General features: G+C 42.1%; 6 protein-coding genes and 1 long non-coding RNA gene across 10 annotated transcripts; 4 read left to right on the top strand and 3 right to left on the bottom strand.

The window, feature by feature from the left end:
• Window positions 1-6,404: 6,404 nt before the first annotated feature.
• TM4SF1 (transmembrane 4 L six family member 1) lies at window positions 6,405-10,114 on the top strand (the record flags this gene model as incomplete). The annotated part of the gene is made up of 5 exons (XM_084292396.1): window positions 6,405-6,581; window positions 8,431-8,520; window positions 8,610-8,758; window positions 9,196-9,376; window positions 10,079-10,114. The coding sequence occupies 5 exons, from the start codon at window positions 6,405-6,407 to the stop codon at window positions 10,112-10,114; spliced, it is 633 nt and encodes a 210-aa protein (XP_084148522.1).
• A 4,444-nt stretch (window positions 10,115-14,558) lies between these two features.
• On the top strand, window positions 14,559-22,154 carry TM4SF18 (transmembrane 4 L six family member 18; the record flags this gene model as incomplete). The annotated part of the gene is made up of 5 exons (XM_084292397.1): window positions 14,559-14,735; window positions 16,593-16,682; window positions 17,340-17,482; window positions 19,475-19,655; window positions 22,038-22,154. 5 exons carry the CDS (start codon window positions 14,559-14,561, stop codon window positions 22,152-22,154), a joined length of 708 nt encoding a protein of 235 aa, XP_084148523.1.
• Window positions 22,155-26,980: 4,826 nt separating this feature from the next.
• Window positions 26,981-46,643, top strand: CP (ceruloplasmin). 2 transcript variants are annotated; one of them, XM_084291940.1, is made up of 19 exons: window positions 26,981-27,183; window positions 28,772-29,016; window positions 30,517-30,729; window positions 31,207-31,380; window positions 31,971-32,225; window positions 33,493-33,658; window positions 34,622-34,761; window positions 35,352-35,492; window positions 35,618-35,829; window positions 36,425-36,575; window positions 37,619-37,831; window positions 38,669-38,876; window positions 40,173-40,312; window positions 40,829-40,957; window positions 41,557-41,663; window positions 42,986-43,202; window positions 44,032-44,171; window positions 44,913-45,075; window positions 45,656-46,643. In XM_084291940.1, exons 1-19 carry the CDS (start codon window positions 26,984-26,986, stop codon window positions 45,724-45,726), a joined length of 3,285 nt encoding a protein of 1,094 aa, XP_084148066.1. In that variant the 5' UTR covers window positions 26,981-26,983; the 3' UTR covers window positions 45,727-46,643. The 2 variants fall into 2 exon arrangements, with proteins under 2 accessions (XP_084148066.1, XP_084148067.1); XM_084291941.1 differs by lacking the exon at window positions 28,772-29,016 and having other exon boundaries at window positions 27,007-27,183.
• Window positions 46,644-46,821: 178 nt separating this feature from the next.
• HPS3 (HPS3 biogenesis of lysosomal organelles complex 2 subunit 1) lies at window positions 46,822-66,206 on the bottom strand. 2 transcript variants are annotated; one of them, XM_084291942.1, is made up of 17 exons: window positions 65,937-66,206; window positions 64,656-65,147; window positions 62,977-63,163; window positions 61,543-61,628; window positions 60,166-60,358; window positions 59,853-59,934; window positions 58,477-58,631; window positions 57,206-57,314; window positions 56,832-57,013; window positions 56,316-56,493; window positions 55,507-55,737; window positions 53,482-53,667; window positions 52,007-52,195; window positions 51,272-51,379; window positions 50,702-50,908; window positions 49,346-49,436; window positions 46,823-48,114 (listed from the first exon to the last, which is right to left on the bottom strand). In XM_084291942.1, exons 1-17 carry the CDS (start codon window positions 66,157-66,159, stop codon window positions 47,987-47,989), a joined length of 3,027 nt encoding a protein of 1,008 aa, XP_084148068.1. In that variant the 5' UTR covers window positions 66,160-66,206; the 3' UTR covers window positions 46,823-47,986. The 2 variants fall into 2 exon arrangements, with proteins under 2 accessions (XP_084148069.1, XP_084148068.1); XM_084291943.1 differs by lacking the exon at window positions 55,507-55,737 and having other exon boundaries at window positions 46,822-48,114.
• Window positions 66,207-67,457: 1,251 nt separating this feature from the next.
• LOC311212367 (tubulin alpha-3 chain) lies at window positions 67,458-72,553 on the bottom strand (the record flags this gene model as incomplete). The annotated part of the gene is made up of 5 exons (XM_084291684.1): window positions 72,537-72,553; window positions 70,901-71,123; window positions 70,222-70,370; window positions 68,674-69,354; window positions 67,458-67,763 (listed from the first exon to the last, which is right to left on the bottom strand). Exons 1-5 carry the CDS (start codon window positions 72,537-72,539, stop codon window positions 67,458-67,460), a joined length of 1,362 nt encoding a protein of 453 aa, XP_084147810.1. The 5' UTR covers window positions 72,540-72,553.
• A 4,454-nt stretch (window positions 72,554-77,007) lies between these two features.
• On the bottom strand, window positions 77,008-91,807 carry GYG1 (glycogenin 1). Of its 2 annotated transcripts, none has more exons than XM_084291961.1 (7): window positions 91,713-91,807; window positions 88,532-88,667; window positions 86,515-86,689; window positions 86,002-86,164; window positions 82,079-82,205; window positions 78,701-78,920; window positions 77,008-77,805 (listed from the first exon to the last, which is right to left on the bottom strand). In XM_084291961.1, the coding sequence occupies exons 1-7, from the start codon at window positions 91,717-91,719 to the stop codon at window positions 77,635-77,637; spliced, it is 999 nt and encodes a 332-aa protein (XP_084148087.1). In that variant the 5' UTR covers window positions 91,720-91,807; the 3' UTR covers window positions 77,008-77,634. The 2 variants fall into 2 exon arrangements, with proteins under 2 accessions (XP_084148087.1, XP_084148086.1); XM_084291960.1 differs by lacking the exon at window positions 77,008-77,805 and adding an exon at window positions 77,988-78,059.
• Window positions 91,808-111,481: 19,674 nt separating this feature from the next.
• On the top strand, window positions 111,482-132,871 carry LOC311212487. The gene is made up of 4 exons (XR_014618701.1): window positions 111,482-111,615; window positions 112,071-112,131; window positions 112,292-112,342; window positions 132,799-132,871. It is a non-coding gene; the product is annotated as an uncharacterized lncRNA (long non-coding RNA).
• Window positions 132,872-142,530: the final 9,659 nt, after the last annotated feature.

The following is a 142,530-nucleotide window of genomic DNA, read 5'->3' on the forward strand; positions in this document are numbered from 1 at the left end:
CAAGGTTTCACCCCCAGGCTGTGACAGAAATAGTAATAGAACTTGTTTGTATTATATCCTAATTTTATCATAATAACATGGTTGCAAGTAGTAATGAATGATGGATACATTATGGTTTTTATATGCCAACAGAAAACTTTTTTTTTGAAGTGGCTTATTTGATTGCGAAGTGAAGTTGCAATAACATCACTAGTCTTGGGTTAATAATAGTTATTGTTAAGTAAGAATTGTCAGCTCTTCTATAGACAGAGGAACTTCTATACTCATTTAGTGGTAGTTGCACTCTGATTGTGAAGTTTCAATTCTCTGAGCTTGTTCATTAAGTGTCAAAGCTGCTTCTGTTGCATCATTGCTGACTTTCTTAGGTCAGCATTATTGCTAACAGACCTCTTTGTGTCAATGTGGTAGTTCTAGGTGCTGTTGCATTAAGTGTAAGCACTTGTTTCAAGCTGACTTCTACAGTTCAGAGCAGCTTTCTGTCTCAAACTGATGGCAGAGACAGCAAGCAAGAATGTGCATATATTACAGCTGAGCGAGGATTGCCTTTATGTTCAGTGACCTGTTTCATGGCAGCAGGTGGTTGCATCCTCCTCAGAAGTAGCTCATTAGTTCATCCAGTTGATGTTGTGTAATTAATAAAGGTAATCTGGCAACTTTCTTCTGGCTGTGGCCAGGAGACCACAGGCACAAAGGACTTAAGGGGAGCAGTTTCCTATTGTGACTGTCTAGGTGGAGTTTGCTGACTGACATGCACCTCTGAGGTGGCATGCCTGAGGACAACTGCAGCTACAGAATAGTGCTTTTGCAGATAATGGCTGGAAAACATGAGCAATGAATCATTTGGGCATTGAGAAATAGATGGTAGAGTAGATGGGTGTTTCTTCATTTAATTAAAGGGAAGCTGTGGGTGTTGCTAGGGTCACTGTGAGCTCTGTCTGAACAGCTGGCCAAGAGGCTTCACTTGGAGCTTAGCTAACAGGTAACTGCATATTCATTATACATTCCTAGCAGTTGTCTGAGCTAGTATTCGCCCCTGTGAGCAATAAGCTACAAAACAGTGAGGCATAATGAATAGAATAGCTTCCAAGGAAATACAAATGTGAATTCTTAACCTGCATTGGTACACGTGTTGTGTTGTCCAGTCTTTCCAAGTGCATCTGTGCAGTCCATGTTATTGTATCCCAGGCCATGTCTCATCCATTGGTGTTATACAATTTCTGCACCTTGCCCATACCTACACAGGAGGTACTGCACTCCCTGATGGTGCATGGGACCAGAAGTTGAGCAAGAAAAATTATAATGAGCTCTTTGGTAGAAGTTGTAGAATAGGGTGTCCGAATGGCAATGATATTTGCAAAGCCAGTTGATTCACATCTGAGAGGTTTTTAAAATGTAAGAAATTTTATTTGCTTCAAGACTTTTTTTTTTAATTTGTTTTTTGAGGTAATTGGAAGTCATTTGTCATATGTCTGTTTCAGATGTGTCTCTTGCCCTCTATTGTGTCTTTGAGAAAATCCAGTGTAGGGGTGGCTAGAAGGCTATGTAGAACAGTAAGACAGACAATTTGCAGTGTCTGAAGAAACTATTGTGAAGAAGCAAATCATATTTTTCCGTAAAGAGTGTCATCTTTTTTTTCATTGTTCTGGAATCTTTAAATCAATCTAGGAGATTGCTTATATTTGCTCTGAAAACACTGATGGCAGAAGCAACTATTACCTGTGTTTTAACCTTTGGTTACAAGGAACAAGAACCTCTTGGGAGGGATGGTGCTAACATTATTTAAATGAATAAATAAATAAATAAAAAAGCAACATTCAGTTTAGGGAAGATTAGCAGAATTAACACTAAGTAACTGGGCCATAAAAATCTCCTTTCCATGAAAGGAATAGCAGACAGACTGTATCGTGACCAGGTTCCAGAGAGCTAGGGAGAGAAGTTAATGAGACATCCTGAGAGCACAGAAGCCTTACAGCATACACATGCAACAAGTTCCAACATGATAGCTAGCATGTGGTAGCACGCCCCATGTCCAGTCAGGGAAACTGAGCCCAGACTGTGTGCTCTGATCTTGACAGCATACTCAATCTGACATGATGTTTATTTATGTGTTAGATTTCCTCTTCCCAATCCACACACACACGCACTTGATTTCCCTTCTAGTAGGGTATATGAGTGTTTCCAGTATTACGGTGGGTATAAAAATATATTAGTGAAATCCAGAGATATTTTTTGTAAAGTACTTTTCTTTACTGTCACAACTCTGCTTCTTCCATTGGTTATGATGGATCACCCTGGGAATCTGGTTTAAGGCAAAGGTGTGAGATGTAATTGCAGATAACGTAATTTTCTTTCGTAGGAGAAATGTGGTACTTCATGGTTTTCTTTCTCTTGTAAGGCTAATTCTGTGGCATTTTTAAAATATTTTTCAACTTTCTCTGAAAGTATTTTTTGTTGTGGTAGCTTTGACAATCATCAATACACTGCTCCTCTTTGCATTACCTAAACTTAGAACTTGCCTGAATATATAGCAAGGATTTCCAATACATAACTGAGCTGGAGAAAGTAATTTCTTTTGATCCTGTCATCCTGGTTCAGGAACAGCTACAGAAAGATGGAGAATGGTCAGGTTTTCAAAGCTGGAATGTAAAAAGAACTATTCTAATAGTTATGAGATATCCCACTTTCTGACATTAAGAAAACCAGTCACTTTCTAACATCTTTATTTTGTGAAAGATGCGTGCTTCTGTCCTCTTCTTGCAATAGAAAAGCCAGAGCAACAATGACTATTGAGGCTTTTTTTTTTTTTTTGGTTTTATATAGGAGCTGCTGGATCCTTGGATCCCAGGTGGTATTAGGCTTATCTTTAGACATCACAGAAACTGGAAAAGGCACCTGTGATGCTACTTTTAGCTACTTCTCTGTATCCTGTCCTGTGTAGCACTGGTTTGCTGACAGCCTTTATCCTGCAGAAGTGATGATTCAGGGATGCAATCTAATTGCTGTAACTTTTTATAAACCAGCCCCATTCTCCCAGGAGAGGTTATGGACATTTTTCACAATAGTCCTACCCACTGGACCTTAGAATGTGCAATCAGGATTGCATTGCTGTCAAACAGACCAGGATTTGGAAGCCAGAGGGTGCTTTACTGCCTTCTTTGACTGTCATGTTTCTTCTCAGACATAGCTGAGGATGAGACCTATAGTCTAAAGTTAGGTTTTAGCCTAGAACTAAACTTTTATTTCCTCAAATAATATTGGGGGATCAATTTCCTTTTCATATGTGTTCTTCATCCGGGGCAGACATCCGAGCTACAGAAATATTCTTGTGAGAGAGAAATAGTGGAGCTTTCCATGGGCTGTTGGGAAGCATCTGTGAGTGTGTAAGCAATTATCTCACCTCTGTAAGTGCAAACACTATGGTTCTTAAACAAAAGACTGAAAATCCAATTCTGAGTTTGTTTAAACTAGTGTAAACTCTGCTCATGGTGCTGGAGCAAGTCATGAGATGCAGTTAAGGCCCTGCTGTTCCTCAGGTTGATGAGAAGCTTGTGTTTGGCTCCTGCTCATTCACAGGTCAGTTTTATCTGGACATGCCCATGATAAATGCTAAAAATCCACTGTTGCTCACTTTTCAAGCAGTAGCCGTAGGATTTATGGAGCAAACAGGCATGAGAAGTGAACAACCTCAAGATTTTTTAACCTATATAATTACACAGGAGAGATACTTGAACTACTACTATTTTTTATATTATTATTTTTTAGTAACTGCAATGACGCACATGCTTGATTGTATACAGAATATACAGAATAAGGGAATTTTTCTATGTACCACATCCACTAACAAAATTAACACAATGGACACTTAGCTGTCCATCTAATCAAATACTTGACTTGATTGTTCCCTCAAAGAAAGAGTGGGGTTCTTTATTTTTGACTAGCCTCTAAATGGTTTTACAGAATAGCATTTAAACTCCAGAGCTCTTCATTTGATTGGGGCTTTTCAGGGGGATTAAATAAATTTACTATTATTTACATTGTCTGGAAAAAAAAATCAATCAAAAAATCCATTTTAAATATATGAATTCTTAATTATGTGAAGTTTTATATCAAATCAAGTGTGGTGGGTAAGGGAGGTTGTCATGTTTTATTTGGGGTAGTGTGGGGTTTTTTTTAGCATAACACAATGAAGGGAGTTTTCAGTTAAGAAGTCATCTCCTTCTGCAGAGGAAACATGCAGGATGATGTTTGTGCTCATTTTAGTCATCAAAGCTGAAGTGCACAATAATGGTAAGCCTATGTTTCTACAATAAGAGGATATTTCTCATAATGAAGGAAGTCTCAAAGGTCAACAGCTACAATACCCGGAGAGGTTACATCACAGAACCACATCTGTGCAACGCTTCTCTCTCTCTCTTTTTTTTTTTTTTTTTTCCCTTCCTTTCTTTCTCTTTAAGCTTCAGTGATGATCACAATACTTGCCAGAATAGTATGGATTTAAATTGGACTTTATTTACAGTGTGATTTAGGTATTAAACATATATATATATGTATCAAAAAATTAAAGAAAGAAAGATAACTTAAATGAGTATTCTCCCCAAGTAGCTGAAAGCCTCTTAATATCCTGTACATTCCCAAATTCAGTTTGTCCAGACTGTTTTTTGAAATGTGATTTATATTGTATTACGGTGATGGCAGCAGCAACATCTCCTGAATCTAGTCTGGACCTCTTAGATATCATAGAATCACAGAATCATTAAGGTTGGAAAAGACCTCCAAGATCATCTGACCCAACTATCCCCCTACCACCAATATCACATTCTAAACTATGTCTCTAAGTACCACATCCAACCTTTCCTTAAACAACAGTTCTCTCAGTCTGCCTTCATAGGAGAGGTGCTCCAGCCCTCTGATTGTCCTCGTGACCCTCTTTGGGACCCACTCCAACAGGTCCATCTTGTGCTGCCGTCCCCAGAGCTGAACGTGGTGCTCCAGGTGGGGGCTCAACAAGAGGGGGACAAGCACCTCTCTCAACCTGCTGGCTGCACTTCTGATGCAGCTGAACATACAGTTGGCTTTCTGGGTTGCAAGCACACACTGCTGGCTCATGTTCATTTTTTTTGTCCACTAGCTTTCCCAAGTGCTTCTCCTCAGGGTTGCTGCTCTCAATCCACTCATTTCCCAGCCTGTATTCATGTTTGGGATGGTCCCAACTCAGGTGCAGGACCTTGTGCTTGGCTTTGTTGAGCTTCATGAGATTTGCAGGGGCATATCTCCCAAGCCTGTCCAGGTCCCTCTGGTCAGCATCCCTTCCCTCCAGCATGTCAACAGCACCACACAGCTTGATGTCAACAGTAGACTTGCTGAAGTTCTTGCTGAAATATCTTCTGTGATAGTACCAGGCCTGGCAACACATACCTCTGTCTTGAGCAGTATATATGTGAACAAGGAAAGTTTTGGCTATTTTGGCAACATTTACATGAGGGAAAAGAATTAGATATATCTTATTTTTTCCAGTTCACTTTGTATCTTGATTTACCATACAAATTAACGTTACCAGTACATGTACCACAGTTTGGAACACTTGATATAATATATTGCCCTCTGTTTGGGGCTTTTATTTTTGTGTGTGTGTGTTTCTGTACTTAAATTTTCATTGCAAAAACTGCATTTTATGATCTGCTTTTTGATGCATTTGCTTTTCCAGCAGTGTTCATTGATTTAGCTTTAGGAAATCATTGTTAATCTAAATACAGCTTGTCTTATAATGGCAAGAATAGGTACACCCCTGCCTGCCCATTCTGTTTGTTTTTCAAGAGACAAGCAGAACTGATAAAGTTCACTCTTATTCCATTAACAGAATAGCAAGGAAAGAGGCTGCTTTACATACTTGTCATTGCTGTAGACTTTATTCTATTTGTACCCAAGACTCTGACTCAGTATTGTTGAAATCAGCCAAATCTTTCCATGGCTTCAGGTTGTTCTGAAATAGTCTATAGACCTAAAAGCCAAAGCTGCTTCTAACAAAGAAAACAAAATCTTTTTCTTTCAATTTCTAAAAGAACTTATATTGTGGTGGAGCCTGTTGTTCATGTCTAATCATGTTCAATGGTGATCATTCCGTGCATCATATATTAAAGTGAAGTTACCTAGCATTCAGTATTTCCTTGATTGCATTTGGTTTGTCAACAATTATTTCATTTAAAATGGGTGGTGACATTCTACCATCCTCGTTTCCTCACCTGGCAATTTGGAATGATAGGTATGAAGACATTGTAAACGTCATCCAGGTAACTAGAAAACCCTGAGTATTTAAGTAGGTGAGACTAAAGACTGGTCTTCTTTTAGGTGTGGACAAATATGAGATAGGTTGGAGTAGAGAAAGAAGGACTTGAAAAGCTGAGGACATGTGTTTTGGAAGGTGTACTAGGTGTATTGGTTGTAAGTTGCTCATTCTTGCCTTGCTCAGCATTGTGGCCAATATTTTACTTTATTTTCCCAATGGAGAAACAAGATTTGCTTCAGAGCATCATCTCAGCAAATATGTAGAGTGCCTTCATGGCATTCTAGGTGGAGGCCTTTTGGTAAGTAATAAGCTACTGCTTTCTTTGAAATGTATTTTAAAGCTACTTGGTATTACTGTTTCTTTACCAGGTACGTTAACTTATTCATTGAATATCTTGTCAGCAGGAGTCTCTGGAATCATATCAAAAAATAAATAATAATAATAATAATAAAAAGAAGCTATTTTGCAATGTGAGTATTATTAGTTACTTTGGTTATCACAGCCTCAACATTATGTCACTTCAGAGCTGAGAATGAGGGTATAGGCTGCAGAACCCAAATGCAAAAATGGAACCAGGCATTCAGCAGGATATGGTTTATGTAAAGGGCTAAGTCTTACATTTTTATTCCATTAGTGAATTTTCTCCTTTTTAATGTCTGTAGATAACTAGTATTTATTTGAAATTCCTTAATGTATGTTATCTGAGATGTGGAAAGACAGCTGTTACAGCTCTGTTTAGCTCTTTTTTTCAGAGGAATCAAATAACAGTTACCAAAGTTTTGAATTAGAGTAATAGCCAAGGATGAAGAACCGAGTGTGTTCAATATAAGAGGTTGTTAATCTGAAGGAATTATTTTTTAAATTCTCAATTTTGTGGACCACAGTTTAGCACATTTACATTTCCTGACTCTAGGCTTCCTTTTTCATTCACTTTTAGCCATCCTCTTACGACTGCAAATCTCAAGCTATCAGCAAATTACAGGGTGAAAAGCATTATATAAGGCCCTCTGTCTTGTGAGAGGTTCTTACAGCTGTGTTACAGCCCCATTAGAACCTAGACTGAGATTTGCAAAGCCAGATTTACAGGCAGGCTAATCCAAATTAAACAAATGGAACTGCTCCTGAAACACATTCTTGTACTACGTCTTCTGGCCTGCAGCACTGGGGCTCAAAAAAGGTTTGAGTAAGGGCTGACTAGTATGTGACTCTGCTCAACTGTATTGTAAATCTGTGCTGTTCAGTGGTAACACTTTGCTCATTTATGTGTTTTTCCAAGCTATTCCTGGGTGTGGTGTCTTTGTATAAGTGCAAACTAGTATTAAGTCCTATTAGTGCTGGTGGGGAGTATACTCTATTTAACCAGCTCTCTGTTCCTCCTTCTTGATTTTATGCCAAAAGCTCTGGAGTATGGACAATTTAATTTTTGTACAGATAATGTCCCCTCCATTGCTTTGCATTTCTGTTACTGGAAACTCTGTGGATGTGAAAACCTAGAAGAAGCTAGATGTCTGTAATGAGAAGTTTGCATGAATTGGGTAGAATATACCCAGACTTTTTACCAGACTAAGACTTGTTTTGTCACACAGACAGTGACAACTACTCTTCAGTAACAAATATGGTGGTGGTTTTCTTAAAATAAGAAAACAATTTTCAGAGCCTTACCTTGTAGTCCTCCTTTGACAGAAAGTGAATACATTTTTTTTGGTGGTGGTGGTGCTTTTTGTTTTTTGGGGTTTGTGTGTGTGTGTGTTTTGTTTTGTTTTCCCAAAGTATTTTATTTGCAGGATACAGCCTTTGGGGGGGGTAGGGTTGGGGTAGGACCAAAAAAACCACCACACCTTTTAAAGTTGAAGCATCTCAAATTGCAGTAATACCACAATACCACAGCATGGTCTTTATCAACAGGCTTTTTAGGCACTTAAGTGCTATGTATACACAATGTAGAAATAGAAATATACCTATGCTGTTGCTGGTTATACTGCTATCAATATGATAAGCCTACTGTGTGGGAAGTAAAACTGAATAATCTATACACAACACCGATAAGTTTTGTAAATGAATGCAATTTGAGGAGTGTGTTTTATCTGCCTTGTCTGTATAACAAAACAGAACAAAGAACAGTGTAGTTTTGTTTTCCCCATACCAAGGTACTCATTCCAGCTGCAGTATTCATTGGGATTCACAATGATGACTGCTGTGGGTGCTTTGGCCATGAGAACTGTGGGAAAAGCTGTGCGGTAAGTGATCCTTTATGTCCCAGTCCCTGATAGTCCTCAGGAGAAGTTCATGGCTGTGCTGAAAACTCATATCTGTGTTTGTTGTGCAGATGCTCTCCTCAGTTCTGGCAGCCTTTGTTGGGATCCTTGGTTCTGGATACTGTATAATCATTTCAGCACTGGGCTTGTCTCACGGACCGTATTGTTATACTCGTTTAGAAAGAAACTGGATCTATCCTTTCACTGAATCTTCTGGAGGGTAAGTTGTCTTCATATGTATTCATGAGTATATTAATTCTTTCTGCATGTACAATGGGTTTTATTCTATAACCTTCCAGCAATATTCAGTAGCCACATACCCAGATCCATGGAAAATTCTGTGTTTGTTTTGAGAAATAATTTTGCTCTTTCAACTGTCTTTAGCTTGTCTCTTGCTTTGATCAATAATAGAAAGTTCTGCCTTTCTAGCCTAGATTTTTTCTGAATAAATTGAACCACACAAATTTTGTTAAGTCTTATAGTTGAACATGTTCTTAAACAGAGCTGGATTTCAGTGTAGTAAACCACTATATTTTCTATTCCTACTTAGAATGATAATCCTTGATGCAATTACAAGCCAGATATAATTTGGTTCTAGTGTGTGGTAAGCATCCCACTCTGACACAATTTTATTATACTTGCATTTGATGTGTACAGATACCTGTTTGAGTATAACAAATGGTCTAAATGTCAAGAACCTCAAAACATCGTTCAGTGGAATGTCACTCTCTTTTCCATTCTTCTTGTCCTGGGAGGAATAGAGTTCATCCTGTGCTTCATACAGATAATCAATGGCATTCTTGGAGGAGTATGTAGGCTGTGCTGCAGTCATGAGGAGGTAAGCCATTTTTTCAGCTAGTTATTACCATACTTCCCAGAAAGCTAATATGAAACACTGTTGTTACTGATGCTACTGTAGAAGCTTAGCAGCTATTTTTCAGGCATTCTTAAGTAACAGCTAAGTATAAAACTTTTTTTAAATTATTATTATTTATATGGCCCTATTGCATTCTGCTTTTTCATATAGTATTTGATCACATGTTTTTAGCTGTTTGCTCAGCTGTCTGCAGTGAATTTAGTCTGCACGTGAACTGGGAGGTCTTTTCTCCCACTGTGGCACATGCAGTCATCAGCACAATGTAGGTGTTACAATCAAAATACGTATCTCCTGCTGGTGGTAGTCTTTGCCATAGCCTAAAGTATTGTTGCATAGTATGGTGCGGTATTGTGGCAGGCTGCTTGGTCAAAATGCGTAACTTTAGCCTCACATTTTGCCTACAGTAGCTGGTGAACTACTAAGCTTATGGGTGCCATATGTGTAAAAATAAAATAATAATAATCTGCAGCAAAAACCTTGTTTAGTAAAAGCAGGATAAGAGAAAGAATTAAATTGTATATAGGTAACAAAACTGACAGAGAGATCTGAAGGAATTTTTGAAGGTTTGTTTTTGTTTGGTGTTGCTTTTTGTGAGTGAGGAAGGGGAAATCCTCCAAATTTCTTTAGTCTTGTTATACTCTTTGAGTCTGTTTTTAAAATTAGTACCACAGAGTTATTGTTGGAATTGCAATGCCTTAAAGTATGAAATTGGTACGGTTTATTTCACACACATATTATGGCTAAGAATATTTCACATTTTGAATTGATATAGTTGAATATTGTGGCACTTTGAAAGCTGTTGCTGTCCTCTACCTCCTGTCTTCTATGCTGTAACTGAAGTACAGAAGAGTTGTGCTATGACTGTCTAAATGTGGTCAGGTTAATTTGGTCTCCTACACTTAGATATAATATTAGCATTAACATTCTTCCCCTTAATATGTGTTTCTTTCTTTTTGTTTCCCCACAGACGTTTGCTTGCTAGAAAACCTGAAAATGGGTTGATGTCACTGCATATGCATCATGTATTGAGTATTCTGTTTCGTTCTGTTTTTTATATTACTTGCATACTGAAATGCACATTGCTTGTTTTCCAACTATGTTGTCACCATCAATTTAAGTGACTTGGGATCAGCCTTTGTCGTTGGAGTCATATGCATGTAGGCATACGTATGGAGTCAAAGCTGGACAGCTTTGGTTCATTTCATAGTAGTACAGGCAACTGCCTGACCTTGGGTCAATAAATATGCTTTTTTTTTCCTTTTATTTTTTTATTTTTATTTTTTTTCTGACACAACAGCTCTGTACTTCATGCCACTTTCCCAATATAGTTGCACTGTTATTCTGATGTCGGAAAAACCAAACTGAATCTAGTCTGGCCTGGAAATGAATGAATTCTCAGCTGGAACAAAAATAAAGCAACAGTAAAACGTGAGTGACCAAGGACTGGAATGTACTTCTTTTTTTTTTTTTTTTTTTTTTTTTTTTTAAGCAAGAACTGTCAAAGAATTGAGATATAATAAAACTGAGTTTTTTCCAAGCTTCTCCTGTATTTCACAAATAAAGATTTTTATTAAAAATACCCAGCAGGTGTCAATGCTTCTTTCCATGCCCATGCTGAAACTTCTTTCCTAGTCCTAAAGGAAAACACAATGGTGACATAAGAATATAGATATAAAACTGCCAGGTTATAACCTACTTCTTCCATTCATCAGACCCTGTCAGAGTGAGAACTGTTTCACTCTGTTTTAGATTATTTAGCTGAGCCAGGCAAATGTGCATCAACAAGGCTGTGGAGACTTAGTGAGATCCTTGTAACAAATGAAATTCTTCACCTTATGTGGAGAAGCAGTTCTAGGTCTGAGCTAACAGCACTTTTCTGATGGCCATTCCAAGCACTGGAGGGAAGTTCCTGCACAGTTGAGCCACTGCTTTCTGGCCCTCATGCTTTTTTCTCCCAAGGAGTGCTCACCCCCTTGGAGTCTTGAGACAGAAGAAAATTTGGGTCTGAATTCCTGTTTCTTAGCTTTGGTCAGCAGGCCCCCAGGCATGGCAGCATTCCAAAAGTATAGTGCAAATTCAGGGCAGCAGTGAGATTAATCTGAAATAATAGACTTCACCCGTAAGCTGCCCGGAGGCAGTATTTTCAAAGAATCTGTGCAAGACCTTCTGAAGTTTATCTTGCAGAATATTGCAGTGAATGTTTTACCATCAGGCAAAGTAAACCTGAATGATATGCTGCCAACAGCATTGCTGGCAGGGTCATTGTGCTACTGGCAATGGCATTTTTTGAAGGAAAAATTAGACATGCCATTTGTTTAAACAAAATGAAGCTGGTTATCATTAGTGCTCAAATATGGAATCTAGCAGTTAATGTCTTCTTTGAAAACAGTCAAGTTAATTTCTGTTTGCATCAAAAAGAATTTTCTACAGGTGTCAGTGTATACTTAGTACTAATTTTAACTAAGAGGGCAGTCTTTAAAGCAACCCAAAACTCAAGAGTTTCTCAGGCTAGAATGAGGTCCTCCCCTCCAAGTCTGCCCTGTACAAATATGTCTCTGAAAAAAAATAAATCAACTGTGAAAATCTGAAGTTGCACACATGGTTCCACAGTCACAAAAGAACTCCCAGATGGGAAGAATTTGTATTCAGAAACTCAGGATAAGTACTTCTTGCGATACCTTTTTTCATACATAAAGTACATAGAATTAGTTGAGAGCACTCTTTAGTACAGCTTCTGCTTGTTGTACTTATCCCTTTCTTGCCCCGCTATGGGAATGAGGAGAACAAGTGCACTCATGCACACACAAACAATTCCTTGTTGCTGTGAGCTATGATGTCTTTGTATGTTAAAAAACACTGTGAAAGAGGATCTACATGGGGTGTGGAGTGAGGGGGAGAAGGAAGAGGAAAAAAAGGTCTTGATGGAATAAGGTATAATTCCCACAAAACTTCAAAGTTTTTTGCCTTTACACTTTCATAATTGTTATTTGTCTTTCTGATTTGTATAACTAATTAGAGAGCTGAAACAAGGTTAGGAATTCCAATGGGCAGAATTATTAGGCCAGAGTTTAGAATTAAAACTATAGCTCAGATCCATGTAACATGAAAGCACAGCATTACTACTCATCCTTTATGTTGTTATTAAAAAAAAAAAAAAAAAAAAAAAGTCTGTTGGATTCCTTCAAGGCCTAATGGACAAGACAGAGTCTGGGGAGTTTTATCAATTACACTGGGGAGAAGCAGTTGTTTTACGTTACGTTCATTTCAGTTAGCAGAGAAGTCATTCGTCCAAAGTAAACAAGGGTTTTCGGTAAAGGGCTCAGCATCAGCTCATGGATATTGACAGAGAAATCCAGTTCTTGCAACACTTAGTAAGATATTTGAGAAACTAATTACCAGGCTTGCTTACTACTTGGTATAAAATTGTGGTGTCCTGTTCTAGTGGTATAGTTTGCCAGCAACAAAACATACCATGGTTTGTCATTTTTGTTATTTGCAGAGCTCGGTTTAAATACAGGATAAGTCATGCCATTTGTTGGTATACTGCAAAGTGAATACTGTCTCAGGTGTCATTTTCTGTGTTTCTTCTTAGTAGAACATATTTCTGTAGGAAGTAGTAGCAAATTTATTTATAAACTAACCTGCCTTTGTAATTTGGCCTTTGCTCTTAGAAAAAAGATTTTGGTCTATTCAATGATCTATGAATTTTGTAATATAAATCAATCCTGGGATGTGATGTGCCTGCTGTTAATTCAACTGTTTTCTCTGTTCTGTAAGGGAAAGTGTTAATGCCACACATGTGTGTCTGCCAGGTGAGGTTTATCACTGGTTTCAGTTATAGGGAGGCCTGAAAACATGCCCACAATGATCAAGGAGTAAAACAGAAAGTATAGGAAGATCCTCAGAATAAAGTCTGAGGACTTCAAAGTGAAACCTCTTAGAAAAAGAAGGGAGAGAGGAAAATGAGGAAAGGGAGAGATACAGCGGATAATGAATAGAAGAAAAAAATGGTTTGTTTGCATGAGTAACACCATGCCCATTTCTTTGGGTGACCTTATTCAAAGCAGTAGGAAGGAATTAGTTACAACATGCAACCCAAACAGCTTTTAAGAGATCATGAGAGAAGCCTTACACGTGTAGGGCCTAAAACAGCTCATGGGGAATCAGAATGAAAATATGTCATGACATCATTGCTTCTAAAATCAGCCTTTTCAGTTTTGATAGAGCCCCAATGATTTTGTTCTCTGACCTTGACATCCCCATTGAGTAAACCCAAAGTTTGACCTTGAATTACTTTTCTGATGACTTACCAGGGCAAGCAAAGAAGGTCTGGGTCATGCTTCAAGCATTCAAACAAGTCTGGCTCCATTGTACTGGAAAGGATGCTTAGTTGCTTAGAGCTATCAGAATGATGACGTATGAAAACGGGGAAAGTGCCTGGGATTTGCTTTTCACAGTTCAAAGTCACAAGCACATTTCAAAAACCCAGACCTTTTGTCATGTGCAAGAAATCACACGTACTTAGGTCAGATCTGTAGCCAGATGTACTCAAGTATAAGCACAGAATAAAATAACTATTTTTTTTTAAGAGAAGCGCAATTTATCTCTCTCACACACACACACACACACACACACACAAAAAAAAAAAAAAAAAAAAGTTCAGCTGCCTTTCTGTGCAGAGGCTTGACATATTCATCAAACAGCTCCCTGCTCCATTTAAAGTAGGAAAAAATGTGCTGTAGTACAGCTGAGAAATCTGCCTCGTGTCACAGAATAGCTACACAGTAATCCATGTTCTCAGGAGGAGTGTGTTTCTAAGCAGTCTCTAGGAAATGAGATCTTTGATGTTCCTTCCTGAGTCTAACTTCTAGACATGGTTCATTAGGAAGATCACTAAGGCGGATCTTTGAGAAAGGAAACTGGTATTTAAAGACATTTGCTCAAAAAGTTTAGACAGCAATATTTGTCTATTGTTCTGCTAACAGTTAAGCACTTCTCTAGCACTGGAGTTATACCCATCACCAGGTCCCTGTGTATATTAAATGACTGAGTCAAACTAAGGAGGTCCAGAACGCTTTTCATAATTAAAACCTTGTAACATTTTGTTAGCTTAGAAGAGCAAAACTTTTAATATTCTTGAGAAATGGCTTTAGAGGCATGTCGAAGTTGTTTGAGTTGTCTGCTGATACCTCTTGCACTTTGGAGTATTGTTGTTAATGTCCTATTATACTTCCCTAACGGGAATGCTTCATATGCCACCAGTTTCCAGCTTCCCAACTATGTGTGGTATTTCGAAGGGATCTGTTTCTCAGGTGTGATGGTAAGTGTTGATTTTATGGATTTTTTTTTAATGAATTGCAATTCAACTGCAAATAATCTTGGGTTAAGGGGCAGCAAAGTAATTGTGTCTTTAAAGGGAAAATGGATTTCATTGTCAAAATACTGCAGACAGAAAAAATTGATCAAACTGAATAAATTATGACTATATTGAATGACATGCTACATATGCTATTTAATTTCATATATGTGATTTTGCAAGGCTGTTTTGTTTTGTTTTGTTTTGTTTTCCTGCTTGATTTTTGTTTATATGTAATTTACACTTAAATTATTGAGTCAGGAACTATTTTGATATAATCCTCTATGGACTTTGAATTAAAGCTCTTTTAGCAAGACAAAGCAAAACAAAAATCTGAAAAAAAGCCTGTCATGACTGTTCAGATGTTTTTAAGATCTGTATACAGTCCAGTATTTAGAAGACTGATTACAGTTCACAGTACATCAAGATTCACTGTTGTTAGGTTAAATACAGAAGATAGTCTCATTATGCCTGGCATAGTTGGATTTTCTCCATTATATTTGTAATGTGCTCATCTTCAGTAATAAATTAACATAAAGTTGCCTACTACTTATGCTGTTCACTATGTTCATAAAGAACTGTAGCCTCAGGAACAGAAAGTAGTAATGTGATAAAAGTTTGTTTACACAACCCATATTTTAAAGAGCTAATGTGCATGAATAAGGTGGTTTTATGAAGCTGCTGAACTGTAAGAGGTATTTAAACATGAAGTATTCATTTAAAAGTATGTATTCTTCCTAAAGCAGAAGAAAAAAACAATCTTTTTCCCTATAGGGAAAAAAAAAGGGAAAAAAACTCTCAGGGAAAGAATTTGAATGCAAAAGGATAGTTGAAAATTTAACAAAAAGTTAACTGCAAAAGCTACATTCATAGTTTGAAATATTTTTAGCCTTGGGATCATTACCAATTTATTAATGATGTATATATTTTCCTGTTACAAACAGGGCAGCAGCATGTGAGAAGATAGTGTTGTGCTAGCATGCATGTGCTAGCAGCATGTTTTGCTAGAGCTCATCCCAGTGATAAAAACCCTAATGTCAGCAAAGCTTCTGGTGGCTCATGGCATTTTATGTAGTTCCAAACAATGGGTTACTTAAAATGCTGCTGTGATTGATACCATTACATTTCTGAGTTAACTCTTAGCTCTTTCTTCTTGTGTTTTTCTCCTAACTTCCAACCCTCATAAGTGACAAATCTAGGGCCATCTGTTTTGTTTTTCCAAACAGTTTCAGAAACTCTTCCTTGTTATATTTATCCACTCAAACCAGTGCCTTTCTGAGTAGCAACTTTTGGTTCTGGAGTCCTAATCCTATTTATTGTGTTTCTAGTATCAGGTTTAAATAATCAGGTTTAAATATTCTGAGAAAAACAGTATGCATACTTTACAAAGAAAGAAAAGCAAATTCCAGCTGAATCAAACTTAGGCTTGTACTACTGACTTCTAGCATAGCTGCGTTGGTAAGGGAAGTGACATCCTGATCCACATAACTGTCAGGAAGAAGCTGTTGAACTGATGTGACTAGATCAATGAGATATCCTTACTTTCATTGTTATTAAATCTTTCATTTGTGAGCCTGTTTTTTTGTTTGTTTGTTTCAGTTTCACTAGTATAGCTGTGTCCATGCTAGTAACACTTCACTGGGATGGGAGACACTATTATTAAATCTAGTGAACACAGACCAGGTCTCTGGTGCTTTCCTAGTGCAGATTTAAAATCTCAGCAGCGCATAAGAGATACAGTTCTCATCTTGATTAGGGCAGAGAGAATTTGGCTCAATATATCTGCAGTCATTTTACTCACTTTATAATGTGCCCTTACAGATTCTTCTCTTGGCAGTAATTCTCATAGCTCTGGAGTGTAGTGCGTTCCATCAGTGCTGCCAGAGTGAGAGCTGTAATAAAACCTACAGGGTGAGTCTATCTTTTATTTTTTGTGTACCTAATCAACATTTATTCTTGGCATCTTCCTATTCCTGTGTTTCCAGTACATCCTTCTTAGCTCTCTTCTGCTCTGGTTCCATTTTCTTTCACAGAGAAGGATTCTAAGTCAGGTTGAGAGGTCACAGAATGTGCAGCTGATCCCACTGATGCATATGCAGAATGGAAGAAAAACAAACAAAAATCCTTGTAAAATAAAATAAAAACATAAAATGCAGTAGAATTTTAATTGAATGCTCCTTCTAAATAGTTTCATCCCCTTGTTTGTATTATATGGAAGTTATTTTTTCTAGTAACAGGTCAATATATACTGTCTGGGATGCAAATATGTTTAATGCAGGCATGTATTCCTCTAGCATACTGAGATACAATTTTGCAAATACACAAGTTTTAAAAAGATCCCCAAACAAAATTTAACTGAGAGTTGTAAAACTGTCATAAATTCTGCCTTAATCTTTCTTCTGCATATGTATGTTTACTGTTCATTATTTGGTATTTTTCTCTCTGAATTTTGAAGACTGGGGCAACCACATGTGAAATTCAACCTCAAGGAAGAAGCTGGTCAGGGAGAATGAGTGTATGTTCTGTGGAGACTGCCCGTATAGTAATGTTTTTCTCTCTTTACTTTAGAGTTTTATTTCAATTGTGTTAGCCCTGCTTGGAGTTGCTTTCTCTGGATACAGTTGCATCATTTTTACCTTGGGATTGATCCAAGGCCCATTCTGCAATTCATCAAATGGATGGGACTACATCTTCAAAAATACTGTTGGAGGGTAAGAAACATCAGTGTTAACTCCTAGAAGAAACTGTTCATCAAAAAAATAGTCAGACAAATTCTCTCAGAACCTTACATAAAATGGCACAATCTCTTGAACACAAGACCTATATTGTAAAAGTGAAGTTTTTCAGCTTGTTCAGTGAGCACCAGAACCTTCAAAGAAAGGTATTTGCTTCCTTATAACAAAAGCTTAAATATAAGAATCTTTGTACTGATCAAACTTGGAGGTCCATCTAGCCAAGCATTCTTTATCTGGTGATGGTCACAACCATGTGAAGTAAAGAATGTAAGATTAGATTCAGTGTAGATGGATACTTCCTCAATATTGTCTCAAATTCCTCAAGTTCTTGGTTCAAAGACTATAGATGGAATTTTTATGTTTAATAATTTAGAAGGTTTCTGTTTAACTCCAATAGACTCAAAAGTCTGCAGTTTGATCATTGGAAAGTTTTGCAGAGAGCTGCTATGTCTCAAAAAAAAAAAAAACAAAAACAAAAACAAAAACAACAACAAAAAAAAACACCTGAGGAAGGTAGACAAAGTGTTGTTGGTGTCCCAGACTCCTAGAAGCATGAAAGATTTTATTCAAATGTGTACTCTGGCAATGCTTCCACAAGATTTTACATTCTGCCTTTTAAAGATTAAGGTTGTATAAGACTTGAATTTTTCAAGTTATATTTGTCAGGCTCTTCCAGCTGCAGATGAATGCACTGAGGATTAAATTTGTCAGAGGCTTTCAATTACAAATGGTTGGGGAAAAAAACAGCATCACTGAGCAAGTGATTCTAACAAAGCTTCTTGCAATTAAACCCCAGGCTACTGCATGTCTCACAGTTAAAAGGGCATAACTAGCACATGTAAATCACGCACATACAGGATCCTCAAGGATGCAAAGTGTGGCTCTAAAACAACTGGAATTTGCATGTAGTGACACTTACAAGGTTGCATGCACTGATCAGAATGATGTAATTTGGGAGTTCATCTGGACTTAACTTAGAGCTAAAATTAAATTAATAAAAGGAAAGTCATAGAATCATAGAAACACAAAGTTGGAAAAGACCTACAAGATCATCTAGTCCAACCGTCCTCCTATCACCAATACTACCTACTAAGCTGTTATAGAATTATAGAATCATAGAATATCCCGAGTTGGAAGGGACCCATAAGGATCATTGAGTCCAACTCCTGACACCACACAGGTCTACCCAAAATTTTAGACCATGTGACTAAGTGCACAGTCCAAATGCTTCTTGAACTCCGACAGGTTTGGTGCAGTGACTACTTCCCTGGGGAGCCTGTTCCAGTGTGTGAGCACCCTCTCAGTGAAGAACCTCTTCCTGATGTCTAGCCTAAACTTCCCCTGCCTCAGCCTGACACCATTCCCACGGGTTCTATCACTGGTGATTAAGAATATAGATTGGCGCCTTCCCCTCCACTCCCTCCCGTGAGGAAGCTGTAGACTGTGATGAGGTCTCCCCTCAGCCTCCTCTTTTCCAGGCTGAACATGCCAAGTGACCTCAGCCACTTCTCATACGTCTTCTCCTCTAGTCCCTTCACCATCTTCGTTGCCCTCCTCTGGACACTCTTCAACAGTTTTGCATCCTTTTTGTACGGTGGTGCTCTGAACTGCACACAGTGCTCAATGGGAGGCCGCACCACCGCAGAGTAAAGCGGGACAGTCGCTTCCCTTGACTGACATCTGCCTTTGGAAAAACAAAAATGCAGTGTCTTTCTAAGCACTTGGGTGTCTAACAGAGAAATTAATGAAACAGGTGTATGTGAGGTACATAAGTCTCTATTCAGCTGTGTTTGGCAAACCTATCCAGGATTTACACTGGTGTAATGAAAGACCAGAGTCTGGCTCTTAAAGCTTAAGCATATAAAGTCCAGTATGGGTTTTCTATATAGGAAAGTTAAAATAATGTGTATTTAAATATAATTGCATACACCATATTTAATTTGTTTCACATTGCTGTTTCTCTAATAGGTACCTCACAGATTACTCTGCTTGGTCACAGTGCACTGAACCTGCTAATGCAGTGGAATGGAACATCATTTTACTCTCTATTCTGATAGCTCTTAGTGGACTGCAGTTGATCATCTGTTTTCTCAAAGTGGCTGCTGAGTTGAAACGGACACTCTGTGGGACCTATTCTGTTTTTGTTCAGGTAACAAAAGACCTGAGGCTGTTTTCTTTTTTCAGCATCTACAAGGTCAGTTTAGCTTCAGCAATTTCTCTCAATAGAAGACGTAGTCTTCCGGTTAATGCATTCTCTGTTCCACTGCATATTAAGAGCAGACAACATATACTGACAGTAGATCTGCTGCATCCTTGTGCTATACAGGGATGACTGTCTGCTCACTCTAACTTTTGAGGCTGGGATTAAAAATAGAAAATAAAATAAAATAAAATAAAATAAAATAAAATAAAATAAAATAAAATAAAATAAAAATAAAAATAAAATGTTACTCCCATGTCAGCAGAGGCTTCTGAGCATATTTCTTCTAGCATTCAATATAAAGTCATTCTTATAAATGTGTAGATCTCACAGCAAAAAGAAGATGCGAGATAGTAAGTAGCACTTACTACAGTCCAGGCATCAGTATTTACTGTATTTTCACTAGGTTATTGAAATGATAACTGAGAGGGCTCTGCTTTGGCACAAGAATTAGTTCAAATTCCAGAGTTCAAGTGACTGATGCACACCAGTTTTAAGTGATGTGTTCTACTGTCATTCACTTTCCCTGACTTTGGAGGTAAGGTGAAATGAGGGATGCTTACTTCTCCCTGTCCATCTGCACTCGAATGAAAGAGCCTTCAGGGTTTTTATGTAGCTAACAGTATCAGTGTTGATAGAACATTCAAGAAAGATTTCTGGGTCAGGGACAGCAACAACGCCCTAAAAACATGTATGTGCACCCACATGCACACACATATATGTACACCTGCACACGCACACACATACACACCTGACACCACACACAGTGGGGGGGGGTATCTTCAACATGTAAGCTTTCTTGCAAATGCTTTGGGAAGCAGTGTGGGGAGGCCAGGGCAGGTAGGATGGCAGTGACTACATAGTGCAAGCATCCTTGAACGGTGCTGAGCAGCATGTTCAGAGAAGCTGTGAGTGCCATGGAGGGCCTTGGGCAAGCAGACAAGGAAGCATTGCTTGTAGGACTTGACTATAACAGCAGCCTATAATGAGGTCATGGCCTGAGGCAGTTTCTCTCAAAAACATGTTTCTTGCCAGAGAAAGAAACCTGAAAACCAACCTAGCTTTCAGTGAAGTCAAAAGGAATGTCTTCCCGTGGGAGCAGAGCAGGGTCACCTCTTGTGCCCTGAATGTATGTTGAGTTTAGGTTGGATATGGATATTTAAGAGTCAAACAACTTCTAAATTGAGTTGAAAAAAGCAAGTCTTCCACTTCATTCCTTTTTTTTTGTTTGTTTGTTTTCAGGCTGGGATTCTCTGAAAATGGCAAGGAAATCTTCATTGCTTCTGCCACACAAGCACCAAAAAAAAAAAAAAAATAAATAAAAATAAAAAAAGAGAGAGAGAGAGAGAAAAATGGCTTCCCCAGCATTTAAGATGGCAGATTTAGTTGCTGCAAAGACAAGTGAAATCTTTGTCTTCAGTCTTTCTTTCTAGAATGTCTGTATTGTGGAGGAAGGTATTTGAATGGTTTGATGACTAAATACTGGACATCTGTAATTTCCTAAAGAAAAGCTGTTTTCTAACCTGTCCAGTTGTGCATAGCCACGACTCTTCACTTCTTACCTTCCAGCTTGTTCTGACAATAGGGAGGTTTAAATACCATGGAACTGCTTTTGTCCTAAGCCTGCTTTTTTTTTTTTTTTTTTTTTTTTTTTTAAATAAACTGCAGTAAAACTACTTTTATAGTCTCCTCCTGTCTTTGTTTAGAACATGTGAGTATTTGTTGTTATGATACGGCCTGATTCAAATTCCACTATATCTGGAGGAATTCTACCTTGAGAATTAGTTTATTGGATGAAGCCAAGTTTCTAAATGGTTAAGTTTAGTTACAGACAGACCATAATGGTCATGAAAGGCAGTAGTCTATCCTATTCTGTCCTAGAAGCTTATTAACTGCACAAATCAATCACTGAAAAATTTTAGCAAGTCTTGCTGAGGTAAGGCTTTTAGAAAGACATCCAGGCCTGATTTAAAGATCAGATACACCACTCTGAAGTCATATATGCTAATTATTATGGCTTAATAGGTGCACTGGGCCTCTTCTTTTCTACCTGGAGGGAGACTTTTATTATTATTATTATTATTTTTATTTTTATTTTTTTTTTTTTTTGGAGAGGGGGAAGGAATCAAGCATTATGGGAATTGAGGGAACATAGGAAGGTACCCTGCACTGGGAGCACCCAGTGTTAGTTTATTAGCACTCTTGTGAATACCCTGACTTTGCTGCAAGAGAAGGCTAACATTCTTGCCAATAATAATCAGAGGAAAAAAAAATCGTCTTTTTAAAACTGGCAGCTAAAGAATTATTGTTTCATTCCTCGTGGAAATTCAGGGATTCACAATAAAGTGGACATATGGTTCATCTACAGCTGCTTGGGCAACATTTGATCTTGCACTCTATCTTCAAGAGAGTGAAAACACAGAAGGCAAACGACATGCTTCAGACTAGCAGTAATGCATGTAACCTTGTTACATCAGAACAAATGGAGCTCAGGCATATGAAAATTGAATATTAAATTTGCACTGTTAGAAGTGTAAGCCATACTATAAGCAACAGTTCTGGATAAAATATTTAGGAAAAAAAAAATAGAACATTTAAATAATTTAATTCTATTTCAAGATAACTTTGAGATTTTGCCTTTATATTCCTCTGACAAATATTTTGGAAAACTGATTTCTTCCTGTAGGATTTGAACAATAGAGCTAAACTTAATTGTTTAGTTTCTATTAAGTTGAATGAAGCAATAAAGAAATTACTGATGGTTAAGAATGTATCTAATCTTTTGGGTGACAATTCAGGGTGTCATGGATGTTCAGAGGCAAATGATAAAAAGGCATGATGACAAAATAGGGACTGTGGAACTACACATTTTTTTCCATAGGTTTAAATATATGTCATATTATAACACAACTTAAATGATTATCCCACATTCTTATGGATTTATGGATATTGCTTGAGAACAGACAGCAAACAAATAAACAAAAACTTAACAATTAATTCCTACCAAATATCTTGGAAAATCTTGCTGAGCTCATGCTTATAAACCATGGAGCTGCTTATTTTGTTAAGGATTGAAAAAAGATTTTGGTTATTTGGATAAAAACTAGTATGTGTGGGGTATACGTCCAGAGCAGAAAAACGCTAAAATTGTAAAATGTTTCTAAGGTGAAGAGCTCCGTTTCATTGAGGAAATCAAATAAATTAACTATTCTGTTCAGACTCCATCTCAGTCATGGGAAAAACACAGGCTTATTTTTAGGCAAACAGAATCTATTGAGGTAGATTTTAATATGCTAGATAAGAGCAATGAAATACCTGAAAGTTACACCTGGAAACACTTAACCCTTCTTCTTGCTCCTGTATCTGCCCTCTCCACTTTCCAATGATATCTGTCTCTGATAATGAAAAATATTGAGTGTAGCTGACAGAAGACACAAAGTATCTGGTTTCACAGCTTTTTCCATAGTAATCTTATTATTGGCTTTACCTAAACACTGACAAGGTTCAGTTGTCTCTACTTCATCTGTGATTGTGTCATATGAATCTACATTTCTTCTCTAACACAGGCTTGTGTCTCATATTTTGGTGGCATAAATGAAAAGAAAAGATGTTTTCATTGAACATATTGAATCTGCAACCCTCTTTATCCATAATCCAAATATTGGAATCTTCATCGCCCTGGCCAACTTGACAACACAGCTTTTAAATGGGCAGATTATTCATTTGAAATTGATGGTGTTAGTACCAAAGGCTAATAGTGTTTTGTTTGTTTGTTTGTGTGTGTGTGTTTTGTAGGGGTTAAGGCAGAATTAAATTTAATTACTTAATCAAATCAGTCAAACCTTATTCAGTTCTAAATATGCTGTCACTAACAAGTAATGCCTATTAGCTAAAAACAAACAAACAAAAAACCTACAGGATTCCTGTAAGGAATATTAACTGATTTGAAATCCAGACATACCTGACTGCTTTGATGGTGATGTTTGAGACAACATAGCTGTCTGACTCTCCATTTGCAGAATACAGACTTTACCGTAACCATAGATGGAGGAAGCAAGCCATAGAGCCAGGATAAAGATCACACCTTGCTGGCAGATAGGTAACCCTTCTTTTGAAGGTTTCCTATGCATGTGCTATCTGCTCAAACCTACACATAAAATACTCCATGGTGTAGCCAGAAGTAAGCTGTGGATCTGAATTTATAAATGTCTGTTAGTGAGGAGTTAATGCTGAAATGTAGAGGTAGGAATGCCAGCATTATTCATTACAGCCCATACATTTTGTCAGAATATTAAGATGCTGTGTCTGGAGTAGCAATATCATTTGTTTAACCCATTGCAACTGCAAATAGGTCTAGAGACTCATTTTTGACCTCAAATAATTGTGGGCAAACATTTGCAGTAAAAGACACTGGAGTGCACCCACCTTTGCACTTTGGGGAGTAATTTTCCTCTTGTAGGTAAAAGTGAGTCTCACTGAAGTATGATTTGCTAATGCCCCTCCCTATTCTTCAGATGTTGGATGGCAGCTTTAATCCACATTGGAAAAGACTAGATGGCAGAGGAAAAATGAAGATCCACCAAACTTTGAAGGGTATTTACCTGCAAAGGTTTTAAAAGTCAGAATAGCAGCACAATTAGAGCACTAAACACATCACTTGTATTAGGGAAATATCATGAAATTGTGAAGTTTCATTTCAATCTCCCTGTGAGCCTTCATTCAGACTTCTTTTCAGAAAACTCCTCTTTTTTTTCAGAATATTAATTTTTTGAATTTCCACTTTTAGAAAATTTTTGAAGAAAAAATCAGTTTTATATTTTTCAGTGCAACTTTGAGGACTATGTCATAACAGTCATAAGTTTTCAACACCTTTAGTATGAGAAATGAGGTATTGTGGTTTAAAACAAGATAATATTAATGACAGCAAACTGTAGCTTTGTTACTTAAGCAATTAAGATAGGTACTCAGTTTTTTTAGGCCCTGTCTACCAGAGGAGAGAGGCTTCTGTTCTTCAAACGCTCTCTGAAGATACTAATGCAGACATGGGAAACTCAGTCACATCAATTTATTTATTTATTTATTTTTGAGATTCTTAGGAGAAAGATAATAGGTGTATGCTCAGGCACATGCATATATTAAATGTTCAGGTGAGGCTTGATAAAAAGGTGTAATTGAAAAATTGTGCACACAAAACTTTCTGTTTTGTTTTTCAGTAGAAGCAACATGCATTTCTTCTGCAAATCAAAAAACAGTAATTCACAGTTGTCAAGGGACTAAGGCAAAGAAAAGTTCATATTTTTTTCCCTCAAGTAAATAAGAGGATTTCAAGGATACTGATAATGTACTTTTTCTGCTCCTCTGTTCAATGGCAATTTGAACACACATAAACTAAACAGTCCACGTGTACATGAATAACTGTTAGCTGAGTATTAAGAAATGGCTTTGAATTTCAGTAGTATAAGAGGATGTAAATATTTTATTTTTTAACCTCAGTTAATTTACAAATGAGGCATACACAACCTCAGCAAAACAATCTTTCCACTGAACACTGACTTTCTTATGTGGAAAAGGAAAGAAAAAAGATCCTTACAGAAACTGTTCCGAGCATGTGATGCCAATCTGGGAAATTCATAAATTTCATCATAGATTCGGTCATATTTTAAAAACTTGGCTTTGGTTCAAGTCTTTTGGACAGAAACAGAATTATCCATTTAATGCAGCTATTTAGAAAGTTTCAAAAAGTGATATTATGAACTTCAGTTTTCTGTCAGCAACTGAACTTTTGTGTAGGAATTACGATTACAATTGGTAATCTATCTGTATAACACAATCATGGTAAATAAAGTTTAGTTTTGTATGTTGTTAAAGGAAACTTGTTTCACTTTAGTTATGTTCTGAATCTTCTATGTTCTGGATAGAAGTATTTTATCAAAAACTAAAATCAAGATTTTTCTGAGCATTAAAAAAATAGCTTCAAAGAAGATTGTAGTTATTACAGATATTTTAAGCTGTACAATGAAATGTATAATTTTGAATGAGTGTACTCAGAGTTCAAAAAAAAAAAAAAAAAAGAAGGCCCAAGAGACTGACAATTGTTTTTTTAATAGAAGTCTTTACAATTTGCAAGTTTACAGTTGGCCTGGTATTCCTAAAGCTTCAGACATAACCATAATATAATGGATGTATGCTTGAAAAAATGCTATTGCAAATTTCAGTTAGGTGCTTTTTAAAAGTCCTAGGTTTCAGGTCCAATTTTGTTGCTTTTATTATTTAAACTAGCTGGTACAAAAGATGTGCAGAATTTGAATAAAACAGAAGTATAGCCTTCTGCACTGAGTAGTCAGTTTAAATAATGGTAACAGTTAAGATTATCTTGAGCTTGGAGTATCTATTATGCTTTTAATCACTGAAGAATGTGTCTTATCCTGCTCAGTGATAGGGCAGGAGAAGGATAACATAGAAAGTTCATTCTGTGGAATTTCTGAGCCTCATTTCCATTTGAGTAGTACTGAAATTGCTTGGGAATGAAAAGTAAACATTCTTCCCCTCCCACCACCCCCCAGCTCCAATCCTTGAAGACCAGTCCTTGAAATCCTGGAAGACCATTTTATCTCTAGCTATATTTTCCATTCTTTGTGCTAAAATTATATTTACAAGGGAACTGTGGTGGGTTAGAAGAGCTTATCCAAGTATGCATCGGTGTGCAAATGCCTCCGTGATAGCAGTAACCTCAGTCCTCCTTCTCATCAGTTTAGTGAATGCTGTACAAAGGGGAAACAAAGAGATCTGTAGATTCGGAAAGAACAAGCTTAACAGGCAACAGAAAGTCTGCATTTAAAGGGCCTGCCTTTCTTTTAGTTATGTCAACAAGGAGCAGACACACTAGGGGCAGCTGTTTTCACTTAGAGCTTTTAACAGTGCACTTAAAAAGTTGCATTCTTCAGACAGACTTAACAGAACTTATTTTCTCAGTAGTATACAAGCTATAAAGACAATGATAAAGACAACAAATAATGTAATTAAACTTAGTTATCATCAATTCAGCTGAAAGATTTACAATCTGATAACAATCTAAGCAGCAATTTGTGTTACACTAGGTTGGCAGAAACTGAAAAAATTCCTTTGAAGATTACGTGTACTAACGAGGTTACCAGAATGTTTTGTTTACTCTTGACACAGAGAGACATTGTGCAACTTTTTATTGTATTCACCAAAGCAAACGGGGAGAGTAAAAAGGGTGGGGGGTGGGAAAGACAGAATATATAAAGGGAAATTGCATGTGCCCATCATTTCACATTTTCCACAAAGTTCATGAATTAAAAATGAAGTTATTCTTCCTAAATTTCATGCTGTTTTCTTGCTGTTGCCAAACTGGGGCAGTGACCAGGGAGTACTACATTGGGATCATAGAGACAACATGGAACTATGCACCTGGCAACACAAATATCATCTCTGGACAGCTTTTTGCAGAAGAAGAGTAAGTAATACCGTTTATGCTGATCAAGTTTTATTTTACAGCACTGCCTGCTTTGGATACTAGGACAAAGCTATTTTGTGAATCAATTGAAATTAAATGTTTACTAAGTAAGGAGAGACAAGGAAATGGCTATAAATGTCTAATGATGTTTACTTTGAATTAACAAAGTATCAGTGTTGATGGTAAGGCTTTTTCTTTTATGCTTGTAAACTCAGAAGTTTGGCACATTTGAAACATTCCTATTGGGCACAAGTTTCCTTTTTAGTTGTTCATCATTGGCAATGGTCATTTTCACTTGTCAGAGGTGCAGCAGCATAGATAGGGTGTTTCTTGTGAGGCAAGGAAGGTCCGTGAGAAAGAGAAACAGAGGGTGAGTATTGTGAAGAGGTGGGAAACACCCAGAAGACATGGATCATCAATAAAGAAAACTCAGATATAAAAGGCAGCAAAGAAAATTTTGAGATAGAAAAAAATGTTCCTTTTTCTATTTTTTTTCAGTGCCTTTAAAATGAAGTAGGACTGTACTAAAGTAAAAACAATGAAGAAATAGATCTGAAATGAAAAAAAAATCTCAAAAATACAGTTTTACTCAGTTTGTAGGTGAGGGATTAGATTTCCAGTGGTTTGTTTTCTCTGGTGAAAGCCAACATCTCAGCCATAACTTGCCACTTCATCATGTATGAGGCAAGGCAGTCAATGCTTCTTTCTTTATTTTTATTTATTTATTTATTTATTTTACTCAAATGGAGAGATATGTGATACAACGTCAGTGATTCAATAGGTTAGTAATTCTGATAAATGGTGGAATCAAGGCATCTTGTCTAAAAAGTGAAGAGCAGTGTTTTCATATGATAAGCCCACACTGTTCACTGCTTTTCTGTGCTCTGTGACAGCCTGCAATGTGCCCAAAACATTCAGTTTTTCAGTGGTTGTATGCCTGCAGTGGAGCTGGCCCCTTTTACCCTAATGTTCAGATTCTCTGATTCTTGTTCTTATGAACCCTTCAACTATGAGGCTGTGCTTGCATGGAAGATGTTATTTATAGAGGCAGGGAAAGGTAAAAGGGACAAGTACAGTGTAGCTTCTGGAAGGAACACTACAATTAAATGGTAATTGTTTAAATTGTCCAAGAAGGGTCATAATATATTCCCTTGATTTAAATTGTGGCTGGAAATCTTGGTGCACTCAGACTTCAGTAACTTAGCCTTTGCAAGCAAGTTTATGCTCTCCAAGTTTCACAGAGCTCTGCACTGAATTTTTTTTTTTATTTTTTTTTTTTAATTACACTTCAGATCTGTGTTTGCATATGTACAAATAATGCATCCCTGTGGGCTCAAGAGGAGCAAGTGTTCCGTTGTGGGGAACACTTTGCGTTTTGGTGCACTATTAACTTGTTTCACAGTATGACTGCTGGGAACATGAAATCACATTGAGTTTAGGGTAAGAAACGCATTTGCTCCTAGAGACAGATGTAGTTGTGCACAGCGCTATAGAGGCCTTTTCTTGTTTGACACCCTATTAATTAACACCATTTAAATATAAAATTAATATCTGACACTACAGATGTGTTTGTGTATTTTCTTTACAGGCAGGCTGAAGTCTTTCTCAAAAAAGGACCACATAGGATAGGAAGCATTTATAAGAAGGCTGTCTACACTCAGTACACAAATAGTTTATATGATGTAATAGTTGAGAAACCTTCCTGGCTGGGTTTGTTAGGCCCTGTTATTAAGGGAGAAGTTGGAGACTCTATTATTATTCACTTGAAAAACTTTGCTTCCAGAAGCTACACACTACATCCACATGGTGTAAGGTACACAAAGGAAAATGAAGGTAAGCTTGAGTCCGTTTTGTGTCAGAATTTATCAGAAGTTAACCATTCTTCTGAGTGTGATAGTCTATCACTAAAGAGACAAGTGCTTAATTAAATAAAGTTTTGAAACAAAACACACTCAGTTTAAAATAGGAGCTGATTAAGAATTTTGGTATTTCTTCAAGAGTGAAATACAAAGCCAAAAGTGGAATTCATAAAGAAGGCAATTTTAAATCAACATTTCACCTGAACTAAGGGTAATGTAGGGCCACAGGTATTGAGGGTATCTGAAGGAAAAACTAACAGTGTTATAAAGAAAATGCTGTTAAAGGTGATAATTTATGATTCAAAATTCCTAATGCTTTTTGTATAAATTTTATACAAGATGCACCTGACGGAGAAACAGCTACAACTGTACAATGGTGTACAGCTGTACAATTCATGATATAGAAGACTGACACACTTTAAGATGTATTGTAGGAATGCTATTGGGATTAGTGGTGATTTGTTGTTGGCAGTAGTGGGGAAATTTCAGGCTGTGGAACATTGCTCTAGTTTCACTGAAATCAGTAGATTCCTTGGAGATCTATAGGCAGAAAAGTGTCACAGCATTCTCTTCTGTTCAATTCTAACAGTGTTTCTGCAGCATCTTTTATACATACAGCAAACCGTAAGTACAAATGTCATCTGTCAGAGACAGCAACTCATCCATCCTGAGGAAATACTATGATGATTCTAGTTTCCTCCTTCAAAGCTACTAGATATAGTGTGAGTACATGTTGTAGCTAGGCTGCAGCCTGACAACTCACTCTGCACCCCAATGAGAATTTTATTTATTTCAATACTATTAACTGCAAACAAGACTGCACCAGAATGTAGCCACTAGAAGCTTGTTAATAGGCCTTAAAAGCAGGGTGTGAATTATTGAGAATATAACATTATGCCAAAAGTAGTTTTTGAAAATTTTTCAGTAGGAAAAAAATATGAAATAGCAGCCTAACTTCTAGTATTTTTTGAAGTTTTTCTTTAGATCTAATATGTGACTTGATATGGACACATTTTGTTAGCAGAACAGCATGTTATGTAGTAATATATGCAATTTTTGCTACAATGTTCAAATTTTTTTTCCTGTTGCTGTTATTTCAGCAACACCTGAATTCCTTAGGTCCATGTGCAATGTTTTAGAACAGATTCCAAGATTAATATTTAACAAGTGTTTTTACAAATATTTGAACTGTTGTCCTTTTAGCAGAAGTACATGGTGCCCTCCTAATAAATTAAGGACTAATTTAAAGTTCTGTTAGTCAAAGCACACCCATGGAAATCAAAGGCAAGTAAGGGAACCCTTAAATGGAAGGAAAAGCTCTACTCATTTGGTTTTAAGTATTTCTTTTACCTGTATTCAGACATTCAATCCATGGTATTGCAACATGCAGTTAAGTTTAGAGCATGAAAGGTGCTGTTCTTATATCTCAGCATGAAATGTGTTCTATTAATGTTGGCTGTGTGGTATTCCTCAGGTGCTTTTTATCCTGACAACACCAAAGATTTTGAAAAAAGAGATGATGCTGTGAAGCCTGGAAGCCAGTACACTTACATATGGGATGTAACCGAAGATCAAGGTCCAGCTGAGGGAGATACAGACTGCATAACCAGGGTTTACCACTCTCACATAGATGCTCCAAGAGATGTTGCCTCGGGGCTTGTTGGGCCTTTAATAATTTGTAGGAAAGGTAAAACACAAATAAATAAATACATATAGCTATTGATAAATATAAATGAAATAATTTACTGGAAGAGGAAAAGATTAAAGTTAATTTTGGAAGAGCAGTTTATTGTCTTCACCATTAACTGTCTTTTAATACTACAGGATGTGATTTGATTTTGTGTGATGGTAAATATAATTTGTAGAATGTTTTGTCCACAAATGTATATGAGTGAAATGTGTTCATGCTACTAATGTAAAAGGATCATACCGATAGGAAGAACAAATGTTTTGTAATCTTATCATATACAATATTTATTCTTAGTGAAGTTCTTTCATGGCATCTACCAAAACCATTTTTTATTTTCTGAACATGTCTGTAAGTTAATGTGTGCACTCAAGATAAGTGACAAAATATCAAGTAAACATTAACCAGCCTTACAGATACTACACTTAAAACTGAAAAGATGTCAGTTGCCAAAGAATATACTGCTTTCTTTTTCAGGTACAATGAATGAGGGCAGTGATAAACACATTGATGCTGAGTTTATCCTTATGTTCTCTGTGATTGATGAAAATCTCAGTTGGTATCTAGAGGATAATATCAAGACATACTGTTCTGAGCCTTCCAAAGTTCGCAAAGATGATGAGGACTTCCAGGAAAGCAATAAAATGCACTGTGAGAGAACTTTATATTAATGCCACTTGTCATTTATATGAAGTATTGTTTTTTATGGGTTGTCCCTCTTAAAGTGTTTTTTTTTTTTTTTTAAGCAGAACAATTCTTTCTTGGAGAATTTAAGCTTCTTTTAAATTAAAAAAAAAAAAAAAAAAAAAAATGATGTCAGGTATTTTACAATTCAGCCTTTGGAATTGTGATACAAAATTCATACATACTAAAAATTTTGCCAGTACTTTTTTGGCAGTATAATTTCCCAGCAATTCTAAACAGTTATAAGATTTTTTTTTTCTAAGTCCAAAACTCTATGCTATATAACATTGCAGTTTAGAAAAACAGTTTTTACTGTTAGTTTCAACAAAGAAACTAACAGTAAATGGCTCTGACATGGATTCCAGAATGACAGCAAGAACTACAGAGAGATGTGAAGATAAAGTGTGTCTGATATGCTTAACTTTCAAAGGTTCAATATTTTGTTTTGAACGTCTTTCTATCCCGAAGAGCAATGATTGTATGACACCCATTTTTGAACTAAATATTCTTAACTCTATGAATAAATAACCTTTTATGTTTGTTTGTTTGTTTTCAAGCCATCAACGGGTATGTGTATGGATACCTCCCAGATCTCACAATGTGTGTGGAAGATAAGGTAAAATGGCATCTTTTTGGCATGGGTAATGAAGCTGATATCCATTCAGTTTACTTTCATGGACAGACCTTAATAGAAAGGCATCATCGAGTTGACACCATCAACCTCTTCCCAGCCACATTTATTGATGCTGTCATGATACCAAGGAGTCCTGGGGAATGGCTGCTGAGTTGCCAAGTGAATGACCATATTGAAGGTAAAGAATAAGTTACAGGGATTTTTTTTTTTTTTTTTTTTATTTTATTTACCCCAGCTTGAGCTACCAATTGAATGAGTCTTTTTAGCATGACTCCTGACATGGTTATATGCCAAATGATATTCTCTAGGTAACAAAGCTCTCTCTCATAACACCTGAAATGCCTAAAAGTGTATTAGATACTTTTGCAAACTTAAGCTTTAGACAAATGATATCATAATGTTTGCCTCTTACTGAAAGTAACTGATCACAGTTTTCTGTTTGCCAGCAAAAAAAGTTGGCACTAATCCCATATTTGGGCAAGGGCATAGGACAGACAGGTTAACTTAGCTGCTGACAAAGACGTGTTCTGGAAAGTACATTGGCTAATTATCAAAGATGATCTGCACTTGTCTTCCTTGTATCTTCTTGTATTTCCACTGTTTGTTAACATTATGAAATACTTAGAAGCTAATCCCACGCTTCCATATGATCTTGATATATAATCTTATATCCCTCTAAGTGAGTAACAGAAGTCTTTGCCACAAAAGTGGAAATAAACACAGAACTCAAAATCATGCTCCAAGATCTGAAAATTCTGATATAGAAAGGAGTATGTTTAACCTACGATTTCAACTACAGGGGACATAAGTTTGGAGTTAACTACCACATGAAGCAGTATCCTGAAGTGGTTGAAACTTCATAGGCAATACTTAAATAGATAGATATAGATAGATATCTCAATAGATAGCTCAATATATAGCTGTAAAAAGCCTCTCTCTCTCTCTTTATTTATTTATTTATTTATTTGGTATCATTTGTACCTTAAATTATTATTTTTTTATTATTATTTGTAAAGGACATTTGTTAATGGATCTTTCTCCGAGAGTGCAGAGACCCAGGAGTTTCACAAATAAACCATTGATTAGAGTTAAAGGAAACGTGGTTCATCTTGTAGTACTTAGCCTCAGTTCACTGCCATCTAACAGTACACTGTTTTCACTCCGACCTAATCTTTTCTGTAACTACCCTGTTAGTTGTATCTTTACAAGCAGAATTCCCTTCACCACACCTGTCTACCTACCATAGACACTATGGTCATAACTCTATAGCCTTGCTCAGCTGGTCTACATGCTTTTATATCATTCACCTGTTCTTTATTTGTGATTTGTATATCCATCAATGGTATGGGAATCCTCCAGGGAAAAGAAGAAACTATTAGAAGCATGGGAAGAAAAATAAAGTGTAGTTTCTTCTTAGTTTTCTCTACCTCCTTACTTTTTTCCAGGTGGTATGCAGGCCCTTTTTACAGTAAAAGATTGTAGGAAATACACAACAGATCAGAATGAGAGTGCAAAGATAAGACAGTACTTCATTGCTGCTGAAGAGATTATCTGGAATTATGGCCCATCTGCAATGAATCATTTTACAGGACAAGAATTAATTACTGACAGGTAAATGTCTCTAGTGGAGAAGTTTAACTTTCAAGCAGAATTGATAGAGCATGCTAAACAAGGTAAGCCTTATGCTAGAATTTACTTCTAACCAGAATTTCTCATTTCTCTGCTCTGCTTAATTATTAATGCTGAGATAAATATCCAAACAAATCAAGACCATTCCTTCCCTTGTAATCTTAATATACATCTTCCTGTAATGTTAGTAATTTCACTGGGATAAAGATTAAAATTAATGTCATATGTAGACGATCACCTTTGACATTTCAAGTTGGTTGATTACTCTGAGTTAGAGAGCTGGAGTTCATGGTCAGCACCTTACATGATGAAAATCCATGATAACTTCATCTCAACCAGCAAATCGTTTGTACATGGTGGCTTTGCCACTTGCTCTCTGTCTGTATGTTTAAGATCTGGATGGAGTCACTGAATATATTGATTCCTCTGCTTTTTATTCACTGAAATGAGTTAAGTAATACTAGTAATACTTATCTGCTCCACACCTGACCTGCTTGTAAAACATTGAAAGGTCCCTTTTTTTTTTTTTCAAGAGTAAAAGTGTACACTAAATCTCCATAATTTCTGCTTAGATGTTACATATTCTCTGTGTTTGTATATACTGTTGAAGTATGTATAACTGTTAATAAAAAGAACTTTTGGAAGAGTAGACTTAAGGCTACAAAACGTCAGTTAGAAATCTTTGTTGATGACTCTCATGCTGGTTTATAAGGGCAACATAGCAGAATGTCTTTCCCTTAAAGAAAAATTGGTGAAGAATAATGGATTCCTGCACATCCTTATATGGAACTATGTATAAGTGCATGCTGAGATCACTGACTGGAGACTCAGAAGACAATCTCAGTATTTGATATGTTAGAGAATAGGATTGAGGTCCTGACTGCCTTTATAAAGCTGAGCATTATCACTTAACTGTTTGCATCCATTACAATTTCTTTCACACAGTGAATCTCAGATTTTTTTTGAGCAAAGTGAGACACGGATTGGTGGCTCTTATAAAAAAGCCATTTACAAGGAATACACAGATGGTACTTTCACGGAACAGAAAAAAAGGATCCCAGAGGAAGTACACCTTGGACTCTTAGGTAAGACATTTAGAATGATTTCACATCAAGAGCTTTTCACAGTAAAGTATCGCTTCCAATGGCTGGCCAACAGTGCCCCTCCACCTTTTCCCTCCTTGGCATTCCCTTCCTCCTGTGGACACTGGTGCCTGTGGCTTCCTCAAACAGACATCTCAGGGTGTAAGAAAAGCTCCTGAAGACAATGCTGAGGTGGCCCCATGTCTGTGGGAATATGCCATGGTCACCAAAGGTCAGGTATGCATTTCAAGGCAAGGTTATGGAGATCTAGCCCTATTTATAACCTGCCTGATTCTGGCAGGGCTTTGGGATGAGTTTGAGGTTGGTACTAATGTCTGTAGATCCCTTTAGAAAGGGAGGAACTGTCCTGTGTTGTATCAGGCCTTCATGAGAAACTGGGAGGTGAGCACTCCAGTTGCAGCTGGGGTGCCATGAGATTGGGGCCATATGGCAGGAACCTGGTTTGTGGTTGCATAAGCTCAGGGGCAGTTTCTTGTGGCAGGAAAAGCAGACAGTCATTCCTATGAATTTGTGTTAATCACTACATCACTTGATACGAAAACCTTGTAATTAGACCATGTGCTCTTTTCTAGGACCCATTATCAAGGCAGAAGTGGGTGAGAGCATCAGGGTGACTTTCCGAAACAATGCCAGCCGCCTATTCAGCATCCAGCCTCATGGTGTGAGTTACCGCAAGAACAACGAGGGGGCACTGTACCGTGCTGCCTCCAGAGGTGCGCCTGTGGACAGGGACATTGCAAGCACCAGAGAACAAGTTGGCATATATGTTAATGCATTAAAGGTGGCAAAACAAACAAGTTTTATTGGGCTTAAATCCTAATATTGATTTTTATAACAGATAGTGAATCTCGAGCTTCCCATGTTAGTCCTGGTACTACATATACATATGAGTGGAACATACCAGAAGATGTGGGTCCCACAGACCAAGATCCTGACTGTTTAACCTGGCTCTATTACTCAGCTGTGGATGCAGTCAAAGACACCAATTCTGGCCTTGTGGGTCCACTTTTGGTGTGCAGGAAAGGAACTCTACTTCCTTCTGGGAAACAGGTCAGTCAAAGAAGAAAAAAACTGGAATCATTTGCATCATCATAACTGAATCTGTTTTATCTTCTTAAACTGGGCCCACAGGGCCTGCCACATTAATGACTAATGACCACCTCCCTCCACATCACTATCTCACTCATTTGCTGAGGGGAATACATAAAATGAAAAGAAGTGCATTTTGTTTTAATTAAAAAAAAAAAAAAAAAAAAAAAGGAAATTAGTTTGGTCCCAGTTAAGTAGACACTGTACTGTAAAAAACATTATCACAGTGAATAATCACCAGCCTTCAAGTCTTAACTAGGAGGAGAATGAATTAAGTTTAGAGGCTTTCAAGGCCAAAATATGAATTAAATTCTGGACGCTGTTTCTGCTGGTAGAAAGAGCATTAGCAGAAGATACCTACCCACCAGATACAGCAGTTAGATAGCTTTGAGGTTGTCCGAATGAAGAATCAATATATGCATCTTCTCCAGTTTTTTAATTATTCTCAAATTGTTATATGCGTTTGATTTTTTTTTTTCCACAGATTTTTCTTTTTTTTCCTGACATCGTCTGTTCACTCATTTCTATTTTTCTTTGTGCTATTTCTTCTCAACAGAAAAATGTGAACAGGGAGTTTTTTCTACTTGCCACTGTATTTGACGAGAATCTAAGCTGGTACTTGGATGACAATATTTTGATGTTTACGTTAAATCCTAGTAAAATTGACAAAGATGATGAGCACTTCCAGGAGTCTAACAAAATGCACTGTAAGAAAATTATTTATTACAATTAGCTAGTCAAGTGCTTCTTTTCTACAGTTTTGTGTTTCAGTTTTGTGATTTCATAGTGGAGATTGGGAGACTGTATATCAGCAGAGATGCTTCATTCCTTTCCATTGGAACAAGCCTGTATTTGAATGCAAGTCAATTTCAGCTCAGTGTGGTCATCCATTCAAAACATAATGCCAGCTGTTCAGTGTCTTGCATAGCAGTCATATATTTAGCACTGTTATGTACCACTTTTAGCAGCCCATGTGCAATCCCTGCAAACGCAGCCCCCCAGCAAGAGGAAAACTGACCTCTGCCCTATAGATGACATGGCTGAAAAGAGGATTTTGTGTCTGTCTGATTCTGGATTCCCTTACCAGCATTGCAGATACCTTACAATGAAAATCTTTACTGCTTTAATAGGGCAGAACCAAGCTTCACAGTGAGTTTTTTGATACTGCAGCAAATTATTTGAAGTTTCACATGAAAGAACATTTTTATCTTTAGTCCCTAGTCCTGCAAATACTTTCTAACCTTTAAACACATTTGCCTGTGAACTTCCTAAAATTTCCCTCTGGTATTTCTACTGTTTACAGAGCTTTGGTACTGAGAATTCAGTGGTACCTGTGAGGCCCAGGCTTTGAAAGGTTTGCATAGGAGAGCCTAGTAAGAATTAACACAAACAACAATTTGGATTATCTCCACTGTGTGGCTGTAGCACATTTACAGGGTATAAAGCAATGGAAGTTGCAGGTGGCCAAGTTAGCTTGCTGTGCTTTAGACACAGTGAGAACTTCAGACACAGCGAGAATAAGTGAGAACAGTTCAAAATTGTTTTTGAAAGTTGTTTTGCTTGATTTGATTCTCTAGTTTTGTTGTTGTGATAAAGTATTTTACTATTGGTATTTTTGTGAGTCTAAGGCATCACATTACATGTTAGGTGTTATTTATTTTTAAGTATTATATTTAAGTGTTATTTAATTTGTATTGCAGATTTAAGTTGTGTTAATGAAAGTGGTTTTGCTTCCTCAAATCTTCTACAGCTATTAATGGCTATATGTATGGTAATCAGCCTGGTCTTGAGATGTGTAAAGGAAATGTTGTTTCCTGGCATTTGATGGGCTTGGGGTCAGAAGTGGATGTTCATGGGATATACTTTTCAGAAAACACATTTGTAACAAAAGGAACAAGAAGGGATACAGCAAATCTGTTTCCACATACGTTTCTCACAGCTATTATGAAGCCTGATTCCGAAGGTAAATGTCTAGTTGTTTTTATTTGTTTGTTTTTAGCTTATATCCCAGACACAGAAGTATTATGTTGCTACAGAAGTTCCTTGCAGCACTTCCTCCGATTGGCCTAAAAGTTGCTGGAGGCCATTGCCTGGCAGAGGTTCTCTTGCCACAATTCACAGCTCATTTGCAATAAGCAAACATTCCCAATGAGGCCCAGAACAGCCCTTTTAGGGCACCTGTTCTTTACCCTAAGCACTTTGACGTGCTTGTATAGCGCTGCTGCCAAATAGGAAGGATCATGTTTTCCCATTGAACCTTGCCAGATTTTGGGAGCAGTCACTCTTCCAGCTCTGGTGTGCCATGCCTACCTGCAGGAAGGTGTCCTTATGTGCCAAAGGTTGCAGAATGGTGGACTCAAACAATTTAAAGCAGGCTCTTATTTCTTCCTTTTTTCTTTCACATGTTGGTGACAGTCTTGTCTATGTACATAAAACTATGTGACAAAAAAAAAAAAACAAACACATTTTTTTGCCTCCATGGTACTGTGAAGTACTTTCTTATGAGCATTTTATGCTTAGATAGAAACTCTAAGTAGGAGGTATTTTGATCCTTGGAATACAGCATAGTGTGTAAACTGTATGTAAGCTTCTAACCCTAAAGTCTTGATTTTCCTAGCTTCTATGTCTGTGTTGAATTATGTTGCTACAAGTAATCATGTTACATAAAGAATCTCAATCTTCCTTGATCAATAGCCTGTGTTTTGGTCTCTAAATTTTAAACCAAAACAGATAATGCAGTTTCAAGAGATACAATAACAGATTTTTGTCTTCAAGTCTTTGTTTCTGGTACAATCTCTAGGAGTTTTTGAAGTGTCATGCCTGACGACAGATCACTACACAGGGGGCATGAAACAGAAATATGAAGTGAAACAATGCCATTGGTGGAATGTGAATCCATCCCTATATCTGCATGAAAAGACTTACTATATTGCTGCAGTGGAAGTTGAATGGGACTATTCTCCTAACAGGACATGGGAATTTGAGCGGCACCAGTATCATCAGGAAAGGTACGTTGGAACGTACACAAGGGGAAAAAGATGGGAAAAAGCAAACAACTTATCCTGTGAACAATTTCCTCCTTGCAATCCAAGCATTTCCATACACATTTTCTTTGCATATACATTTTTAGGGCTCACTTGAATTTGTAGTCCTTCCAGTAATGTTGTCATATAACTGAAAGACAGACATCATAATATTCATGAAATGGTCCAGCACAAATATTATGTGTGGCAGCTGCAGGATTTATTGGATCCTGGATATTGCATGTGTGTTTGTTACTTACTGATGCTGATACAGTCCTTGCTGTGGAATGCTTAAATTATTCAATAAGTTGTAAATAAGATGACAGCTTTGCCTGATGATTAATTATATGATGTCATGGTTGTTTGTCTCATGTTTATCTGAACTCTGAATAAGGTTTCTTTTCACTCCCCTTATTTCTTTAACTTACACAAGATGAGATGTTAAGTTCATGACAGAATCTACTTACGGTGAAGCTTGTAAACTTGTTGTTTTATTCCCAGTATTTGCATCTCGCTGAGAGTGAAATGATAGGATCTAATAATTCATGCCAATTAGCAGAAGAGGATAAATAATTAACTGATGAGTTTGTGTGTGACCCTTCTGCCTATATAGCTTCAACTGAGCATTAAGTAGATTCTGTCTATATGTGCTTATTGACTTAGTTATGTGTGTGTGTCTATATATACATGTATATATGTCCAGCCTGACAGAAGATTTCGTTGTCCTGCATGCCATAGAGAACTCTTTCATAGTCCTAAACATCAGTAGTATGGACTATGCTGTTACTTGGCTTTTTATTTTTTTTTTTCTTTCTCCAACGCCATGATCTCAGCAGAGAATCAATCCCTCATGTTTCAGTTCAGCAAGGCATGTACGCTTTACAAGTTTAGGCCTCATTTCAGATCAATAGAAGTTGCTGAAGACTTTATTTTTCAGTATGCACGTTGTTGGATGACCTTGTCATTTGAGTCACCTCCTAGGCCAACCACTCAGCATTCTCTCAACCACTGTAGTCAGTCTATCTACGGTGTGTTTATTCTCTTGTGGGTTAAGTGACCTCCCAGCCTAACAGAGTGTTTTCATGTTGAAGACACCAGTGGCCTGTGAGATCCTGTGAGAGTACTGTTCCACTGAGCTAGATTTTTGTTTGATGGTTAATTAAACAACCTGCAAAAGAAGGTATAAAATACATGAAGAAATGTAAGATATATTCTCATGTCTATTTTCTGTGTTTTGTTTTGTTTTTAATTCTTATTATTTTGGTTTGGTTTGGTTTGCAGCCCTGGCAATACGTTTTTAAATAAAGAAGACAAGTTCATTGGCTCAAAGTACAAAAAGGTAGTATATCGCGAGTACACTGATCAGACATTCAGTACTCCCAAAAACAGAGCAGAGGGGGAGCATCACCTGGAAATTCAAGGTATAGTCATCATGAAGTTCAGTTACAGAACTGAGGAAAAAATGCAGAGGAACGAAACAAGCGGACACTACTTGAACAATACTGAGTATGGTCCTAGCCACACAAAGTGCCTAAAGCCACATGGAATTGCTATTTACATATTACAGTGCTTTTCTCGCAAGATAACATTGCTTGCTTTACAAAAGAAAAAAAAAATAAATTAAAAAATCTGGTTTGCTGCCTGATCACAGGCCATTGTTTTCAAAGCTGGCATTTTGGGCACCAACATCCAAGCTGACTTCAAATACATAGTACTTGTGAAAGTGGTCAGAGCTTCTAAGATGCAGGCCTCTAATTAGATGCCTAGCTTCAACTACTCAAATTATAATATCATAGTGAATGCACATTATTCATGTCTAGTTTGTAGCTGAATTACGATTATATATCAAGGTTGTTGTGTATTTCAACACCCTAAACTGTTTCTCTCTGGTCTGATCATTTGTAAAACCAGCTTAATCTTTCTTTTCAATACAACAGGGCCACTGCTTATGTCCAATACTGGAGACAGAATTACAATAGTTTTTAAGAACCTGGCATCAAGACCTTATTCTATACATGCTCATGGAGTGAAAACAGACAGTTCTGTTGTTGCTGTAACCAACCCAGGTATCAAAGCACCCTTGTTTATTTCCAACAGGTAACAGCAAGCCTAGTAAGGTTTAGCAAGCTTTTCTTTCAGGACAGCAGGAAATACCTTGGAGTTCTGGTTTTCTTGGTTTTGTGTTTTGTTTTGTTTTTACCTCAGATTCTTACATTTTGAAGCTGATATGTCTGCAATTAAAATGCCCTTCATAACTATTGCTATATATCCTATTCCTTGACAAATCAGTAATTTTTTGACATGACTTTGTTGTACCTTTTAAGACAGCAAACAGGTGTGTCTACAGAGGGAGAGCATGGCTTGTGCTGGCTATTATTTTAAAAGTTATTGTGATATTTACAAAAGATACGTTTTTTTTTTTTATTATTCAGTATGGTAAACTGGACAGTGCAGCCACACAAAAGAATATTGGGAAGAAATTTCAGTGATCTGCAGAAGACAACTAACAATAAGAAGCTAGGCAATGCAGTAAGGGAAGAGGAAGATCAAGACCAATATAAACTGTAAATGGAGATAATACCTGATAATACCTGTTTCAGGACTTTTTACAGATCAGCACACAGAAAAAATCTAAAATTCATCAATATTTATTTATTTAATTCAGGTGAAACAAAAATGTACATCTGGAAAATACCAGCAAGATCTGGTTCTGAGAGAGGTGATCCACAATGTATTGCATGGGCATACCATTCAACGGTGGACATCATTAAGGTATATTACTAGTATCAGTCTAAAATATTTTGTCCGTGACTTCAGCATTCATATACTTACAGTGAAAGGGAGACAAGTCTGACACTTTCTCTGCTTTCTCTGTAAAGTTGTTCCCTTATTATGATACCTTTGAATTTAAAGGCCTCTTGAATAATGCAAGAAAGTAAGGGCAGAATTTGAAAGTCATAGTCCCCTGCTACTCATACAGATCACGTCATGAATATTTTATTTTTAAAGATATCACTTTATAGCTCCCTCAATATCTCAGCAATCATGTGTGGAAAAACTAACAGAATGGCGGAACATAAATCTGCCTTTTTCACACAAGCATCCATTAACTTAATATGAGCAATCATTTTTAATAGAAAGTAATGTATTCTTTCCTGTGTGTCTGTCCTGGTTTTGATTGGGATACGGTTAGCTTTCTTCACAGTAGCTTTCATGGTGCTTTGTTCTGGAGTAATGATGGAAAATAGTGTTGGTAACACACCGATGTTTTAGCTTTTGCTGAGAACTACCTACAGAGGTGTTCGTTTCTCACATGGCCTTGCCGGCCAGGAAGCTGGGGTTGCACAAAAGGCTGGCAGGGACACAACTAGGACAGCTGGCCTCAGCTGACCAAAAGCAGATTCTGTATCAGATGGGGCCGTGTTCTGTAAGAAAAGCTGTGGAGGGGGAGGTGGGATGCTCAGAGCGATGGTGCCTGTCTTCCCCAGGAACTGTTATGAACGAGCCCGCCTGTCCTGGCAGTACTGACCATCAGCCTGCCACTGGGGAGTGGTGAATGTACTGCTCATTTTGCTTTGTGTGCATATGCAGTTTTTGCTTTACTTCGTAAACTGTCTTTATATCAACACACTTTTATCTTTCTAGTTCTCTCCCACATCCCATGGTGAGAATGAGTGAGCAGCCACATGGGGCTCAGCTGAAAGCCAGGGTTTACTCACAGTGGTGTCTCAATAAACATAAATGGAAGAGTGCCAGGTTATTTAATATCAACTGTGTGAAATGTTTTTAACGGAAAACAGCTGAAAAACACTAAAGCTTAAAAAGAATTTAAAAAAAAAAAAAAAAAAAAGAAAGAAATTAAAACGGAATAAATATTTATTTCAAGCAAGAAATTAAAAAGATAGTTTTTCTCCATAGTCCATTGTACTTAACCCACACGTAACAATGATTAAATAACCTTATTTGTCTGGCACTGACTACCTTTATTGTCAGGTAACAACAGCTGTAAAAATAACAAGAGGATTCATGTTTGTCATTAAAAAAAAATGTTTCTGCTTTTATTAGTCTTAAAATTATTTATTTTTTAATTTCAGGACACTTACAGTGGATTAATAGGCACACTTGTTGTGTGTCATAGGCATTATTTGCCATCATTTCATACTAAAAAGAAAGTTCAATTTGCTCTTCTGTTTATGATTTTTGATGAAAATGAGTCATGGTACTTGGATGAAAACATTAAAACCTATTCTACCAACCCACACCATGTTGACAAAGAGGATGAGGAATTCCTTGAAAGCAACAAAATGCATGGTACGTTTCCCAATTTAGTTGGCCTAACTCTGGAAACACCATAAAATTATGCGTTCGAAAGTACTGCATATAAATTTGACATTCTTATCTTCCTGAATTTCCAGTTACAGGGTGGAAGGCCTGAAAAATTTCACTCACACTATTTGAAAATATTGTTGCTGCCATTGAATGACCTTTTTTAATCTATAAAAAAATAATAAAAAGTCCATGTTGAAATGTTGAGGACAAAAAGAGTAAAAAGCAAATTTGAAATTTAATGCCAGCAACTAATCTGAATAGGTTGGTAATATGCGTCCTGAAAGTGTGTCCTCATAATGCTTACCCTTTTTGAGAGCCATAGGAAATGCAGGCCTTCAAGAACTGTAGCACAGGTATTGGTGTAAAGTAAATCATTTTACTTTTAACTACCTCTTGCTTTCTAGTTATGTGTGGAAGTTACAAACAGACCCAATCATAATATGCTCTCTCTTTTGGTAAGATAACAATGCATTAATTCATTAAAAAAAAAAAAAAAATATATATCTATATCTATATCTATCTATATAATATAATATAGATAGATATATAATATAATATAGATATATAAAATATCTATCTATCTATATAATATAATATAATATAATATATAATATATATATACTTATATATATACTTATATATATATTATATATACAATATATAATATAATATATATATACATACCATGCCATTCAAAGCAGCCTCTTTTGCCTGGCAGTAGCTTTCAACTCTCATACTCTCTTAAAGCCTTGAGAATAACAAGAAACAAAATCTTTTTTATTTTTCTTGTTTTCTTGTTCCTTCTTTCTAGCCATTAATGGAAAAGTGTTTGGAAATTTACATGGTCTTACAATGCACGTTGGAGATAAAGTAAGCTGGTATTTGATGGGAATGGGCAATGAAATAGATATTCACACAGCACATTTCCATGGCCACAGCTTTGACTATAAGGTAACTGGTTCTTTCCATTCATTTCTTGCCATGTTAAGTATAAGAGGTAGAGCAAAGATCAGGAAGCATCACCATTTTTGAAAAGTCAGATGTTACAATATTAAGCAGCAGACTTGTAATTTGACCATCAAGTCTTTTCATGCCCCAAACCTGTATTTGATCAAGACACAAAAACCAGATCCATCTGCCAGTAGCGTTTTTTGGCTGGTAATTTCACAAGTTGCTTTGACAAAGCAGCTGTGAATTTCAGAACCACAGACTGGTTTGGGCTGGAAGGGACCTTAAAGCCCACCCACTCACATGCCCTGCAGCGACCCTTCCCCCCAGCCCAGGCTACCCAAATCCCATCTAGCCTGGCCTTGGGCACAACCAGTGATGGGGCAGCCCCAGCTGCTGTGGGCAGCCTAGGTCAGGGCCTCACCACTCTCATGGTGAAGAATTTCTCTCTTATATCTCACCTAAATCTACACTCTGGATTAAACAAGAAATTTAGTATTTTCATGACTGTGATATGAGAACAACTGCACTTTTTAACCTTCATTTCCACTTAGTTTCTATTTTATTCATATTTTAAGCACAAAGTGAGTATAGAAAAACTCTTCTATAGAAATGACATACAGTAGATATCTTTTTACTCAGGTGTGATTAAAAGTTTGGTGGGAGTATGAGTAAAGGGTAGTTTGTTTTACTGCCATCTGGTTATGCCACACTGTTTAACGATTGCTTGTTCTCATCTGGAAGCAAACAGGAGTTTACAGGGCAGATGTCTTTGATTTGTTCCCGGGGACATTTCAAACTGTGGAAATGATCCCACAGAACCCTGGAATATGGCTACTGCACTGCCATGTCACGGATCACATCTATGCAGGCATGGAAGCAACCTATACAGTGCTTCCAAAAGAAGGTCAGTTCATCTACCCCAGCAACATTAATTAGGAATCTGAATCCAAAAGAATTCTGAACATTCTTGTATCTACAAAGTTAATACTATTTAAAAGCAACTTTCATGTACTAAAAAGACAGAGCACAAGGTATGAGTTATGCTAATTGACAGACAGAGAGCAGTACTACAAAATGTGTATGTCTATGTGTATATATATATATACAATATAATACATGACTATACTTATACATGTAAATTAGGTTGTTAAACACCATCTAGTTATATATGCCTGATTTGTAGAATACATTTTGCCAAACTTGTGCAGATGATAAAAAAATTGACTCAGACTACACAGAAAGAGATGAATAAGAAGACTTCTATGTCTAGAAGCAGTATGTTGGATTTTTCAGTATCAGCTAAGTATAGTCCAGTGCATTAAAACGTACACATCCGTTGCGTTTTAAAACTGTTTTAAAATCTAACTCAGGATGTGTAAAAGTTTCAGAGATCCATTGCTCTCATCTTCAACTCTGTTATCTATATGCACAGGCTCTTCTTTTGATGGAACAGGTATAACAAAAGCTATTTTTCCTCCTTACAGACAAACAGTCTTCGTTGCCAAAATTATTCAATCAGATCAAGCGTAAAGGTATGATAGACATGCAAGAATGAAGAAAACATTTTACCACAATGATTCTCTGAGGTCTGCCTTCAGTGAAGAACTGCTTGAGAAGTCTGGACAACTCATCTAATCTATTGGTGTTTTAGAAGACATCATTTGGTGGCCCACAGTTACCAGAAGGACCATAGACTGAGATAGATGAAACGATATAATAGCTTATATTTTTCCTTAAATAAAAATCATACCTTGCAAGCTAACCATGTTCTAGGTGATGCCTAATGCATATTATTTAAGTGCTGAGAAACATTAAGAGCTAAATCAAAGGTACTTTCCATGTTATGTTTATTATTTTTAATTAGTAAGTAACTGTGTAACAACAAAATTAATTTTAGGTATTTTTCCTAGCTTTGATGTCCCATTTTACTAGTCATCTAGTAGCTATGTCTAGTAACTAGACATCTTAGTAGCTATTCCACAGAGAATTGGACTTCAATTATCCAATTATTCACTTTATCCCCAGGTTCTTGAATTATTTTATAATTTTATTTCAAGATAGTGAATTTAAAAGATGCAATGTCTGACTTACCGCAGTTGCACATAGTTCATAATTGTTTGTGTTTTTTTGTTATGAAAATAATTACAAAAGAGACAGTTATGATGACATAAGCCTAATAAAATTAAGACAATGAAGGGTAAAATATGGTGACTAGTATACCTAAGAGCTTTGCCCCAAATCCTGAATAGCTACATTTTGCTTCTATTGTTGTAGTACATAGCTAGACAAATTAAGCACTTCTTGACAGCTGGAAGCAACAGTACTACTGCTTGACTGATTCTTGGTCAAAAACTTAAGCAGCAAGAACAGGTATCTTTGTACCATCCAGTTGTGTTTTAAAAACCTGACTGCCCAAGTTAGAGCATAGCTCTCCCTTTGGCTCATCATTAGATTGTAACATGTAACAGGGAAGAACATATTATACAGACAGACAAAGCAAAATACCTGGGGCTTTATAGCTTACCAGTGTAAAGGACATTTCTTCTCTGTACCAAGTCTAAATTGCTCTGCCTTTTTTTTTTTTTTTTTTTTTTTTTTAAAAAAAAAACGGGAAGTTTCTGTTAAAATCAGATGACTCCCTGCTAGTAAATTAGATCACTGATTTTGGCTATATCAGACCTGCCACATAAAGAAGTTAAAACTACTCTGTTTTGTTTTGTCTTGGATGTTTTATTTGGAATGTAGATGATCTCTTCTAATTTTTTACTAGTTTACGTAATGTTACAGCTTCAGTGAAATTGGAGTTGAGAGACTATATCAACTAATTAGGCCTTTAGCTGTTTACAGGATCAGAGGATCATTGTTTTATTTGTAGTAGATTATCGAAGTACATTAAACTATTTATAAGACAGCCATAAACACTGTGATAGTTTATTATTACTAAATTTGAGCTGAAAGAGTAGAAGGATGCCATCTGCCCAAAAGGAAGACAAATATCAGTACATACATGCACATGCACGAGACAGTTACCAGAAGACCTGGAAGAAACATATTTCAGCTAGATTTGTGACCTAGTGATACTTCAAATACTCGCAAGTACTATTCAAGTACAACAGAAGAAAGCATACAAAAACAGCAAGCAAGCAGTAGTATGTATCTTCCATTCCCCTTAGGAACATTTTTGTGTCTTTAATTTACAGCCTTTTCTTGTAAATTGCTAACTGAGAACACTTTCACTGTAACACTTGCAGGGGTATGTATATAAGATGACAGAGCAGCTGACTGGATTTTCCAGATGGAATTCAAGGGAATGTCTATTTTTCAAAATCCAGTAACACTTACAAGAGTAAGGTACTTACACAATTAAATACATGACTAAGCGTAAATTCCTCTCTAGGTCAGTGATCCAACTAGCTAGCGTACAATTAAAACTAACTCCCTGTTTTACTTTCAGTGAATATTTTATGTCCAATTACACTGTACAGTCTGTATTTTTCAGTTGCTTTGGCCATAAGTTCATCCTTATTTACAGGACTAGTGACCTATGCCTAGTAGTTTAATAGCTATGTTTTTAACGTGGCAAACAATTACTCAGTTCTGGTTCACTGACAAAGTGCAATAGTGTTAGCTTCAAAGGAGATGCTCTGCCTCAAGTAAGTTGTCATTCAATAATTGTCATAAGGTATTAGCTCAGAAATAAGGTGATTTATATGCAGGGGTACTCATAGTGCTTTTTATGTATTTCTCTTTTTAAATGTACTTTTTTATTCCAGCACGTTTGTGGTATTTAAATGCATAGTAGACATCCATTGTGTCTAGGTCAGCAGTTTCCTCTGGCTGCAGTGAAGAAGATGTGGCAGGAAAAATGCTGCAGTTCCATCCTCTGGTAGAAGACTCAGGAAATCCCTTAGTTCCAATTCCATTGCAACAACTGATAAAGTTTCTGCCCAAAGCAGAGGAGAAAGTCACGTTTAAGGTATTTTGGTTAGAACAAAGAAACAAAAAACATTAACAAGGTCACTAATTCAAGTTATCAAGTGATGTAAGTATTGTAACTCAAATAAAAATCAGAGACACACCCATTAGAGAGCAAATACAGCTACAGAAAAATTATGTCCTAGATTAAAACCAAACCTTTATCTTAATTCATCAGGTCTGCATGTGGCAGTAATGTTTACAGAAGTCTAATGAAGTACTCTACATGTTTTGTAGCAAATGAAAAAGCAGCCCTGGAACTCTACCAGTACTCTAAAACAGCACTATATGTTAAAACAGATGTTCTGCAAACAGCCTTTAAGAAGAAGCTGTTAAACATGTTCTTAAGTCCTTATTATAGCACAGTTATCACATGAAAACGAGTACAAAAAAAAAACAACAACCACAAATAAACATGCTAGCACTTCAAACTAGAACTTTATAGTGCAGCACAGCAACCAGTGCTGCACCACGCAACTCAGTGCTGCTGTTGTTCTGACCCCAGGGAGCACATTGTTCTGTTTTAATACATTTATTTTATTCAGCCTTCTTATTCTGTCAAAAACAAATGCATACATGTATGTTGCTTAGCTATGCAGTATTATTGACTTCCTACAAACATATAACAACAGGACTACATCAGCTACTAGGGTTGGTTTTACTTCTTTATTTCCACTAACCAAAGAGTTGTAACCCCACCACCACTTTGCCAAATGTTTTCTTCTGCTTAATGTCACCAACTATCAGTAACACAGTGTAGTTTTTACAGTCTGTAACCTAATCATGAGTATACACTTAAATGCCCACCGGGTTATCAACAGTAGCCAGTTAGCTGTCATTGCTTAGAACCATATAGTCACTTAGCCCAGAAAAAAAGCAAACAATCCCTATCTTTTAGGGAAACTGAGTTCTTTAAATAGTATATATTCTTGACCAATATAGAAGCAATGATTCTCACAATGCAATTGTTTGCAATATATAATGAATGTCATCCTTTTTTTTTATGAGACAACACTGTATGTTGCAGAATGCTGTTCTGATTACGAGAAAGCCTGCTGAACTTCATTAGCTTTAAACATAGAAACTTACTCCCCTTTCTTTGAAAATATCACGTCAGTATTCTGTAAGGCTGAACAATATTTAGAATGTCAGATGCTATACAAAGGCTTCTGTAGTTAAGTTTTAACCAATTGATTTACCTTTTAGTGATGAAATAAGAACAGGATAGTCATTTTCAGTAAGTCTGGTTCTCTTGCAAAGTTCTGGAAGCAGTTTGTTCCACCATACAGCCTAATTCATAAAAACCCACAGCAGAAGCGTAAATTAACAATGACTACAGTTAAGAGTATGAAAGACCTGCTAAAAATATACTGAACTAAGATCAGACGTATACGCAGATAGGTTACAGTGGAATCAGTAAGCAATTTATAAAATTATTTGAAATGCAGTGTTTTTGCAGATGCATTTCCAATTTTCAGTGTGATCTTTTCATACTTGAGAGTTAAACAGTGTCCCCTAGTGCCTGTAAGATGACTTTTTTTTTTTCATCCAAGCAGCTCCATGCAAGGAGTCCCTTGCATGGTGAAGTTCCTTGCATGGTGAATTATATTTCATAAGTGGTGAATAAAATTATTGTAAGAACACTGCTGTGCCCTGACCTAATCTGCTTCCAACAGCTAAAGTAGTGAGTTATTTACTGTCAATTTGTCAATAAGAGTGAAAAGAGGAAGAAGAGATTTCTTTCTTTCTTTTCTTAAACATGGTAACCCTTTTCTACCACCTGTGTTCTGATTCATTATTGTACCCTCACAACTCTATAACTAACATGAAAATTACCAATGAAACCATTTTTAGATCTGAACATAAAGCACAAATGTGGTCTTGAATGCAGCAATAGTATTTCCCTCTGGTAGACAAATCACCTTCGCTGAGTTTGGTCAACAAAAATACGGACAGTTAAGTAGCTGTGATAGGCAATGGAAGTAAAATCTTGTACTCCCAAAACACTGGAATAGAATCAGTTACATCAATCAAAACTGCATGGAGGTCTATGTGAAAAATGGGACATAAAGAATGTGAAATTTCTCAGCACTATACTAGTACCATTTTGATGACAAGGTGTCACTAAAAACACAAGAAGAACATACTTAAATATGATATTATTTGAAGAATCTTATCCTAGCTTATTAGTAAAATATGACACTTTATACAATAATATCAAACAAATTAGAACATGGATTAGTAAGAAACTAGACAGTTTTCCACTTATAATGGAAAAAAATTACTCTGTTTTCTGAGGTCCTCTGTTCTCTGAAAAGAGGAAACTTACTAGAATGAATACAGGGAGTCACAGAAGAAACAGGGAAAAATGTTTCATTAAAATTAGTGGTATTGATTTATGGAATTTAAAGGCCAGGCAAGTGAAAGCAAGCTAAGCAATTTACTGTGTCTGAAATCTTGGCTATTTGATCCATCCAGAGTCCATCTGTATGTATACAATAACAGTGTAGTTAGTGGGAAAAAAAATCTGAATGAGTTTAACCAAAGTAGCTCACCCGACTATCATCCTTCAGCTCATGCTGAGCATATAATACAGCTGCAGCAGGACACCTTTTGAGAAGCTGGTCAATGGAATCCTCATACTTGGCTAGATGAGTACTGCAGAGAACATGGATGGTGAGGCCAACATTGCCAGCCTCTATCAGAGGTTCCAAGATAGGCAGAGCAGCAGTTATATTGATTGACTGACTACATAAAAGAGACTAGAGACAGAAAGAAAAAGTATTGTTTGGATTTAAATCAAACTTTGCAAAGCAATGCTAACCATAACCTTAGAACAAAAGGCCTGTATTTATCATAGTATATTTGAAATAATATTTATTTTATTAAATGTTATTGAAAACTGATTAAGTTTAGAGTTAACTGAAAAGTAAGTATCACAGTTATTGATGTGTCATTTTGGTATTTTTTTCTTCAATGATTTCAATGGGTCTTTTAGTTCAACTTGGGTAGTTCAGGGAGTGGGCAGGGAAGGAGGAGAGGAGGCTGCTAGAGAAAGATCTGCAGGCACAGACATTTGCAGAATGGATCTAAGTTGCAAACGACAAAGTTTAAGTGTTTCATACCTGTAGCTTTGAAATATCTTCAGGGTAATCTTTATCAGGTGGAGATCCCATTGACATTATGAAAGTAACCCATGGGAAAATGAACCCAAAACGATTACAGGAGTTTATCTATGAGAGGGAGACAGGGAGAGAGGGAGTGGGAGAGTGAGAGAGAGAGAGAGAGAGAGACAGAAATGAAGAGCAAGTGAGATGGAGAGATAAAAATTGTAATAAATGAAGTATTTCTGTTAATGACAGTTTCTTGTGAACATACCCACACCACACCCCCTCACAAGTGAAGAAATTTTGTTCTTAAATAGTATACTTGGAATAGCAACTGTTCTTTCTTCCGGTTCATATAACTGAATAACAAATAAACTGGAAACTTCTATTTAATTCTGTATTTTAGACTCTCTATTCAGAATATTTTACAATCAATTACTCCTATGTTTTCTCATTTAGTCAGCTTTGTAAGTTTTCCATTAACGGGAAGAAAAAAAAACTCCACCTGACAAACTCTCAATGTTTCATTTTAGCCCTTATTTCTGCCCAGAGCTCAGATTCCTGCTGCATATTTGCAAATGCTCTTAAAGAATAGGATTCCCCAGAACCATCTGTCTGGTAAGTACACACTACATCATTTACTTTCAGTCTTGCTTCTTTTAAGTGATAAACTGTCCAGAATTAAAATACAAAATATTTGGATAGACTTTGGATGAACAACACAGATGTAAAACATATGAGTAGTACACTTACCAGATCCTCTGTTGTTTTCAATGGCTTAGTCTCAGGAAGTTGCTTCTTCGATATTCTCCAAACATACTGAGAAGTAACCCTCAGTAAGAGCTCCTGAAGTACATCTTCCTGAGAGCATACTACAAGGAGAGCTTCCCAGAAATCTACCAAGAGCTGAGGAACAGTGTTTTCACTGTTATTACACAATATCTAAGAACAAAAACATTAGAAGACAGCAATTTAGTATAGAATGTGGCAATTATTAGTAGAAGAAGTTAGAACAAACAAAAGGAACTGTTTTTTTTTACTTTTACTAGAGGCAGGATGTTGGTTCCTTTTTTGTCTTGAGGTGATAGATGTGATTCTACATGATACAGTGCTTGGCAAAGTATAAAGTTCATGGAACGATTTTAAAGCAATCAATTCTAACGTATAGATTTGATTACTTCTTGAAGATTTATTCCACTGACAGAAATGTCAGCACATTGTCAGCAAGGATTTACTGACTGCTACTTTAGAGGCTTTTATATACACCAACAGCCTAACAGATGTCTTCTAAGAAAGAATCTTAATGTAATCAAAGGCCAATGATAACAAAATGATGTGCAGCTCAGGTATAATGGTAGGTCCCACAAGGGAGATGCTTCTGGGCTTTAAGGCCTCGTGTGTCAGGCAGGGAAAAGATTTGTTACTCAGTTTACACCTGACTTTGAAAAAACATATTTGTTCTATTTCAGGTTTCATGATTTGGTGTTTCTGATATAGGTCTTTCACAGTAACAGATGCAAGACCACAACATACCAATATTGAAGTATATGTGGTTTTAATCCAAACAACATTACTGATTGTAGAAAAAAAAGTTTTGTCTATTCCCAGTCCAAACAAAGAAAACGTCAGTAACTACATGTTTTACAGTAACAAGTGTATTGAATTGATCCAATTGATCGAATCTAGGCTGGATGGGGCCGTTGGCACCCTGATCTAGTTGGTGACATCCCTGCCCGCAGCAGGGGGGGTTGGAACTAGATTATCACTGAAGTCCCTTCCAACCCCAACCATTCTATAATTCTATTTTCCTTTCCATAAACTGCAGAGACCCACTCTTCTTTCAGAAGTGTATACAGATGATCAGAGCATTATATACCTTCATATTTGAAGCATATTTAATATAGAATGTGTATTTAATATTCTCATTCTTTAGAAATATGTCTCATCAAAAGGAGCCTATGGAAGTGGTTTATCCAAATTCTGTTAAGTTTCAATAGTCTTAGGAAGCCACACTGTTAGGAAGCCACTGAAAGATCCCTCAGACTGGGGTATTTTCCATTCAAGTGTTAATGGATTTTTTTTTTTACTTGATTTGACCAGTATTTCTTTCCAGAAGTTCCAGATTCTGATGTAGTCATCTATCAAAACTGGAACATATCCAACCTTCATCTCTCTCGTTCAAAAAAAAAAAAAAAAAAAAAAAAAGGAAAAAATTGTCAGAGGCCAACCTTGAAAAACACATCTGCTTCTTCCAGTTCAATTTTACTGTTCTCATGTAAAGCCACTATGGCAGCCACCAGTAATCCAGGCTGCATCTCCTTCAGGTGAACAGCAAATTCAGTTGGAATAACGATTCCTTCTTTATACTGTCTCAGGAGTTTCGGTTGCTCAGTGAAGCCAGAGGCCAGTACTGTCTACAAACATAGATATAAATCAGGTAAAGAACTCAACCCATGTACAATTCAACTCTGCAAACTCAGTATTTTCTCAGGCAGTCAAGTTTATATAGATGAAATAAAGAAAACTAAGGGGATGGAAATATAAGCTTTCTACAGTTTATAGAGTAGCTCTCCAGAGATCCAGGTCCAAACTGTGTGCTGGATCAGTGACTCCTGAGCACTATGACAATTGCCTGAACACTGGAAAAAATGTGCTGTTGAAATCTGGAATTACTGTATGCGTAAGAAAAGATTTTACTATGGAATCACAGACACTAAATATACGGGGTGTTCTGAAAAATCACTGGCTGAAATTTCAATTAACTACTTTGCTGAAATATCATTTTTATATTGAAAATACACCTGAAATAATGACCAAAACATGCTGCAAAATATACAACTCTAAGTTGTTTCTGGGCATCTGAGTGCTTTTGAAGGTAATATAACAAAATATTATTTCCATTTTAAAAACACCTGGGAAGTGATGCCTGAGCATATTAAATGAAATACACCACAAATATAAGGCAGACCTAGGAAGAAAGTAAACATTTCTCAACCCCTGTATGTAGAAACTATCTTTCCTTTCTTTATCTTTCTAGAAGCATTATTTTTAAGAATTTGCACTAAAATACTTTTTAAAGGTGAGATGTAGTAAAGCATTTTTGTAATAGATCAATTAAAAATAATAAAAAAAAACAACACACACACAACCAAGTCCCTAACCTTTAAATGAGGTACACAATGGACTGGTGGTGGTGAATATTTGGACTGGATGATCTCCAGAGGTTCCTTCTGACCTCAACCATTCTGTGATTCTGTGAGTATGTATTTCTTAGCTTGTATGTAATGTCACAATTTCACCTGATCTTGCTGCAAATGGTTAGAAAGCAGGTGGTCCTAAATACAATAATTGAAACAGCTATCCACAGTTCCCAACTTGCAATTCAAAACCTAGTAACTCTTGAAAGCTCTCCAAGGACTTTTCATGCTGAAGCTTGGTACCAAAGTTTGGACTATGTATCAGTTTATCTTAAAAACCTTTTAGACCTCTAACAGCTCACACTCAGAAAGATTTCAGATTTCAAGCTCCATAAACTTTGAATATTCCTTTTTCAACACTCCTGAAGAATCTTAACAAGAAGTAATTTACAGACTGGGCTCAGTCTAAATCCACATGTGAACACCTATGGCAGAGAATGATCAGCTAACATTTTTTCCCCACTGATGTGGAATTCTGATTTTGATAGCACTGAAGTAGGTTCTGATCTAGTCTTAATAAAAGTTAAGTACTTTGATTCTACAGAAGATTGGAAATTGTATAAGGAGATTGTATACAGAAACTTTGGCTTGTATGCACCACGGACATTCTGCTACAAAAGCAATTTTATAAGGGCTGTTTATATACAGATGGTAGGCTTTCATGGGCACACTGCATGTTAATCATGTATTAATTACAGATGGAGAGCTGGAGAGGCGGAAAAATGCTACTATGCAACCCTGCCATATTGGTGAAGAGCATTGGCTCTGCGGAGCCTGTTATGCTCCAGTAAACTGCATTTAATTTATAAAAAAAAAAAAAAATAAAGCCTTTAAAACATTTGTTTATTGATAAGGCTTTGCAAAGATGGAACCATCCCAGCGTACACTAGTCCTGGATCTTACTGTTATTGCAGACATTCAGTGGAGCCTATAATGCATACCAGGAGGAAGAAGAGCAACTGAAAGGATGTTTTACTGTAAAACAGAGCCACTAGCCAAACTTAATGACTTGAGCATTGTAAAAAGCAAACAGTTCGTGCTTTCAGCATACTTTACCTCCTTATGGGAGCCCATCTCATGCTCATACATCATCAGGTCTCCCATTTTCAGTGCCATGAAAGCCTTAGTAAGTGTGAGGACCACTGATGGCATATTGTTTTCTACTTTATGAAGATACTTCACAGCTGTCAAAGGACATGCATTTCTCATGCAGGGACTGCAGAGGATATGAGGCAGCTGCATGGGATCAGCACTACTGAATATCTGGAGAACTTTATTCGCTGATTCCTATTAAAATAAAACCCATTTGACAGTTTTAACGTTTCCAGATACGTAATCTTTTCTGGCATAAGAAGCACTCCTTTTCTTCTTTTGAATAGGCAAGTACAGATTAGCTACCAAATCCCTACTAGTGAAAGTAAAGTTACTCTAACCAGGAATGATTCAGCACATTATTTTGAAAAGCCAGGAGAACTCTCTACCCCACTGAGTCAGTTTTACCAATCTGAGCAATATGGCAAGGTTCAAAAAACAGTTTGCATTGTTGCAGAAATGGGAAACTAAAGAGATTTGAGACAGAACTTTTCTAGCACAACAGTATCTCTGTGTGCAAGTGGGAACCATCATTATCAATATGCCTTGTGATAACCAAATCCGTAAGTTGCTTGAAAGCAGCCCAAAAGCATCACAGCTGTTACATGCATGCTCTTTTGTCAAAAATGGGTAAATAAAAAAATGTATGAAAAAGAATAATTGTAATACTAAATAAACAGTTCAGCATTTTAAGAGAAATTTTACTTAATATTTGATGCAGTTCTTAAATTGTAATTAAATCAACAGATTAAGAAAAAAATACTTGTTTCTACCTTGCTTAATTCTTCATTTATGTCTTCATTAAGAGAGTGAGTTAAATAAAATATAAAACCTCTTTCATATGTCTGTATTTCATCACCTTCTGAAACTAGTCGCTCTAAAACTTCAGACATGGATAAACCCGCCATTCTATAGTATGGCAAAGCAAGGTGGTAATCCTTTGTGTCAAACCTGAAAGTAACAGATGGGAAGGAAAATGAACAATTAAGAGCAACACATCTGACACCACTGTTTCTAAGAACTAAAATAACACATCAAAGTTGCAAGCACACCAGTATCTGCAAATACATAGCTAATACTCAAGGTAACATCGTATTTTGTGTTAAACTGACAATAAAAACAACCAGGCACTTAACAGAGGACCAGATTAAGCTTTCTGGTAGAATGTAAGTTTTTGAAATACATATGCCATGCCAATGCAAAATAGCAAGGAATAATGGATTTTCATTTTAAGGTTACATTATTAGAAACAAATGCTCATCTATATCACTTTGACATCTAAAACATACCTGCTGTAGCAGTCTCCTAAAAAGGCACAACTTTCTCTGAATGCTCTTAGAAGTTCTTCTTTATCATCTGATTTAAGGAAACCAGGGTCCATTATAGCTGCTCTGACTAGTAAGTGAGCCTCACTTAGGAGGTGGATGCAACTCTCAGTTTTCGCATTTTCGTAAGTTCTACTATAATCTACCTAGAACAGATACATGATACACTTTGGATGCTGTTAAAAATAAAGAATATACAGAAACAATTCTAGAGAAGGCAGCAGGTATTTGAAATAGAATTATGAGCTACTCATAAGAGATATATTACAGTATATTCAGCACCAGAGATTAACAGTACCTATTTTTAGTCAATAAACAAAAACAGGAGTGGGAAATACCATTTCTCTGTACAGCTGGATGGTTGAAACAGTGTTTATAATATATAAATTCCACCCAGGCTCTGACTCGGAATTTGTTCTGGATTTGATGCTATTAGCCTTTCTGGAACTAGAGAAAAGGAAAAGAGTTAAGTTGCCAATGTCCAAATAAACATTCTGTAGCCAAAAACAAACAAAAATTTGACAGTTTAAACGCATAAACAGGTATGTTTGCAGACTAGTAGACGTTTGAGAGTTCAGTTGTGAATTTAAGTTGTAATGGCTAGTAATAGATAGCCACGTTCGTACACCAGAAACATCACTGTTAGAAAACATCAACTACATCTTCTCCTGGATTTAACACCAGATAGTCTCATGTACATACATGAAAGTGAGTAATTCAAATCAGTTAAGATGTTCAGTTACTTTCCATAAAGATTTACTGCACTTTTGCCCCTGCAGCTCAATTCACACATTTGTCAAGGTGTTAAAGAAAAAAAAAAAAAAAAAAAAAGTACTTGAACGCTTTTACTTTTGATATATTGGCTAGGTCTTCAATTCCCGAACATTGAAACACTAGGAAAACAGTGTCTTCCTGTTCCATTTCTTTATTAATCATAGAATATCTGAGATGGATCCCACTAGGATCATCGAGTCCAACTCCTGGGTCACCAAAGGACCATACAAAAAAAATCAAACCAAGTGTCTGAGAGCATTGTACAAATGTTTCTTGAACTCTGATAGGCTTGGTTCCTTTGAGAGGCCTATTCCAGCGCCTGACCACCCTCTTGGTGAAAAACCTTGACTACATACATACAACAACACTATCTTAGGCCAAAGTCCAGTGCTTCTTTTGTCATTAATATAGCAATGTTCACAACTGTCTTATATTTAGTTAAAGGTTCTTTCTAAGAAATTTTCATTTTTTGCTACAACACGTTTTGTTAGCCTGCAGGCCCATAACTCCTACATATTTTTTGCCAGGGTAAGTATTTTTTTCTTCTCAGTAGCAGTTACATTCTTTATAACGTTATTTTAACATTACGTACGGAAGTTGGCTTTGACAATCTTGAGTAACTTATTTTGTAAAATTTCAACTTTCCATTTCTTCCATGTCATTTAATAGAGTAGAATTCAAAAATCAATGCTTGATTTCTGTTCTCATCTATCAGCTAGGGAATTATGTCCTAACAGTCTTTCCACAGAGGATCCTGTCCGACTCCAACACCTGAAAATTCAGCACTGTATACAAAGCTATAAATCCCATCTCCCCAAAATATGCAAATTCTTACAGCATCCTTCTTGTGGGCTTCCGTCTTTCAGTAACATCTTCTGTGTTAGCCTTAGTCAGAAGAATTATATGGTTTTTGAAATGACAGATAGCTCTTGGTCCTATAAAAAGCTGCATTCGTAATGTGCAGACATCCAGAGCAACAGGTGGACAAGCCTATAAAGAAAAGCACATGTGTTTTGTAATTTCAGTTAGTGTGTGCTTTGAGTGAATCTTTAAATCAAAAAGGAAACGTTACCTAACGTGGAAAACTTAATCCCAAATAGTTTGAATTTGGCTGAGATGTAAGACTGCCTGATGTGTTTGCAAAAGTCCTGATTTCAGTTGCTTATGTTTTATATAAAAAACAAAAAATACAGACAGAAATATTATATTTGCTTGCACTATTTATTGTTACGTTGCCTATCCAGTATTACATCCTTGATTTATTCAACATGCATCTTTCAGCCAAAACATACCATATCCTCTAGGCTGGACTAAAAATAGAAAAATGCAACCTCATTTGCCCAGAAATATTCTACACTTGTAACTCTAAAAAGATAAAATACCACATTTACAAATTGGTATACATGGTGAAGCAAGGCAACACAGCATCATGTATTATGTGTGCACTACTTTTTGAAGAAACCTCAATCTTTGGTAAAGAGGCAGAGGGCTGCAGTGATGATCTGGAGGCTATAAACTGCCCTGGGCCTGTCATAACCAGAACCAGTCAGATCTGAAATTGATGTCAGAAAAGGCACGAAAAACAAGTACATGTCAAACTCCACAATGGAGAAGGAATTCTACTAAAGGACTGCAGCCTGTGCGAAACCCACACCAGGGAGAGGCACCCCTGCACAACTGCAGTCCATTGCTGACCCACACTAGAGCAGGGGCGTCCTTCAGGGACAGTGGCCCATGAAGGACCCTTGCCAGAGTGGGTCTGCAGCCTGTGGAGGGCAGGCTGCAATATGGAAATCCATGAGTGTCTGCAACTTACTATTACACGCACATCTCAAAAACAAAAACAAAGAACGAAAGTTTAGGTTTCAATACAGTTATGCTTTACAAGCACCATCAGCTGTCATATGGGAAAACTGCTCCCTCCATTCAGAATAGCATGGAATTTAGTTGAAAACTTATGATATCATAGTTTTTGACATTTTTGAAAACTTTCTATTAATTATGTAGAATCTTAAACAACAATAATAGATTGTTCCAGTGATACATGTGCAGACTTTTAGAATATGCCACAGATTGAACTAAAGTATTCATTTTTGATTTTTTTTTCTGGTCACAGCCAATAGAAACTAACATGATTTCAGAAGGAAACATAGGGGAACAAAGCGTCACACTGCTACTCCAATTCTTTTAGCAAAAGAATGAGATGTGCACCTTTGCAGTAGTATCAATGTATGGATCCTCATCACGAGCTGCTGCTGCACTGCACCGCACTGTGAAACACTGCAGGTTCTCACTAGAGGGAAAGAAGAAACAACACTAATGACAAAGAAAATGAAGACATGCAATAATCCAAAAGCCAAGACTAAAGAGAATCAGATCTTTCTCCTTATGCAGAAACGGGCTTTGAGGCCTAGGCAGGAGGACGTTCTGCACCATAACATGAGCTTGCCCAGAATGCTTCAGGAAAAAATAAAGCACAAAGAGAAAGATAGTAATACAATCAGCGAAAGCATAAATATAGTACCTTGTAATGACGTGCAGGAATTGTGGAGTGAGAACTGCCTGCTCTGACTTCTCTGAATACTGGTAAGTAGAAATCAGTTCTACTACCTTCCCAACAGAGTAGAGATATCCAACATGAGGCAAAGAGAAAAAGCAAAAGAGACTGAGTAGTTCTCTCTTGTTCTCAGTTTCCTCATGGGCTGTCACAGAACTTCCTAGATGTAACAATAAGAAAGGCATTTTATATACATCTCGTAAACCAAAACCTTGCAATTCCTTTGTAAGTCCAATTCCTAAAAGCTACTCTCAGACCTGATCAAGTTCCAACTGGTTTTGTTAATAGCTACTGAAGAGAAGGAGAACTACATGAAGAACACCATACCAGTTGGTAATACACCAATCTGTATGCCTTGTTCACATTTCAAGGCATTTCTAACAAAAGCGTGGCTGAATCACCAAGTGAAGAATTTCCACAGAACCAACAGTATGTGGGAGTCCTGGCAGATTCATCACAACTAAATACCCATAGCTCGAATGATCAGTCTGGTCTTAGACAACTCCTTGTGACCTGGGATGAATGCTCATCGAAAGCTGCAGACGAACTGCACCAAAATGCAGATCCTCATTTAAATGAAACAGAGTCAGAGAATGGCAGAATTATTTATAAAGCCACTTTGGCAGGTAAAGGGTGTGTTCAGATTCTACAGACCCTGTTGTCAAGGTCTGTAAACCACAAGAGAAAATAAGTTGGATGGAATTGAACAGCAAGTAGCTCATCCTCTTGAGTCAGCTGCAACTTAAATGAGACTCTGCTACTGAAAAGAACAGACAACCACAAACTGGGTGAGCAGTCAGTAAAGGTGACATAACAAAGGATTAAATTTTCCCCTAGTCATGGTGAAGCGTTAGCTAGTGTTTATTGATGAATCCCTGAAATTTGCTTTCATCCCTTGCCATTTTAAAAAAAGTCTGGCATAAAGGTAACCTGTACCTTAACATTATTAAGGTTTACTACTCTGATTTCCAGTGTTGACTCTCATAGACAGCCTAGAATGTTACACTGACACTGAGGATAATTTTACTTATGCAACATAAAAAGTGACCTGTTTTGTGATGTAAAATTTGTCAGTAGAGAACTGGTAAGAACTGTCTTTGAACAGACTTACTCTTATGGTGCTGTGAATTGGTATTTTCATTCTAAGTTTACACAGAACTTAGAGAAACTTTAACATGTCTGTTAAATGAAGCTCAATTTAAATCACTGAAAAGGGAGGAAATACCTTAATTTTAAAACAAATCATACAGGAACAGTGTACAAAAGAGATTATACTGACATGTTCCTTCCTTTCCCAGGACTCCTGTGACACAGAACATAATGCATCCACGCATATGCATCTACCTGTCTGGTATATAGGAAGCAGTTGAACAGAGTGCAACTTCATGTCTTCACAAAACCCAAAAGGTGACTGGTCAGGTGCAAAATGCCTAGAGGAAATATCCAAACCAACATGGGACATCAGTGAGAAACTATTACCATTCACCTTGAGCAAGGAAAGAGCAATAGTTCTAACAGCCATAGCTGATGTTTTAATATTCAGCTATTTTGCCTTCATACTACTAATGCAATTAGCTTAGCAATGCTAAGAACGTAGCACAGCTAGAAACAACAAGTTCCTGCAACCAAAAATTCTTTCTTTGCTTGTCTACAAGCCATGTGCCAAAGTCTGGGATCACTGAAGATGTGCTGCAATTGATTTGAACCCTGATTTCATCTTTCTTCCTTCTTATTTAACTGAACAAAATTCATCCTCAATCCTACTTTTCTTTCCTTTTATGAGTCATCCTTTTTCTTGCCCTGCTTCAAAATTCACAACTGGACTGGGATATCAGTTCTTACTCAGTTTTAGATAGAAGCGTAATGGTTTTGATTATTAAAAAATAATCAAATCAAAATAAGTTCTTAGTGCTTAAGATACTTGGTAAACTCCTCTTTGCCAGCTGCACAAAGGGAAGTTTTATATATATATAAAAATATCAAAGGTATATATATATAAATATTAAAGGTATCACTTTAGCTGGAGTTGATGAAACCTGCAGAATAGACACAGAGAAGGCAGTACCATGATCAAGGTCACGCAGCCAGGACTGATGGTTAGTCTTGTGTCTTATACTTTACAGTAGGCTTCTCTAAACCATAACGGAGTTTGACACAAGCTGCTTCAGAATGAGACACGTAAAACTTAGTTTGGCCAGTTCAGAATCAAAGTACAAAAACCTGAGTGGTCAGACACCGTAACAGGCTTCCCAGAGAGGTTGTGGAGTCTACCCCATCTCAGGAGTTACTCAAAACCTGACTAGACTAGGTCCTGGAAAACCTACTCCAGCTGATTCTGCTTGGGAGTAGGATGTTGGACTGGATGACCTGAGATCTTTTTCAACCTAAATGATTCTGTATGCTTAGAAGAAAACATCTCCTCTGATACATCACAAGAGAAGCTCTAATGTACGGTCTTCACAGCATTCAATATGTATGGCTGTATGAAGAAAGCAGACACTACACATCACCAGTACTGCAAAACCATCAAAGATAAATTCCATTTTAATTGTAATGACTAGCCACATTCTCAAAATTAAATAAAGCTTAGGATTCACAAGGCCAAAAATGGCATCTTTGGTATCACAGTGTTCTTGGTCTGCTTAGGAAACAGCGCATAAGAAGCTCAGAAGTCAAAATACCAGGGTATTTCTTTCATCAAGATACAAGCTTATATTTGCTTCTTGGTATTATTAAAGTAACAGTTAACCCACACAGGGGAAAATGCATTTATAATACCTGAAAAGGAGATACTGCACTTGAAAGTGCTTTGTGTCTTCTGTAGCTAACTCTGTGGATTCCAGTGTGATGGGTATCTCACATAGCTTACTTTCTTCCCCAAGTAGTTCCACTGGCTTCTGACATATGATGAACTCATCTAATTCAAGCTGCAAAGTATGTGTTGAAAGGTCTTCATCTTTTACACCTTAACAACAGAAATGCATTAATTATTCAAACCATTCCATATAGTAATAACAAAATGCTGGCACAACATCAACTAAACATTGTAACTACAGCTACCTAATAAGCAATGGCTTCTTCAAACCACGAGAGTTTCAGAAGAGCTCTGCTAGAAGACAAGAACAATCTTTCATTTAGGCCTGTTGTGGTTTAACCTGGTCGGCAGCTAAACACCACACAGCCGTTCGCTCACCCTCCCCTCTCCCTCTCTGGGATGGGGGAGAGAAATGGGAAAGTGAAGCCTGTGAGTTGAAATAAAGACAGTTTAATAAGACAGGAAAATAACAACAATAATGATGATAATAGTACCACTACTAATAATGTGTACAAAACAAGTGATGCACAATGCAATTGCTCACCACCCGCTGACCAACGCCCAGCCTAACCCCGAGTAGTCCGGCCCTCCTCCCCCTGGCTAGCCACCCCTATACATTGTTCAGCGTGACCCCAGACGGGATGGAACACCCCTTTGGCTAGTTTGGGTCAGCTGTTCTGGGTCTGTCCCCTCCCAGCTCTTGCTGCACCCCCAGCCTGCCCGTAGGCAGGACAGAGTGAGAAGCTGAAACGTCCTTGGCTTTATGTAAGCACTGCTCTGCCACAATTAAAACATCAGTGTTATCAGCACTCTTCTCATCCTAGGCCAAAACATAGCATTCTACCAGCTACTAGGAAGAAAATTAACTCTGTCCTAGCTGAAACCAGGACAAGGCCTCACCTGTCTCATTCCTTCAGAGTCAAGATTTCTGAAAGAACTGGCAGTGAAAGAGCTGGCAGTGTGTACTTGCAGCCCAAAGAGCCAACTGTATGCTGGGCTGCATGAGAAGTGCAGCCAGCAGGTTGAGAGGTGATTCTCCCCTTCTCATTGAGCCCCCACCTGGAGCACCACGTTCAGCTCTGGGGACTGCAGGACAACAACCACATGGAATCATTGTAGCAGGTCCCAAGGATTTGGACAACACTCTCAGACATAAGGTCTGATTTTCAGGTGATCCTGTGCAGATTCAGGAGTTGGGACTCAGTGGTCCTTGTGGGTCCCTTCCAACTCAAGATATTCTATCATTTTGAAGTTCATGAGATGATTCTTTCCTTCAGCCTCTTCCTTGTCCCTTAGAAGAGACCCGCTTATCTGGGCAGTGACACTGACAGAATTTTTTCTGAACACAACACACTGACTTCCTATCACTTTGATTTGGCCAGTAGTGGTACCCCAAAACAGATACCTAGTTCTGTGGCTGCACCATCCTGAAAGTGTCCACAGAACAACAGCATATTTAAGTGTTACCTCCAACTACATGTAGCAGAACTTTTCATGCACTGTAACTTTCAACTAATGGCCCAAAAATTATCTTAAAATACTTTCTGAAGGGCAATTACCTTGTTAGAGCCTACTTCAAGAGTAATAGCAATCACTTAACAGATTCCCAGAGGCAGAAAAAAAAATAAATATCTCTACTTACTTCCATTCCCAGGTTCTTCTGGTGTACTAACTCGATGTGTGTATTGCTCTGTACTGTCTGCACTTTGGATCAGTTCCAGTTTCAGGATCAGAACATCCAAGTCTGTTGTTATGGCTATATGTCTGGCACAGAATGCAACTTCAGCAGGAATGAAGTTATCAATGTGTAAAATTAAGGTCCGTTCAAAGTCTAATACAGTCAAATTCTGGTTTATGACCAGATATTTCAAACAGAACATGACTAGTTTATTTTTGCAGCCCACAAGAAGATCTCCATTTACAGGACAACATGAAACGCACAGCGGAGGATCTGAAAGTGGCATTTCCACAATTGACATCTGTTCTTTTAAGGTTTCACTGTATGACTCTTCCATCTTGTGACCAACCATCCGGACACAAACACGAGAATTCCCCGCAGACATGCATCTCCAGTTCATATATGCTCTTAGGAAAGTTGCTTTGCTTTTCTCCTCAATTGTCACCAAATAGTCTCCTTAAAACAAAGCAGCAGTACTAAAACGTCAATATAGAATAGATGACAGTTTTTGAGCTGTTTAGCTGCTATTCCAACAAAGTACATTTCAAATAATATCTTAAATTCTCAACTCTCACATAAAATTTTAAAGAAGTCTTCACCAATGTTTCTTTAACGAAAACCAGAGCACAAGTTTCTTTGCTAGATGAAGCACAATTCACATACCAATAAAGTGACCTAACATACAGGTCAAGTCCCGGATATAACTTTAAAATGAACCCACTTTAAGAGCAGCGCTCGCAGACAAGGTATTTTTTTTAACCCCCAAATACCCGTTAACAAAAAGTCAATTAATTTAAACAAGTCATTAACAGCTGTGGAATCGGCTGGGGAGAAGAGACACAAACACCCGCCGCCCCGCGCTCTGAAATCAGAGCGGCCAAGGGCGGGAGCGCAAGGCCCCACCACAGCGGAGGAAGACGACAACAGACGGGCGCCGGGCGGCTCCACGCTGCCCCTCCGCGCCTCAGCCGCCGCTTTACGAGCTCGCCCGCGGCAGGCGCCCGGCTCCGCCGAGAGGCGCCTGAACCCGCCACCAGGGGCCGCGCCGGGCGGGCGGGGACCGCCACGCCGACCTGCCGCGGGGCCGCGACACGCTCCCGCACGCGGCACTGGCCGCCCGCCCCGGCGGAGCCCCACGGCCTCCGCTCGCCGCTCACCCCAGCCCAGCAGGGCCCGTTTGCGCCGCCCCGCGCCCGGCCCGGACACGCCTTAGTCTCCCCGGGCCCAGCGGCGGCCGGCACTGACCTGCTCGGCTGTGCGCCATGTGCAGCACGGATCCCAGCGTGGCGAAGGAGCCCAGGGGTTCGCAGCGGCCCTCGTGGCGCACCGCGAACACCTCCACCCCGCAGCTGGCCGCCGCGCCGGCCACGAACAGCACGTCGGGCCCGCAGCAGAAGTGCGCCGGCTCCTGCCCGCAGGGCACTACTCGCTGCGACCCGAACGGGTGCAGGTTGTAAAGCTGCACCATGGCCCCCGAGACCCCCCCCCGCTACAGCAGTTGCCACAGCTCGCGGGGCCGCAGTGCCTCCCGCGGCTTCCGCCTCCGCCCACGGTTCCGCAGCGGGCGCGGGGCGGGGCGGCGCTGGGGATTCCCGCGCGCCAATCACAGGATCATAAAGCTTGGAAAGGACCTGGGTACATTTCCTTCGTTACGCGTTGCTCGGTTCGAATGTAAGTTACGGCGGAGCGCCGAGCAGTCGGAGGTGAGCAGGCGCCGAGTTGGAGTGGGTGCCGCTAGCAGTATCGTGCCTAGCGAGTTGGGCTGGTGGGATCTGGGACCTTCCAGCGTCCTGGATGCAAAAACACCTTTGGTTTTGAAAACAGCAGTTCTTTAGAACTTCGTAACTTGTGCATCCATGGTATGCTCTAGATACAAGTACTTCCACATACTTAATCCCGGGTATCTTCAGCACACGTAGAAAATCTTTTCTTCCTCGTGGTTTTATAGAGGAAAAAAACAAACCAAACAAACAAACAAGAACTTTTTCTCATTTACAGAACTCAAGATTGAACAATTTTAAGCAAGTAGGTCAGCAGTTTTTACCTGTGTCTCATGACTTAGCAATTTCTCAAGTGTCTATAAAGTTCTGTTCATTTGAAAGTACCACAAAAGAACGTATTTTTAATAGGTTAATGGAGGAATTTAAAATAGGAGTATTTTTAACAGATTTTCATCTAAAGGGAATTGAATGCAGGGAGGCACACTTGTCAGAAAATTTTACGTTTTGTCTGCATAGTCTCTCCATTTTCATGTTTTTATTTTTCAAGGTAGCAAGTTTTGTCCTGTTAGCTAGTATACTGGTACTAAGTTCAAATCAATACTGTAATTGTATGTGCCATAACTACAATTAGGGAAATTACTTGAGTATATTATTTTTTTGTGTGTCTTCTGTGAAGCTAGCTTCAAAGCAACGATATCCTTAATATCAGGTTTCTGTCTATTATGTACAGACAGGCTTGGAATAACACCCATTAATCCTTTAACAAAAAGAAATTTCCTGCTTGTGCAAAACCAAAAATAAGTTTGTCACAAAATGCTTCAGGATCACAGGAAATTCTATATAATTTCCTGATTTTATCTTTAGTTTGCACATGATTAGATGCTACCAAAATTGCAGTTTCAAGTGGTCCTTACATAGTGACTATAGATGTAAATAGTAATGAAGACAAAGAAAGAACCTTTAAAACTTTATTTGAAAACAATCAAACAAGTGAACAGGGTTCTGCAATTTGTTGTTGTTGTTGCTGAACATACTTTTCCAGACTTCAGTTTTCTAAATATTCATCCCCTTCTTCAGCCTCTGCTTCTACTGAGTCTACCCCAACTTCTTCATAATCTTTCTCAAGCGCAGCCAAATCTTCGCGGGCTTCAGAAAATTCTCCTTCCTCCATTCCTTCCCCAACATACCAATGTACGAAGGCACGTTTAGCATACATGAGATCGAATTTGTGGTCAAGGCGAGCCCATGCTTCAGCAATAGCAGTTGTATTACTCAGCATACACACAGCCCGCTGCACCTTTGCAAGGTCACCACCTGGCACCACAGTTGGAGGCTGATAGTTAATGCCCACCTTCAAAGAAACAAATAAAAACTTTGAGTGGGAAGGGTTAAAGACATTTCTGTTAATAATGAACAAACATCGCAGTTATGAACAAATAGCTTAGAATTATTTTGCATTTCATGAGCATATTTGACTAAATCCTAATTCAGGATCAGATCAAATTAATATTGGGACAGTATTAGGTAGGCTGCACTACAGATTTTTTTTTTTTTTAACCAGATCATAATGAATAAGTCACACAAATGACTGTGGAAGGGCCCTAGAAGAAATAATTGGTAGTAAGAGCTTACTGGACTCTAAATAGAACAGAAGAATCTGGTCCTTTCAAGTCCTGAATGCACTGACAGTAGCTAGAAGGATTGATTGCTTATCTGCAAGGTGTCATTGTCAGCCATGTTGACATTGTTAACAACAGCACAAAAGATTTGCCCTAGTGATAGAAGCCAGGTGTCATAGAACATCTGTCATCACAGTACAGACCCGGAAATTGACAGCATCTGTCATTTTAAGGTATCTCAAAAATGTTGTTGGGAAGTTACTGCACTTTACTACAAGATAACTTACTATGGTGTTTCTACAGTTGTTTGAGGTTTACCTACACTTTCTCTATACAGAATTACCTAGGTTTTTGAAGACTTGCAGAAAAATGTAACACAGTTTTTTTCTACCCACCTGTTTTTAAATTGTTTTCAGATACTCGATATTGCCTGTTGCTATAAAAACTGATAGCTTATCTATAACTTGGTACAGAATTTTCACCTGTGTTGCAGTATCTTGGATTTATACTTAAGAATGTAATCTGAAACGTAAGCAGTTTGCTAACAGGGACATTACAACATTGTACAGTGACCATCACATCTAAATACTATGCAATTCCTAGTATTTTAAACATCAAGCACCTCCTAAGTTATTTATGTACCTTGAATCCAGTTGGGCACCAATCCACAAACTGAATGGTACGTTTAGTCTTGATAGTAGCAATAGCTGCGTTAACATCCTTAGGTACGACATCACCTCTATATAACATACAGCAGGCCATATATTTGCCATGGCGAGGGTCGCATTTTACCATCTGATTAGCTGGTTCAAAACAAGCATTGGTAATTTCAGCCACAGATAACTGCTCGTGATACGCTTTTTCAGCAGAGATGACAGGAGCATATGTTACCAGGGGGAAATGGATTCGTGGGTATGGAACAAGGTTAGTTTGAAATTCAGTGAGATCTACATTGAGGGCTCCATCAAAACGCAGTGAAGCGGTGATGGATGAAACAATTTGCCCAATTAGTCGGTTTAAATTGGTATAAGTAGGACGTTCTATATCAAGGTTGCGACGACATATATCGTAAATGGCTTCGTTATCTACCATGAATGCACAGTCTGAATGCTCCAGTGTGGTGTGCGTAGTTAAAATTGAATTGTAAGGTTCTACTACAGCAGTGGAAACCTGGGGTGCTGGATAAATTGCAAACTCTAGTTTAGATTTCTTTCCATAGTCAACAGAGAGCCTTTCCATGAGCAGAGATGCAAACCCTGAACCAGTGCCTCCTCCAAAACTGTGAAAGATAAGGAAACCTTGCAGCCCTGTGCACAGATCAGCCTATAATGGGGTAGAAAAAAGTGGGAGAGAAAGAGAAGTTATTGATTATTCTGGAGAGGGTAATATTAAAATAAGCATTCCAAAGCAATTATTTCCTAATTCTTTTAGTTTTAAAATGTGAACTTTTTTTTTCCTTGCATATCTTTTACTCAGAACTACCAGTGACACTGCATACCTTATTCCGAATATGAGTATTTTCACATTTAAAAGTAGCATCATTGTTTTTGATGCCACTTTAACACTACTGTAAGCAAGAACAGCTGTATACCACTGTGAAGTTATTATAAATCACAGCTGGGTTACACCTTTGGGAACAGATTCTACTCTACATGGCAGCAAGTATCAGTTAAGTATTGAAAACCAGTATTTTGTAATTTTAGATAGACAATCACTATTTCACTTTGAATCAGGTCGTACTATGCAAGTTTCTCACAGTGCATCAGGATATGAAAATCTAGAAAAATACTTGAAATTTCTGAGCTTTCAACCAAAACCTGAGGTTCAGGTACTGGAATTATTTTGCTTGACACATAAGGGTGCAATTCAAGTTGAAAATAACAAACAAACAAGTACAACAATATGACCATGCTTTTTTAAGGATTTTATAGTATGTTTCCAAGGTATCTGTAGAATGCCTTCAAATAATGCTGTTTCAGACCCTAAGAAGCTTCAAGCTTTATTGACCAAATTTTTATTTACCTCAAAAGGGGGAGGCAGGAAGACTTCTTTTTTTAACATTGTAATGGATAAGTGATTAAAAAAAATGAAACAAACAACAAACACAAGTGTCAAATCACAGTTATAGATAGCTGTAGGGCTGTATCAATTATTTTAAATAACTGCATGACTTACAGTGTGAACTCTTACCAGTTTGCGAATGCGGTCTAGCACGAGATCAACAATCTCTTTTCCAATGGTATAATGGCCTCTAGCATAATTATTAGCTGCGTCTTCTTTCCCAGTAATGAGCTGCTCAGGATGAAATAACTGCCTATATGTGCCTGTACGTACTTCATCTACAAAGAAACAGAATATGCCAACGTGAAATCTATCTGTTCAGTTCTATGCATGCTGCCTAGCAGTGAAATACTATGTAAACACACATATCATAAGGGTGTAGACAGCATCTGTGACTACATGCAGCTTGTCTGACTAGTGTAAAAAGTTGACACAACTTCAGCCCCTTTGCATAGAGGAAAACATCAAGCACTCAGAGCATTACATGGATCTGGGAACACGGAGGTAACTCAGAGAACTACATCACAGGCATAGACAGACATATTCTAGATAGCAATTAAATGAAGCTCAGCTCTGGATGTCATGCAGCAGTTTGGAAAGATTATCCACAGACTGCAAAAAAAGTTCTAATGTCTCCCAAATGTTCCCCACAGATCATTATTTACTTTCTTCTTCCAAGTAACAGTAATTTAAAACGTCAAAGCAGCATCCAAGCATACGTCTTTTAGAATCTGCAGTGTTCTGAAGATACAGAGATGTCTGCAGGGAAAGGAGTGGTTTCACAATGATGTACATGTTGGGTACGTACCAACTACAGTTGGCTCTAGGTCCACAAACACTGCTCTGGGAACGTGTTTACCAGCTCCTGTCTCACTGAAGAAAGTGTTAAATGAATCATCTCCACCTCCGATAGTTTTATCGCTGGGCATTTGACCATCAGGCTGGATCCCATGTTCAAGACAATACAATTCCCAGCATGCATTGCCAATCTGAACACCAGCCTGACCAACGTGGATAGATATGCATTCACGCTGAAAATTAAAAATAGAATAATGATAATGAAATGTAGAGCTACCCATCTTCTAGATTTCACTCTCCTAATAACCAGCAATCTGTGGGTTAAGTTACCATGATCCTTCTCTGCTGCAGTATTCCCCAGCTGCTTTCAAGTGAAAATTACACTGATCAAGTTGTCTCCTGCTGGCAAGATTCTACTCACCTCAGTTGATCTGGACTATGATATTGAAAACGTTGTAGAACCGTAGAGACTACATAGTCATAGAGAACACGTAGGGTGAATGCAATAGTATCATCCCTTACCATGCTACACATGTATTCTATCTTTGATATTGTCTAGTCTCTTTTCCACCTTTCCTTGGTTTTGAAAGACTTCGTTTTATATAATAACCCCACATTTCCTTGATTTATTGCCAATAATGTACTGGGCAATGTTGCAAGAATCTTTCCCACATAAAACCTTTTAGTATGTTTTCCCTTGCAATAAAGTTATCTAGTGCCTGGAAATCCATACATCTTTGAGTTCCTCTGCTATATCACCAGTGTAAGCATGCCACATGTTTAATCTCTCAAAAATCTTAATTTTTGTCTTACAACTGAGACTGAGATAAACTGTTATTCTAGCTTAGTGTTACAGTGTTTCTAGGAAAAAGCAGAGACGTAAAATAAACAGTAGGGTGTCTATAGTCCTCTTTTCTTCACGGCTTCATCAAAGCTTGCATCCTTGACTCCATGTTTGTATTCTCACTCAGAGGGTTCTGGCATTAACCCGTTGCCGGCAAGGCTGACTCCGCACTTATTTCTGCTTCCATTCGGTTAGCACCAAGTTTCTAAAGGCTTTGTGCTGCCTGTCTCCAGTTCCCTATCACGTTTGCACCACGCGCCTCGGAGCGGGAGCAGCAGGCGCCGGGCACCACCCCGCAGCCCCGCCCGTGCGCGGGCAGCCGTGCCGCATGGCTGGTTACGGGCCAGCCCCCTCTCCTCCGAGTGGCTGCCTGCGACTCTCGGAAGCTCTGAGCGCTGCCGCCGCCGCCACGAAACGGCAGAACGAAATGTTTGGCTGTTGTCTTGCGCTTTCCTGCCGTCTCTCACCTCGGGCGGGTGTAGTCTATCCCTCACCTGTCACCTTCTCTCCACCGCGCCGACAGCGAGGCCACCGCTATAAACAGCCTTTCATTGCTTTTCCACGCGGCTTGTCCCGATAGCCACCGGCCAGTTCCTGCACATCGCCTGCCTTGACATGTTAACTTACAGCCACCTCCCTCCTCCCCCCCAGCCCTCCCACCTTACTGCTACCGTGGGGACTCCACGGGGCAGCTCTCTGCAAGCCCCGCCATGGTAGACGTAATCCTAAGCTCCCCAGACCCGCCGCAGAAGTGCTCCCAAATTCCCTGCCTCCTCCCAGCCGCGAGAGGCCCGCTCCCCACCATGTTGCCTGGCCAAGCTCAGGAGCCTCGACTGCACCAGACCGCGTCCGCCACCTCCCGCCGAGCACTGCCAACTGCCGACGAGTAACCGCCTCGATCCGCTCGGCTTCGCGCGCTGGCTTCCCATTGGCTGTTACCCGCGCGCTCCAGAGGCGAATGGAGACCGCTGATTAGCCGAGTGTGCTGATGTGCCCACGTGGGGGTGATGACTGCCACGTGCTCGCTTGAGAGCGCGAGTCGGGGCGGTTGCAGGGGGCGGGCTTGAGCTTTGCTGAGCGGGGACGTGCGCGTGTCGGCGCGGGCCGAGGTGCTGCGTGCAGCGCGTGCTGGGGGCTCGAGGAGTCGCCTCAGGGCGGGCTCGGACTGCCCCCTGCGCTGAGGCAGCAACGGAGGTCCTAAGCGCGGGCTCGCCGCGCGCGCCTACGCTCGCAGCAGTCTGGGCGAATGGCTGGAAGCGGGGCCGGCTGCGAGAGCGCGGGCGTCACTGGAGCAGGCTTCTGCGGCGGCCATTTGGGGGCGGCGGGAGGGCCGGTACCTCTCAGTAGAGCCGCGCGCAGCCACAAACCGGGCGGAGAAATCCCTCTCAGCAGAAACGGCAGGTACCTGGGCATCCAGCTCTGCATATCCACCTTGCAGTGCGTACGTTCAGTTGTGTTCTGGAGGGTCTGCCTTGCTACCCCTCTTGTTTTCTTTCCTTCTTTTGTAACAGTCAAGACTTTGATCTTTTTCAGTGTATTCCCCTGTATTAACAAAATCACAGGAAGGCAGGGGTGCCTCCCATTAGACCAGGCTGCCCAAAGCCTCATCCGGCCTGGCTTTGAACAGTGCCAGGGATGGGGCATCTACAGCTTCTCTGGGCAATCTAATCTGTTCAGCGCTTTGCCACCCTCACAGTGAGGAATTTCTTCCTTGTATCTCATCTAAATCGCTTTCAGTTATAAACCCTGACTGCCCCTTGTCCTGTCACTACACTCTCTGATAACGAGTCCCTCCCCCCTCAAAGTACTGGAAGACTGCTCTCAGGTCTCCCCTGCTCTCAGCCTGCCTTCATAGGCGAGGTGCTCCAGTCCTCTGATCGTCCTCATGGCTCTCTTTGGGACCTGCTACAACGGTTCCATGTGGTTGTTGTGCTGCGGGCCCCAGAGGTGACCATGGTGCTCCAGGTGGGGGCTCAACAAGAACGGGAGAATCACCTCTCTCGACCTGCTGGCTGCACTTTTTCAATAATGTTAGTTTTAACTAATAGGACAAGGGAGTCGTAGAATCATAGAACCATTCAGGTTGGAAAAGACCTTCAAGATCATCTGGCCTGACCACCAATGTCACCCACTAAGCCATGTCCCTAAGCTCCATGTCCGACCTTTCCTTGAACACCCACAGGGACGGTGACACCACCACCTCCCTGGGCAACCCGTCCCAACGTCTGACTGCTCTTTCTGAGAAGAAACGTCTCCTCATTTTTAACCTGAACCTCCCCTGGCACAGCTTGAGGCCATGCCCTCTAGTCCTATCACTAGTTACCTGAGGGAAGAGCTGACATCCACCTCCCCACTTCCTTTCAGGTAGTTGTAGAGAGCAATAAGGTGTCCCCTGAGCCTCCTTGTCTCCAGACTAAATCAGCAGCTCCTCATAGGACTTGTGTTCCAGGCCCTTCACCAGCTTTGTAGCCCTTCTTTTGAGGGCTCAAGGGCCTTGATGTCCTTCTTGTGCTGAGGGGCCAAAAACAGTACTTGAGGAGTGACCTCACTAGAGCAGAATACAAAGGGACAATCACCTCCCTGGTCCTGCTGGCTACACTATTCCTGATAACAGCAAGGCTTTTGACACGGTTTCCCATAGGATCCTACTGGACAAAATGTCCACCATACAGCTAAATAAAAACATCATACGATGGGTGAGCAATTGGCTAACGGGCAGGGCCCAAAGGGTTATGGTAAATGGGGCTGCGTCAGGCTGGCAGGCGGTTACCAGTGGGGTCCCTCAAGGCTCCATTTTAGGGCCGGTACTTTTAAATATTTTTATAAACGATCTGGATGTAGGAATAGAAGGTATTTTGAGCAGGTTTGCTGATGACACCAAACTTGGAGGAGTTGTGGACTCGAATGAGGGTGGAAAGGCCTTGCAGAGGGATCTGGATAGGTTGGAGAGCTGGGCGATCACCAACCGCATGAAGTTCAATAAGAGCAAGTGCCGGGTCCTGCACCTGGGACGGGGAAACCCTGGCTGCACGTACAGACTGGGCGATGAGACGCTGGAGAGCAGCCTAGAAGAGAGGGATCTGGGGATCGTGGTAGACAGCAAGTTGAATATGAGCCAGCAGTGTGCCCTGGCAGCCAGGAGGGCCGTGTCCTGGGGTGCATCAAGCACGGCATCGCTAGTAGGTCAAGGGAGGTGATTGTCCCGCTCTACTCTGCGCTGGTGCGGCCTCACCTCGAGTACTGTGTGCAGTTCTGGGCACCACAGTATAAAAAGGACATGAAACTGTTGGAGAGTGTCCAGAGGAGGGCTACGAAGATGGTGAAAGGCCTGGAGGGGAAGACGTACGAAGAACGGCTGAGGTCACTGGGCCTGTTCAGCCTGGAGAAGAGGAGGCTGAGGGGAGACCTCATCACAGTCTACAACTTCCTCGTAAGGGGGTGTCGAGAGGCAGGAGACCTTTTCTCCATTAACACCAGTGACAGGACCCGCGGGAACGGGGTTAAGCTGAGGCAGGGGAAATTTAGGCTTGACATCAGGAGGGGGCTCTTCACAGAGAAGGTGGTTGCACACTGGAACAGGCTCCCCAGGGAAGTGGTCACTGCACCGAGCCTGTCTGAATTTAAGAAGAGATTGGACTGTGCACTTAGTCACATGGTCTGAACTTTTGGGTAGACCTGTGCGGTGTCAAGAGTTGGACTTGATGGTCCTTAAGGGTCCCTTCCAACTCAGGATATTCTATGATTCTATGATAACAAGCCAGGATGCTGTTGACCTTCTTGGCCACCTGGGCACACTGCCAGCTCATGTTCAGAAAAGCATTAATCAGCACCCCCAGATCCTCTTCCTATGCACAGCTTTTCAGCCACTCTCCCTCAAGCCTGTAGAGCTATGTGGGGTTGTTTGGGCCAACAGGCAGGACCCAGCGCTTAGCCATGTTGAACCTCATCCCATTGGCCTCTGCCCATCAACCCATCCTGTCCAGGTTCCTCTTCAGGGCCTTCATACCCTCCAGCAGATCAACACTTACCCCCCAGCTTGGTGTCATCTGCAAACTTACTGAGAATGCACTCAACTCCCTCATCTAAATCATCAATAAAGATGTTAAAAAGGATGGGCCCCAACACTGGGGAACACCACTCGCGACTGGTCACCAGCTGGATTTAATTCCATTCGCCACTACTCTTTGGGCCTGGCCATCCAGCTTTTTTTAACTGAGCAAAGTGTGTACCTGTCCAAGCCATGGGCTGCCAGCTTCTCCAGGAGAATGCTATGGGAGACCACAAAGACCTTGCTGAAGTCTAGGTAGACTATGTCAACGGACCTTCCCTCACCCACTAGGCAGGTCACCAGGTCATAGAAGGAGATGATATTGATCAGGCAAGACTTGCTTTTCATGAACCCATGCTGACTGGGCCTGATCCCCTGGTTGTCCTGCATATGCTGCGTGATTGCATTCAAGATGACCTGTTCCATCACCTTTCCTGGCAACGAGGTCAGGCCGACAGTCCTGTAGTTCCCTGGGTCCTCCTTACAACCCTTCTTATAGATGGGTGTCACATTAGCAAGTCTCTAGTCATCCAGGATCTCTCCAGATGACCAAGACCACTGATAGATCATGGAAAGCAGCCCAGCAAGTTTTAGAACTAGTTTTAACCCAGCACTGAACTGTTCTGAAATAACTCTATTTTGTGCTTTTGGACTAGTACAGAGTATAGGTGTTAAAACTAATTCCTAGCTAACAAATGAATCTGAGCTTAATACAGGAAGTAGTAATACAGCCTTAAGAACACTGTTGTTACTGTGGTGTTTATACTACTTTTGTGTCTGAGAATACAACGTGTGGCATTCTTTTACCCTGCACACATTGAAGGAGTTGTTTTCCTAATCAGGGTAGGTGCAGTTATTCAAGCAGCTACTTGATTTTTACTTGCCCAAATAGTATCCGTTGTGTTTAAAAACAATTTTATGTTCTACAGGGCTTACATTAGAGTTTATTCCATAGTAATCAAAATAAAAATTCCCTTTTCTCAAGCTCTATTCTGCTTGTGTGAAAAGCTTCAGCGGGTATTTCCTCTAGCAGCTCCCTGGCAAGTGATTATATACTCTGAAAATAATTACAGAACTGGAAGCTGGATATTTGCTAATGGTAGCTAGAATGGAGTTGAGAGTTTAGGGATATAGCTGTTGAATATTTTAAATTATACTTCAAAGCTCCCCCCCCCCCCCTTTTTTTTTTTTTTTTTTTTTTTTAAGAATTGCTCAAGAGTTTGAGGAAACCGGAAATATAACTTCTTTTTATTTTTGCATCAAATGCAAATAACAGATCAAGCTCAGTTTACAGGGCCTGTAGAATATCGAACTAAACAAATGCATTCTGCCATGCTGTATGCACTGTGTAAGAAAACCTGGTCAAAACTTCAGTGCAATTGTGACTAGAAGAGCAAAGCAGTGCTATTACTGTTACATATTTATGTATCCTTAATGTCATAAATACATTTATGGTAAACCAGAATAGCTATCTGTCTAGTGAATGAGCACTCCCATCAATCAGATTTTACACCTAAAATAGCAAGCAAAGGAATCAGTGCTAATCACCTTTATGTGGTGAAGTACAAACCCAGTGTCAAGGAATATTTTGAGCCAATTGATCGCAGCAGAAGAAAATGTGAGCTGAAAATACCTTTATCTAGTAGAGAGAACTGGATATTGGGCAATTACATCTGGCCCAAGGAATTCTGCTTCCTAGCTTTTGCTCAGTCTTCATCTGTAGCACTGCACTGGCCTTCAGCCAACAGTTTTTTCAAACTACTTGCAAGCTTAACTGACCACCATCTACAACCTTTCTAGCTGTTAGTTCTGGAACAAGTCCTTGTATTGCCAGTGCTCGAAACTGGCATTTCTATTGAAGGTAGGAGTCCAGTTTCTTCTTGATATTATCAAAGGAATCCATTCCCATGTAGTCAGCTTGACCTTGTTCCCACCGTTCCTTGCGTTCTTCTGAAGATATGGTTGGTAATACTGGTGATGGTGTTGATACTGACATGTGGGACACTGCCTCTGTAACCTCTGCCTAAAATGAAAGGCAGAGTAAAAATACAGAAATACCTTGCATATTTAAGGCAAGCAGCAGGCCATAGAACAGGACAACTAAATGGAAGTTCTCATGCACAGCAACAAGCATTGCCAGTAAGCAGGAATCATGCAGCTTTCCTGGTAAAATAACAAAGAGTAACAGAAGTCACTTGGGGGAAGGGGAGTTTAAGTTCTTCATACCTCTCTACAGAAGCCACAAGAGAAAGCCAGAGTATAGACCAAGCCTGATAGCTGCAAATAGTTCATTAGAAAGATGTAAGATTAATGAGAGCACATCTTAGAGATCAGCAACCTTAGGCTTAGAAAGGTTTAGAACTTAAACTGGCCCATGTACTAAGCTGAGACTGCAAAGTTTGCAGCCACCTGCTACTAAACCGTGCTTAACTAAGCTGTGCTTAAGAACTACAGTTAGAAGCATTATTTTGGCTTTATAAATATCAAGATTCATCACTGCAAGTCTACTTAAGTAATTATTTATTGTAGGCCTACCTTGTACCATGCAAGATCTGCATGTGTATATTGCATGCTCAGCTGGGGTTCTTCTGTTTGAGAACGTTACTAGCTACAGCACATTAAGGATTAGGGCCCTTCTCTTTATTTACTGAAGTTACTACAGTATCATTTCTGGTGCACCATTATGCTCTTAAGTAGTTCCAGGCAAGGAGACAGCTATGTTCAAGACCACTATAGCATACTTCCCATCTGTGTTATCCTTTATTCCAAGCTTAAAAGAACAAAGCCAAAAAACTCTGCACCCCACCAGTTAAACCACACCGAGGCTTTGAAGTAGACAGAAGGAAAGGAAATTAGTGATAGCACAAAATCTGTTTCATATACTTAGGTAGTTTCTATAAGAACATTAAAACACATACCATGTTTACACCTGTGGTAGCTTCTTTAGCAATTCCATGCTGCTCTAATAATGGTAGAATATTAGTCATATAGGTATCCCACCACATGTTGAGGAATTCTGGGTGAACTACTTTAGGGTCATCCATATTGCCTTTTATGCTTTTTGTTTTGGAGTCATATGTATAGTTCCATGGCTTTGTGCTTCCCAGGAAATGCACCACTTTAGTATTTGCACCAAACCTGTTGAAAAGAAAACATCATAACCACCCAGTTTCTGCAGGTGTCTAGAAAACAAGAGTTTTGGTTGTCAAACAAATTTTTAACCTGCTGTCTTTGTAGGTGTCCAGAAAACAAATATGAATATATTTAGAAAACTAAATACTAAATAATAAAACTGCCAATGCCTACTGGGACTGAAAGCATCACTATATAACGGAAAAAAAATGCAAACAATTCTATGTTACACTAGTCAGAATACAGCCAAAGCCTCACAGACGGAACTATTTAAGTACTTACAGTCAAGTCTTTAGGTAGAGTGATGTCCATAGCTTGGGAGAGAGCAGTCTCAAGAAGCCACTGCAATTGGAACTAGTTGTAAAAGTGAAAAAGATTCTACTCCAGTCAGTAATCCTGATAACTATGCATTACAAGCATTAAGTAAAGAAGGGTCAGTAATAGTTACCCTTATAGACTACAGCCCTGTATAAAGGAACATCAGAAGGCCCTGTTGCAAGACTACCTCTACAAAATAAAGCCTCTCATCTCTCTCTCATATATATATATACACACAGTCAAAGTAAAGGCTATAATCTAGACATTTCAGAGGACATCTAACCTTGCTGCAGGATCTTGGTAGACGGTCAGCTGTTATTTTTCTAAATAATCTTACTTTGTTTTTTTAAAACATTTCTTTAACAATTTTAACTCCCTTTCAATATGAACTCAAAGCTTTTGTCCTGTTACTATGTTCTTTTGTAATACAGGAGTAGATAATATCCATCCCTTTTGTAGTAAAGAACTTATACTAAGAGACAGCATTCATTTAATTCCTCTGTGATTCCAGAAATAGCATTCAGCTTGAGTCAGTTTGGAGAACAAGCAATACTACTCTCTCTAGTAATAGTGACTGTCTCATCTAGCTCATTTTGTGTCATGTTAGGATTTCTCAAAATACTAATGAAATGAATAATAATGCCAAACTGGTTTGTCTAACAGCTTTATTTAAGCATACTTTGGTCATTTGGACCAGGATTTGATTGAGTTATGCAACATACAAAGACTGTGCAGGTATGTTTCAAAGACTGTACAATATTCAGAACAAAGCAATATGCATTTAGATGGGGATTTTGAGCTATTGTGGTATTTGACTATTTCCATACACTATTTTGACCATTATTAATCTTACTGCCAAATGAAAACCCATGCATGGGTGAAACAAGGTAAAGAATCATAGTAGTTAAAAGTTATAAATAAATAAATAAATAAATACACACGGGGGGTGTGTGTGTGTCAGTTTCTGGGCTCTAACTTCAAAATCCGTATGTCAAGATTTGGCTTAGTAGGGCTATCGTAGCTTTGTTAGCTGTGACAGCGCTATTTAGCAACCTGAGTTGTCTTCATCGTAGGCTGATGTTGCTCTCAAGAAACGTCATTGTTTAAAAATCGAGGCTACTTAAAACATTTTACACAATCTCTAGCTTATGTTTTACTTTGTTACGCTGCTTCTGCAAATGGAGAAGTGTATTCTGAGTATTCTGCCCACTAAAGACCTGTACAACAATTGACAGATGCCAGGCTTCTACTATGCCCTCAATATCTGCTTTCTAGATAAGATGCAGTACTTATTCTGATGTTTAAGCTGAACTGTTAGAAAGCTTTATGTCCACATTTGCTACAGCAACTGATCTGTCTTTCCCCATCTCCCAAAATTCAATGTTTTAAAGTTAGAGACCATTTATCATTACTTGGCATTTTCTTTACCAAGACTGCTGTGAAGGTTAGCCTTGCTAACCTTCTACAAAGAGCTTTGTTATCAGTGTCAGTAGGTTCAAATTTCAGTTTATGTCAACTGCTGTTTACTGTGAGTAGCTGATCTAACCAAAGGAAGTTGTTCCACCTATTGAACAGAACATGCATTCTACTTAAAAGCTGTACTTCCAGCATTACACTGTCTGAAGGTCTGCTGAGTTCAGTTAGGCAATCAATTCAATCACTTATATGGAATTTTCTTCATCAGGAGTCCCCAGTCCAACTAATCTTTCCTAGCAACAAGGTCATTTGTAAATTTAAGGTCATGTGGATAACCACCAACCAGTCGTGGAAAACAGACATACTTTACAATAGACGTTAGCTTATCAAATGTTGTCCAACTACTTAGTCATTCTCAGGCTTGCATAGATTTCTTTAAATAAGTGTTCCATTTTTAGCATGACAGTATTTCAGATGGTGTTTTGATCACAAGACACAGTCTGACCTTGAGCCAGCACAGTCCTGCTTGTGCTAGCTGCTGCTTTAGACACTAATAAATTGATGTCATTCAAAGATCAGTTTTTTTTTTTTTGCAGTTGGTACTTTCCTCCCTCCCCCAGCTGTCATAGTTCTTAATGAATATGGGTTTCAGTGTAACATTTCAGCTTTTAGAGCTGCCCCCTTTTCTTCTGTTTAACACTTTGAGTGACCTTACCCCTGACAGTAGGTTTACTCACAAGCCAAATTTAATACTGCTAGGGAAGAGACTTCTTTCCTTACACTGGAAGTGTGCAACAATATGGTGCCTGGCCATAGTCTGTTCCATCTTGCTATTACTTAAGGAACAGTCTTAGATCTAGAAAGACTGTTGGTAAAGAATTCTGCCTCTATGCAAGTCCTTGTTTATAATGTTTATTTGAATAGTGGATAGGTTGATTGTAGCTACCAGTTGTTAAATACCAAAAGTAATTTAAGTGATGAGAGTGCAAGTTATTTGGACAGGAAAAATACCATCAGTGACATGCTGAAGTTCAGCTCAAGAAGATTCAAGAGCTATTGCCTTTGGCTAGAGCTCTTTGCTGACAGTATCCTATACTGGTGTTGTGATTCTCTTTTGCATTTAAACTGTCAAGTGATGTTGATTTACAGTAAGCATATTACCACCAGGAATGAGAGGTTTAAACTACCAATAGTTTTCAAAGCTTATTTATCATCAGGAGAGTATTAGCTTAACTATTACAGTTCTTACTTTAAAGTAAAACTTCAAAGTAATCTTTATTTTAAAGAGTATAAATTTATATGGTATTTTAGTCACACTAAAAGTTTCTTTTTTTAAATGGCAACCATTCAGTTCACATTGTACTTGTTCATTGTTACAATACATTAGTTTATATATGCCCTTGAAGGTCTTCTTAGAATTCTCAACTTACGCTTTAAATGCTGGAAGGTATGAGTACACAGAAGTGCTGCTCAAGTTATAAATAAACGGTAGATGTTTGTTCATGTCTGTTGTTGCCCAGCTGCTGAAGAAGGTGTTTAATAACCCCTGGTCTGCACCTGAAAGATAAAGGATTTATAAGCTACAAGCATACAGTTATTTTAGAGTTGTTCAGTCACTCTACCAGGCCTCCCTAATTAATAGTTGCTAATGCAGTTTGTCATGTCCAGTAGGAGTTTGGCACTGATCCCTACAGTTCTATTTGTAAACAATCCTATAAACCTTGCAGTCTTTGAAAATAAATAAAAAAAAACACAAAACAACAAACAGAATGGGAGTAGTAGTACGTGCAAGGTTACTTTTGGTTTCTAAGAGACAGCAGGTTACTCTCAATCACTGAGATTCAGTTTATTTTAGTGTTATCTTCAAGCAGTACAACACAGCAGAAAAGACTTGACAATTGGGTACTGAACAGTTGCTTCAGCAAAACTGTAGCTCCCATGACCAAGCGCTAACTATGAGTTTTATTATTTATGCTTACAGATACATGACCATGGTCTTGGAGCTGGAGTCAGTGGTCCTTTAAACCTGCAGCCCAATATGCATCTACCTATAATGGGATCTAATAAGGAAAGCACATTCAGTCTTAGACACAGCACTAAAAAAGAACCTTAATCAAATCCATTAACAGGCAATAGAAGTTCCTAGTTCTGTACTATCAAGCTGCTGACTAGCCCCTTAGTGAGGATAACCACCTAAATCATGGCTAGAGCTACAGTTTTGGGAGGGGTCAGTTTGCAAGTAGAAGTTGTAATGAGGTCAAATGAGTCTAAAGTTGTCTGGTATGTTAGTAGTAGGGTAGCTAAAAAAAATGGCCCAAATTATAATGGCACCTGGCCCAAAACAGACTAGTTTACAAGCAACTACTGAGAATTAAAAGCTACTTATATACCCTCTCATTCATTATTGCAGTCAATATACTTAGACTAAAGTGTATGCAATGTATTCAAGAACTGTAATTAGTTCCTCTGATGAAGGAGATTGGAGAGAGTACCTCAACTTGCATTTTCTGTCCTCCCTCCACCTGTAACTGCATTCACAAATAACATTGATGAACAGGAGATAAATAATTAAGAGACAGTATGTTTTATTTTAATCTTTAATTTTCTGAAGCACTCAGTTGCTGCTGATTCAGGAAAAAGGTTTGTTTTTCTTTGAGTGACCTATAGTTAAAGTCAGGACAGTAGAAAGGTTTACACACTCAATGCAATTTAAGCGGAATTTGCTTTTTGTAACTGAAGTGCCTACACTGACATTTTGCAATTAAATTTACAGGACATACACTGACAAATACAAATTCTAAGTATCCCATTACGGCTGTGAGCGTACACGCAGATTGCAGAGTGGGACACTGCAGACAGAATCAGTCCAGTAATTTCAACCCCCTGACTTGCCTCTCAGCCCCTAAGGATGAAAAGCACTTTTGAACTCACATGTCACAAGAGATCAGAGTCAAAGAAAGCAGACAAGACTTCTGGTCTTTACTCAGTTATGTAACATTTTAACTTTTAACTTAAAACAGTGTTATGAATGTTTATGCTAACAGTAAAATAATCTAGAAGATAAAGTCTTGGAGACCTCAGAACAGGTAGTTCATAATTAAAGGAGTAGCAGTGTGTTTAACTTACTCTACATGACTTTATTATTCAGACTTGTTCCACATAATCAGTTTTTTTCCAGATTGCATACATTTGTGCCAAAACAGCCACTGAAAACAAAGTTTAGCTGTCCTAGTTCAGACTTCAACAGGAGTCTTGTACAAATTGGCCCTTAAACATAAAATCAGGCAGTAGTTAATTAGCTACATGTCTACAGATAGAATTCTGCTGCATTATGTCTTTAAGAGTAAAAGCAACTGTTTTACATACCAGGGTAAAAAGCCAGAGGATTGTGCAAGTCTTATCAACAGCTCTTAAGGTATCAGTACTACCAGAGTTCTTTTAAAACCAGACTTTTCTCCTCCTCTAGTTCCCTATTGTCTGTTTGAACTACACCTTTCTACATAAAGTAGTTGTCACTACGTAAGTAGCTGTCATTGTACCATTTCTGGACAACGGCATTACATAGGAGCTAAGCATCTGCTCTAGTTTATCATCAGGAAACACCCTGGAAGGTCTTGCGTTTTCTAGTTAGTACTACTGTAGATGTGGTGCTTTGCACTTGATTTCAGTTATGCATAACTTGGTAGATAGAGTTTTCATCCCTGTACCCTATTAAGGGCAGTAACCCTCCACAGATGTTTAAGAAGTTTCCTAGGAACTTTTATTACTGTCTATATCAATTCAAGTTTAAATCCACTCTCTCCAAGTTCATAAGCTCAATAGCAGCATATACAGGTAGAGACAGGTAAGTCTCCACTGCCTCATTATTTAGATCAATACTACCATTTCATAAAAGCTGAGTAAGTTTATAAAGTTATAGTTCTAAAAATTTGGTACTGAAACCATTAACCCACCATTTTTGTTGTTAACAGCTGCAACAGTGGCTGTAACAGCTGCAAGTGGCTACATGTTGACAACATCAAGGAAGTTTCACCATTTTGTGGCCTTAGCTCTCAAGTCAGAAAGAACACTGTGGAAGCAAGTCTGTTTTTTGAAAGAACTGGGGCCTTGGGCTTCGAAGATGGACCTGCTAGGAGTCAAGCTTAAAGCTCAAGAGAGATACATCTCAGATATACCTGGAGCTACTCAGTGAGTTTCCACAATTTTTTTTTTATTTCAACAATTCAGCACCATCCTGTAGCTTTTGTCATTTCTTGAGGATCAATTTACCTCCAACATTTGAGAGCACTCCTAGAGCTACCAACCTCTGCCTCTTTAGTCGTGAGGTATAGATAGACCATTCGTTACAGTACTTATTTTTACTTATTTACCTGGTAATATTAAGCATCCAACTGAGACTTATGTTCTATAATAGGCCACACATAGGAGCCCATAAAGTTACAGGGATGATTCTGCAAACTGAGACCAGCATCTAGAATTTTTACCATTTACAGAGTACTGGAAGATAAGTTAACAAGCTGACTAACTGGCTTCAAGTAAGAGTGCAATTTAATGGTCTTATTACATAGTTTTCTGCAGCTTTTTTGGTAAGACTTGGTTTTGTGCCACGGTAGCTACATAATGAAATTTAGTGATTGAAACACAGAGCTCATCATTTAGAAGCTTTTATTAACTACAGAGATTTCAAGCAACGTGTGTTGACTGCAGTGGTAATAGATTGCAAAGACTAACAGAACAGCAGTAGTTGACTTCTCAAACTTAAGTTTGGCACAGTGAGCAATCCTAAGTGACCTACAGTGGGTAGGAGCCAATGCTGCACACACTTGATATTGGGAAAAAGATGGTCACCATCCTATAATGATAGGAAGCTATCACACAATATCAAGAGACAGTTTTATCTTCAAATAATTTAGTTTCTCTGAAGGTGCACTCAAGTTATTTGTACTACTCTTCCTCCTTCACAGTAACTTGAGTTAACATTGAACACCTGGCCTTGAGTGTTGAAGAGCTGAATTTATTTAGCAATGCATGAAGCATAGCACTACAGCTTCAATTTGCTCATGCATTCACTGCACTTGCTGTATCTCAAGACTCCTTGTTACGTGATTTTGCCTTGTTAATGCTTATAGCTGCTGGTTTAGAGGCCAAACTCTTATGTTATTCCAGGAAACCTGACGAAAGTAGTTGTTTTACATCGAAATAATATCTTCTATTGTGATAAGAATGATTGTGCAGTTACACTGGAGTTCAGAATTCCATCAGAGTACCCATGATACATATCTAGTTACTGAGCCAACCCAACCACCATTACCACTGTGGTCTAACTTACATTGGAATACAAATGAATACATACCATCAAAGCTGCCTTTCTCTGTGGCAAGCTGTAACAGCTGATTGTATGTTTCAATGGAAGGTCGGTAAACAAAAACTCCAGAATTAAAACAATCAGGCCAGCCTGGATCTGGTGCTGCAGACAGCTCTTCTCTCTCAAAAAGCTCATCGATATTTGACAAAACCTAGTTGTAGGGGGCAAAAAATTGCTTTCTGGTTTCTAGCGTAGGAATTGGGGTATCTTGTTTTAATGGATTTTGACATCCATCTTAAGACATGACATAAAATTCTCATATTGATGCTCTTGTCTTGTGGAAGACTATATGGAGATAGCGCCCACAGACTACATGTTACAAGGAATTACTTAGACATAAGTGCACATGTATTTTTAGAGAGTTATGAGTCCAAACAGCGAGACCACCTCCGTCATCCCTCCTTCCCCTCAAAAATAAAACAAAACAAACACTACAAAAAAATCCAACCAACAACCCTCATACCAGGTCATGAAGAGGTACCATGAGACATGACCACTTACCATTGTGTCTGCATCCATGAAAACACACTTTGAAAACTGTGTCAGTTCCCAGCAGTGAAGCTTTGTTAATGTGACACCCAGCTCAGGTCTTTTCATTAATGCTAAGTGTGCTGAATCCCCACTGTCCAGGATGTTTACCAAAATCACTTCATGAAATACTTTTTGTAGTACTTCCCTGTGGAAAGAGTTAGTTGCCAAAATTTAGTTCTATTGTTCCAGTACTGAACCACTTAACAGATTCCATGAACAAAAGTGGAGTAACAGAGCACCTGGCAATATTCCTTGTGCCAGCAGTGAGAGTTTACTACATACGGTGGGATGCATAAAATATACCTGTCAACCTCAGGGTTTCTAGTTTGCAGTGGGCACCTATTAGGGAGCAAAGAATTATTACCTTCCCCACTCCACCAGGCCTTTAATTGGTACTGCTACCAGGTCCATGGTTACATAGTACAAGCTTTCCACATGTTTTTTTTTTTTTTCCCCACAGTCAAACTAATTTTTGGTGAGTGAACAGTCTACTTTCAGTAGGCAATTAAGAAATGGGAAGCTGCTGGAGTAGCTTGAGCAGGACACTAGCTGAATCCTAAACAGCTGAAAGGGAAGTTCATACAGTAATCATGACAATGTCATTCCAGATTTGTGACTGCTAGGGCCATGTGACCCGACCCAGTTACTAAAACTTGCTTTATCCTAAAAATCTGTATGGGCTCACTTAATTGTGGTTCTGGATACAGCAGCATTTTGACTCAATATTATTTTCACCTTGAGGGTGATTTAAGTTTTCAGACAGCATAGTAAATTTTTGTGGTAGATATCCAACCTTTGCTTTACCATCACTATTTAGTTCAAGAGATGGTCATGCAGCTTAAAACATGAAGTATCTGTAAAGTCACACTATTCTATGGAGTATTTTGTACCAATAACTCCAGACCATTCGATTTGAGCCACAGAGCTTGTAAATGTATTTTAGAGCACTGTTTTGCAAGGCTGTCTTTACACCAACAGTTTGATACAGACAGTTGCTTCTGAATTTAAGGACACAAAGTATGAAGTTCCATTTAACTACCCATGAAGTAGTGTATCTATTGGTTTTCTTGCTATAGCTGTTTTAAGGGCATGGGACTAACTGCATTGCTGTAGCACAGTAAGCACATCTATGTGATTCATCTTGAAGGCACACAGTCACTTAATGTGTTAGAATAGATGTACCTATGTGAACCATCTTTATAGTGATAAGACTGTTCAGCTCCCACAGAACTCCAGAGAGATTAACTTGTTACTGAACCACTACCATCCCTGTAAGGTATCTTTTCAGAACTTCCCACATAGAGAGTCTTAACCTATAATATGTAGTTCATATAGCAAGTAAGTTATTCCCCAGCAACAACCCTTAGATGTGGAAAAAGCACCTTGTCAGTTCCATGCCAAGACTAGTTCTAGAGAGGCTATAGAAAGCAGCTGTCTCAATTTGTGAAAATACTCAAATGCCTCCATGCTGCTGATTTAACATACGGTAGTTCTACTCAGTTTCTTCTCCGTGATAAAATCATGGAGATCTGGTTTGGATAAAATCTGGAGATCTAATTTGAAGCATCTACTAAATTTCAATAGTTTGGGTTACAATAACTCAATCCAGAATACTAATACCAATCCCCTACTTCCATCTCCATATGCATAAATACACAGCTAATGAAGGCATGGACAACTTTGCATTGTCAGACAGTTTTAAGTAGGGCTACAAAAGAGCAAAGATCTAGTTGAAGTATGTCGCAGCTTAGCGCTCTAACTAGAGAGTATTTTTTAAATTTATCATGTGGAAAAAAAATGTTTTTTTTTTTTTTTTTTTTTTTTTAAATGTCTGAAGCCCTTACAGAATTCCAGATAGTTTACGTTAATTCTGCTAAGCTTAATTAAGTTTCCAGAGTTTTGAAAGGTTACCAGCAAGAAGTTTAACTTTTTGCAGCCTTCACAACAGCAGCAGGTGTGGCAGTTTAATGTATTTAAGTGACCTTACCTCATAGAATCTGAGACCTGAGGAGTTATAAGTGCAGTCAACTTCCTTGTTGTTCTGTGCTGTTGCAAGGATGAACCAAGTACGAGTGCTCCTTTCACATAGGAATCATTTGTGGCTAGAGTCACAAAGGACTGGTCTGGAAGAAATTAACTTGGTCAGTTAGCACAATCTGCTACTTTAAGACTAAAGACTTTTAACATGCACTAACTCAGCATCGCACTTACCTATGTGATAGAACAAAGCATATTAGCGTTGCATAGCTCTACTTGCTATTAATAGCTTGAAACATGGCAAGAAGCAGTTAAAAAAAAAAAAAAACAACAAAACTGTTGCAAGAGAAAAACAGTTGCAGTTTTCCCTACGGGTTAAATATGTCATGCCAGATGTTACAGATGATCGGAAAGGTCTAGAGATGTATTTTAGCCAATTATATACTATTTTTAAGCTAAAAGTACTAAAGGCAGTAAGCTTGCATTTTTTTTTTTTTAAAGTTAGTAACAGCAGAGTTTTATAAAACTACACTGGGTTCAGCTTTGAACCCTGAAGCTAGGGCACAATAAAACTTATATTTTGTTTTCAAATGAAAGTAAGCATTGAATTAGATCTTGGACAACAGTAGCAAGTCTTAGTAGCTTAGGATTTTGCAGATGAGTTTTTTAGAAAGACATGGTTGCAGCTGTGTAACAAGAATGCAAGATTTAAATGGGAAGTATCTAGTAATACGATAAGCAATTCAAGACTTGTAGCAACAGTTTTTGCTCTTTATTGCTCTCTAGAGAGGTAAGGCTGGATTGTTACTATAATTCTCTGCTCTAACAGTACCTTAAAAAATAGAAGATGCATCATTTTGCCATATACTACTTATCGAGGCCATATAACACAAGCTTTTTCAAGGGTGGGACTGACATAGGCAAACAAGTGGCTTTTAAATTTCTTCAGTTCATTGTTAGCTGTCATTACATAGCCCTTTCCAAGCTGCAAGGCTTTATAAAGAAGCATGCTTTTTTTCTAACAAACTATTTTTAACACTATGAGCAGAACAGTTTCTTCCAAACAATTTCAATAGTAGATTTTTACATTAAATTTTATTTTTGAAACATTTATTTTCTTTACAGAAGTTAACTAGTTTAGATCAGGATGGGGAATGAGGGTTCTGTGCACTTAGAGACTTAAGATCGAGTCTAGTTGTAAGATTAAAATACTGACTACTCTATTTTCATAGATTATTTTTTGGGACAACTATTCAACCCATGAAACAGTCACATTTTTACATTTTTTTTTTCCTCCATCTAAACAGTCAACAAAGTTATGTACCATAATGGTCTATAAGCTCAGCAAACCTGGTTTGCAAGCTCTAGAAGGTTTTACAGCTGGTTTGTACTTCACTTAGCAACAAAACCAGCTCATCCCCAGAAACATTGATTCTAGTGGTCAAATGCAAAAATCAAAAAAGCCTCTATAATGCCAGAAATTAATTATTTTTCAATTCACTTAATTTGTATTAGTTCATATAATTTAGCAATTCTGTAGAACAGTCTCCTGTTTCTTTAGAGCTGTGAAGCTTTACAAACAGCAAGTGTGTAACATTTTCACAGGTATTAACACCCTTCTAATAGGGATGTATGTTCATTACTGAATTTGCATATTACTCCTCAATTGCTCAAAAATAGTAGTCTAGCATTCTACGTAGATGGATGGCTAACTAAAAATCCAATGTGGGCCAAGTGTGATTATGCCAGCAACATATTCTTGCTACTGACAGACTGGTATTTTTTGTTTAACTTAGCTTGTATATTCCTAACAAGTCTCAACTTCCTGAAACTAAGTGCATTCAGGTTCTGTGTTGCCATGTTTGCTGGTTAGGTAGCTTGCATGATGCACACACAGAGGTTTTACAGAAAATAAAGTCAATTTACAAATGGAGTAAGGGTTAAGAAGTCCCCATTACATCTCAACTGCAATAGGATTCACTATGACTGTCTGATGGGATGAAGATATTAGTAACTTGTACAGCATCAAAATCAGTACAGCTTTCCAAAGTTTTGAATAAAGCATATTCTCTTTCACACATTCTTTCAGCTACAGTCACAGCAGAAGTACATTCACACGCTACAAATGAATCTGTACTATGGTTTAGGCAAGACCAATTACTGCTTTATATAGAAGTGAAATCTGCAAGAGATAACGCAAGACAGACATCTGCACAGCATTCTAATTGAGCTCTCAGCCAGAACCATGCCCAGGGACACGCTTGGCTGCCCAGTCCGTAGGCTATAGCAGCCGTGTGGCACAGTCTTTGCAGGGGCCCCTAACAGAGAAGGGCAGCATTCCGGAAGCCTGAGCTAGGAGCAGTCATTGGGCAGCATGGAGGACAGTACTAGAACGTTTCTCCCGGGAGCATTTAACTTGGTTTAGATGTGCCAGCTTACAGATACAGAGTTCTCACAGTTGTTTGTCTACTCCCCTGCTCTCCAAGTTCGGTACTGGTACCTCTCAGTGCCGAGTACAGGATTTCTAGAGACAGGAGCATCTAAGCAAGGCATGCATTGGGAGAGGCAGATCAGATGATTTCCTGCAGCCTTCCAGATCTGAGAGTGAAATCGGCGCCGCTGACAGCTTCACCAGAAGCAACAAGGGGGGGGGGGGGAAAGGGAAGAAGAGGCCAGGCATACTTCGAGAGGTGGTGAGGAACTGCAGAGCGCCGAGACGCCCGGAAACTACGAGCTCTCTTCCGTGTCTCAGGAGAGGGTGAGGTTTTCCTCCTGCGAGCCGCTGCAGCCGTGCGAGCTCCCCGCACCCTCCCGCCTCCCTCACGACGGGGAACGGGGCCCGGTGCGGAGCCGGGCTGAAGCGGGAGCATCCTCCTAACCCAGACGGAGCTGCCGGCGGGGCGCCCCCACAGCCCCCCGCGGGCAACCCCGGCCCCTACCGGCCGCGGCGTCTGCTCGCCGCGTCCTCGCATCGCGGGCCGCAGTCAGCAGCCCACCCCGAGAGCTCACCGCTGGCAAGGGCTGCTGCCTAAAAATAGGGGCCGCCGCGGCCCGCCCTGCTCCCGCGCCGCGGCCAGGACGCCGCGGCCGGGGACGGCATGCCAGCCCCGCTCGTTCAGCCCGCGCCGCCAGCAGCGCTCACGAGCCGCGGCGCGAGGGGCCGGCTGGCCGCGGGGAGGTGCGGCACTGACCTGCCATGGTGCCGGTCCGCGGGACGCCCGCAGCAAACGCGGCGACCGCGCTCCGAGCTCTGTGCTGCGGCCTCTCCTTATATAGGGGCGGGGCCGCGCGCCAGCTGTCTTTGGACGGCAGGCGGAGGCCCCGCCTTAGGCGGTCCCTCGGCCGCCGAGGGGCGGGGCCTCCGCCATGGTGGCCAACGGCAGCGTCACGTCACTCGTCCTGTGGGCTGCGGCCGGGCCCGGGCGGCGCGGGAGGTTCTTGGGCAGGGGGCGAGGGGGGCGCGTGGGGGCCGCGTGCTGGCCGCGTGCCTCCCCTGGGGCCTGCCCTGAGGCCTCTCCGGCTGCGCTGGCCTCGAAAACGGTCCGCTGTGCGGAGGGAAGGTCGGAGCCGCGGCTCGGGCTGGCAGCGCCGCTGGCCCGGGAGAGTGCTGCTGCCAGTGCTGCTGCCAGTGCTGCTGCCAGTGCTGCTGCCAGTGCTGCTGCCAGTGCGGCCGCCCTAGGCAAGGGGTGAGGAGGAGCTTTCACTTTGGGGTTGATGCCCTCGTGCCTCAGTTAGGAGTCTGTAACTGCTACCGTTGGTGGTGCTTGGCACCTCAGGGGAGCGTGTGTCATTAGGTAAGATTGCAGGATGGTTTGGGTTGCAAGGGACTAGACCTTAGAGACCATCTAATTCCACTTCCCTACCCCCACCCCATGCCCCTGGCATGGGCAGGGACACCTCCCACCGGACCAGGCTTCTCCAAGCCCCATCCAGCCTGGCCTTAAACACTTCCAGGGATGGGGCATCCACAGCTTCTTTGGGCAACCTGTTCCCGTGCCTCACCACCCTCACAGTAAAGAATTTCTTCCTTGAATCTAAATCTGCGCTCTTTTAGTTTAAAGCCATTACCCCTTGTCCTCGCACTGCACTCCCTGACAGTCCCTCACCAGCTTTCCTGCAGGCCCTCCTTAGGTACTGGAGGCACACTCTAACGTCTCCCTGGAGCCTTCTTTGCTCCACACTGAGCAACCCCAGCTGCCTCAGCCTGCCTTCATAGGAAAGGTGCTCCAACCCACTTATCATCCTTGTGGCCCTCTGGACTCATGAGAACAGAGTGGAGAGGGAAAGTCAGAGGAGGGGGGGAGAAGAAGAGGAGATGCACCTATAATCAATTCGTGCCTCAAGTTTGGTCCTTGCAGAAATGCAAGCTGTACCTTTTCAGGAAGATAGGAAGGGTGCTAATAACTTTGTAAGCTCTCCTTTAGCACCCTTGCTAGTGTTGTAAATATTAAGATTTTAGTGCAGCTCCTTCATTAGTCACGTGGCTCTCTGCTTAGTAATCAAAGCTAAGCAATTAAAGGTGATGACAAATAATGAAAGGCATAGACACACAAGCTACTGTAACCAATGATGTGGGTTAGTGCAAATAATAATGGAATTACAGATGGGATGGGCTGAGGTGGGAAGGGACCCCTGGAGGTCATCGGGTCCAGGTCTCTGCTCAACAGGGTCACCTAGAGCCAGTTTCCCAAGACCAAGTCTAGATGACTGGCATACGTTTGTGGTTTGTGAGGTACTTTGTGTTCATTAAAAGTGCTCAACCCTTACTTTCCATCAAAAACTAAAAGAAAGCCAACCCACAGAGATTAAGATCGGTCAGTTTAAAAGGTGTTAGTGAACACTGTTTTTTTTTCACTTGATGTGAAGCACCTGTAGAAGTGGAGTCTAACCAAATCAGAGTCAAGCTGTGTAAGTCTCCATTTGATTTCAGGTAAATGCTCTGATGCGTGCTTTGATATAACTACAGAGGGATAATCCAACTGCAAAGTGTCAGGTTGTTTCTTAGTTCACAACTTTCCTGTCACAGATAGAAAATACCTTGAAATAAGTAGAGCTACTGTCATTTTTAATAAACACGTGCTCATAATGAATTTCCTGTATATGGGTAATTATGTTTGAGCTGAGACAGTCTTCATAGACTTTTCCTAAAAACAAATTGCTTACTTTTAAAATACTAAAATCATGGAAATGCTCCCTACCGCCACCACCAACAAAAAAAGCTTTTTGAGCCTAACAGTAATTCATAAAACACCACATACAGAAAAATGTGTGAATCATAATTCTAGGCAATGCTGGTAATGTTGTATATAAGTAGGGAGTATTAACATTTGCCAGTATATGGTCCTTTTTCAGGTGTACGCAGTTTTGACAGGCATGCTGTGATGGTGTTGAGCATAGTTTTTGTCTGCCTCAGGTAGTAATTTTGAGAAGTCTTTAGTTAGAACATTTCAGCTTTTTGCTGAAAATGTCCAGTTTTGCTTTGCAGAGTTTTTTTTTTCCCTTTTTTTTTTTTTTTTTTTTTTTCTCTGAGAAATTAACAGAAAAGCCACTATTGGTGATCAGTTCCTCCCCACATACACCTCCCAGTGCCCCTTTTTATTGTGTTAAAGTGGAGCAAAAAAGAGAGTCATTAATAAAAAATATTAATCAGCCTAGCTTTGTCAGTGTTAAGCTTGAAAATGTGATGGAGAAATGCTTCCTCCCTCCCCCTGCCCAGCACGTACCCCAGTGTGCTCACGGTACTTGAGATTTTTTAGATGTTTGAGGTTGAGAAGATGAAAAGTCTATGGTTCACTTGTGTGACTGACTGGTTCACACAGGCATCCATGCCCCCATACAGACTGGTTACACTTCTTTTCGCACAATCCAGATGTGCAAACTCACTGGAAGAACATAGTCGAGAATTAGCTGTCCCATAGGCTTAGGCTTCTAGATCAAATGGAAGAGAAAATTTATCTTTGTGACACAAAGATAAAAGGGAAAATGTGGAAAAAAAATACTTGGGACAAGTTGTCATGAGATGAGGGCTAAGATAACCTTTTAGGAATTTTTATATCAGGGAAAGTCACAGATAATTCTTATCACTAAGGAAAACTTTACTCCCTTAGATGGAGTCATTCTGTCTGGCATTTCTGCTCCCAGACAGTTTTTAACCTGTTCTTCAGTAAGGCCTTCTTGCCTTCCATGTAAAATCATTCCTCAGTCACAAATTACCATTGCTGATCAGTTACAATTTGGATTTCCTCTTTATGGGAAAGTACCTAAGCCTAGGACAAGCTGATTAAAAACAAACAAACAAAACCAACCAAACAAACAAAAAAACAACCAAAACCCTTGGCCTCAGTTTTGACGAAGGAGGATAAATTTAGGAGTAGGTGAAAGATAAGTGTACAGGGCTGGGAACTATCCAGGTAAAGTGTGTTACTTTTCAGCACACTGCAAGATTTGGATAATTTTAGAGTAAGAGGAAACGTATTTTGCTGGAATAATAGACAGCATTTGGAAAGAATGGGCAGAGTGCTGCCTAGCATATCGTTAGGCAAATGGTGGCACACTGAATGAGGTCCTATGATGAACGAGCCCGTAGTCATGCAATTAGAAAATTACACCATAATGCACGTTACAAAAATCAAATTACCATTGTAATTATAGAACTTCCTATTTTTAACAACTGAATTTTTAGTAAGTCTGAAACATAAGTAAAAAGATATTTGAAAATCACTGCATGCATGGCTTCAAAGCACTAAATATTAAGATGTAGGTTTGAAATAGGATTTACATAGCAGTAACTAAAACTGCTGCCTCTATAACCAGACTGTGTTAAGTGTAAGCTTCTAAAGCACTTAAGAGATTTACATCCTACCTTTATCATTTTGTGAGTGGGCCTGTTCAGTCCAGGTTTAGAGTGGAGGAATTTAGTTTTTACAATACAACTGAAATCAGAATCTAAACAGTTGTGAAAGAGACTTTCATTGTTTGAAATAATGAAGTGGTACTATAAAGTAGTAATGATGAGATCTCTGACAGCTTTCTTTATGAAACTTACTGAAAATGTGAATTGGAGAACACAGAAACATGTACAAATGATTTCACAAGCTTGATTTCCTTATTCAAATAGGACAAACAAGGCATATGTGCATGTATTTTTTCTCTAACCTGTCCTCCACTCCATCTCTGCCTGTTCCCCTTTGCTAGTAACTATCCTGGGGAGGAGGCCACAAGGCCTGATGAGGACATGTGACCTGGACCAGAAAGCAGTGTTTTGTTCCTGGTTCCACCCCTTGTTTGCCATGAAGCTAAGGGCAGGCAATGAGGCTTTATTTCTCCTTTTTTTTTTTTTTTTTTTTCTTTTTTTTTATTTTTTTTTCTTTTTTTTTCTCTCTTTTTTCCACTTGGGTAAAAATAAGAACCTTGTTTCTTGATCTTTACTTGTATGGGGGAGTCCTAGTAATGTATACAAGCTGTAGGTGCTACTTCCTCAGTAGATAATGGTCAGTTGTGCAGTTTCTTACGTGCACAGACAGATGTACTGACCAGAATCTTAAAGTCTCCCAGAATGTAACACTTTCAGTACCTCATCTTAAAATACACTTCATTTCCTTACTACAGGAAGTGATAAAACTCTAAGACTTGAAGCAAATGAGCTACTTCATAATAAAAATCTTGGATATGTAAAGCTCCCCAAATGTAGAGATTCTAGCAGTGATTTGGGAAGAAGTTGGGGTAATACTTCCACTATTTTTGTTTTGTTTTGTTTTCCAAGACTTAGAACAATCCTGTAGTTCCATGCTGGAGTCATGCTAAATTTCAAGTTAGTATTTCCTCCAGTTTAGGCTGTGTAATCTTCTCTAGGCTCATGTAGAAATTAAAAACGAATCAGGATGATATGCTGGGAATTAAATTTCTGGTTAATATTAACTGAATTCAATCATTCCATTTTGGAAAAACCTTGCCAATATTAAGTTCAGATGCTTTGACACCTTTCATACCAAAGAAATACTACTAGAGAAGTGATACATTAAGAATAATGCTCAGTAATTATAGTTGTCAAATGCCTATATAAGTATTAATCCCACATCTCTGAGCATTTAACATTTACAACATCCTTTTTTACTGGAGATTATAAGGCTCATTTAATTTAAATGAGAAGAGAGTTTACAGTGTATGCTAGTGTAAAGCAACAGTGGTGTTGCTTGGAAGGTCTTTTCAATCAACCTCAAAGGAATTGTTTAAGCGTAACACAACCAGTTCAGGCAACACTGATATTTGTCATGTGACTGTCAGACTGTGTAAAACATCAGCTGTATCGATCTCTGGTGTAACTGCTTTCATGCCTGACCTTACTGACAAGGTCTTTTGCTCATCATATAACAGAGCAGAATGATGGGGTGCGTTCCTGGGTTCTTGACCTTAGCATGATGGTATGCTTGTCAAGGGCTAATTAGCGGACTTTCATTACTGGAGGACTTTCAGTGGAGTTCTACCTTAGGATGTTCAGGTTTGCACAAGAAAAATGCTAAAAGATTTTGATCAGATGTCTCTGTTATAAACTGCATCGCTGTGCAAAGTGGTCTGTGTGTGTTAAATACCACCTCCCTGCTAAAATCCATGTTATATATGATGAAGCACACAGGTCTTGTATCAGGAACAGTGTGACCAGCAGGGCTAGGGAGGTGATCGTCCCCCTGTACTCAGCTCTGGTGAGGCCGCACCTCGAGTACTGTGTTCAGTTTTGGGCCCCTCGCTACAAGAAGGACATCGAGGTGCTTGAGCGGGTCCAGAGAAGGGCGACGAAGCTGGTGAGGGGTCTGGAGAACAAGTCCTACAAGGAGCGGCTGAGGGAGCTGGGCTTGTTCAGCCTGGAGAAGAGGAGGCTCAGGGGCGACCTTATCGCTCTCTATGGGTACCTCAAGGGAGGCTGTAGCGAGGGGGGGGTTGGCCTGTTCTCCCACGTGCCTGGTGACAGGACGAGGGGGAATGGGCTTAAGTTGCGCCAGGGGAGTTTTAGGTTAGATGTTAGGAAGAACTTCTTCACTGAAAGGGTTGTGAGGCATTGGAACAGGCTGCCCAGGGAAGTGGTGGAGTCACCATCCCTGGAAGTCTTCAAAAGACGTTTAGATGTAGAGCTTAGGGAAATGGTTTAGTGGGGACTGTTAGCGTTAGGTCAGAGGTTGGACTCGATGATCTTGAGGTCTCTTCCAACCTAGAAAATTCTGTGATTCTGTGATTCTGTCTTTTCACACTGTGGAAAAATACTTAGGCTGGACATAAGAAATATATCTGGTGAGAAGTTAAAGGAGTCAGCCTTATGAATTCCTTCTTTATGCTGACTGACATGTTCTGTAGTGCTGTAAATTCTATTTAAGCGATGGATAATTGTATTTCTGTTGAAAGTCTGCAGAAAACAACTTCTTGCTGTGTCATATTTACAGCATCCTTGCTGGATGTGTGGGGTAAGTTTGCCATCTCTAGTGTATCATTCCAAGTCAATGTCTCTGTGTTAAAAATCTGATGCTTAAATTTACAGTCCATCATGGGTACAATAGCTGTCAAATGTAGCTACCTTGCAGTACATGCCATATGAAATTGGTTTCTGAAAACTTTTGGCATTATATTATGAAGCTGGGCATAGTTAAAGTGACAATGTCTTCTTTTGTGAATTGATCTCTATATATTAGTCATGGTTCAATGGTGTTTTTCTAGCTTCATAGTGCATTCAAACTATCACATTATTTGTACCGTGCAAATGTTGAAACAACATCTCATGCTTTGCTCACTGTATAGTCTTTTTAGTCTTTTTTTTTTTTTTTTTTTTTTTTTTTTTTTTTTTTGTCATGGTCTTTTATTGGGATATTCGGTGTTGCCTCACAGCTTCCAGATTGTTCACAATGCAGATGCAGCACTTCTGTTGCTTGGGCTGGGCAATGGCAATCACGTTACCCAGGCTCCACACTCTTTTACATTAGTTGTTGATAGAAAGGCAAATGTAATTATAGCTAGTACTAGTTATGGGGAGAGAGTGGGATGGACACTTGATTGTTTGAAAAGCCACAATTGGCATAATAAGAAGACCTGGGCTCTCTTTGCTTTTTTCTGTTGCTGTTGCTAGTGACTATATTTTGATGCAGTGTATTGCCTATGAAGGTCAGTTTGTTACAGCACTTGATGCAAGATCTGAAGCAAGTGAGTTTGAGTATGTGTTGAACTTTAGATTTTTTTTCTGTACTACTTTTGTGGCTGTATTTTTATTTGCCATAACAATACGAAAAACTTGAAAGCCCTGCAATGCTTCTGACTTTATAACAGTTTATGAAGTGAACTCCACTGGATAAGTTTAACATTTTGTCAGTGCTAAGTATAGGCTATAGATCCTTCCAATTCTGCGTTCCCCACTCTCTTCTGGAGAAGCCCTACTTAACATGACACTTCTCGAGTTTCAGGTGCATTTTTTGATATTTGAGGTTGTTCTGATATTGAGGGGTACTATATGTTCTTTCAATAGCTGTAATTTACAAGGGACGTTCTGAGTATTGTAGATGAAATAGGGATGACTGCTACAAAGTTTCTGAGTACTATTGCTGTGTTCTCAGCTACAAGAGGCATAAAAATTTCATAAGTAGGAATTCACAGCCTTTTTTTTTCGTAGTCTAAATGTATATTTTATAACTCTTACAAAAACTATAGTACAGAATGATTTGTGCCATGATCTTGCTAAAAAAACACACTGCATTTGTACATAAGTTGAACATTATTTTATTTATATGTTTAATGGGTATAATGGTCCAGTTAAGAGATACAGCTGATAGTATTAAGCACTTAACTTTGGTATGCCTTATGTTCAGGAAAGCCATTTGGATAAAGCACAGTATCACTTATGTGAATAGGTATTGAGGAAATGTGTTTCATTTAAGAAAAAGTACAGCAGAGAGTAAAGCTCTGTTTATGAAGCCATTTACAATTATGGAAAGATAATAGTAGAAAATATTTTGTTTCCAGTCTTCTTTCCAGAGCCCTGGCACATTTTATGTCCATAGCTTCACTTAAATTAATGTGTTTTTTTCCTTCTAGCATTTTAGATATATTTAAAGCCACTAGTAGGCTCCAAATATTATATGATGGTCTTTAATGAGACTCTTTTGTCATGTATTAGAGAGGACATATTGTGGTTTTTTTTTTTTTTTTTTTTGCCATTGTTGTTTGTTTGTTTTTTCCTCTCTGGAGAAATAGAATTGAAGGATTAAAGGAGAGTGCTCTGTGTTTTCTTAATGGTTACTATTTATACACTGGTTTTCTGTTCAGTTCTGTATTGCTTCTTACCTGAACTTGGGGAGTTAAGACAGGTCAAAGCTGTGCCTTGCTCCAGTCAAGTCCAGTTGGAGGCCAGTCACTAGTGGCGTCCCCCAGGGCTCGGTGCTGGGGCCGGTCCTCTTTAATATCTTCATCGATGATCTGGACGAGGGCATCGAGTGCACCCTCAGTAAGTTCGCAGATGACACCAAGTTAGGTGCGTGTGTCGATCTGCTTGAGGGTAGGAAAGCTCTGCAGGAGGACCTGGATAGGCTGCACCGATGGGCTGAGGCCAACTGCATGAAGTTCAACAAGGCCAAGTGCCAGGTCCTGCACCTGGAGCGCAATAACCCCAAGCAGAGCTACAGGCTGGGAGATGAGTGGTTGGAGAGCTGCCTAGAAGAGAAGGACCTGGGAGTGATGGTGGATAGTCGGTTGAATATGAGCCAGCAGTGTGCTCAGGTGGCCAAGAAGGCCAACGGCATCCTGGCTTGTATCAGAAACAGTGTGACCAGCAGGGCTAGGGAGGTGATTGTCCCCCTGTACTCAGCTCTGGTGAGGCTGCACCTTGAGTACCGTGTTCAGTTTTGGGCCCCTCGCTACAAGGACATCGAGGTGCTTGAGCGGGTGCAGAGAAGGGTGACGAAGCTGGTGAGGGGCCTGGAGAACAAGTCCTACAAGGAGTGGCTGAGGGAGCTGGGCTTGTTCAGCCTGGAGAAGAGGAGGCTCAGGGGCGACCTTATCGCTCTCTATAGGTACCTCAAGGGAGGCTGTAGCGAGGTGGGGCTTGGTCTGTTCTCCCACGTGCCTGGTGACAGGACGAGGGGGAATGGGCTTAAGTTGCGCCAGGGGAGTTTTAGGTTAGATGTTAGGAAGAACTTCTTTACTGAAAGGGTTGTTAGGCATTGGAACAGGCTGCCCAGGGAAGTGGTGGAGTCACCATCCCTGGAAGTCTTCAAAAGACGTTTAGATGTAGAGCTTAGGGAAATGGTTTAGTGGGGACTGTTAGCGTTAGGTCAGAGGTTGGACTCGATGATCTTGAGGTCTCTTCCAACCTAGAAATTCTGTGATTCTGTGATTCTGAGATAAGAAGTGAAAAAAGATCAAGAAGTGAGATAGAAGTAAGAGTATCAATTTGGAGCATTTGTGAGAGGAGTAAGGATTGGGAGATGTCAAATAAGCAATAGCAGAACTCTTATGAACTGTGGAGTAACACTGTGGGCATTAAACTGTGAAGTTGATAAACAGAGATGGACAGGATCAGAAGCTACAGATTGCAATATATATATATATATATTTAACAGTTTTAATCTAGCTTTTTAAAAGCAGCTGGTATTAAACTAGTCTGATAGGGAAACCTATGTAATGCTTGTCTTGTAACCTCTCATCACATCTCGCAGACTTAAATGACTTTGAGAGCTATTTATGATTAGTACAAAGAGTGTTTTAATGCTGGTTGCAGCATCACGGGGGGTAAGCAGCAAAATTCCAGTTACTTCAATATATAGAATCACAGAATCTCCGAGTTGGAAGGGACCCATGAGGATCATCAAGTTCAGCTTCTGGGTCCCCAAAGGACGCTGTGTAAAGCAGCTGTATGATTTGATTTCACTTGGAACTAGGAAGGAGAAAGGTCACTTCCTTGTCAGATACTCAGGGGCGGAATTAGTCTTATTGTATAAAATACTTAGAATCGTAGAATATCCCAGGTTAATTGTGACAGATTGAGTTGACATCATGTAGGTGTGAGCACAGCAGGCACTCTTGTGACTCTCAAAGCAGAAAGTCTAAACTTCCAGAGTTCTGCTAAAATCTGTTATCTAAAAAGTACTATAAACCCACACATGAAGTAATGCCAGGGCTTGTGAAAGCTGTTCAAAGGTATCTGCTACATCCCTGTCTTCATTTAGTGTTTTTTCTAACAGTAACCTTTGTTACAGGTGGCTTCTTAACTACAGTGTATCTTATTACGAGCATTGTCCAGTTGTGTAAAATTACACCGTTTGTTGTCCCTCAGACTTGGTGATCTTTAGGAGATGACCACAGGAAAAATATATAAATATTTTTTAGCTGAGGTTTGCATGTTTTACTGATTGCCTAGTGGTTGTTCTGATTTTGACGCATCTCTAAAACCTTTGTCTGCCTTACCCCCTCTCTGTGTGAAAAATGATACAGGTTTGTGCAAAAATTATGTATATTGTGCATAAGGTGCGCAATGATTATGGGGCATTTTCAGCTTTTCATAGGTAAGGGTCCATGCTTACTTAATCACTTAAGCGTGGTCCTGGCTTTAAGTAGGCATAGCTAATGATTATTGCTCAAGTGGTTAAAAAGTTTAAAATGTTCGTTTATATGTATACATGTATGTATATATATATAAATGAAACTGAGTCTGTGGAGTGAAAGACTTTTCTGCTTGTTGCATATACTCTCCTATCAGCAGACTCATACGCAAGCTCATCCAAACTGGGTGCCAAGCTGTGCCTTTTTTCTTGCCTAGAATGTGCAATCTGTGCACCTCAGGTGTACCTTGTCTATTAACTATCTCTGACATTGTGCCACCCCATTAATATCAGTGGATATACCCAGCACTGCTTTGGGGCTACATAGAATGTGGAAATTTCTAGTATGTTAATGTTACTCTGTTAACAAAACTGAACATACTAGCCGCTTGCTGTTTCTATTTTTTTTGTTTTTCTTTTCAGTAATCTCCTCAGAAGTTGTTGTGGACATGTTGTGTATCTTCTCTGTTCTTCCAGGATTCATTCGTCAGGAAAGATGACCATGAAATCCGATGGCTGTGGACAACCACCTACCAGATGGTTGTTGCAGATGCTTTTGGTCAACTTCATTCGTCTTCTTAGCTCGCCTTTTCCTTTATCTTGAGTTGAATTTTTGTGCAGCGCTATGTTTGCAGTGGTAACGTTGTGGCCGAGGTGTTTTTGATTAAAAATGATCTTATCCGTAATAGTGAATTTACCATGTGTGGCTTTGTGGAATGACTCCCATGATCATAACATTTTTCTCCTTTGTCACAGATATGAGAAAAGCTCTTTGCAGAGAGATGGAGAAGGAATTAATTATACCTCTGCCTCATTCTGTGAGACCAGAAGACATGGAGTAAATGGAAATCGCGATTCTCAGGAGACGTACTAAGTCTTGGGTTCCTTTTCTGCCTTCCCCCTAAGGCCTTGTGTACGTTGGGTTCACCCTGGGAAGGGAAGGTTGCTCAGGGCAGTTATTTCCTACCTGAGACAACATGGGGTGTGTTTTTTTTCTGTTTTCACTTGAGGTTTTCAGCGCGGTTCGCATTACTTCCGTTATTGAGATAATGGTTTGGGAAGATGTGTCTGCCGTTTCTCAGGATTTTCTGCTACTGCCTGCTGGCAGAAAAAATCAGTAATGCAGGTGGAGCCATGTAGGACTTCCCCAAGGTAAGCCTTCAACGGACGGGGACCCCTAAACTCGTGCGCTGAGCATTTAAGACAAATATACGTGGCACAAAGATCAAGGACGACTTCTCAGAGGTAAGCAGCTTTCCCTTTGTTTCCCCATCCTCTCAGGAGCCGTCTTTACTATGGTTGTACACACTTCAGGCTCACAACACTCGTTTTCTCCTCTACTTAGTATTCCTAGTCCCTGCCTGGTGGTGAGTCAAAGTCTACGGGTTGATGTGTTTCCAAGTTGAAAGAGTACGTCTATTTAAGGTGACATCTAGTAGGATCATTTAAAGTAAATTAATCTATATAGTAGTAGGTGCCTTCATTGCATGCAGCTCTTCTTCAGGTGAGTAATTCTTACAGCATAAATAATTCTTTTCCCATGTTTCATTCATGATGTTTGTAGCGTGTCTCTTTATGTGTGTGCTTGGCCTGGAGCTGTTCTGCCTGGCAATTAGTGATGGTAGCTAAAGTGGTGTTCCATCAGTGCAATAATACATTGTCCTGACTCTTTTGGAAATGACATGTGGTCTGTCTGTGGGCGAATACTCAAGCTCTGGGTGAGTACTCAAGGGCAGCTGGCACAGAGTCTTTTTGCTTTTTTTCCAGCAGTAGGTAAACATTAGGAGGAACCGGTCAAAGGAAACAGCGCTGTCTGGAACTGTCAAGTTCTTGTTTGGCAACTTAGTGACTGGTTTGATCTACTTCACAGGTGTAGATGCAAGTGGACTGCTCTTTTGAAATAATAAAATTAAAAACATAAAGTTTGTCAAAGATGGCAGTGCATGTTTGCAGTCTGTTTATTGCTTTTGCCAGTGGTAGATAACATTTAGAAGGAATCAGTCAAAGGAAAGAGCGCCTTCTGGAACTGTGAAGCTCTGTGTTGGCAACTTGGTGACTGGCTGGACCTACTGCCCATCTCCAGAGGGAAGCAGACTGCTGTTTTGAAATTAAAAAATACTAATAAAAAAAATAAAAATATGGTGCTGCTCTATGGCGCCCGGAGGACTGCCACTCTGCATGGCAGTTAAAAAGAATGTGGTTTGGAGATAGAGAGCAGCAGAGGTAAAGCAGCTGGGAAGAGAGAGGTAAGTATTGCAGTAGGTAGGCTGTGGTTATGAGGTGCCTCAGGATGTGCTTTTTTTCTTGTTTCTGCCCTTCCCTCATGCAGCCTTGGAGAGGTGAAGTCCCCATGTTGTAGAGTGGTGCAAAAAGGTGAGAGGGTTGTCAGCCCGGTAAGTTTCCTTCACCAATGCTAAGGCAAGTCTTTGAAGAGATACAGCCTCGTTGCTTGTGCTGCACCCTGTTGAAATAAGCCAGACCAAAAACAGGGCTCCTGTTCCTCCTGCTCTCTTTACCTCTTCTCATCTTGCAAAGGAATGGTCCAGCAATTTGGGTCAATAGGGGATAAGAGAACAAAGGGATTTCAGAATAACTGCTAACTGTTATGACTATTGCATGGGGCACTGCACAAGTCTCTGACATCCAGCCAAGATGGACAAAGGAGAAGGACAAGGAAAAAGCCTGGGAGGAAGACTATGAGCCTTCAGTATGAGAGACCCCCAGAGGGACCACCAGAGACTGATACGCATGCGCCAGTGGGTGGGTTTGGATTCCAGGAACTAATTATAATAACCCTGCCTTTTCTAGAAGCAGTAATGAATATGTATTAGCCTAGGAGCATAAAAACCATCTGCCTGTTGTAACTCATGTGCGTCTTGGTGGAGCAGAGACTCCTGGTGCACCCAGTGCTGTTTGCTTACCTCTATTCATTTAATAAATTGTAAACTTTGATTGTAATCCTATTTGGGACTTAGTCATTTATTACAACAGACAACCTTGTAAAATGCAGACAACCAGAATCCTTACCGCCATTAGGTGGAAATCACGGTGTAAGAAACGTTACCACCTCAAAGAGTAAAAGCCTCAAAAGAAATGTGACTTGTAACAGGCCAGCAGGTGTGTATTTTCTGTGAAGCGCCAGATAGAGTATGAACCTGGATTGCACAGTTAATGGGGAAACGGGACGGTCCCAGTCCTTGGGAGGAAAAAAAAAAAAGTATATAAACTGTGTATGGAATTAGTAGGCACCCTCCTGCTTGCGGGACGCTCGCCATTGTAATCTCGAATAAAAATGCTACTGTACTGAGATCCTCTCCTGAGCCTATGTTACTGGCTACAGATTGATTCACGGTTTTAAGGTTTCAGGGATAGGTTTTTCTAGGGTTGGGTTTCAGGGTAAGCGTTCTCAGGGTTTATGTTTAGGATTTTAAGGTTTTTAGGGTTGGAGTTTTAACAGTTAGGTTTTTAGGGATTTGGGGGTTAGGGTTTTAAGGGTTTCAGGATTAGCATGTTAGGGTTTTAGAGTTTTTTGTGTTGTAGTGTTGAAAGACTTTTTAGGGTTAGGGTCTTAGGGTTTTATTTTTGGACAGTTATTTAGGGTTAGGGTTTTAAGATCTTATTTATTTTTTTTTTTTTCAGGTTAGGTGCTCCAGGGTTAGGGTTTTGAGTGTCCTAATTTTTTTGGGTTAGGGTTTTGAGCGTCTTAATGTTTTGGGTTGGGTTTGGGTGTTGAGTGTCCTAATGTTTTGGGTTAGGGTTTGGAGCATCCTCATTTTTTGGGTTTGGGTTTTGAGTGTCCTATTTTTTTGGGTTTGGGATTTGAGTGTCTTAATTTTGTAGGTTTGGGATTTGAGCGTGTAAATTTATTGGGTTAGGGGTTTTAGGCATAGGTCTTCAGGGGTTTAGTGTGGTAAATAGGTTGGGTTAGGTCTGTGGTAGTTTCGAGGATTTTTAGGGTTAGGGCTTCAGGCTCTTTTGTGTAAGGGCGGTAAGGGCTAAGGTTCTCTTGATTGGCCATGCCGGCTCTCCAGGGAATGCTAGTAGTTGTAGTTTTCCGGCACCAGGCTTCCGGGAGGCCATGTTGGGTGCCCAGAGCATACCGGGAAATGAAGTTCTCTGACTCCGGACTTCCGGGAGGCCATGTTGGGTGCCCAGAGCATACCGGGAAATGAAGTTCTCGGACTCCGGACTTCCGGGAGGCCATGTTGGGTGCCCAGAGCATACCGGGAAACGTAGTTCTCGGACTCCGGACTTCCGGGAGGCCATGTTGGGTGCCCAGAGCATACCGGGAAACGTAGTTCTCGGACTCCGGACTTCCGGGAGGCCATGTTGGGTGTCCAGAGCATACCGGGAAATGAAGTTCTCGGACTCCGGACTTCCGGGAGGCCATGTTGGGTGCCCAGAGCATACCGGGAAACGTAGTTCTCGGACTCCGGACTTCCGGGAGGCCATGTTGGGTGTCCAGAGCATACCGGGAAATGAAGTTCTCGGACTCCGGACTTCCGGGAGGCCATGTTGGGTGCCCAGAGCATACCGGGAAATGAAGTTCTCGGACTCCGGACTTCCGGGAGGCCATGTTGGGTGCCCAGAGCATACCGGGAAATGAAGTTCTCGGACTCCGGACTTCCGGGAGGCCATGTTGGGTGCCCAGAGTGTACCGGGAAATGAAGTTCTCGGACTCCGGACATCCGGGAGGCCATGTTGTGTGCCCAGAGCATACCGGGAAATGTAGTTCTCAGAAACTAGGGTTGCGGTTGGGGGCTAGGGCTGGGGCTAGGGTTAGGGTTTAGGGTGAGGGTTGGGGTTACGGTTAGGGCTAGTGAATGCTGGTTCTGTGTTTACAGATGGGAATGAGCGTGCTTAAACTAATTCCAGTTCAGAAAGTTTCAGTTACTTGTTTGGTGATACTGTCAGTTCAATATTAAAAGCTGCAGCAAAAGCACAGGGATTTTTGCTTTGTCTGCGCTCTGCATGTTTTTGAGATAAAGCAGATTAAAAAAAAATAAAAAAGAAACAAACAAACAAAAAAACATCACAGCTGCTGCTGTTCCAGCTCTCTTCCTACTTTCTTGTGCTTTGCCCCTCCCCTTTACCACGTGATTGGGTTTGGGTGCTGGGTGGGGCCAAAAGGTATATGAGCCCCAGGCATGGCATCAGAGAGCTCATTCTGCCTGGGCTGCTCCTTGGAGTAAGTGCTTTGTTTTTCTGTCAGTCAGTTGCAGGGTTGTTTAGGCAGGCTGAAGTCTATGGATTTCTGGATTTTAAGTGCTTGGAATTCACTTAATAGAGGAATATTTAGTGAAGGTTGCTGGCTCACTGTTTTTTGGGATGGTGGGATACACTCTTGTTTTTGAGCTGTATTTTAATCTGTAGATGAATCAACCCACTTGTGTAACTCTCCTGAGGACTAAAACCAGCTTGATCACATGCTACAAGAGGCTCAACCACGTAGTTGCAGTATTACCAAGAGACTGAGCAGGTTCACTTTTTCATCTGCAAAGGGTAAGTCTGTGGCTACCTCTGTTGGGGCTCTTGTGCGTTCATGGCCTTTTGGCTTTTGTTGACTTCAGGATGTTTGTTTATTTATTTATTTATTTTTCTAGCTCTGCTCTCTGTATTTGAGTTTTCTGCAAGGAGCTGCACTGTTTGCGTGTCCATTGTGAATGTGGCCTTCTCTATTTGTTTCTTGTTGCTCAGGGCACAGGCACGGAAATTTGAATGAGGCACGAGGGAGAGTGGATGTCTGTGGGGACTCTGAGTTTTTTGGTGGACTGTGTTAGTCTGCTTCTAGAAAAACCCCAGTTCTCTTGTCTGCACTCTGCATGCTGTTGAGCTAAGCCATATAAATAAGTAAAGAAACCATAGCTACTGCTCCTCATCTTTCTGTGTGTTTTTTTTTTTTTTTTTTTTTTTTGTTTTTTTTTGTTTTGCACTTTCCCAGGTGATTGTCTTCCCTTTCCAGGTGGGACCAAATGGTAACTCAATTGCAGGTATGCCATCAGAGAGCTCCTTCAGCCTGGGTTGCTCTTTTGGGTAGGTGCTTTGTTGTTCCTTCAGTCAGTTGCAGGGTTCTTTAGGTGGGTCAGAGTCTATGGACTGCTGCGTTTTCAAGTAGAAACCGGTATGCACATCTTTTTGAGGTGGTAACTGGTAGGATCTGTCATAGTAAAGCAATCTAGTAGTAGTTACCTGTATTGCACGCAGCTCTTCCTCAGGTGAGTAGTTATTATAGCAGTTTTATGGATAGTATGGTGATGTTACTTTGTGTGTTTGCTTTGTGGTTCTGGGTCCCTTATGATTTTTGCAGAATTACGGGGCTTTTAGAGAGTCTTTGCCTGTATGTCAAATATTATCAAAGGCAAAACCTTGCTGTTGAAGTGATGGAGCAGGGTTTAGGAGAAATGTATGATGGAGGCTCCCTGTGGGAGCATGTATCTGGAAATGGCAGCAGTGGGCATGTAAGGGGTAGTCTTTTTCAGGTTTAGGGACAGTTTGTTATATTTCTGGAGCTTTTGCCTGTGTGTTTGCTGTCTGTTGAGTCCTTAGACCTTGCAGCCCTCTAGTCCTGATGTCCTTGAATTGACATATTAGAAGTCTGTTTACGAGGGGTTTCCAGGTAGTTGTTCTTGGGAAACAGTGGGGTAATGCCTCTTGACCGCATAAGTGCAGTAGTGCCTAGAGAGTGAGCAGGGTCACCTCCTTCATCTCTAGAGAATAAGTCTGTTGGGGCCCATTTCGGCGCGGCGCCGCCCGGGCCCATTTCGGCGCGGCGCCGCCCGGGCCCATTTCGGCGCGGCGCCGCCCGGGCCCATTTCGGCGCGGCGCCGCCCGGGCCCATTTCGGCGCGGCGCCGCCCGGGCCCATTTCGGCGCGGCGCCGCCCGGGCCCATTTCGGCGCGGCGCCGCCCGGGCCCATTTCGGCGCGGCGCCGCCCGGGCCCATTTCGGCGCGGCGCCGCCCGGGCCCATTTCGGCGCGGCGCCGCCCGGGCCCATTTCGGCGCGGCGCCGCCCGGGCCCATTTCGGCGCGGCGCCGCCCGGGCCCATTTCGGCGCGGCGCCGCCCGGGCCCATTTCGGCGCGGCGCCGCCCGGGCCCATTTCGGCGCGGCGCCGCCCGGGCCCATTTCGGCGCGGCGCCGCCCGGGCCCATTTCGGCGCGGCGCCGCCCGGGCCCATTTCGGCGCGGCGCCGCCCGGGCCCATTTCGGCGCGGCGCCGCCCGGGCCCATTTCGGCGCGGCGCCGCCCGGGCCCATTTCGGCGCGGCGCCGCCCGGGCCCATTTCGGCGCGGCGCCGCCCGGGCCCATTTCGGCGCGGCGCCGCCCGGGCCCATTTCGGCGCGGCGCCGCCCGGGCCCATTTCGGCGCGGCGCCGCCCGGGCCCATTTCGGCGCGGCGCCGCCCGGGCCCATTTCGGCGCGGCGCCGCCCGGGCCCATTTCGGCGCGGCGCCGCCCGGGCCCATTTCGGCGCGGCGCCGCCCGGGCCCATTTCGGCGCGGCGCCGCCCGGGCCCATTTCGGCGCGGCGCCGCCCGGGCCCATTTCGGCGCGGCGCCGCCCGGGCCCATTTCGGCGCGGCGCCGCCCGGGCCCATTTCGGCGCGGCGCCGCCCGGGCCCATTTCGGCGCGGCGCCGCCCGGGCCCATTTCGGCGCGGCGCCGCCCGGGCCCATTTCGGCGCGGCGCCGCCCGGGCCCATTTCGGCGCGGCGCCGCCCGGGCCCATTTCGGCGCGGCGCCGCCCGGGCCCATTTCGGCGCGGCGCCGCCCGGGCCCATTTCGGCGCGGCGCCGCCCGGGCCCATTTCGGCGCGGCGCCGCCCGGGCCCATTTCGGCGCGGCGCCGCCCGGGCCCATTTCGGCGCGGCGCCGCCCGGGCCCATTTCGGCGCGGCGCCGCCCGGGCCCATTTCGGCGCGGCGCCGCCCGGGCCCATTTCGGCGCGGCGCCGCCCGGGCCCATTTCGGCGCGGCGCCGCCCGGGCCCATTTCGGCGCGGCGCCGCCCGGGCCCATTTCGGCGCGGCGCCGCCCGGGCCCATTTCGGCGCGGCGCCGCCCGGGCCCATTTCGGCGCGGCGCCGCCCGGGCCCATTTCGGCGCGGCGCCGCCCGGGCCCATTTCGGCGCGGCGCCGCCCGGGCCCATTTCGGCGCGGCGCCGCCCGGGCCCATTTCGGCGCGGCGCCGCCCGGGCCCATTTCGGCGCGGCGCCGCCCGGGCCCATTTCGGCGCGGCGCCGCCCGGGCCCATTTCGGCGCGGCGCCGCCCGGGCCCATTTCGGCGCGGCGCCGCCCGGGCCCATTTCGGCGCGGCGCCGCCCGGGCCCATTTCGGCGCGGCGCCGCCCGGGCCCATTTCGGCGCGGCGCCGCCCGGGCCCATTTCGGCGCGGCGCCGCCCGGGCCCATTTCGGCGCGGCGCCGCCCGGGCCCATTTCGGCGCGGCGCCGCCCGGGCCCATTTCGGCGCGGCGCCGCCCGGGCCCATTTCGGCGCGGCGCCGCCCGGGCCCATTTCGGCGCGGCGCCGCCCGGGCCCATTTCGGCGCGGCGCCGCCCGGGCCCATTTCGGCGCGGCGCCGCCCGGGCCCATTTCGGCGCGGCGCCGCCCGGGCCCATTTCGGCGCGGCGCCGCCCGGGCCCATTTCGGCGCGGCGCCGCCCGGGCCCATTTCGGCGCGGCGCCGCCCGGGCCCATTTCTCAGGTGGAGCTACTGAGCAGGTGAGATAAAGGAGTTGGGAACAGAGTGGTATTGCACAACTGTATGTTGCATTAGTTGTAGTGTGCTTTGTGCAGGAGATGGGTTTTAGGGCTTGCATGGTAATGAATGCTGGTTCTCTGCGTTTAGAGATGGGGATGAGCCTGTTTAAAGTAATTCCAGTTCAAAAAGTTTCAGTTATTAGCTTGATGATATTGTCAATTCAATATTAAAACCTGTACAAAAAGCCAAAGGCGATTTTTGTTTCTAGAATCACTGCAAATATTTGGTCTGCTCTCTGCATGCTTTTGAGATAAAGTTGTTTTTAAAAAAGAAAGAAAAAGAAAAACAGCCACTTCTCTTGCTCTATTTCTACTTTCTTGTGCTTTGCCCCTCCCCTTTCCCAGGTGATTTGGTTTGGGTGCTGGGCGGGGCCAAAAGGTATATGAGCCCCAGGCATGGCATCAGAGTGCTTTTTCTGCCTGGGCTGCTCTTTGGGGTCAGTGCTTTGTGTTTCCTTCAGTCAGTTGCAGGGTTCTCTAGGCAGGCTGGAGTCTATGGATTTCTGGATTTCTAAGTGGTTGGAATTCTAGATCTCTAAGTGCTTGAAATAGAGGAGTATTTAGTAGAGGCTACTGGCTCACATTTTTTTAGGATGGCCGCATATTCTCCTGTTTTTGAGCTATATTTTAAACTCTACATGTTTAAAACCACTTGTTTTAGTCCCCTGGAGAGTTACACCAGCTTGATTACATGCTGCATGTGGCTTGGCAGCGTAGATGCAGCATTACCAAGAGACTGAGCAGGGTTGTATCAGAGTCCCCTTTTTCCTCTGCAAAGGGTAAGTCTGTGATTACTCCTGCCGGGGTTGCTGTGTGTGCGTGTCTTTTTGGCATTTGTGGAGCTCTGTTCTTTTTGTTTTGTTTGTGTGTGTGTATGTTCTATGTTTCTGGTTTTCTGAGGGGTACAACAGTTAGTGTGCTGAACGTGGTAGGCAGGAGGAGGATGGGAGCTGCTCAGGACTGGTAGGTTTGGTTTCTAGGAGTATGCGGCATCCTTCCTGTGCGATGCGACTGATTGTTGGGCGGGAACGTTCCAGCTTGTGTGTCCTAAGCAATGTAGCTTGTGTAGTGTGTGTTGTGTGGCCCGGGCAGAGTTTGCTGTGGTGCTGTGAGCGAAGAATCTGAGTTAGAGCTGTTGAGCAGCTGAACTACAGGAGCTGGGAAGAGAGAGGTATTGCAGCAGGTACGCTTTGGTTGCGAGGTGCCTCAGTGTGCTTTTTTCTTGTCTCTACAGGTGCTTTGTGCAGTCGTGGACAGGAAAGGGAAATCCTCATGTCACGAAGCACTGAGGGAAGGTGAGTGTTGTCAGCCTGGTCATCCCTTATCCGAAGCGAAGGGAAGACATTCAGGTGTTTCCCTGTGAGGGTCCGAGGTGAGGCTGTGTGGGATAGAGGAGCAGTGTGGCAGGTGGTTGCTTGCAAGCACAGTGGTCATTTTGTCCTTTTGTGTTCCCAGGTGGCGTGGGTGATGCTGGCCGCTCCTTGCAAGCTTGGACCTAATTTGCAGGTACTGAGGCAAGTGGCCTGCTGTTTTGAAAGGATAAAACTAAAGATGGGGTCCCTTTTGTTGTTGAGGGATGGGTGCTACTGCTGTCAGCTGAATGTTTATCTTCTGCCTGTGTTTTGCCTTTGTTCAGGGTGAAACGCAGTGCGCAGTGCAGGACGTCTTGACCCGAGCTGCCTCTGCAGTGACTCTGGTGCGCGATGAGCAGAGGTAACTGTTGTTTTTGGGGCGCAGTTGTCACTGCAGTTATTTTCCTACATCCAATAGAGTAAAATTCCAGTTTGCCTTCTAAAGGTGCTATAAGTGGGTAAAGAGAACAGATGGAAGCATGTGCCACGTGGGATAGGCAAGCGGCTGAGGTACAGGAGGGGATGAGAGTATGTGATTTTTTTCTGGGGATGAAATGGAATTAATTTTGTTGGTGTATAATGTGTTCTGCTCCTAGATTTTTCTTTCAATGTGAAGAAAAGTTTGAGCTAATTCCAGGTAAGAAAGTTCCAGTTACTTGCTGGGTCGTATTGTCCTTTTAATATTCAAAGCTGCAGCAAAAGCATGGGGATTGTTGTTTCTAGAAACACCCCAGTTTTCTTGTCTGCACTCTGCATGCTGTTGAGCTAAAGCAGACTAAAAAATAAATAAATACAGGAAATACACACACCCAAAAAAACCAACAATAACAAAAAAAACCACCATTGGCTGACTTCTTGTGAACGCAACGATCATTTAATCCCTTTGTTTTCCCAGGTGGTGTGGATGATACTGGTTGCACTGTTGGAGCTTGGATTTGGAGAGGAACAGGTGAGCAGAACCGTATGTTGCATCAGTAGTAGTCAGCATTGTGGAGAAGGTGAGCAATGGGGCCAGCGTGCTAGTGAATGCTGTTACTCTGTTTTTGCAGCTGATGATGAGCCTGGCAATTGACTAAGATGACAATCAGTGCCTGTGCATTTCTTGAGGCGGAGGGACTATACCATGCAACAACCTGAGAGCTAAGTTGGGGGGCACCTGGTATTTGCGTATCTGGGGTGGCTAATGGGAGCTGGGAGCCAGAGGAGCATGGTGCCTGCTGGCTGACTAGACTTGGTTCCACGGTGAGGGTGGTTCAGGCTGGGTCACGTTCAGGCTGCTTGTGGCTGGGTCACCAGGCTAATAGAATCAGCGGGATTATTTTGTAGCGTGAGTGGGTGAGCCAGGCAGGACAGTTTCCTTCTGTTCGTCTGTCCTGTAGTGCTGCTTCTGCAATGTCTGTTCTGTGCTTCTTAGGTCTTGACATCCTTCTAGCTTTTTACACTGGACTGACCAGACAGGCGACTTGGTAGCGGTGCTGAAGGGCCTCAGTGCTTGTTTTGTCATCGTGGCTCTGATCCGAGCACTTCTTGTCTTGCAGTCGCTGCTTGAAGTGCAGTTCTGTTTCAGGTCTTGTGCATCATATTCGGTTTGAGATGGCGTCTGTTTCCATCCTCACTCTTGCAGAAGACATCGGGGCCGCATCAGGAGCTCTTGCTTGGGAATTGAATTCCTAAGCGTCATCTTATGGGGTTTTCAGTCCCCATCGTTCTGGTCTGTTGTCTTGAAGGCAGGCTTTTTAGGCCTCCATCATCCCAGTTCTGGCAGTTGCTTGCAGTTTCATGTCGTGACATTTGAGTCTCCTCTAGGGTCTGGTGCAGAGCACCTGTTCTGACTTGCTGTTGCCATAGGGCTTCCCTCTGGGGCTCACTTTTTCTTGCGCCTTGTGTTGTGTGCTTTGTTTGTAGTGTTTGTGGCGTTCCTGTGTGTGTATGTGTTTGGTCTGGAGCTGTCCTGCCTGGCAGTTAGTGATGACAGCTAATGTGGTAGTGCATGGGTGTACTAATACATTGTCCGGACTGTTTTGGCAAAGACATCCGGTCTGCCTCTGGGCACGTACTGAAGGGCAGCAGACACAGTCATCTCTGTGGTGTTTGGCAGATGTTGGGGGTGGGAGAGTATATCTGCTTGCGAGCAGCTGCTCGCATAGTGCTTGAACAGTGTGGTTGAGGAGGTCTGTCGAATCTTGAAAGCTTACAGATATGGGGTTTTTGAAAGTTTTATTTTTATTTCTCTCCTGTCCCCAGTAGAGCGTAAACCTTTGGAGGAACCTGTCGCAGGAAAGAGCTCCTTCTGGAACTGTTCAGCGCTCCGTAGGCAGCTCGGTGACTGGCTTGATCTACTTCTGAGGTGCTGAGGCAAGGGGGCTGCTGTTTAGAAATTATAATATTGTAAATGGGGTTCCTTGTGTTGTTGACGGATGGGTACTAATGCTGGTAGCTGAATCGTTGTCTTGTGACTGTTCTCATTTGTTTAAGGTGAAACAGTGTACAACACAGGACTTGACCAGAGCTGCTTTTGGCAAGGTGAGCGATGAACAGATGTAGCAGGCACTTTAGGGGTGCAGTTGTCACTGCAGTTAGTTAACTGCACAAAATACAGTAAAAATCCTATTTATATTTCAGGGGTGTTGTAGCTGGCCTAAGAGAGCAGATGGAAGCACCTGCCTCAAGGGCAGGTGAGGGAGCAGAGGTAAGGGAGCAGATGAGAGTAACTGTCCTAGCTGTGCTGTGTCTTTGGATGCTGCTTCAGCCTATGCTTTTCTTTTTGTTTCACAGGTGTGTTGCACAGGCTGAGTGGGGCCAAGCTGCACTCTGAAGAGCAGCACGAGAAGGGCGGGCTGTTTGTGAGCTGGATTGGAGCAGAACTGCCAAGTAGCACGAGGTGACTGCGAAGGGTATCCATCTTGCTTTGCAGGTGCCATGGCAGGCTCTCCACAGGAGCGGTTGAGGATTTGAGAAGAGGTTGCAGATCATCAAGGAGTGACACGTGCTGGGATGGCTTGAAAACGGTATGTCTGCTTTCTCTTCTGTTTATCAGGTGTCCCAGGCAATGTGGGCTGTGATGTTAGTCTTTAGAATCTGAACAAAGCAGGTGCTGATGGCGGTCGTCTTTGGTAGGCAAAGAGTTGCCCGAAGCCCTGTCCTGTGTAGCTTGAGCATGCCTCCCTGAGGATGAGGCGTCCTTTCTATCAGTTCCCAAAACTGTGTTGAGGCTGAAATGCTGCGTCTGTGTTTGGGTTGGGGTTGTACCTTGGTGAGTGTAGGGATGGGTTTTAAGTGGGTGCAGCGGAGGTCCCGGCCCCAGTGTCCTGTAGTGTGTTTTGACCCATCAGCATAGCCTTTTAGTTCTCAGATAGCCTGCTGATGTAAGTGATTTTTCCTGTGAGTGGAATGGAATTGAATTCTTTTTTGGCGTGTAATCTATTCTGCTCCATGATTTTTCTTTCTACATAAATAAAAGTTTGAGTTAATTCCAGCAGGAAAAGCTTCAGTTACTTGCTTGGTGGTAATGTCCTTCCAACATTCAAAGCTGCAGCGAAAGCATGGGGATTGTTGCTTCTAGAAACACCCCAGTTCTCCTGTCTGCCCTCTGCATGCTGTTGAGCTAAGCCTTATAAGTAAGTTAATAAAACCACAGCTGCTGCTGCTCCTCTTTCTGCTTTTTTTGTGCTTTCCCCCTGCACTTTCCCAGGTGATTGGCTTCAGGTTCCAGGTGGGACCTAATAGTAACCGAGTTGCAGGTATGCCATGAGAGAGCTCCTTCTGCCTGGGCTGCTCTTTGGGGTAAGTGCTTTGTTTTTCCTTCAGTCAGTTGCAGGGTTCTTTAGGTGGGTCAGAGTCTATGGACTGATGCATTTTCAAGTAGAAACCGGTACGCATGTCTTTTTGAGGTGGCAACTGGCAGGATCTGTCATTGTAAAGCAATCTAGTAGTAGGTGCCTGTATTGCATGCAGCTCTTCCTCAGATGAGTAATTGTTACTGCAGTGTTACGGATAGTATGGCGATGTTACTTTGTGTGTTTGCTTTGTGTTTCTGGGTCCCTTATGATTTTTGCAAAATTACGGGCTTTCTGTGAGTCTTTGCCTATATGTCAAATCTTATGAAAGTCACAACCTTGGTGGCAAAGTGATGGAGCATGGTTTAGGAGGAATGTATCATGGAGGCTCCCTGTGTGAGCATGTATCTGAAAATGGCAGCAGTGGGCATGTAAGGGGTATTCTGTTTCAGGTTTAGGGACAGTTTGTTATATTTCTGGAGCTTTTGCCTGTGTGTTTGCTGTCTGTTAAGTCTTTGTATCTTGCAGCCTTCTAAGCATTAAGTGCTTGGAATTCACATACTAGAAGTCCTTTTATGAGGGGTTGCCAGGTATGTTGTTTTTGGGAAACCGTGGGGTAATGTTTCTTGACCGCATAAGTGCAGTAGTGCCTAGAGAGTGAGCAGGGTCACCTGCTTCATGTCTAAAGAATAAGTCTGTTGGGGCCCATTTCGGCGCGGCGCCGCCCGGGCCCATTTCGGCGCGGCGCCGCCCGGGCCCATTTCGGCGCGGCGCCGCCCGGGCCCATTTCGGCGCGGCGCCGCCCGGGCCCATTTCGGCGCGGCGCCGCCCGGGCCCATTTCGGCGCGGCGCCGCCCGGGCCCATTTCGGCGCGGCGCCGCCCGGGCCCATTTCGGCGCGGCGCCGCCCGGGCCCATTTCGGCGCGGCGCCGCCCGGGCCCATTTCGGCGCGGCGCCGCCCGGGCCCATTTCGGCGCGGCGCCGCCCGGGCCCATTTCGGCGCGGCGCCGCCCGGGCCCATTTCGGCGCGGCGCCGCCCGGGCCCATTTCGGCGCGGCGCCGCCCGGGCCCATTTCGGCGCGGCGCCGCCCGGGCCCATTTCGGCGCGGCGCCGCCCGGGCCCATTTCGGCGCGGCGCCGCCCGGGCCCATTTCGGCGCGGCGCCGCCCGGGCCCATTTCGGCGCGGCGCCGCCCGGGCCCATTTCGGCGCGGCGCCGCCCGGGCCCATTTCGGCGCGGCGCCGCCCGGGCCCATTTCGGCGCGGCGCCGCCCGGGCCCATTTCGGCGCGGCGCCGCCCGGGCCCATTTCGGCGCGGCGCCGCCCGGGCCCATTTCGGCGCGGCGCCGCCCGGGCCCATTTCGGCGCGGCGCCGCCCGGGCCCATTTCGGCGCGGCGCCGCCCGGGCCCATTTCGGCGCGGCGCCGCCCGGGCCCATTTCGGCGCGGCGCCGCCCGGGCCCATTTCGGCGCGGCGCCGCCCGGGCCCATTTCGGCGCGGCGCCGCCCGGGCCCATTTCGGCGCGGCGCCGCCCGGGCCCATTTCGGCGCGGCGCCGCCCGGGCCCATTTCGGCGCGGCGCCGCCCGGGCCCATTTCGGCGCGGCGCCGCCCGGGCCCATTTCGGCGCGGCGCCGCCCGGGCCCATTTCGGCGCGGCGCCGCCCGGGCACATTTTCTCAGGTGGAGCTACTGAGCAGGTGAGATAAAGGAGTTGGGAACAGAGAGGTATTGCACAACTATATGTTGCATCAGTAGTAGTCAGCGTTGTGGAGTAGGTGGGTATTAGGTGTTATAAGTTGCCCCCTTAATTAATTTTCAGAGAGCATTGCATTAATAATAGAAAGGAATTTATTGAGTAAGCAACAGCAAGCAAAACAGCGCTGGGCGGCCGGGGAGTCTCGGCTCCAGCAACGGCGTGCACCTCACCCCCGCCAGGGTCCCTTTTTATATCTTGGTAATTCTGGGATTACGCAGCACATCCTGGTATATTCTGCGACTGCGCGCACTGTTGCTAGGGGGTCGTCTCTGTCCCTCTGGTGGTCGTGAAGATGGAGGCCCTAGTCTTCCTCCGCGTTGTGGCTCAACTTCTTTCTTTATTTGGTCATGTTGGCCCAGCGTGAGACAGGAAGGCAAGATGTTGATACACTAGTTTAACAACTTATCAGGAGACGGTTACATGAACTTTGCAGCAGTGTTTTTTTTAACAAAAGAGGCTACTGAGATGCAGAAGGAGAGAAGGGGAGGGGGTTCTCTATTTTGTTACATTAAGCAAAAGAATTTTCATAGTGTCTAGCAAAGCATTATACAGTTCCTTACTTCATCAGGGAGTTTTCACAACTCCCGTTCCTCAAACAGAACTCCTTGTTTTTATAATACAAAAGACAATGAACAAACATTTATTGTGTATTACATTAGGGCTGGCATGGTAGTGAATGCTGGTTCTCTGTGTTTACAGATGGGGATGAGCCTGTTTAAACTAATTCCAGTTCAAAAAGTTTCAGTTATTAGCTTGATGATATTGTAAATCCATTATTAAAACCTGCAGAAAAAGCAAAGGGGATTTTTGCTTCTAGATTCACCAGAGATATCTTGTCTGCTCTCTGCATGCTTTTGAGATAAAGTTGTTTTTAAAAAAGAAAGAAAAAGAAACAGCTGCTTTTCTTGCTCTCTTCCTACTTTGTTGTGCTTTGCCCCTCCCCTTTCCTAGGTGATTTGGTTTGGGTGCTGGGCGGGGCCAAAAGGTATATGAGCCCCAGGCATGGCATCAGAGTGCTCCTTCTGCCTGGGCTGCTCTTTGGGGTCAGTGCTTTGTTTTTTCTTCAGTCAGTTGCAGGGTTCTTTAGGCAGGCTGGTGTCTATGAATTTCTGGATTTCTAAGTGGTTGGAATTCTAGATCTCTAAGTGCTTGAAATAGAGGGATATTTAGTAGAGGCTGCTGGCTCACTTTTTTTTGGGATGGTGGCATATGCTCCTGTTTTTGAGATATTTTTTAATCTTTAGAGGTATAAAACCACTTGTTTTAGTTCCCTGGAGAGTTACACCAGCTTGATTACATGCTACATATGGCTTGGCAGCATAGATGCCGCATTGCCAAGAGACTGAGCAGGGTTGTATCAGAGTCCCCTTTTTCCTCTGCAAAGGGTAAGTCTGTGATTACCCCTGCCGGGGCTGTTCTGTGTGCGTGTCTTTTTGGCATTTGTGGAGCTCAGTTGTTTTTTTTTGTGTGTGTATGTTCTAACTTCTTGTTCTTCTGAGCTGTAAATAGTGTGTGTGCTGAGTGTGGTTGGCAGGAGGAGGTGGGGAGCTGCTCAGGACTGGTAGGTTTGGTTTCTCAGAGTGTGCGGCAGCCTTCCTGTGCGATGTGACTGATTGTTGGGCGGGAACATTCTAGCTTGTGTGTGTTAAGCAATGTAGCTTGTGTAGTGTGTGTTGTGTGGCCCGGGCAGAGTTTGCTGTGGCGCTGTGAGCAAAGAGTCTCAGTTAGAGCTGTTGAGCAACTGAACTACAGGAGCTGGGAAGAGAGAGGTATTGCAGCAGCGTACTGGGTCTGGCTGGAATGTTAACTTTCCTGGCAGCAGCCCTTACAGTGCCGTACTCTGCGCTTATAGCTGGAACAGCAGTGGTATTACACCAGTGTTGTGTCTACTGCTGAGGTGCAGTGGCACAGCATTGGGCCTTTCTCTAACCCTCCTAGGGGGTGGGCAAAAAGTGAGGAGAGAAACATCACTAGGGCAGCTGACCTAAACCAATCAAAGGGATATTCCATACCATGTAATGTCATACTCAGCAATAAAAGTGGAGACAGGAAGAGGAGGGGAGGGGTGGGCTCTCGTTGGGAAAACGTCGGTCCTCCTCTCGAACCCCGGCTACGTGCATTGAGGCCCTGCTTCAAGGACGTGGTCAATCATCACTCATTTGTGGGAAGTAGAGAGTAATTTCTTTCCTCTGCACTTCCATATAGCCTTCATTTATTTTATTTGTTTGTTTTCCTCCCTTCTTTTTATTTTTTCTCTTTCCCCCTCCCTTTTCCCCTTTCCCTTTTTATTTTCCTTTAGTTAAATTGTTTAGTTCATAATAATCTTTAATTATTATTATTATTTCCCTTTAATTAAATTATCATTATCTCAACCCGTGAGTTGTTCTTTGCTTTACTTCTCCCGCTCCTCATCTAAAAGAGGGGGAGTGAGAGAGCGGTTGTGGGGTTTAGCTGCCCAGCACGGTAAAACCACCACAAGCAGGTACGCTGTGGCTGTGGGGTGCCTCAGAGTGTGCTTTTCTCCTGTCTTTGCAAGTGCTTTGTGCAGTCATGGACAGGGAAGGGAAATCCTCATGTCACGAAGCACTGAGGGAAGGTTTGTGTTTTCAGCCTGGTCATCCCTTATCCAAAGCGAAGGGAAGATTGTTTGGTGTTTGATTGTTTTGGCGTATAATCTGTTCTGCACCTGGATTTTTCTTTCTACGTAAAAAAAAAGTTCGAGCTATTTCCAGTTAAGCAATTTCCAGTTACTTGCTGGGCTGTATTATCCTTTTAATATTCAAAGCTGCAGCAAAAGCATGGGGATTGTTGCTTCTAGATACACCCCAGTTCTCTTGTTTGCACTCTGCATGCTGTTGAGCTAAAGCAGATATCAATAAAAAAAACAAACAAAAAAAAAACACACACAAAAAACAACAACAAAAAACCACCATTGGGTGATTTGTTGTGAATGCGACGATCATTTAATCCCTTTGTTTTCGCAGGTGGTGTGGATGATACTGGCTGCACTGTTGGAGCTTGGACTCGGAGAGGAACACGTGAGCACAATCGTATGTTGCATCAGTAGTAGTCAGCATTGTGGAGCAGGTGGGCATCATGGCTGGCGTGTTAGTGAATGCTGTTACTCTGTTTTTGCAGCTGATGATGAGCCTGGCAGTTGCCTAAGATGACAATCAGTGCCTGTGCGTTTCTTGAGGCGGAGGGAATTTACCATGCAGTAACCTGAGAGCTAAGTTGGGGGGCATCTGGTATTTGCATATCTGGGGTGGCTAATGGGAGCTGGGAGCCAGAGCAGCATGGAACCAGCTGGCTGAATAGACTTGGTGCCACGGTGAGGGTGGCTCAGGCTGGGTCATGTTCAGGCTGCTTGTGGCTGGGTCACCAGGCTAATAGAAGAAGCGGGATTATTTTGTAGTGTGAGTGCGTGCGCCAGGCAGGACAGTTTTCTTCAGTTCGTCTGTCTTGTGTTGCTTCTGCAGCGTCTGTTCTGTGCTTCTCGGGTCTTGATATCCTCCTAGCTTTTTAGACTGGACTGACTAGACAGGCGACTTGGTAGCGGTGCTGAAGGGCCTCAATGCTTGTTTTGTCATTATAGCTCTGATCTGAGCACTTCTCGTCTTGCAGTTGCTGCTTAAAGAGCAGGTCTGTTTCAGGTCTTGTGCATCATATTCTGTTTGAGATCGCGTCTGTTTCCATCCTCACTCTTGCGGAAGTCATCTGGGCCGCATCAGGAGCTCTTGCTTGGGAATTGATTTCCTAAGCGTCTTCTTCTGGGGTTTTCAGTCCCCATCCTTCTGGTCTGTTGTCCTGAAGGCAGGCTTTTTAGGCCTCCATCATCCCAGTTCTGGCAGTTGCTTGCAGTTGCATGTCGTGACATTTGAGTCTCTCCTGGGGTCTGGTGCAGAGCACCTATTCTGACTTGCTGTTGCCGTAGGGCTTCCCTCCGGGGGTCACTTTTTCTTGTGCCTTGTGTTGTGTGTTTTGTTTGTAGTGTTTGTGGCGTGCCTATGTGTGTATGTGTTTGGTCTGGAGCTGTCCTGCCTGCCAGTTAGTGAATACTGTGGCAGTGCATGGGTGTACTAATACATTGTCTGGACTGTTTTGGCGAAGACGTCTGGTCTGCCTCTGGGCATGTACTGAAGGGTAGCTGGCACAGTCATCTCTGGTGGTTGGCAGATGTGGATTTGGGAGAGTATATCTGCTTGTGAGCAGCTGTTCGCATAGTGCTTGAATGGTGTGCTTGAGGAGGTCTGTTGAATCTTGAAAGGTTACAGATATGGGGTTTTGAAATGTTTATTCTTATTTCTTTCCTGTCCCCAGTAGAGTGTAAAACCTAGGAGGAACCTGTCACAGGAACGAACTCCTTCTGGAACTGTTCAGCACTCCGTAGGCAACTCGGTGACTGGCTTGGAACGGAATTGATTTTGTTGGTGTATAATCTGTTCTGCTCCTAGATTTTTTTTTCTGCGTAAATAAAAGTTTGAGCTAATTCCAGCTGAAAAAGCTTCAGTTACTTGCTTGGTCGTATCGTCCTTCTAACATTCAAAGCTGCAGCGAAAGCATGGGGATTGTTGCTTCTAGAAACACCCCAGTTCTCTTGTCTGCACTCTGCATGCTGTTGAGCTAAGCCTTATAAATAAGTAAATAAACCACAGCTGCTGCTCCTCCTCTTTCTACTTTCATGTGCTTTGCCCCCTCCCCTTTCCCAGGTGATTTGGTTTGGGTGCTGGGTGGGACCAAAAGGTATATGAGCCCAGGTATGCTGTCAGAGTTCATTCTGCCTGGGCTGCTCTTTGGGGTAAGTGCTTTGTTTTTCCTTCAGTCAGTTGCCGGGTTCTTTAGGCAGGCTGGAGTCTATGGATTTCTGGAATTCTAAGTGCTTGGAATTCACTTAACAGAGGGATATTTAGTAGAGGCTGCTGGCTCACTGTTTTTGGGATGGTGGCTTACGCTCCTGTGTTTGATCTGTATTTTAATCTCTAGATGAATCAACCCAGTTGTGTAACTCTCCAGAGGACTAAAACCAGCTTGATTACATGCTAGAAGAGGCTTGACCACGTAGGTGCAGCATTACCAAGAGACTGAGAAGGGTTACCTTTTTCATCTGCAAAGGGTATGTCTGTCATTACCCCTGCTGGGGCTGCTATGCATTCATGGCCTTGTGGCATTTGTGGACTTGAGTTTTTTTGGTTTTTTTTTGTCTGGCTCTGGTCTCTGTGTTTGAGTCCTCCACAAGGAGCTGCACTGTTTGCGTATCCATCGTGGTTGTGACCTTCTCTCTTTGTTTCTTGTAGCTCAGGGTGTAGGCACGGAAACTTGAACGAAGCATGAGGATGAGTGGACAGCAGTGGCGGCCCCGAGTTGGTCGGTGGACTGTGTGAGTCTGCTTCAGCTGTTGGGCCGGCTTTGCAAGTGCCTTGCAACAGCAGAGTATGTCTCCTGCCATGTTTCTGACATGTGCCAGACGTCAGCGGTTCCCGTTCCTGAAATGCTGGAGATGCTCGGAGCACAAGAGGAGCTGGGAGCATGATGCATCTCCTTGGGATGTTAGGTGAGCGAAGCGGTGGTACTGGGTTGGAGCACGTGGCTCTGGGGCTTCTTGGCTGTTGCAGCAGGGGAGGAAAGGAGTGGGTATAGACTGTTTTGTGGATTGTCATGTTTGTCTGTTCTTTCTCCCTGGTCTAAGCCCCGTGACCTTGGTTCGGCACACTGAATGGAAGTGCTAAGCCTGGATCGGGAAGGTGAGTGGAAAAAAGTTGGAAAACGGGTATTGTTTTTGGTGTAGAAGTTTCTTGATGCACCTCTGGGTGACTCCTCTTTTCCTGTTACGAAGAAGGTCCTGGGAACATCCTAGCTGGCCTCTGTGGTCCACATTGATAGTAGATTCTGAGCCCTGAGAATGAAGTCCAGGGACGAATATGGTGTGTTTGGGAGTGGTTGGCAGGGGGAGGCGGGGAGTTGTCTAGAGGGTGTCTGTCTGATTTCAGTAGAGGAGCAGGTCAGTTGACTACTGTTTTGTTTGAGGTGGGTGTTTCACTGGAAGAAATTTGGCTGGTGTGCTGGTGCCTGATGGCACTTTATTTCTGCAGGTGAAGAGGAGCCTTGTGCCTGAAGCAATGTCCTGGCTAGCCTTTGTGTTCCTTGGTGAGGATGGAACCTGCCTCCCAGCATTCCCAAGCTAAGCTGGGGGGCAAGTGCTATGTTTGAGTTGGGGTTGTGAATGCACCCGTAGGGTGAGGGTCTGTGCTTTTAAGTCATTGCTTTGGATGGTGCTTTTCAGGATTGATCAGGTCAGGCAGAGAGATTATGTGTGGGGAGTTCTGTCACATACAGTGTGAGCGCGTGCCAGGCAGGGCAGTCCCAGCTTGTTATCTGTGTTCTGTGTTGTCTGTGCTGTACTGTGCTGTTGCTCTTGGTGCTCGGCAGGCCCTGGGTAAGTCATCCTGAGGGTACTGAACACTTGACATCATTGGAATATTGCTGATGTTCAACTGGGAGCTGAGCACCTCTCGTCTTGCAGTGGGAGCTTAAAGGAATCCCTTCTGTGTGTGTAATACTTGGTTGTATCAAACGTTTCTTGATATGATCGTCATATGTTACATGCTTCTCAGGTCTTGATATCCACATTTCCTTCTTCCACTGGACAGATGAGATGGGCAACTTGGTAGCCACACCAAAGTTCCTAAATGCTTGTTTCATCATCGTAGGGCTGATGCAAGCACTTGTCTTGCAGTCGCTGCTTGAAGTGCAGATCTGTTTCAGGTCTTGTGCATCATATTCGGTTTGAGATCGCATCTGTTTCCATCCTCACTCTTGCAGAAGACATCGGGGCCGCATCAGGAGCTCTTGCTTGGTAATTGAATTCCTAAGCGTCTTCTTCTGGGGTTTTCAGTCCCCATCCTTCTGGTCTGTTGTCTTGAAGGCAGGCTTTTTAGGCCTCCATCATCCCAGTTCTGGCAGTTGCTTCCAGTTGCATGTCGTGACATTTGAGTGTCCTCTAGGGTCTGGTGCAGAGCACCTATTCTGACTTGCTGTTGCCATAGGGCTTCCCTCTGGGGGTCACTTTTTCTTGCGCCTTGTGTTGTGTGTTTTGTTTGTAGTGTTTGTGGCGTTCCTGTGTGTGTATGTGTTTGGTCTGGAGCTGTCCTGCCTGGCAGTTAGTGATGACAGCTAATGTGGTAGTGCATGGGTGTACTAATACATTGTCTGGACTGTTTTGGCAAAGACATCCGGTCTGCCTCTGGGCACGTACTGAAGGGCAGCAGGCACAGTCATCTCTGTGGTGTTTGGCAGATGGGGGGGGGAGAAGAGTTGAGCTGCTTGCGAGCAGCTGCTTGCATAGTGCTTGAATTGTGTGCTTGAGGAGGTCTGTCGAATCGTGAAAGCTTGCAGATATGGGGTTTTGAAATTTTTATTTTTATTTCTTTCCTGTCCCCCAGTACAGCGTAAAACTTAGGAGGAACCTGTCATAGGAAAGAGCTCCTTCTGGAACTGTCCAGCACTTGGTAGGCAGCTCGGTGACTGGCTTGATCTACTTCTGAGGTGCTGAGGCAAGGGGGCTGCTGTTTAGAAATTATAATATTGTAAATGGGGTTCCTTGTGTTGTTGAGGGATGGGTGCTAATGCTGGTAGCTGAATGATTATCTTGTGACTGTTCTTATTTGTTTTAGGTGAAACAGTGTACAACACAGGACTTGACCAGAGCTGCTTTTGGCAAGGTGAGCGATGAACAGATGTAGCAGGTACTTTAGGGGTGCAGTTGTCACTGCAGTTAGTTAACTGCACAAAATACAGTAAAAATCCTATTTATATTTCAGGGGTGTTGTAGCTGGCCTAAGAGCAGATGGAAGCACCTGCCTCAAGGGCAGGTGAGGGAGCAGAGGTAAGGGAGCAGATGAGAGTAACTGTCCTAGCTGTGCTGTGGCTTTGGATGCTGCTTCAGCCTATGCTTTTCTTTTTGTTTCACAGGTGTGTTGCACAGGCTGAGTGGGGCCAAGCTGCACTCTGAAGAGCAGCACGAGAAGGGCGGGCTGTTTGTGAGCTGGATTGGAGCAGAACTGCCAAGTAGCACGAGGTGACTGCGAAGGGTATCCATCTTGCTTTGCAGGTGCCATGGCAGGCTCTCCACAGGAGCGGTTGAGGATTTGAGAAGAGGTTGCAGATCATCAAGGAGTGACACGTGCTGGGATGGCTTGAAAACGGTATGTCTGCTTTCTCTTCTGTTTATCAGGTGTCCCAGGCAATGTGGGCTGTGATGTTAGTCTTTAGAATCTGAACAAAGCAGGTGCTGATGGTGGTCGCCTTTGGTAGGCAAAGAGGTGCCCGAAGCCCTGTCCTGTGTAGCCTGAGCACGCCTTGCTGAGGATGAGGCGTCCTTTCTATCAGTTCCCAAAACTGTGTTGAGGCTGAAATGCTGCGTCTGTGTTTGGGTTGGGGTTGTACCTTGGTGAGTGTAGGGATGGGTTTTAAGTGGGTGCAGCGGAGGTCCCGGCCCCAGTGTCCTGTAGTGTGTTTTGACCCATCAGCATAGCCTTTTAGTTCCCAGATAGCCTGCTGAAGTAAGTGATTTTTCCTGTGAGTGGAATGGAATTGAATTCTTTTTTGGCGTGTAATCTATTCTGCTCCTAGATTTTTCTTTCTACATAAATAAGAATTTGAAGTAATTCCAGCAGGAAAAGCTTCAGTTACTTGCTTGGTGGTAATGTCCTTCCAACATTCAAAGCTGCAGCGAAAGCATGGGGATTGTTGCTTCTAGAAACACCCCAGTTCTCCTGTCTGCCCTCTGCATGCTGTTGAGCTAAGCCTTATAAGTAAGTTAATAAAACCACAGCTGCTGTTCCTCTTCTTTCTGCTTTTTTTGTGCTTTCCCCCTGCACTTTCCCAGGTGATTGGCTTCAGGTTCCAGGTGGGACCTAATAGTAACCGAGTTGCAGGTATGCCATGAGAGAGCTCCTTCTGCCTGGGCTGCTCTTTGGGGTAAGTGCTTTGTTTTTCCTTCAGTCAGTTGCAGGGTTCTTTAGGTGGGTCAGAGTCTATGGACTGATGCATTTTCAAGTAGAAACCGGTACGCATGTCTTTTTGAGGTGGCAACTGGCAGGATCTGTCATTGTAAAGCAATCTAGTAGTAGGTGCCTGTATTGCATGCAGCTCTTCCTCAGATGAGTAATTGTTACTGCAGTGTTACGGATAGTATGGCGATGTTACTTTGTGTGTTTGCTTTGTGTTTCTGGGTCCCTTATGATTTTTGCAGAATTACAGGGCTTTTTGTGAGTCTTTGCCTATATGTCAAATCTTATGAAAGTCACAACCTTGGTGGCAAAGTGATGGAGCATGGTTTAGGAGGAATGTATCATGGAGGCTCCCTGTGTGAGCATGTATCTGAAAATGGCAGCAGTGGGCATGTAAGGGGTATTCTGTTTCAGGTTTAGGGACAGTTTGTTATATTTCTGGAGCTTTTGCCTGTGTGTTTGCTGTCTGTTAAGTCTTTGTATCTTGCAGCCTTCTAAGCATTAAGTGCTTGGAATTCACATACTAGAAGTCCTTTTATGAGGGGTTGCCAGGTATGTTGTTTTTGGGAAACCGTGGGGTAATGTTTCTTGACCGCATAAGTGCAGTAGTGCCTAGAGAGTGAGCAGGGTCACCTGCTTCATGTCTAAAGAATAAGTCTGTTGGGGCACATTTCGGCGCGGCGCCGCCCGGGCACATTTCGGCGCGGCGCCGCCCGGGCACATTTCGGCGCGGCGCCGCCCGGGCACATTTCGGCGCGGCGCCGCCCGGGCACATTTCGGCGCGGCGCCGCCCGGGCACATTTCGGCGCGGCGCCGCCCGGGCACATTTCGGCGCGGCGCCGCCCGGGCACATTTCGGCGCGGCGCCGCCCGGGCACATTTCGGCGCGGCGCCGCCCGGGCACATTTCGGCGCGGCGCCGCCCGGGCACATTTCGGCGCGGCGCCGCCCGGGCACATTTCGGCGCGGCGCCGCCCGGGCACATTTCGGCGCGGCGCCGCCCGGGCACATTTCGGCGCGGCGCCGCCCGGGCACATTTCGGCGCGGCGCCGCCCGGGCACATTTCGGCGCGGCGCCGCCCGGGCACATTTCGGCGCGGCGCCGCCCGGGCACATTTCGGCGCGGCGCCGCCCGGGCACATTTCGGCGCGGCGCCGCCCGGGCACATTTCGGCGCGGCGCCGCCCGGGCACATTTCGGCGCGGCGCCGCCCGGGCACATTTCGGCGCGGCGCCGCCCGGGCACATTTCGGCGCGGCGCCGCCCGGGCACATTTCGGCGCGGCGCCGCCCGGGCACATTTCGGCGCGGCGCCGCCCGGGCACATTTCGGCGCGGCGCCGCCCGGGCACATTTCGGCGCGGCGCCGCCCGGGCACATTTCGGCGCGGCGCCGCCCGGGCACATTTCGGCGCGGCGCCGCCCGGGCACATTTCGGCGCGGCGCCGCCCGGGCACATTTCGGCGCGGCGCCGCCCGGGCACATTTCGGCGCGGCGCCGCCCGGGCACATTTTCTCAGGTGGAGCTACTGAGCAGGTGAGATAAAGGAGTTGGGAACAGAGATTTATTGCACAACTATATGTTGCATCAGTAGTAGCAAGCGTTGTGCAGGAGGTTGGTATTAGCTCTGGTGTAGAGGGATGGTTAACTGAGATAGGTCACATAGACGTAAAACAGCTGAATCTTCACGAGTTGGACAAACATCTCACACAGCTTGTCTGAGCCAATCAGACACAAGGACACAATATCCGTTGGCGGTTTGGGAAAGTACCGACTGTGTTATTTCGGTGGAAAGGATGAGGAAGAAGCTGATAAGATAAGGAAGTAGGGGGACCAATCATGAGCTTAACTTTTGTAATATGTATGAGCTAATTATATGTTAAGGAATAAAAGGCATCTGAGCTATCCAATAAATCGAAGCTTGCTGATCACTCATATTGAGTGTCCCTGTCTTCCTTCTGTCAACAACAAATGGCGCCCAAACAGGGACCCCGCTGGCGGTGATCCTGTGAGCCACGGATCGATGGAATAAGGGAAGGAAACCGGTCCTGCAATGCAGCTCAGGAGGTGGAAGGGACAAAAATGCTGAATCCTCGCACCCGGGAGCACCTATAGAGGGTCCCGCCGGCCACGTGTCGCTGAGGTCTTGCAAAGGCTGCAACAGCGCTGACGTAAACAAAGGTATGGAGAGACAAGCGACGTATGATCTGCTCAAGTGCTTTTCAGAAAAGCGGAGCACGCATGGTATGGACTGTAAAAAGGAATTGCGGAGGGACGCGGGAAATTGAAGTAATCGCGGTGCGATGCAGGACATCTGAGATCGAGTTGCTACAGTAGACCAGAGGCATCAGTGGACAACGGTAGCCGACCCTCACCGTGTGGCGAGTCGGCACAGAGCAGAGGGGTGGACATCAGGACCCTGCAGACTGTCTGACGTAACCATGGAAGCAGCGGCGGCTGTGCTGCTTCTCTCTGGCATTCATTTTATAAGAGGTTTATCTTGCAATGCAAAAAAGACTATTCGTCCCCAGATCGGTGTTATAACTATGTTTCTGGATAAGATTCCGTGGGGTTGCCACATTCTATGGATTAGTAATGACGACTTAGCTCTATTGTGGGGCAGGAGTGCAGAGATGCAGATTACACTGCCAAATGACCACCGGCAGACTTGAGGAGACACTGCTCGGCTGCGGGGATCGGCTGCGGCGTGGACGCCCCTAGGTGCACCCTGAGCGTTTTTGCTCGGAGGGGACTCCACTCTCAGCTGCTCACCACAGGAGCAAAGATCTCCTGAAGCTGCAGACAAACAGTATGTTTTCAGCTGCTGGAGGGATACTAACTGGAGTGTTAATAATTGTATGTGTTATTCTTAAATGTCCAGGTATTTTGTGTTGAAAGTATTTGTGTAAGGGTAAGGTTTTAAAACCAAGTGTTGCAAGTCACTTCACGAGGAACACAATGAGAGACAATACTTGTTTGTTTGGTTATGATTCTAAATCATATTGGCCGCACGTATTGTTTGCTTATCATTCTAAATTATATTCTTGTGGTATGATTGAGGTTGTGGTATGATTGAGATTGAGATGTGCCAGAGGCCTCTGGGTGTGCAATTGTGCTGTGTGTGTGCGAGTGTGCTATGTACTGTGTTAGTGAGAGCGTGCTTATTGCCATAGTGCAGGTTGCCATAGTGCAGGCTGAAATCATAGCAAATTAGTGCCGGCAAAAAATCATAGGAAAATGAAGGACGAAGTAGCCCTAGATTCATTACAGTGCTTTTTAGAATAATGGGGAGTCGATTGTAAGCAACTAGCAGGACTAGTTGCGATCGGTCGAGCAAAATCATGTTTCACAAGTACGGAGTCAAGGACTGGGGGCTTTGGGAGCTGAAGCAAAATCTAATAACAATCCGATGTGGAATAATGACACTGCAAAGGCTCTGCCACCTGGCATGTTTTTGATTTGCGGGGACCGTGCATGGCAAGGAATACCTGCCAACGTGTTTGGGGGTCCATGTTATCTAGGGCGACTCACATTGTTCGCCCCGGACTTACACAGTCTCTAGAACCAGAACTTGTCGCAGAGATCCAAACGAGCTCTTAAGACTTTAGGTTCTGACTGTGACGATGGTGTAGAATTATGGGGCGCTGCTGAGAGAATATTTGCTTCATTAGTTCCAGCAGTGGGAACTGCACATGCTTTGGCTAGCATTAATAAGCTTGCTTGTTGGGCTGTTAAGCAATCAAATGTAACAACTGAAATTATTACCAAAATGGCACAAGATATGGATAGTCTTAGGCATGTTGTGTTACAAAATAGGGCTGCAATTGATTTTTTGCTTTTAGCGCAAGGACATGGATGTGAAGATTTTGAAGGAATGTGTTGTTTCAATCTTTCAGATCATGGTCAATCGATTCATGACCAGTTGAAATGGTTGATGGAGCACACAAAGAAAATTACAGTACAACCTAGTTGGCTTGACAATTGGTTGCAGTCCATCTTTGGGGGTCTGTCTAACTGGTTACTGAGTCTAATCAAAGAGGGATTTCGCTTTCTGCTTATAGTTATATTGATAAAAATAGCTGCGCGAATAATTTTTGGTTGCTTAACTAAGAAGCTTGAACAAGTCACAGAAAAGGTATTAGTAGTCCAAAATAAAAACGGGGGAATTGTAGAGGGATGGTTAACTGAGATAGGTCACGTAGACATAAAACAGCTGAATCTTCACGAGTTGGACAAACATCGCACACAACTTGTCTGAGCCAATCAGACACAAGGACACAATATCCGTTGGCGGTTTGGGAAAGTACCGACTGTGTTATTTCGGTGGAAAGGATGAGGAAGAAGCTGATAAGATAAGGAAGTAGGGGGACCAATCATGAGCTTAACTTTTGTAATATGTATGAGCTAATTATATGTTAAGGAATAAAAGGCATCTGAGCTATCCAATAAATCCAAGCTTGCTGATCACTCATATTGAGTGTCCCTGTCTTCCTTCCGTCAACAACACTCTGGCATGCTAGTGATTGCCAGTTCTCTGTTTTTGCAAGTGATAATGAACGTGTTTGACGTAATTCCATTTGAAAAAGTTCCAGTTACTTGACTGGTTGTGTTGTCCTTTTAATATTAAAAGCTGCAGCAAAAGCATGGGGATTGTTGCTTCTAGAAACACCCCAGGTCTTTTGTCTGTTCTCTGTATGATGTTCAGGTAAAGCAGATTTAAAAAAAAAAAACAAAGAAACAAAACAAAACAGCTACTGCTGCTCCTGCTCTGCTCCTACTTCCTTGTGCTTTGTCCCTCCCCTTTTCCAGGTGATAGGGTTTGGATATTGGGCGGGGCCAAATGGTATATGAGCCCCAGGTATGGCATCAGAGAGCTCCTTCTGCCTGGGCTGCTCTTTGGGGTAAGTGCTTTGTTTTCCTTCAGTCAGTTGCAGGATTCTCTAGGCAGGCTGGAGTCTATGGATTTCTGGATTTCTAAGTGCTTGGAATTCACTTAACAGAGGAATATTTAGTAGAGGTTGGGGCTCTTTTTTTTTTTTTTTTTTTTGATGGTGGGATGCTCTTCTGTTTTTGAGCTATATTTTAATCTCTAGATGTATAAACCTACTTGTGTAATTTTCCAGAGGACTAAAACCAGCTTCATTTCATGCTACATGTGGCGTGGCAGTGTAGATGCAGCATTACCAAGAGCCTGAGCAGGGTTGTATCAGAGTCTGCTCTTTCCTCTGCAAAGGGTATGTCTGTGATTACCCCTGCAGGGGCTGCTGTGCGTGCACGTCTTTTTGGCATTTATGGATCTCAGTTTTTTTGTGTGTGTATATTCTAAGCTTTTATTTTTTGAGGGTCAAATAGTGTGTGTGCTGAGCGTGGTAGGCAGGAGGAGGTGGGGAGCTGCTCAGGACTGGTAGGTTTGGTTTCTCAGAGTGTGCGGCAGCCTTCCTGTGCGATGTGACTGATTGTTGGGCGGGAATGTTCCAGATTGTGTGTCTTAGCCATTGTAGCTTGTGTAGTGTGTGTTGTGTGGCCCGGGCAGAGTTTGCTGTGGTGCTGTGAGCGAAGAATCTGAGTTAGAGCTGGTGAGCAGCTGAACTACAGGAGCTGGGAAGAGAGAGGTATTGCAGCAGGTACGCTGTAGCTCTGAGGTACCTCAGAGTGTGCGTTTCTCTTGTGTCTGCAGGTACTTTGTGCAGTCGTGGACAGGGAAGGGAAATCCTCATGTCACGAAGCTCTGAGGGAAGGTTTGTGTTGTCAGCCTGGTCATCCCTTATCTGAAGCGAAGGGAAGACACTCAGGTGTTTCCCTGTGAGGCTCCGAGGTGAGGCTGTGTGGGATAGAGGAGCAGTGTGGCAGGTGGTTGCTTGCAAGCACAGTGGTCATTTTGTCCTTTTGTTTTCCCAGGTGGCATGGGTGATGCTGGCCGCTCCTTTCAAGCTTGGACCTAATTTGCAGGTACAGAGGCAAGTGGCCTGCTGTTTTGAAAGGATAAAACTACAGGTGGGGTCCCTTTTGTTGTTGAGGGATGGGTGCTACTGCTGTCAGCTGAATGTTTATCTTCTGCCTGTCTTTCTCCTTTGTTGAGGCTGAAATGCAGTGTGCAGTACACAGTGCAGGACGTCTTGACCCGAGCTGCCTCTGCAGTGACTGTGGTGTGTGATGAGCAGAGGTAACTGTTGTTTTTGGGGTGCGGTTGTCACTGCAGTTATTTTCCTACATCCAATAGAGTAAAATTCCAGTTTGCCTTTTAGAGGTGCTATAAGTGGGTAAAGAGAACAGATGGAAGCATCTGCCACATGGGGCAGGCAAGTGGCTGAGGTACAGGAGGGGATGAGAGTATGTGATTTTTTTCTGGGGATGAAATGGAATTAATTTTGTTGGTGTATAATGTGTTCTGCTCCTAGATTTTTCTTTCAATATAAATAACAGGTTGAGCTAATTCCAGTTAAGAAAGTTCCAGTTACTTGCTGGGTCGTATTGTCCTTTTAATATTCAAAGCTGCAGCAAAAGCATGGGGATTGTTGCTTCTAGATACACCCCAGTTCTCTTGTTTGCACTCCGCATGCTGTTGAGCTAAAGCAGACTAAAAAATAAATAAATACAGGAAACACACACAAAAAAACCAACATTAACAAAAAAAAAAACAAAAAACAAAAAAAACCACCATTGGCTGACTTGTTGTGAACTCAACGATCATTTAATCCCTTTTGTTTTCCCAGGTGGTGTGGATGATACTGGCTGCACTGTTGGAGCTTGGACTCGGAGAGGAACACGTGAGCACAATCGTATGTTACATTAGTGGTCAGCATTGTGGAGAAGGTGAGCAATGGGGCTGGCGTCCTAGTGAATGCTGGTACTCTGTTTTTGCAGCTGATGATGATCGTGGCAATTGCCTAAGATGACAATCAGTGCCTGTGCGTTTCTTGAAGCGGAGGGACTTTACCATTCAGCAATCTGAGAGCTAAGTTGGGGGGCACCTGGTATTTGCATATCTGGGGTGGCTAATGGGAGCTGGGAGTCAGAGCAGCATGGAGCCAGCTGGCTGAATAGACTTGGTGCCACGGTGAGGGTGGTTCAGGCTGGGTCATGTTCAGGCTGCTTGTGGCTGGGTCACCAGGCTAATAGAAGAAGCGGGATTATTTTGTAGCGTGAGTGCGTGCGCCAGGCAGGACAGTTTCCTTTTGTTTGTCTGTCCTGTGTTGCTTCTGCAATGTCTGTACTGTGCTTCTCGGGTCTTGATATCCTCCTAGCTTTTTACACTGGACTGACTAGACATGCGACTTGGTAGTGGTGCTGAAGGGCCTCAATGCTTGTTTTGTCATCATGACTCTGATCTGAGCACTTCTTGTGTTGCAGTCACTGCTTAAAGAGCAGGTCTGTTTCAGGTCTTGTGCATCATATTCTGTTTGAGATCGCGTCTGTTTCCATCCTCACTCTTGCGGAAGTCATCTGGGCCGCATCAGGAGCTCTTGCTTGGGAATTGATTTCCTAAGCGTCTTCTTCTGGGGTTTTCAGTCCCCATCGTTCTGGTCTGTTGTCTTGAAGGCAGGCTTTTTAGGCCTCCATCATCCCAGTTCTGGCAGTTGCATGTCGTGACATTTGAGTCTCTCCTAGGGTCTGGTGCAGAGCACCTGTTCTGACTTGCTGTTGCCATAGAGCTTTCCTCTGGGGGTCACTTTTTCTTGTGTCTTGTGTTGTGTGTTTTGTTTGTAGTGTTTGTGACGTGCCTGTGCGTATGTGTTTGGTCTGGAGCTGTCCTACCTGGCAGTTAGTGATTAATGTGGCAGTGCATGGGTGTACTAATACATTGTCCGGACTGTTTTGGCAAAGGCATCCAGTCTGCCCCTGGGCACGTACTGAAGGGCCGCTGGCACAGTCATCTCTGTGGTGTTTGGCAGATGTGGAGGTGGGAGAGTATATCTGCTTGTGAGCAGTTGCTCGCATAAGTGCTTGAACGGTGTGCTTGAGGAGGTCTGTTGAATCTCGAAAGCTTGCAGATATGGGGTTTTGAAATGTTTATTCTTATTTCTTTCCTGTCCCCAGTAGAGTGCAAACCTTTGGAACCTGTCACAGGAAAGAGCTCCTTCTGGAACTGTTCAGCACTGGGTAGGCAGCTCAGTGACAGGCTTGATCTAATTCTGAGGTGCTGAGGCAAGGGGGCTGCTGTTTTTGAAACGATAATTTTTAAATGGGGTCCCTGCTGTTGTTGAGGGATGGGTTCTAATGCTGGCCGCTGAATGATTATCTTGTGACTGTTTTCATTTGTTAAAGCTGCAACACAGTGTACAACGCGGGACTTAAGCATTGCTGCTTTCGGCAAGGTGAGCGATGAACAGATGTAGCAGGTACTTTAGGGGTGCAGTTGTCACTGCAGTTAGTTAACTACACAAAATACAGTAAAAATCCTATTTATATTTCAGGGGTGTTGTAGCTGGCCTAAGAGAGCAGATGGAAGAATCTTCCTCGAGGGCAGGTGAGGGGGCAGAGGTAAGGGAGCAGATGAGAGTAACTGTCCTAGCTGTGCTGTGGCTTTGGATGCTGCTTCAGCCTATGCTTTTCTTTTTGTTTCACAGGTGTGTCGCACAGGCTCAGAGGGGCTAAGCTGCACTCTAAAGAGCAGCACGAGAAGGGCGGGCTGTTTGTGAGCTGGATTGGAGCAGAACTGCCAAGTAGCACAAGGTGAGTGCGAAGGGTATCCACCTTGCTTTGCAGGTGCCATGGCAGGCTCTCCACAGGAGCGGTTGAGGATTTGAGAAGAGGTTGCAGATCATCAAGGAGCAACACATGCAGGGATGGCTTGAAAACGGTATGTCTGCTTTCTCTTCTGTTTATCAGGTGTCCCAGGCAATGTGGGCTGTGATGTTAGTCTTTAGAATCGGAACAAAGCAGGTGCTGATGGTGGTCGCCTTTGGTAGGCAAAGAGGTGCCCAAAGCCCTGTCCTGTGTAGCCTGAGCACGCCTTGCTGAGGATGAGGCGTCCTTTCTATCAGTTCCCAAAACTGTGTTGAAGCTGAAATGCTGCGTCTGTGTTTGGGTTGGGGTTGTACCTTGGTGAGTGTAGGGATGGATTTTAAGTGGGTGCAGCGGAGGGCCTGGACCCAGTGTCCTGTAATGTGTTTTTAACACATCAGCATAGCCTTTTGGTTCTCAGCTTACTGAAGTAAGTGATTTTTCCTGTGAGTGGAATGGAATTGAATTCTTTTTTGGCATGTAATCAGTTCTGCTCCTAGACTTTTCTTTCTATGTAAATAAAAGCTTGAGCTAATTCCAGATGAAAAAAAAAAATCAGCTACTTGCTTGGTCATTTTGTCCTTTTAATATTCAAAGTTGTAGCAAAAGCATGGGGATTGTTGTGGAGGAATGGTTAAGTGAGGTAGGACATGTGGATGTTGAGCAGGTAGGAGGTCATGGGCTAGGGAGGTACGGTACTCAACTCATATGAGCCTGGGCATGCGCGCAGCCGGTTGAGAACCAATCAGGCCCAAGGACACGATGCCCTTGTGTGGTTGGGAAAGTCCCTAAGGCGGGACAGTAGCTAAAAGAGGGAGGAACTAACTGACAAGATAGGAAAGTGTTAGCCAATCCTGAGCTTAGTTTTTGCAATATGTATGAGTTGATTATGTTCGAACTAGATAAAAGGCGACTGAGCTATCCATTAAAGTTGAAGTTCACTGTTCACTCATATTGAGCATCTGTGTCTTCCTTCCGTCGACAACAAATGGCGCCCGAACAGGGACCGATCTGAATGGGATTTGGACACTGCTGGCGGTGATCCTGGGCCACGGTTGGACAGAATAAGGGAAGATCCGGTCCTGCAACGCAGCCCAGGAGGTGGAAGGGACAAGAATCCCCTCACCTGTGTTGGGAAGGTGAAAGGGACGTGGAGTCCCCGCACCCGGGAGAGGATCCCGCCGGTCACGTGTCGCCGAGGTCTGAAAGGTGAAAGGGACGAAAACTTGGAGTCCCCGCACCTGCAGCTCGGAAGGTGGAAGGGAGTCCCCGCACCTGGGATGAGCCTATAAAGGGTCCTGCCGGAGAAGCACCGCCGAGGTCTTTGCAAAGGCTGCAACCGATGTATATAAAGGTATGGAGAGACAAGCGGCATATGCTTTGCTCGAATGCTTTTTAGAAAAGCGGAGCACTTTAGATATAGACTGCAAAAAGGATTTACCAGGATTATTAGCATATGGAGTAGTGCAGGGTTGTTTTATCAATCCTGATACAGTTTTTGAACAAACAGAGTGGCGTAAATTTGGGGACAAATTATTTGATGAAGTTATTAATGAAAATAAGGCTGCTAAAAAATTATTGAAGCCTTGAAGAGCAGTCACTAATGCCTTAGTTATACATCAGGCTGAGCAGAGAGTCGCTACTGCCGCTACAGAGCGACTGGGATTGCCGGGAAGTGTTGGAGCTGGGGATTGCCCACTGCCGCCTTCAGTGAGAACGATAACGCTGCCTCAGGGGGCTACGGGGCAGTGGGAGCCTCCCCCCCCCCTCAGTCACCGCCACGAGCAGCGCTGCGCTCGGAGTTCCGTGGAATCGAACAGCAGCCGACCCTCACCGTGTGGCAAGTCGGCACAGAGCAGAGGGACGGACATCAGGACCCTGCAGCCTGTCTGACGTAACCATGGAAGCAGCGGCGGCTGTGCTGCTTCTCTCTGGCATTCTTTTTATAAGAGGTTTACCTTGCAATGAAAAAGGGATACTAACTGGAGTGTTAATAATTGTATGTGTTATTCTTAAATGTCCAGGTATTTTGCGTTGAAAGTATTTGTGTAAGGGTAAGGTTTTAAAACAAAGTGTTGCAAGTCACTTCACGAGGAACACAATGAGAGGCAATACTTGTTTGTTTGCTTATCATTCTAAATTATATTCGTGTGGTATGATTGAGGTTGTGGTATGATTGAGAGTGAGATGTGCCAGAGGCCTCTGGGTGTGTGAGTGTGCTGTGTACTGTGTTAGTGAGAGCGCATTTATTGCCATAGTGCAGGCTGAAATCATAGGAAATTAGTACTGGTCGAGCAAAATCATGTTTCACAAGTATGGAGTCATTGTGCGAAGTAGCCACTTGGAGAAACTTAAGGGAACGTACTGTTTAAAACTTTTTGATCGTAATGAGTCAATTCACAAATCCATTACTTTCTTGAAAGAGCACATGAGAAAGAGTCAATATGGTATCAATCCTTTCAATCAATGGTTCACTGATTTGTTTGAAACAATGCATAGATGGTTACTGGGATTAGTCAAAGAGGGATTCAGGATTTTGTTCACTGTGGTGTCAATCATCATTGCATGTAGTATTGTGATAAATGTGGTTAAAGAGTTACTTGCAAAAATGTTATAAAATGTTATAGAGATTTTGAAGTGGTGCCAGAAACAGGTACCCAGTGGATCACTGCAAAGTGGACTGAAGCAGCTTTAGAATCTGCACACGCCGAAGACGACCAGGAAGAGGTTCCTGATAATCATTCTGACAATGACGTGGGCTGTGACACCTCGACGACTATCAAGAACAGCCTTTGATCACCATCAAGTGATTAGGTTTAAGTGTGTTACTACTAAGTTGTGTTACTTACTATTAATTGTGTTACCATTAAGTGCTTACAGTAATTGTAGTGTTATTAGGGTTAAGTTGTATAGTTGTGTTATGTTATGTACCCTTTCAGAACATGCTTGTTTGGGGTCCCGATAGGGGATCCAAAGGAACTGAGTGAAATGTTAGCACCATACTCTGCCCGTATTACTCTGCTTAATGGATCTTTTTCTGACTGTAGGAACTGCACACGCTTTGGCTAGCATAAATAAGCTTGCTTGTTGGGCTGTTAAACAGTCAAATGTAACCACACAAGTTCTTTCTGAAATGTCGCAAGACACGGAAAGCCTAAGGCACGCTGTGCTGCAAAATAGGGCCGCTATTGATTTCTTGTTCTTGGCTCAGGGACATGGGTGTGAAGATGTAGAAGGAATGTGTTGCTTTAATCTTTCCGACCATGGTCAATCAATTCACGACCAGTTGAAATGGTTAAGGGATCATACACAAAAAATTGTAGTACAAGAGAGTTGGTTTGAAGGTTGGCTTAAATCTGTTTTTGGGAACACGGGTGGATGGGTTTTGTTAGTTAAAGAGGGACTTTGCTTTCTACTTATAATTATATTGATTATAATTGCTGCATATGTAACCTTTAACTGCCTAACTAAGAAACTAGAGCAACTCACAGAGAAGGTATTTGTAGCACAAAATAAAAACGGGGGAATTGTGGAGGAATGGTTAAGTGAGGTAGGACACGTGGATGTTGAGCAGTTAGGAGGTCATGGGCTAGGGGAGGTACCGTACTCAACTCATATGAGCCTGGGCACGTGCGCAGCCGGTTGAGAACCAATCAGGCCCAAGGACACGATGCCCTTGTGTGGTTGGGAAAGTCCCTAAGGCGGGACGGTAGCTAAAAGAGGGAGGAACTAACTGACAAGATAGGAAAGTGTTAGCCAATCCTGAGCTTAGTTTTTGCAATATGTATGAGTTGATTATGTTCGAACTAGATAAAAGGCGACTGAGCTATCCATTAAAGTTGAAGTTCACTGTTCACTCATATTGAGCGTCTGTGTCTTCCTTCCGTCGACAACAGATTGTAGCTTCTAGAAACACCCCAGTTCTCATGTCTGCACTCTGCATGCTGTTGAGCTAAGCCATATAAATAAGGTAATAAAACCACAGCTGCTGTTCCTCTTCTTTCTGCTTTTTTTGTGCTTTCCCCCTGCACTTTCCCAGGTGATTGGCTTCAGGTTCCAGGTGGGACCTAATAGTAATGGAGTTGCAGGTGTGCCATCAGAGAGCTTCTTCTGCCTGGGCTGCTCTTTGGGGTAAGTGCTTTGCTTTTCCTTCAGTCAGTTGCAGGATTCTTTAGGTGGGTCAGAGTCTATGGACTGATGCATTTTCAAGTAGAAACCGGTACGCATGTCTTTTTGAGGTGGCAACTGGTAGGATCTGTTATAGTAAAGCAATCTAAGTAGTAGGTGCCTGTATTGCACGCAGCTCTTCCTCAGGTGAGTAGTTATTACAGCAGTTTTACGGATAGTATGGCGATGTTATTTTGTGTGTTTGCTTTGTGGTTCTGGGTCCCTTATGATTTTTGCAGAATTACAGGGCTTTTTGTGAGTCTTTGCCTTTATGTCAAATCTTATGAAAGTCACAACCTTGGTGGCAAAGTGATGGAGCGTGGTTTAGGAGAAATGTATCATGGAGGCTCCCTGTGTGAGCATGTATCTGAAAATGGCAGCATTGGGCATATAAGCAGTGGTCTTTCTCAGGGTTAGGGGCGGTTTGTTATATTTCTGGAGCTTTTGCCTGTGTGTTTGCTGTCTGTCGAGTCTTTAGACCATAAAGCCTTCTAGGCTTTATGTGCATGGAATTCACATATTTGAGGTATGTTTATGAGGGGTTGCCAGGTACGTTGTTTTTGGGAAACCGTGGGGTACGGTTTCTTGACCGCATAAGTGCAGTACTGCCAAGAGACTGAGCAGGGTCACCTTCTTCATCACTGAAGAATAAGTCTGTTCGGGCACATTTCAGCGCGGTGCTGCCCGGGCACATTTCTCAGTTGGAGCTACTGAGCAGGTGAGTTAAAGGAACCAGGAACAGAGAGGTATTGCACAATGATATGTTGCATTAGTAGTAGTGAGCGTTGTGCAGGAGGTGGGTATTAGCTCTGGCATGCTAGTGAATGCTGGTTCTCTGTTTTTGCAAGTGATGATGAACCTGTTTGACGTAATTCCATTTGAAAAAGTTCCAGTTACTTGACTGGTTGTGTTGTCCTTTTAATATTAAAAGCTGCAGCAAAAGCATGGGGATTGTTGCTTCTAGAAACACCCCAGGTCTCTTGTCCTCTGCATGTTGTTCAGGTAAAGCAGATTTAAAAAAAAAAAAAAAAAAAAAAGAAAATGAAAATCTGCTGCTCCTGCTCTGCTCCTACTTTCTTGTGCTTTGTCCCTCCCCTTTACAATGTGATTGGGTTTGGGTGCTGGGCAGGGCCAAATGGTATATGAGCCCCAGGCATGGCATCAGAGAGCTCCTTCTGCCTGGGCTGCTCTTTGGGGTAAGTGTTTTGTTTTCCTTCAGTTAGTTGCAGGGTTCTCTAGGCAGGCTGGAGTCTATGGATTTCTGGATTTCTAAGTCCTTGGAATTCACTTAATAGAGGGATATTTAGTAGAGGTTGCTGGCTCACTGTTCTTTGCGATGGTGGGATACGCTTCTGTTTTTTGAGCTATATTTTAATCTCTAGATGTATAAACCTACTTGTGTAATTTTCCAGGGGACTAAAACCAGCTTCATTTCATGCTACATGTGGCTTGGCAGTGTAGATGCAGCGTTACCAAGAGCCTGAGCAGGGTTGTATCAGAGTCTGCTCTTTCCTCTGCAAAGGGTATGTCTGTGATTACCTCTGCAGGGGCTGCTGTGCGTGCACGTCTTTTTGGCATTTATGGATCTCAGATAGTGTTTTTTTTTGTGTGTGTGTGTATATTCTAAGCTTTTATTTTTTGAGGGTCAAATAGTGTGTGTGCTGAGCGTGGTTGGCAGGAGGAGGTGGGGAGCTGCTCAGGACTGGTAGGTTTGGTTTCTCAGAGTGTGCGGCAGCCTTCGGGTGCGATGCGACTGATTGTTGAGTCTCTCCTTGGGTCTGCTGCAGAGCACCTGTTCTGACTTGCTGTTGCCATAGGGCTTCCCTCTGGGGGGTCACTTTTTCTTGTGCCTTGTGTTGTGTGTTTTGTTTTAGTGTTTGTGGCGTGCCTGTGTGTGTATGTGTTTGGTCTGGAGCTGTCCTGCCTGGCAGTTAGCAATGACAGCTAACGTGGCAGTGCATGGGTGTACTAATACATTGTCCGGACTGTTTTGGCAAAGACATCCAGTCTGCCTCTGGGCACGTGCTGAAGGGCAGCTGTCACAGTATATCTGTTTGCGCACAACTGGGACCCAGTCATGTATGACAACTGGGGGCTTGTCCGGGAGGGCTTTGGTTCCTGAATTCTTACTTTATCTAGGAGAGGCGCCCCACCATTTGGTGGCTGCTGTTCGAGTCAGGTCGGGACTAATGGCATCTTGAACCTGAATAAAGGTAAGCAAAGGTTTTGATTTTTTTTCAGTTCCCTTGCTGGCTGCAGCACTATATTTTGCCCGTAATTCTGCGTGTGAAGATCTGAATGAAGACAATGGAGTCATAAGCGTTTAAAGCGTATACTGTTCTGTTGGGTGGGTTTCGGTTGCCTGTGTGTGTAAGAGTGTGACTGAGACGGAATTCAGTTCCGAAGCGATTGTGGAGGTCTTCTAACCACGGTTCCAATCTCCTGCTAGGGACTTGGCCAGTGAAGGAACGAAGGGATTCCTATAGGATTTGTGGGTGGGTGATAGATCTTAAATCCTCTGTAAGACACTCTTATTAAGGTAACCAAGGGCTGTGGGAATTGCCACAGTAACATTCCTAGTTGGGTCAGACAAAATCGAAGACCAGGGACCAGAAGAAAGGGAGCAAATTACCAGACATACCACCAGAAAGTCCATTAGGAATAACGGTTAGAAATTGGAATGAGAGGGGCCCCAGAAAAGGAAAAAGTAAATAAAAAACGGTCCAGTATTGTGTGATAGAATGGCCAAAGGAGCCTTTAACACCACATATCTTTCAGCCTGCTTTTGGATCTGTTGAAGACTGTATTTGTCAGGCCTTAAATACACATGTTAATTCGAGGGAACCTTTTTGCTGGGAAGAAAGTGATTATGCAGGATTATGGATCAGGAGGACTTCATGTCCTTTTCCAGCCTCAATAT

The sequence above is a fragment of the Netta rufina genome (assembly GCF_964035555.1).
Source record: "Netta rufina genome assembly, chromosome: 9".
Taxonomy (NCBI): domain Eukaryota; kingdom Metazoa; phylum Chordata; class Aves; order Anseriformes; family Anatidae; genus Netta; species Netta rufina.

What these genes read in the sequence shown, in the direction of transcription:
- GYG1 (XM_084291961.1), bottom strand. An exon ending in CAGGTCTCAGATTCTATGAG is followed by an intron (nt 86,690 to 88,531) that starts GTAAGGTCACTT and finishes CTCTTTCCACAG; the next exon opens with GGAAGTACTACAAAAAGTAT. An exon ending in TCATGGATGCAGACACAATG is followed by an intron (nt 86,165 to 86,514) that starts GTAAGTGGTCAT and finishes CCCTACAACTAG; the next exon opens with GTTTTGTCAAATATCGATGA.
- HPS3 (XM_084291942.1), bottom strand. Translation starts at nt 66,159, where the DNA reads ATGGTGCAGCTTTACAACCTGCACCCGTTCGGGTCGCAGCGAGTAGTG. An exon ending in GCTTCCTATATACCAGACAG is followed by an intron (nt 60,359 to 61,542) that starts GTAGATGCATAT and finishes TGTTACATCTAG; the next exon opens with GAAGTTCTGTGACAGCCCAT. An exon ending in AAGCAGATGTGTTTTTCAAG is followed by an intron (nt 52,196 to 53,481) that starts GTTGGCCTCTGA and finishes TTTTGTTCTTAG; the next exon opens with ATATTGTGTAATAACAGTGA.
- CP (XM_084291940.1), top strand. Translation starts at nt 26,984, where the DNA reads ATGTGCCCATCATTTCACATTTTCCACAAAGTTCATGAATTAAAAATG. An exon ending in GTACACAAAGGAAAATGAAG is followed by an intron (nt 29,017 to 30,516) that starts GTAAGCTTGAGT and finishes GGTATTCCTCAG; the next exon opens with GTGCTTTTTATCCTGACAAC. An exon ending in GGAGTCTAACAAAATGCACT is followed by an intron (nt 36,576 to 37,618) that starts GTAAGAAAATTA and finishes AATCTTCTACAG; the next exon opens with CTATTAATGGCTATATGTAT.